At 43.6% G+C, this 135,318-nt stretch overlaps 1 protein-coding gene and 1 long non-coding RNA gene across 4 annotated transcripts; both read right to left on the bottom strand.

Annotated features, from left to right (window-relative positions):
- Positions 1 to 14,420: 14,420 nt before the first annotated feature.
- On the bottom strand, positions 14,421 to 82,462 carry LPAR1 (lysophosphatidic acid receptor 1). Of its 3 annotated transcripts, none has more exons than XR_003492845.3 (5): positions 82,323 to 82,462; positions 59,149 to 59,317; positions 46,580 to 47,327; positions 15,109 to 15,474; positions 14,421 to 15,038 (listed from the first exon to the last, which is right to left on the bottom strand). XR_003492845.3 is itself a non-coding variant. In XM_027446217.3 (5 exons), the coding sequence occupies exons 2-4, from the start codon at positions 59,206 to 59,208 to the stop codon at positions 15,173 to 15,175; spliced, it is 1,110 nt and encodes a 369-aa protein (XP_027302018.1). In that variant the 5' UTR covers positions 59,209 to 59,317; positions 82,323 to 82,462; the 3' UTR covers positions 14,421 to 15,038; positions 15,126 to 15,172. The 3 variants fall into 3 exon arrangements, 2 of the variants coding, with proteins under 2 accessions (XP_027302018.1, XP_027302014.1); XM_027446217.3 differs by having other exon boundaries at positions 15,126 to 15,474; XM_027446213.3 differs by having other exon boundaries at positions 14,421 to 15,474.
- On the bottom strand, positions 26,606 to 28,952 carry LOC140000650 (uncharacterized). Its single transcript, XR_011805717.1, has 2 exons — positions 28,554 to 28,952; positions 26,606 to 28,237 (listed from the first exon to the last, which is right to left on the bottom strand). It is a non-coding gene; the product is annotated as an uncharacterized lncRNA (long non-coding RNA).
- Positions 82,463 to 135,318: the final 52,856 nt, after the last annotated feature.

Below are 135,318 nucleotides of genomic sequence, written 5' to 3'. Positions count from 1 at the left end.
CCCGTACCTGGCTGCAAGCAATATGTGTGCTGGGTTGGAGGATCAGAGGCAACAGGTCTCACACCACTTTGCAGTGACATCACTCCCTGGATCTGTCGGACAGAAAAGCCTCTGTCTACGAGGGCTCTGCTTTCAGTTTCCATTTCCTCTCTGCAGCCCCCACACTTCCCTTTTCCAACAGTTTCTCCCTTCCTGGTGTTAACACCTCTCGGTACAGTGAGCGTCATCCTGACATCCCTTTCCTAGAGCTATCCCTCAGCTCATTCCCGGTCTTCCCCCATCAGGTGTGAGTGCTCCTGCATGGAATGGCAGGAAATGCAGTCAGCACTGCTGACACGTCTGTGCTAACGTGTGATGGATCATTTCTGGAGAGATCTCCAGCAGCCCAGCCTGGTTCAGCCCTTCAGAGTTTGCTGTTCCTCGCTGCTGGCGGTGAGCAGTATCGCAGGGCAGCTCAGGCTCCTCAACACTCCTGCTTCAGCTGGAGGTGGGAGAGGACCCTTCTGGGATCTGTAAGGGTTGCTGCTGCATGGGGATGGACGATCCTCGGGGGTCAGAAATGCTAGGTATGTGCTGAAGGCAGACCCATCTTCGTGCCTGGAATTCTGCACATTCCCTAGCTGCTTTGGACCGTCCCTTTTAGCCGATAAGGCTCGCACCAAACACATCCTTCAGTCAGCCTCTGATCCCTTCCTCCAGCTTCCCTCTCTCCCCACAGTCCTGTGGCCTCTGCCTATCATAAACCTCACAATGCAGTGAGGATTTTTTCATGAGGCAGTGAGTCTCTCCCTCAGCAGATGTACAAACATTGCCTGCGCTTTCCCAGGACAACCCACCACTGAGATAACTCTGAGGCTTGTTCTCAACAGGTGAAGAAGGGACTTGCAGGTGAAATACAGCACCTCTTTTTCCAGATGCCAAATTATCTGCTGAAACAGAAATATCCTGAAGAAAAGCACATTGTCTATCAGCTTTACATTTATTGTATCTGGATACCCAACTAGGAAGCAGGTAAAATCAGCTAATATCAAACTAAATGGTAAATCATTTTATTCTTGGATCTTTTTTTTTTTGACTCTGAGATGGACAACAGATAGTAAATGCCTTTGAAAATGTGAAGGGTAAATGCATTTTAGTACTTAGCTTCAGGGAACAAAAATTTTTAAGTGTTCACAATGTTTAAAAGGAGTTGCAGGAGAAAGCAGGTTAATCTGAATCCTACCTTTCTGAACAAGTCTCATGCCTTCATGGTGCCGGGTCTCCAGGCAATCACATTCACTTCTCCAAGGTGCAAAATGTGCCAGGAAACAGGCATTTGCCCAACTGGATGTGGGTCTTTACCTGAATTCAGAGCTCCATTTTTTCCTTGAATAAAGAGACTTGTTGCTCTCGGTTATGATGTCCCAGAGACATACGGCATGAACAGCCCACATGTTGGACAGGAATGTTTCCCTAAAGTGCATTTGCACAGTTAGTTTGGGATTCCCACTGGCTGAGAAAGGGTTTTTAATTTTCCCCACCATCAGCATTAGTTCTATCCAAGATGTTCAAAATAATGTGGAGAGGTTTTCTTTGGGGACCTCAGTGATTATGTCAAACTAAGAACATGAACTTTACATTAAAAAAAAGGAAAGTGTTGTGAGGATAATTATAAAGATGGTTGAAAATTTGTGCTTGATGCTCAAAACCAGTCTCACCCAAGTACTATCCACGCTCTAGTCACGCTTGCAGCCTTCCATGCCCTGATCACCTGCAGTCATGGAAGCAGCTCAGAGACTCAACACCAGTCCTTGTCAGAGGGGAACTTTGCCCCTGATCTGAAAAATTAATCTGGACTTCAGTTTTTCTTTTTTTTTTTTAATGTTCATGAGTTTTCCAGGGTTACATGTTATCAAAGGCAGGTTTAGCTTACTTACTTGAAAGCTAGTAGAATCACTGCCCAGGTTTTGATTCTGATTTTATAGACTTATATATGGAGTGGCTTTTCTTGTTGTGACATGATCAGCTGGTACATACAGAAAAATGATACAAAACCATGATCATAGGGATGACAGTAACACCACTTTCTGCATTTCATCTTGTGTGGTTCTGACAGCAGTGTGAATAACCTATTTTAGTATGATTTTAAAGCCTTTTAACTATTACAGCTCATTTGTGCAGGGTATGCCACCTGCAAGCCTATGGAAAAAAAAAAAAAGAGTTAATGAACTTATTGTGGAATAGTTCTCACTTCTGCTGGGTGCAGTGCTGAGCACTGCAGAAAACCTGATGGAAGTTTCATGAAATGAGAATGCTGTTTTTTCTCCAAAGAATGCTGGCCTGTCTGAAGAGCATGTGTTTGCTCTAATGGGCATATGCTCTTATCAGATGGACACAAATGGTTGGCATTCCAGCCAAGCCACTGGTGTGTACCACTGAGCACCCTGAACATCCACCCTGAGGCATGCTGCTGGGCAGTGTGGGAAGCCCTGTGCAGGTTTCAGTCCCTGGGACCATCAGTGAAGACGTGCTCTTCCCTCCATGGTAGGGATGTTCCCACCCAAACCTCTCTGAAGTCAGCAGGACTTTCTTCTTCTGGAAGAAGGCTGGGAGAAGGCAGCAGACCCCTGAACTCAATGATTATTCAAAATTACGTAGATGGGAAGTCTTGCATGTGTTCTGAGTCCATTAGCACTCTGTAACTTGCAATATTTTAGAGCCAAATCCCTTCCAATGGCACCAACCTTGTCGGTCTTGGACATGACATTCCTGTTCAGTTATGCATATACTTGCAGGGGAAGATCCATACTGCCTTCCCCTCTCTCTCTACACAGAGGTATGAGCACACTGCAGTGAGGCAAACTTCAAGCCACTGTCCTACCGCCTTCCTTCAGCTTTGCCATACCTGGTTGTTTCAACAAAATTCAGCAAGACAGCATTGGGCTGACTTTTAGCAAAATATGGCTATGGCCGTGGCCTTAGCTTTGGTGAAGGAAACCAGGATCCTATTTTCAGTTGTAACAATGGGAAGGAAAGAAATAAGCCCAACTAAACTCAACACAACAGGAAACAGAGGGGCTAGCAGCCGGATGGCTTGGACTTCATCCTGCACAAAGTCCAATGGAAACCAACCCCAGCAAGCTGGCAGCCAGCCCACAGAAGGTCATTTTGATGTGGTCACTGGAGCTCTACTCGGCCCCAGATTACAAGTTTCATCTCAGTATTTATCTCTTAGTTGCCCCTGGGGTAGTACCACGCATGAAAGGAAAGCAAGCCCAGGAGAGAAATCCAGGGAACATGGCCAGGGAAAAGCCAGGTTATGTTTTTTCATGGGGTGTTGTTGATTCATGCTCCCATCCAACAGACATCTCTCCTACTAGTGAGTTTGATGCAGTAGGTACCAGCCAAAATCCCTCATAATACATCTCTTGTTGTCAAGTCAGTCTGCTCTAACAAATATCCCTCTGTGCTCTAGCCGTATTTTGGTGCTGTATGGCTCAGTGCCTTGTTTTCCAGGCAAAGCCCATTCCCTCCCCTCTCCTCCCAGGTACCACAGGCTCACCTTCGAGAGCCGCTCACAGGTCCACAAGGTCCCACTGATTTTCCATGACCTTCCTCGGTAGCTGTAAGGATCTGGGTTTGCTTGGATGATAAACTTGCTAACTCAAGTCTTCCAGGCTGTCAGGAAATGTAGTCATTTCCCACTGCATCCTACTTTCAAGCAGGTCTTTTGGTGCCTTCCTCGTCTCCACTCCTGCATAAAAGCAAGCCTTGCTCTCTCATTGGCTTTCTGGATGTTGTCCAGCAAGGTTTGACTGCAAGGAGTCTTTCAACTTTATTTTAAATCCATTACATTCACCTTTTCCTATATTTCCCCTGTTGGTTTACCAACACTGAACATACATTTTGTCTTCTTCCTTCATTACTAGTTATTTTAGTGTCCAACCGCATTCTGATGTAATTCCTTCTTTCTGCTTTCTGGTCCCAACTCCAAAGAATGAGGTAAGTACATTACTTAGCAGCTCATCCCAGAGTTGACAGCGAGTCAGCTGAGTGACTGAGTTGCTCTACTGAGGGACTCCTGAGTCCTGCACCAGAAATGGCCTCATTTCCTGGTGGATGCTCATTTATTGCTCCGAGTTCTGCATAAAAGCATTACAAAGAGGCATTCCCCATTTTGTGGTATCCGTGGTGGAAAGGGAACCGAGAGGAAAAAACTACTGCCCCTTGTTGAAGCGGAAAACTTAGGTACTGCATGGAAATTGCCCACAGTCATGCACAGCCTGTGGCAGAATCAGGAGTCGTATCTGTATCTCCAGAGTCCTGGTCCAATATTTTACTCAACTGGCTGTATTTCCTCTCTCTTTTGGTTATTTGCATTTGTTGACTGTCTCTGGGTTAGAGCAGGACCAGACGTGGTGTTGGTGCAGTGACCGAACCACTGCACTGTGTTGGTGCTGTGGCCCCGTGCACATCCAGCCAGCCCCAGGAGCAGGGCACAAGTGGGACCACAGCCACAGCCCTTGAGGACAGCCCTCCACTGCCAGCTGTGGGGGCAAATCCGGTCACAAATGGGGCTGGCTAGGGGGGAAGGAGGAGCTGGAAGCCCACCCAGCCTGGCGGTGTTATTGCAAAGGCTCACGTAGCATTACTGATGAACATCTCTTTGATGAATGACTGTATCTGCTTTGTTTTTCATCATACGCTTGACTTCCACACAGTGTTAACTAATGAAGTCATGGTTTTCTTTATTAAAATCACACGTATGTCACTGTTAGTTCATAACAAACAACATGGCTTCATAGTAAATTTATACACAGTATAATTTTTTTTTCCACTCTTAATGAAAAACACACTGTTTGGCTTGGGCCACCTCCAGACTTTTCAGTTATGGAGTTACTCACTGAAGGTGGAAGCCTGTGGGAGGTTGCTTTAAGCAACATTACTAGCAAAGCCACTTACTCCAAATATTGGCTGTTCTTTTACTTTATTTGGATGAAGAGTAGTATTTTCAAATGTGTCTGAGCTACTTAAGAGTCTATGGCCTACATCAGAAAAAAATTCACTGGTGTATGCTGGGCTGGCTGTGATGTTTTTCTTTCAGAGCTTGCTCCTTCACACTGTAATACAAAGCACTGGAACAAAGGTGCCTTTTACCAGAAGTTTCTTTTGGTTCCTGAACCAGAATAACCTGGATTGGCACAGGCACTAGCGGACTGGTACAGACACGTTTATGCAAGGGAAGCTGGGTCTCTTCCATCGTACTCAGCAAAATGGATGTGGCCACGTTCATGATTGACTTGGTGCACCTAGGAAGAAAAAGCCTGTCTGACTTTCTGCCAAAGTATTCTAATGAAACTTTATGTTTCTGCAGATAAGCAAATGCTTTGGGGAGATCCTAGAGTTGCAGATAAAGGAATGGGGCACCAGAAACAATCAAAACAAAACCAAAAATACAAAACAAAGCAACTGTGCTGCAAAGGCTTTTTTTTTTTTTTTTTTTTTTTTTTTTCCTAAACATGAATTTTGTATAGATCACTTTTTACATGTTCTCCTTACACAACTGCCTGTTGTCTGTTCATTAGTAAAATGGCCAGCCTGGCCACAGCTGTGCTGCAGGAAGCTTCCAACGTTCTGCTCAAATGCTGGGGAGAAAAAAATCCCCAGACCCTGCTGTAAAGTGTGGGATACACTCATCCTGCTGGCTGTATCTGCTGTGGCACATACCTCCTGGTGAGGCAACCTCACTGTGTGCAGGTTGGATTCAGAAGCTGGTGAGCGTTTTCAAGGACTGCAGTCTTTCTACAGCAACTAGGTTTACATGGTTTGTTGAAAAAAGGAATCTGTCATCTTTGATGGTGATTTAAAAATCATAATTTCTTCTTTTATTATTGCCTTCTGTGCTTTTCCAGACTTTTTGAGCATGTGAGGTTCAGGTTGTGTTCTGTTTAGAAAAAAAGTAACTCTTCCCAGTTTCTGTCAGATTTCCATACAGAAATACAGAACAATACTAATAAAAGACAAACAACCTTTTAAGTGAAAGTCTGCTAACCCTGCAAGTTTTCATGGAGTATGTCTAAGTAAACGTGCTGCCTGTGTTGCAATTGTGTTTTATTTTTGCACTTAAAATAAGTCATTAAATGTGTCTCATGTTCCTGGACCATCGCAATGCAGATGTTAAGCATGCCTCCAGCTGACAAGCAAGGATGTCTGACAGTAAAGGGCCCCAGTTTACCTCTCTATGTGCTTCCTTGATCCACTCAGACCAAAAAGAAGGATTGGAGAACTGCTGAGCCTGCTGTTGGATCCTCTCCTCCTGCCTCACATTGAGCAGTCCTCACCCCACCAGCGCTTCCACTGACACTGCTGCTCGGAGTACTTGCAAGGAGCGTGCAAGTCTTGCAATAGCGAGAGGCTGGGCAGATGATCTGGAGACTAAACAACAGCTCATCCCATAGCATGGTCATGCAAGGATGCAGGAATTGTGTTTCGAAAATAAAAGAAAGGTCAGTCAGCTTTCTCAAGCTCTTAACCCACTCCAGAGCAGGAAAGTGTGTTTTCCTGGTGTTTCTCCTTAAGTAATGCCGCGGGGGCAGCCAGCGTGCCTGCTGGACAGTGTGTTAGCTGTAAGGACATATGCATGATATTGGCATCTTCTTTGACATAATTACTAAACAAAATAATTGTCACTTACCAGCATCTAGTTGTGGCTTATACTCAGCCCTCACTGTCAGCACAGAGGAGAAGGGTCTGGAAGGCAATAGCAGCTGGCCTATCTCAAACCAGGCACATTTTTGAGTAACTCCCTTGAACTAAGGAGTGTTTACATATTTTGAAAAAGCAGGATCGCAAAGAGACACTTGAGGAGAAGAAGAATGTACAAACTTCAAAATCTGTGGCAGGACAAGCATTAAAATATCCAGATATTGTGGACCTTGGAAAGAAAAAAAGAGAAGTGAAAAAAAACAACAACATATGTCAGTCCTTGAAGCATCTTTCAATCTTTTAGTAGTAAAACATCATTTCTATAAAAACAGTTTAATTTTGTGTTCAGTGTGGGTGGGAAATGGGAAGGCTTATCCTTATTTCAGTTGGCCTTTTGAGCTCTTAATAAATGAAATACACCTAAAACAACAAAGTTTTCCATCATACAAAGGAAACAAAAAAAAAAAAAAAGAGGCATGCCATGAAAAGGGCATTATCCTTCCTCAGAGAAAAAAGTAGCAGAAACCTTTCCTGAACTTGACTGATAGCCTTTGAAATAATCACAAAATAATGTGCTGAAGGTAGAGGGGGGGTCTCTCCTGCCTTGTCCTTCCCCCCCCCTGAAACTCTTCAGCTCTTCATTTCTGTGTTCTCCGTGTGCTGTGTTTATCTCCCCCCTCATCCTCAGGGAGTTACAAGGAAATTGTGCCTGTGGTGGCAAGCACCTTGTGGCTTGTTTCAGGGTGGATTCAGGGCTACCTGGAGAAGGCTCAGAGGAAAACAACCTGAACGAGGAGCTGGAAGGGCTCTTCAGAGCGGGTGCAAGGAGAGGAGAAGTCCTGTGGAAGGCTGCGTGCCATGACGGGAGGATGGTGGCGTGTGAAGGCCTCACAGCTATCAAGGGGAAGACTTGAGATAAACACGGGGCAGGCTCGTTTGCAGTGGCTCCCACTGGCCCTGGCCCCCCTGCCACAGCCTGGTGCTGGTGTGAGCACAGATAAGCTGAAGAGATTTCCTAGAGAGCTTCCAAGCTGAGGCCAAAAGTCAGGGGGGGCATCTGAGCGAGGAGGCCAGATGGGGGGTCTTCCAGCAAACCCCAGCTAATGCTAGGAACCGAAACCAGACATGGCCTCCCACTTCAGCTCATATAACCTGACCAAGGCTGGTTAGGAAAGAAGACAGAAGTGCTTTTAGACCTTCTGGAAGGTCTAAATATTGATGTCGTCCTCAGAAATAGGACTGTAAAGAGTTTTCCCTAAAGAGGCCTGATGACTGTCCCTCTCAGGTAAAGCAGGGCCGGTGCTGCTGCTGGCTCCTGTGGGCAGAGACAGCCTTGCTTCGGCTTCCAGGCCCAAGGTCCCCAACCACAGCAGCTCTCTCATCCCAGCCACAACCGTCCCGAAGACTGATTTCAGAAAGCACAACACAGGAAAACCAAACCAAACCAAACCAAACCAAACCAAACCAAACCAAACCAAACAAAACAACAACAACAAACACTGCACGTGAACAAACACAAAGCACTTAAAGCCAGGCAAGCAAAGGCAATGATGCTTGGGCAGCATGCAACAGCCAAGGTTGGAGCCCCAGCCCGAGGAGCACGCTGGCCGTGGTGGATACCATTCTGCTGCATCACCACAGGGGACGTGCACCCTCCATTTTAATCCCTATGAAGCACAGCTTCATGGTTGCAAAGTCCTAGTGGACCTAGACCCTTCTCTGCTCCAGGCTGGGGCCGGTGGCAGGTGGGCACATTGTCCCCTGCAGCCCTGGGGAACGTGCCCCAGGCTCTGGGCATCGTCATCCCAAAGCAGGCTGGTTCTTCATGCTTGTGCTCTGCGTGCTTCCTACTGCACCCTGTGGCCCCGTCCTGCGTCGCCGCACGTGTTGTGTGTTTAACATTAACTGAGCGCCATATAAACACTCTAACCTTGCCAGCAAATGGCAATCCAGCTCTTAAAACAAAAAATCCCAGAGGCACTGCATTGCATTTTCACGAGGCGTGATTTATTTAGCAGTTGTGTGTTTTGGCTTTCTGTGTGTTATGTCCAGCAATCAAGCCTATGGGGCTGCTTTACATTACACTTCCATGCCGTGCAAATCACCAGGGCGTTAGTCATGGATCACCAGTGTTTTGGGAGAGGAAAAAATTGGACTTTTCCCTTTTTGTGTTTTTTGTAAGATATTTAATAATGCCCCAGTTGATTAGTACTATAATTCTACTTTAGGAACATCAACTTTATTTGCTGTTATGCTGAAGCAGCCACTTATTTTTTCACAGTATGTAAGTGATCAGCTTCTCTAACAAAAGGCAAGGGGTTAATTGACCCTTTATTAAAGACCGCTTTCCTTCCAAATGTGAGTGAAGTGGGAATTAGCATAAAAATAGGATTGTAAACCAGTGGCATTCAACCAGCATTGCAGTAACCCTTTTTATTTTCCAGTTCTTCCTGCTTCCCGTAGCTGTACAAATCTGTGCACGGACACATTCAATTCCATATATAAGCTCTTCAGCCTTGGGTTAGTTTGTGGATGACCTTCTATGGTTAAATCAAAAGTGTGGATATATTCTAGGAGAAACATGCCCATGCACAGAAAAAAACAAAAAGGAGAAAGGAAGGGAGGAAGGGAAGGGAGAAGGGAAAAAGGGAAAAGAGAGAAGGGAGAGGGAGAAAGGAAAAGAGTAAACAGGGGGAGGAGGCAGCAGTCTTGTCTCTGTACATGAAAAAGAGAGGGCCTTAGGTTAAGAGGTGCAAATATGGACTTGAAATAGAGAAGGGGTGGACAGGTAGGAGTCAGGAGCAGAAACAATCATTGAGTGATCTACATGAAACATCCTGTCCCTTCATTGTCCCTGCATTTCATCCCTGCACTGTTCCACGGGCCAGACAAGCCCGTGCCTCCACACAGACGCGCTTCAAGAATTCCCCTCCACACCCAACATACCAGCTATCCCAATGAAGGGCCTTTCTTGCACACTCCATATTACACACACTAAATACTTTATTGTGCTAGATACAACCTCTAAACATTTACAGTAAGTGCACTTAATAGCAAAATTGTTTGCCAAACCTCATTGGCTCTCTCCATACTTGTGAGCTATGAGCACAGTTTTGTTTAAACAGGAAAACAAATGAACAGATTCCTGAGTCTCCCACATACACTTCTGGTTATCAGAAGTTTATCATAGGTAGGGGGGAACATTTCATGGAGGCTCTTGTTAAAACGGTGGCAGCTTATCAGTGGGTTGGATTTCCGTATACTACAGAAGACATAAGCATAGATTAATATCCTTGTATGTTTTTGTATCTACCTTTTCTTTTCTCATTGGTGTACTTAGAAAGCTGGAGCTGACTGAATAACTCTTTGGAAAATCCTCCAAGCGGAGAAAATGGAAGGAAAGAGAAGGGCTCCTTTTCTTGACAAGGCATGGCTGAAAAGGGATGAGGGTTTGGACACTTAAGTTGTCTTTTGGAAGTGGTCTTTCCAATCAAGCTGCCCAATCAAGCCTGGGCAATCTGTCCCCCCAAACCCATGAGACTGCAGCTGCAAAGACCCTCCAAGTACATTAATCAGTGTCAAGCTGAGACTGCTATCTGGAAGAAGTGATGGGTAAGAACATAATGGATAGACTTGCAGTGTAACTGTGAGAGTACAGCAGTGCTTTCCATGGTCTCATCTCTTCCCCGTGGAAGAATTCCCTGTCTTCTTCACTTACAGATTTGGGATTAAGCGAAGGAGCCAGCCCTTAGTACTGGCAGTGTCTAACCCAAGTGGCAGTTATCTTTCTTTAATAACATTTTACTTAAGGCTGATGCATGCCTACTGAGATAGGAAGTCTCAACCATGCTAGTGTAGGGTTGCAGATTTGGGGCCTTCCTATTCCGTCAGCTTTCATTCTGATTTATCAGTGCTAACTAGAGCACTTGCAAATTGTTGTGCAGATAGGCGCCTTAAAAAGACCGTGAAGGAGAAGGTCATATTTGAGCTATGGCACTTCTGCAGCACTTGGGAAAATAAGCCAGTTGGTTCAGGCTGGCCTCTGCCATCCTCTGCCCATCTCAGGGACCCAAAGGATGCAGGGTTATTTCTCCCAGCTCTGCGTTGGCATCATCCTGTTTCCCCATAAGTGAAAGGCAGAGTAGGAGTGTCTGCAGCAAAGCCTCTCTAGTTGGTGGCACCCTCCTTAATCCCACTTGGGGAGAGCAAGTTTATTTCAAAAACTCATGGTTTTAGTCCATAGGCATCTACCTGCAATGAGGACAGACAGAGCTGGGGGTGGCAGAGTAACAGAGCGAAAATCCAGCTGGCTTTATTCTACATGTAATTAAGCTTGGCATCTGCTAGCATAATATGGGGGTAACAGGAGGGTCAGAAGAAGCTGTAAAACCTGCTTCAGAAGCAGGGCTGGCTTGAGCTTCCTGAGACAGGCAGCTCCTAGAGTCTGGGCTGGCCTGACCCGCAAAGTCAAAAAACATACTCCTTGGAGTGACCTGAGAAGCTTCATCTCAATGCGATACAGGGAGCAAATTATGCTGATATTGACAAGGCATTTTGAAGGGGAAGCAGAAGTAAGACATCAGTCACAAGAATGTTTCTTCCCTCTTTGACACCCAAATTACTCAGGCATAGTTTGCAGCATGAACATGTGTAGCACGCTTGGCCTTTCTTTTTCACCAAGTGACCCAGGGCAAGCCTTTCCTGCAGCTTTTTAAAGCAATGCCATAGTGTTGAACAGTTGGGAAAGACAAAGTAAAAAACAAAAACAGTGGTTGGTCTTGGAACAACTATTTAAAAAAAACGCTGCTACCGGTGCATTATGGACAGGTATGCTTGGTTTTAGGAAGCACTGTAATAGCTCTTTACTGGTCTGCCATTTCTCCTTGTGCCAGTTACATGCCCAGCCTTCAGCATCCCAGTCAGCTGCCAGCCTATAGAAAGCCAGCTATAGTGAGATGCCAGAGAACAAGAAATGCACTGTGTAAAACAAAGATCATGTTTTCAGCTTTTCGTGTAAATGCTGCAACTAGCAACTCTGTGGACCACTGCGTCACCCAGCCTCTAATGTCAAATGTGATAGCAGTGAGGAGTTATAATTTTGGTTAATAATCCCTCATTCAAGGGCAATCTTTTCCATTACTTTCCACACTTGTGCTGCCCCTAAATAAATGAAGTAGGGAAAACACATTTTCTTTGACCTGCAGGTGACTTCATCAGCCATTTTGCTACAAATACACAGCTCCCACCGCTACAATTGCTGAAACAAACATCATTAAATATGAACTTCAAGAGGATTTACTTGGGCCAGAGGCAGCCAGCAACAGAAGAATTTTAATGACTGTGGGAGGATCGCTGGTATTTTAAGAAGTCTTTTAAAACCTTCTGTAGGATTTGAGATAAGAAAAATAAGTGGAGCAATTTTTTCCCCTAAATACTTCACACCGCATTTTCACATAGCAGAAATGAGTTCTACATCTCCATAATGAAGGTGGAAAAATCCTGATTGGAGAAGTAAAAGATAAAAAAAATCTGAGGCGAAACCAAGTGGCATGGGAGCCACTCTAAAGAAGAGAGCAAAAGAATTATTCTATTCCAAGCTCTTGATTTTATTCTCTTTGCTCACAGCAGCTTTAATTTCATTAGCTTGCAAAGAAACACTCAATCCACAGATCAGATTTCTCAAGGGTATAGGGAGACAAAGCACTAATTAAATCTTTAAACAGCAGCCACACACTCAGTTAGTTCCTCTAGTGGAATCTTAGAAGCAACTTTTGCATCCTGTTGCTTTTGCATTGCACTTCACCTTCTAGAAAAGCCCCCTTCTCCCAGAAGTGCTCCCGGATTAATCAATCCCACGGCTGAAATTTAACTGCTGTCAGGAGTTGAAAGGTCCAGCTTCATGAATTGTCGAGTGCCTCCTTGGAGAACATCTGATCTATGTACCTGGGCAGCACCTGCCACCTGTTGCAATGGTAATGAGAACACAAGAGCCTCCTTGGGCAACCGTCTTCACGTCGGGTCCCTGGACCCACCAGCATGTCGTGAACAATCGCGCTCCCCATTAAATTATTCACCCACTGTTTCTCCCAAACCACCGCACACTTCCAGCACAGAAAACCGGGGTAAATGAAACACTGCTGTTTCTTAACATCACCCTCCCAACTTATCCAGGACAGACTCTGTGAAGAACATGCAAACAGCAGTTAAAAGGACACTGGGAAAAGGAAGACTACCCCCAAAATAAAGTGTCTATGATGCTTCTCTTTTGTGAGGAAGTGGGGGGCAGGAAAAAGTGCTCTCCCTAGATTCAGGGGAGAAAATGACTCAGAGCACAATTTAGATAAGAAAAAAAATAATAAAGAAGTGTTTGTGAGATGTCCTCTCTCTTTGGAGGCACTCTTACCCTCTCCTTTCTCCTGCTTACCTGCACTAGCTCGGCCATCATGCAGGCACCAGGAAACATTATGAGTGGCTTCGCAAGCAGATGCTTTTACATGAAAAAGTTCACACAGCCTGTTCTCTTTCTCACTACAGTCACGTGAATAAAACACAAATCAGCCTTTAGATTCACTTGCTTTTAAACACAATCAGGTAAAGACCTCTGCTTTGTCCAAAGGAAGTGCAACATTTGATACCTTGATCAGATGGCAGATAATGCTTCATTTATCCCCTCTTCCCACTCCTCCTTCCACAGTGTCTGTACAAATTTGGCTTAACAGTACAAGTGAATTTCAGTTTTACTGAAAGCAGTGGCAAAACTCTCACTGTGTTTAGTGGGGACAGGTTTTGCTCACTTGCTGTTTTTCCCTCTCTCAGCAAGGAACTGCCTTTTCTGAGCAGCTTTTTCCCATGATTTTAAACAGAGATGTTAAAAACTCTGCTTTGAGTTGAGCTGACCCTCTCATCTCCATTTCTTCCCTGCCCACATGGGAGAATATAGTCCCTTATGTTACATTCTGATACATTACATTGACTGATACACCTCACATTTTTTACCTTTTTTTTTTTTTTTTTTTTTTTTTTGCTATAGAGACATATTACTATAAGGAAAACGGTCTTAGAAATTTACTGTTGATATATTTTACATCGTTAGGAGAACACACAGTTTCCCAGAGGAAGGTCCCAAGTTCTTTGTCTTCAAGATCCCATCTTTGCTAATGTTTGTTCCTGTCAAGAAATTTTGATTAACATCACTGATTCTTGGGAAGTGAAATTCACATTAGTGGTATTTCTCTTTGAAACAGCTACATATGAAAAAATCCATCTGTCAGCTTAGCTTTTCATAGCAATGTGCATATGTGACTATTATATATGGAATGGTTCAGTCATTTGCAATAGACTGCTGCATATTTGGTCTTGTCTTTACTAAATAAAATTGTACCTTCATTCTTAGTAGCCCACTGCTTTCAAAATGTAGGGTAAATAATTTAGAAGATACCCTACAAATATTTCTCAGTGCAAAACACAGAAGTTGTTGGGTTTCTTATTAGAAGAAAAGTATTTTTTTTAAAGTACATATATATTTTTTTTCATGTTAAAAATCCCATTTCTTTCCATAACAAATGAGAAAAGCATTCCAACAGCAAAAATACGTCTTTTTTTTTTAACTTACCAATATGTCTGTAGCCCTTGAAGAGCCCTAGAGATGTGTCCTACTCTAAGAACTTGACCCTGAAAAACTTGGGACCCCTCACACATTACACATTTCATACCACACTTCAAAGAAGAACATTAAATACCTTGTGACTAGAGTATTGTTTATTTCATAATCTAAACAAACACTGGAATACAGTCTATGCTTTTCTACTTTCTTGCAGACTTTACAACGAGCTTTTTTTTTTTTTCTTCCCATAATTAAAACAATCTGCATACACACAGAACATGCATGCTCTCTAACACCAGTAATGAAGGTAAGAAGAGTCAGTTTCCATCATCTTCCTGTTGCCTGTATTAGAAAAAATACTTTTTTTTTTTTTACTGTAGTTACGGCAGTGTGGCTAAGGATACGAAGACTAGAGCACAGTTTTACTCCCTGCACAGAAAATGTTCATCAAAAGCATGCTGATGGTGATAAATATTACATGTCTATTAAATGAAAGGCATACTTTTATCCCCTTTACTCCCTTTTTAAAAAGACTAAGTGGCTACATGTAAATGCAGTGAAGCAGGTATAAGCTTAATTAATCAGAGTTGATTCAGACTGGCACCAAGACGCCATGAGGGCTGACGAAGTCTCAGCGAGGCTTCCCAGGGGTGAGCGTGGCTGCAAGGCATCTGCTTCCCACCTTCTGTGAGCAGAAGGCAAAGGCCTAGCAGCACAGCCGGTCCCGGCACCCGCTGCTGTGCTGGGCTGCCTGGAAGAGAAGCGCTCGTAGTCTATTAGTGTTTGAGGAAAACAAAACAAAAAAACAACAAAAAAATCACCTTTACGAGTGGGTTACCTCCCCGGGGTGGCTTCATCAGCCGTGAGGCTGGCTGGCGGGGGGCTTTACACCACCGAGTGGTCATTGCTGTGGACGCCGGCCAGGATGGTGTGGTTGAGCGAGGACGCTGAGCGGTCCGAGCCTTCGGTGGGGCCGTTGGCGTTGTCGCTGCGCTGGCAGCAGAGGATCTGCTTGAAGGTCGCGCTCATCTCCTTGTCCCGGTAGGAGTAGATGATGGGGTTCATGGCGGAGTTGAACTCAGCCAGGAGCAGGAAGAACTTCTCGTAGGCCAGGACGTTGCACTGCGGGCAGCAGACGTCGAGGAGCAGCAAGACTAATCCCGGGGTCCAGCAGATGATGAAAGCACCTGGTGAGGGGGAGAGGAGACAACACACAACAAAACCCACAGATATACCAACGTGCTGGTGCCGGTCACAACACCACGAGAACCATCCAGCTGGAGGTGGTGGTGTTTAGTTTTCTTATGCAAGGGCATCTTTCCCACACTATTTCTTCACTGACCTGATGAGACGGCTGCCTTTCAGAGACCCATGAACAGTTATGGGCAGCACATCAAAAGAGCAAGCCTTCCCCCCCCCCACCCTCCTCACAGTTTTAAATGTTCTCCACTTGGCACATATGCTTGCATTTAAAGTTAATGATGAGGAACATTTTCCCCTTCAGTTAGAGGCCTCTGACTAATCAATCTCTTGATCAGGAGAAACAATGCTGTAATTTACTTCTCGAACCAATAACAACAAAGGAAACCTTTCTGTGAGAGCTATGACTGAAGCATCAGTAATAGAGGAAAAGTGGTGCAGGCAGCAATTCTCAAGAAAAAAGAAAGCCTGGGTCTTGTTAATCCATTTCAGCCCTATTATGTAATGGAAAGTCCTAAACACACATCCTTCTTGCACTGAAATGCCGTCCTTCAACAAATCTACTCCTTTTCTTAGGGCTCTATTCAACAGAAATTCAGAGACTCCTCGGGCTTCAATAGTGTAAATGCCAAAGAGCCTTACCCTGATTAAAATGCTTCCCCCTCCTTTCTCTGCTTTGCAGAGCCCTGATGGGGACAAAGCTCAGAACAACACTTGGAGCTCAATGCAGAAATGAAATCAAAATGCCTCACATTGTACTGGAAGTACTGAGTCAAACAGTGATGCTAACTTCTTGCAGGGTTACAGAGGTTCTGAATCCAAGCATGACGGGGGAAGCCCTTGCACACAGATCCTGTCAGAACAGAGATGGTGCTCCTGAAATTTTCCAGGCTGACATGCTTGGTAGGGGTGGGAACCGAGGTCTTATCATCTGCCGGCAGGCTTAAAAGCAGCTACGAGGGCTTCCCAGCACTGCCCGGCCAGCGCTGTTTCCAGCAGGTTCTTGTCTTACCATGGTATTTGCTAACATGCTGCCTCCCTTTTTTTTGGCCCCATAGCTGCCCTCAGTCAGACTCTGCCATGCCGCTTGCTGTCCCCAGCTTGGGCAGCAGTTGCATGCCACACAGACACCTTTCCCTTCGGATGCTGCTCACCCAGATCAGGCAGAAGAGCAGTTTCTGGATGGCTTTGCAGGGTGTGCTGTGCTCCAAGATGCTGGTTGCCAACTGGGCAAGCACACACAGGTTTTCAATACACCAAAAAACAACCCCAAGCCGAGTTTGCTTGCAAACAGTGGTGCCACAGTGCCTCTTGATGCCTATCACTTTGCTGGTCAACAACACGCAGAGGGAAACGGGGAAAGAAGCTGGGAGGCGAGCTGCCAGCTGCTTGTACAAAAGCCCTGACTTCTTTTGCTGGATTGCTTTGTTAGGGGCTGGCAGCAGATTTACAGAATAGGGCTGAAATTCTCCCACAGTGAGGTGGCATCAAACACAAGTCCTCTTCAGAGCCCTTGTCTGCAGCTCTTTCGGGTTCCAGCGGGCCTGGAAAAGAGCACTTGAAACCTGGGCAGAGGGTTTTGTTCTTTTGTCCCTCACTCATACCTGTTCCCGCAAGAGTAGAAAGCTGCATCTCCTCTTATGCAGGATGGCCCAGGCCGATTCAGAGGCTGCCTTCCTCACGGAGCAGCCCTGTGAAAATCTTTCAAATTCAACCACTCGCTGCAGAAGCTGTGCGTGTTGTGCTCAGCCTCCTAGCTAGCCAGGCAGTGGTGGACTTTGTTCCAGCTTTGGTGCGTATTTTCTTCATTATGGGCTGCCTCTGGAGAATAACATCAGAGACGGGAACTCTGCAAATCATGGGATCTCCAGTCAAGGACAAAAGACGATGACAGCATCCTCACCCAGCCCGCAGCAGAGAAGTCCAACGTGGGAACAATGGGGCTGACAGGAAGGCTCTCCTAGGGTTGCTCAAAGTTGCGATTGAAAGCTTCCAATTTTCCAACAACTTTTGTTGTTTTGTTTTGAATCTTTTTTGTGGAGAAACTGAATGTATCAAACAGGACGTTCTGTTGCTACCTGTTTTGGGTACTGCTGCCAACAAGAAGCAGCATTACGGTGAGGCAGGTTGACATTAGCCCCTGAGAAAGCCCCAAATTCGCTGACAAAGGTCCACATGCAGCCCACTGCTCTGAACATTGGTCTCAAGGGGAGTTGAGACCAGTATCTCAGTATCTCAGGTAGGTCCAATAAACTACATGCTGAGGCCTGACATGGTTGCACTCCAGGAAAAAGAGGGCCGTAGCCAAGCAAGCAACTAAACTCTCCGTGCTCCTCATTCTGCCCTTAAAAAATAAAAAGAATAAAAAATAAAGAAAAAAATATATAGAGATAATGCCTGAGGCACCCCTGAGAGAGGAGGAAGCTGTCACTCTGCATGCTGCCACACTGCTGCTCGTGCCAGCTGGTGACAAGGCTGTGGAGGGCAGAAGACACACATGGCTCCAGACCCCAGAGGTAACTTGGGCTGCCCTGTCGCCCAGTGGCAGACCCTGACAACTTCCCACCTGGTTTCTTCCACGCAGTTTTCTTCCACACAAGGTCCAGGACTGACCTTTGGGCACACAGTGCAGGTTTCAGGCTTCAGAATAGACAGCTCGTTTGTTTTTGGGAAGCAAAAGCCATTGAAGCCAGCCCCATTCACTCCAGCGGGTTTTGTTTCCCTTTAGCCTCTGGGATTTTCCTAGGAAAACTTCCCACCACGCTAATGGCTCCTGTGGCTTATTAAGCTAAGTGCTTGCAAATGGTGACACAAACAATGCCTTGGGTTTTCTCTCACTTGTTATTTAACTGTCAGTGCCCTGGAAAATACTGGGAAGCATCACTCACGGTGAGGGCGTGTTTGAATTAGGTGCAGTGCAAGGAACGTGAAAGTGTCAGGCTCCTGCTAATTCAGATGTAGGTCATCTGTTAAATGTGGAATTCTTCCCCTGGAATGAAAAGAGCTTGGAGTTTATTTTTTTCTACTTCTTTGTTGGAATATTTGTCAAAGTAAAGTGACACCAAGCTAAAAGTGAGGTTAAATTCTTCCCTTTTCTGAAATCTGCTGTGCGTTGATTTCACCAACAACGGAGAACTAAAAATATCACATCTAATGAAACAAGGAGATCCAAAAGCATCATGCTGCCTATATGCCGAGAAGCCTTCAGCATACTTCAAAGTCTTTATGTATTTTTCTGCTCAGGAACAGAACCAAGAGGAGCCCAAAGTGATCAACTCCCTGGTGCATCGTAGCATTTTACAAATGCCATGAAACCCACGTTACAAGGACATACAAAGCAGATCTACTGCATTCAAGGAATCACATCTGATCATCTCTGTGGGTGTGTCACTGTCCTGCCATGGCACTAGGAAGGCCCACCATGCACAAATGAAGCTGCAGATGATAAGTCCTTGAGTAGCCTGCACAGAGAGTGTCCTGGGGAGATGCCTCCAGCCTTGGCAGCCCGTAGGGTGCTGGCCCCACGCAGAGCTGGCCTGGCTGCTGGTCTGCAGTGTGAGCAACATCCCCATGGTGCATGGCCAAGGTCAGCCCTCTGGGCCTGGGAAATGCCCATCAGGCTGAGGGGTGGCAAAGCTTGGGGGAACAAGGAAAATAGCACAGCATCCTTTAACAAGATTTAATGAGACAAGAGGGGAAGCATCCCTATAGACCGGGAAGCGGAAATCTGAGTTACGACACAAATCTCATCTTCTGGAACTTGCTGTGTGATGATACATCTCACTTGGGGCTGAAACTCCAGCTCCTCGAGCATCGTCTGGCTTGCTGTGCTGCGAGGAAGTGGTGCTGAGGGCTTTCCAGTGACCATGGTATGACTGCATCACGTCTGCCCTGAACCCCTGTCCAGTGCAGCTGTCTGGATTGGAATAAAACCCATGGTAGCTGCAAGCCTGGAAACTCCTGGGTAAGTGTGGCATCATGTCAAGATGTGATTGCGAGAGAGCAGAAACCGTTGTGGGCAATAGACACACGAAACCACACATGATAAATCACACAAAAATGAGCAACTTGAAATACAAAAGAGAAAACAACTCCAAGAAAAGAGCAGCAGAAAGGAAACATACCACCACATGAGGATAAACACTGACAAACCAGTTAGTTATTGCTAAGTCCTCAGTCCTCTAATGAATGTCTGCAAAAACAATGCAACAAATTTCACACAGTACAGAAGGAAAAAAAGGGTAAGGTAAACAACAGCCTCTGAAACACACAGAAATACATATACTGCTTTAAGGCTGTACCTGAGAGACAAATCACATCTGTGCTACCACAGGCAGTTGTGCCATGGTTGAGTTTATCACTAAGAACAGACCTTTTGGGATGGTTTGTTTTGCTGCCGGTGGAGACTGTCTCACACTGACGCCTGTATTTACAAAAACTTGGTTATAGCCAAAGCAAGTACGGCTATAACCCTCCTAAGAAGCACGCTCAGCCAGAAGATTGGACATGGTTAATAGTAAAGATGTTGAAGAGGGCGGGAGAAACATTCCCAGTGTGTCTTAAGGAGCTTTCTTCTGTTCTTCAGTGAAGTGAAGGGCAGACCCTGCACAGACCCTAAACCAAGCATGGGTAGGTGCCCCTGTCCCCCGTCCCTTGCCGTGGTATCCCTGCAGTGGCCAAGGACATGACCCAGCCCAGACACAGTTGCTCTTGAAACTTCTCTGAAAGCTTGCAGGCAAAGCATTTCCTAAGCAGCACCATTTATTTATTTATTTATTTATTTATTTATTATTCAGCCTTTTCACCTTGGACGAAGACAGACTGCATTTATTCCATGAGCATTTATTTTCCCCTCGCTCACAATGGTGAAATAAAAGGAGCGCAGCTGCTCCTGCCAAGTCAAACACCGCTGCTGCCCGTACCCTGATCTCCCACACGCAGGGTGGAGCATCCTCTGCTGCTCGTGAATGGGGAGAAAAAGTGCATTTCAAGCAGAAAGCAGCAAACCAGAGCTGGAAAGAGGGAAAGGGGGCGTGAAGATGGCTACTCTCAAGCTCTGGTGAGATGTGAGCTGCACCAATACATCCCTGTCCTAAAACATTTGTTTTCCATAACCATTTTCCTTAACCACCGTGTGTCCCTGCTGTGAGCCCTCTTCCACCCATCTGTGTGCCCACCCCGACTTTGCTGTTTGCTGGCATGCTCTGAAGCTCAACCTGCAGGTTCCTCATCTGGAGGAGGGATGGAGGAGGAAAATATGGATAGGGCTCAATTTAGGGAGCAAGAGGAGAGGTTGTCCTCTCCAAATCCCATCCTGGTGTCAGAGTATGATGGACAGCTACACCACCTCCTCCAGCAGGCCAGTGAGGACCAAGAGAGGGAAGGACACTGAGCACCACCACTGGTGACTGACAGGGAGCAGGTTCTTGCTGCAGTGATGTGGGGACACAGCTTCCCCAGGAGCACAGCAGCACAGACCTGGCTGGCTGGTGGCTGGGGGAGAAATCTGGACAGTATTGCAGTTGGAAAGCATGGAGAAAGAAAACAGAAACTGCAGCACCCAAAACAAGCTGCGGGCAAGCAGTGGCCTGCCCCTTGTGCAGCAAGGTGGTGGAGGTGTGGAGGAAACTCTGCATTACATCTGCCTTGCTGATTAAAAACAAATGTAAAAGCACAGAGCCCTGGCTGTGTTTAACAGAGCTACAGCCAAAAGGCTTCAGAAATGCCAGATATTTCCCAGCACAATGACACCTTCAGCAGGGACAGCCACTTGCTATGCTAACTGGGGAAAAACCTCATCAGCTGCAGCACAACTGCACTTTTTCATGCCCTCACCATCTGTAAAGCTTTATCAATAAGCCTCCTTATCACCCTGCATATTATTGTGTGCATAGCTCAAATGGAGATTAGGACTGCATGAAGTAGTCCTCATTTATAGCTATGTATTGTTTTCCCCAGATAGATACAGTATAGAATGAAATCTAAAATGAATGCTGGATTATTACATATGCAAAGGACCTGTGAAGACCATTTATCGTGCTGTAAACATACAGAGCGTAGGCGTCATTCTTCTAATGCTAGTCTGACATCATTGTCCCCGATTTTGCCACAACACTACTACAATATAGCTTATAGTTCTTACTGAATGAAAACACAGTTGTTGCTGTTATCTGTAGTTTTCTGCTGGAAATAGTCAGCATTGGGGTAAGGTCTGCTTTCACCCATGGAATCTTTATTCTAAAATATAAAATGTGGCTACCACAAAATGACCAGGTTAAGAAAGGTAAAATAACCCCATGCTAGATTTGGCAAAGTCTGCAAAAGTTGAGATATTAACGTCTTGCTCCTCCATCTACAGGCTCCAAGGCTCCACCAGGCTTGGGGCTTACCAAGCTTTGTGTCTCTGACTGAGTGCAAAATGCTGCTTTCTATCGGACGTGATGCTTTCTATCAGGCTGTGAAACTCTGATGCACTAGAAACTTTGGGTTTCACACCTGACATTTCTCTGATGGGTTGTGTGTGAGGGGAAGGGGCAGTATCTGCAGCAGTACAAAATGGGAAATGAGAACAAAGGAAAGCTGACAAAAATCTGCATCCATCTTCATGAAACAGTATCTTACACATACTTCTTGAAAGACGGTCTGGGGCAAAAGAATCCGGGAAGTAGGAGAAAATACCCAACTAGGAGGTGTATGGAAGGGTCCCAATGCTATGACTTACCGGCCTGTCCTTCACAGCACTATACTTGCCCCATTCCTGGGATCCCTGTTTTAGTCTCCCATGAGCTGAGCAAGTCTGAATTTGCATTTAATAGACAAAATCCTGACTTCCTTATGGACAGGAGCAAATCTCCAACAGTTTTTTCCCAATTTCACATGGAAAACAGACAGGTTTGCTAGATTTTTCAATCTAGTGCATGCATGGTTGACAAAAGGACTTTAAAATAATAAGCTGTTTCTGCTAGCACTGTATACACCCCTTGACTTCCTACCTCCCTCACAGATAGATGCATGCCCACACTCCAACCTCGTCCTGAATCCAACCTCAGGATGTTAAGCTGTTGTGTTTGGTCAGACTGCACAAACTGATGGCTGCATTGTAGAGAAGCACAGAAATCATATCTTCCTCCAAAATGTACTTCTTCCCAGGAGGAATGCAGCATGTGCCTGCTTCAAACATCTGTCTTCATCTCTGAGCTCCTGTGCACTGGATTTGTTCAGTGTTTAAGGCATGGCTTAAACTTTGTCAACTATAACACTTAACATTTCACCTGTGACTGCTTGTCTCTTTTGCCCTTGTCACAGAATCACAGAACCACAGAACAGCCCAGGCTGGAATGGACCTCAAAAGACCATCATTTTGTGGGAAAAAGGAGCCTAGATGAAACTATCTGGCACCCTGTCTGGTTGTGTTTTGAGAGCCTGCAGTGCTGGGGACTTGACCATGTCCCTGTGGAGATTGTTCCACCAAAGGGGAAAAGGTGTTTGGATATCCCCTTGTATCCAAAGGTGTTTGGATATCCCCTTGATTCAAATGTATGTCTGTCACTGTTTTAAAGGACATCCTCCAAAGACAGCATGTGCAAGCTGCTTTCAGAAACAAAAAGGAAACACGTGAACCTAAGGCAGCTTATCCACATCCACTTGAATCCCTCAGCTCAAAAGGTTGTTAAGGGAAAATGGATTTCGTCACTGATCTAATGACTGCAGGAGAGAGACAGTGTTTTTTTAATTATTTTTTTTTTCTCTCCACAAAAGTAAGCCATTTATCTATAAAAAAAGCATTTTAGACAAAAACAGGAAGTCATTAAGTGACAATGGTCAGGATTCCAACTGATTTCTAAATTCATAAAGATATGTGAAGTTAATCTCTGAATAAAGGCCCGGCTGTTGCCAAAGCAATTTGAGCATTTATCTCTGTGTAAAGACAAACAGTAGTCCCCATGGAGTTCCTCTGTTGCCAAAAACCTGACACACAGAGGAAACCTCAGTGTCTTTTTCAGCTTTCAGCCGTTCTACATGAGCCTTTATGCTTTGCTGTGGACAGAAATGCTTGTGCAGTCCCAAACCGGCGGTGGTAGCTTGGCTGAAACAAGAGCACCAAAGTCCTGCAGATCAGAGGCTCCTGGGGCTCATGGTGCTGATGTCCCAGGGTCACGGTGAAAATCACCTTTCAGTCCACACCTGGCATCCCACTTGCACCACCTAGCTGAAATTCAGCCTCCCCTTTACTGGCAGTAGTTGCTCATGGTCATGACTTGAGACACCAGGTGGGAGACAGATGCATCCCAGAGGCAAGAGGAATTGGTGAGGCCCTCAGCCCCTGGTATGGGGCAGCTGTGGGTGACAAGCAGTGGCCCTGTGGTGACTCTGAGTCTGAAGACACGCAAAACTCCCTTCACGTGCACCTGTGTCTCCATGGACAATGCCAAGAACCCCATCCCTTCTGTCAGCATCAGCTGTGCGGGGGCCCTGAAGGTCAGCAGAGACGGGGCAACCCCAAAGTCCTTGTGGTGGGCACGCCACCCACACGTGAAAGCTCATGGCCAGAGGTCACCTCAGGCAGGTGCAGGACAGCTGGCACCCCGCAGGCAGCTCACAAGCCGGGCTCTGTTCTGCCTGTACCTTCAAGGTATATCTAGCATGCCTGGGACCTGGGCGTTTCTTCGCTCCTGTAACTACCTGCAGGTTTTAAGCACAGAAAAATCTTTCACGGTGGTGTTGAAAAAAAACTGTTTTCCCTCCTTTTCTTTTGGGAATCCGTAAGCCCCCTGTGTACTCTGGCACTTTCCCAGGGGCGGTCACAATGCCACACTTAAGCTATACACTTTGTTTAGCAGATTTCAAGCGACATTGGTGCATGAGATTATTTAATTGTATGTTCCGTTGTTGTCAGGGACATTAAGCGTTGCCGGTATTATCTTTGGATGAGCTCCAGTTGCAACACAAGTTTCCAAATGAAGCATGGGTGGATGCAACTTCATGTGTAAAGGCCTGCTTTGATTCTTACGTAAGATGAAACTAGTAATATTAGAATGAACATATTAGCCTCTATCTGCTTCCTTAATAGGAATAAAAACAGCTTCTCCCATGCTTGTACCAGACTGTGAACAGGACAAAGTGCTACAAAAGGGTAGAGACACTTGAAAGGGCAGCACTGTACACTCAACTGCAGGATATCTGTGTGTGCTTTTATTTGATAGAGCCCTAGTGGAATTTATCCAACGACAATTAGCTGGTAAGGTGTGGTGGACATCCCTTGAGGCAATTGTGTTAAGTCCAGTTACACAAAACACAGATTTTAGAGCAGAATCAACCATGACATCTGTGTCTCCCTGGAAGAGCAAAGAGCAGAGCTCCAGATTGAGATGGACAACAGGGAAAGAGATCCCGTGGCTAAGGGGACTCCAGAGTATGTCTTCCTGAACAGTCAGATGGTCTTTTGGATTTGTTGGGATAGCCTCCTTCCCAAGCAGACATCCTCCTCCTGATCTGAATGTTAACAAAATAAAATACTGCCTGAATGCGGCAGCAGCCTGGGGCAGCTCATGCACAGAAGTCCCCCATATATGCCGCAGCTGAAGCAGCTCTCATGTGGAGAAGGAGGGTGTCCAGGCCCAAACGACATCGCTCCTGCTATTACCTGACCACCGAAACATCTACAAAGAGCAGTGATAAAGCAGAGGCAGGATAAAGCCTTAGGACAGCAGAAAGGCATGGCATAGCACTTCACAAGAGAACCACCGAGAGATTAACTACCCTGATTTTGTTTGTGGTAAGTATATACTGAGAGCTTATCAGAGGGGTAAGTTCCAGGTTTCAGCACTTAATTCTACATGTACTCATTTAAACCTGTCTAGATGAGGCTGATAGGCAGAAAACACAGCTTCTAGCTTGTCTTTCTACTCAGCAGATGAGACATGATTTAAAGGGAAGCAGCTACCTCTTGGCTCTCACAGATGCCTCTGGTTTGCCTTGGAACACCTAATGTGCACTGTCTGGATAAGATCACCTCATACTCTAACTTAAGTCTTAGATGTCAGGGAGAATCAAAGACAAGTGCTTTATCAACTTCAATGAAGCCAGTCTGTGGATTCATTAAAATATTATCATGTGGAAAGCAGCATTGCAAAAGTGTACAGTAGGCACTTTTTTTCCCCTGTCAGGAGGGTGTTTGCCATCCTGCAGCATATAATTTCACTGTGCTAAAAACAGTATTTCCCATACTTAAAATGGGAGATACAGTGAACGAGACTGGAAGTGTTTCACTGGTTTTGGTAAATATCTGAATTCCAGTGGCAGCTTCTCTGTAATTTCCCTTGTGCATGCCATCACTGAATCGATATGGATTAAAACTTCTCAGGCAAACACAGAAGACCACATTGATAAAATTTAGCCTTTACTCACAGCTTTGCGAATCACATTGCCAAACAAGGCTTTATAACACAAAATAAAAAAAAATAAATAAAAACATACATCTTCAGCTGGTCCTTTCTCTCGGCTGTTGAAAGTGCTGGAATACAGTTATTGGGGAAAGGATGCTCTACACAGTTCTGCATTATGTCCTCAGTGCAGTGTGAGCAGGTAAAAATCAAAGCAAGGGATAAATTCAGAATGCACGAGACACCCCTCATCCCTATGAAGAAGGGAATCCCAGTTTCATCCCCCCTAAAGTTAGCTGTGAAAACTGCTTCTGGGTTAGGCCAGCGATGAGTCTTATATGTGAGTTTCCCCACATTCACACATATACCACTGGCATGAGTTTGATTCGGCAGAGCAGATCAATTCTTGTGTCCCAGCTGCTTTTCAGGAGCAGCACTTTACCTCTGGCAGTGTGCTCTCCCAGGTCTACATGTAAGTTTAACCCGCTGTAAGCAAAGCATGGGACCTAGAAGTGCCCAAGAATAGTGCTTGCCTTTCAGCTACTCTGTTACCACCACATCCTGCGTCACTGTGGCTTAAAGATTTCTATATAAATAGCTTCCGAAACCACAAAAAAAGAGCACTATCATACCACATCGAAGGTTGCTCAATCTGCATGTTTCTGAGGATGCGACTCCTTCAACCTCTGGCACACTGCTTGTGCCAGTGTCCTCATAATGGGCTGCAGATTTGGGCTATGACAGAAGAAGTAACAACAACGAAAAAAAAATAGTGCAAGGTCTTCTCTTTCAGTTTGTTCTGGATGCTGATGCTGATGCCGCGGGGCATGGGGGAGCCATTTCTGCTTCCCCCAGACACTTGGCTTCCCTAATGACACTGCCAGAGATGACGGTAATCATTTTCCACGGCCAGCTGTCTTCAGACCAGGGTGGATTCTGGTTTCTCCCAGCTGCACCAGGAGCACTCAGAGAAGCGGGCTGTTCTGGCGGGGCAGAGTTTGGGAATGGGTCCTTCCTAGCACCCTCCCCAGTCATGGACCTCGGTCCACAGAGAGCAAGACATAGGTGAGGGTAAGTGTAAAACCTTTGCTGGCTGAAAATAAAACCACCCAGAAGTTTTGGAAACACAAAAGGCATTTTAAACAACTCTCTGAGATGCGGACTAGAGCTGATCTGGTAATACATCAGACAGCTACTATATATAGTAGGATGGTACTTTTCATTTTAAAATAACCAGTAACACCAGTTTGATCAGATGTATCCGACCAGCTGTGTGCCAGGCAGCCCACACCATGGGGTGCCAGAGGCAAAAGACACCCGTGAAAGCTTTTCCTACACACTTGGAAAGGCAGAGACTAAATGCTGAGAATGACAAAAGAGTGGCATCCGAAAAGCAAGCCTGATTTGTTCTGCATGCTTGGGATGGTACTTGGATCCTTCTGATCCCCTCCTACCAACCCTGAATGCTGTGCCCACTGGCCACAACCGCATGACATGCTGCAGGAAGAAGTTTTAGATACAGGATCTGGACATCATTTCAGGGAAAGGGGGCAGCGTACAAGCTGGGAGACACCCATCAAAGATATCATATCTCTGGCTTCCAGAAGCAGTTGTAAAAAAAAAAAAAGAAAAAAAAAAGGTCACAAAAGGTACAGCTTCATTGAAAGCAGCCCCCTAAAAGAAAAACAAAAGGTTCCTCCAGGCTCTCTGGTGCTTTTCACACAAAAAGTTTCTGCAAGGTTATCAGTCTTCAAAGGAAGGTCTTGGTATGCATCCTTCCACTTGAGACAACACAGTGTTGTAATCATGGATGCAGGTTGTGAAACGGAAGCCCTAGCTAGTGTACATCTGCTGTTATTCCCTGCTGAAGGAGCAAGTGGAGGACCAGGACTGCTACCAAACCATAAATGCAATGTCCAGCTGGATTACCTTCAGCTGCTGCAGCTGCTTGCAGCTCAGCCATCAGGCTAACGAGGCAGCAAAGCTATGGAGCTGCAGAAAAGGTGGAACAGAGCCACTGGGATTTAAAAAGACACCTCTTCAGGTTCCTGCTGCCAGCTCCTGCATTGCTCCAGGCTGAAAACCTGCAGCGCCAAGCAGACAGGGTGTGCTCACATGCACTGCAGAGACAGCATGTGTCCAGGAGACCGAATCTGGGGACACAGGAACTTTTGTTTCAATAACTACAGCAGCAACACTGAGTGTTCCTCCTACAGCACAGACCCAAAACAGTGCCTGCAGGATCATTCAGATGTTTTAATTTGGCAGTGCTCGCAGTTAAGTCTGATTATTTTGGGGTGGACATATTGATGTATGAGTTTGGAAGTTTTCTGCAGTTGTTTTTGAGCAGATATCTGTGGGCTTGCACCTAAAGCAAAGGAAAAACAACAAGAGATAAATGGAGACCTTCAAGACAAAAGGCACTCTACTCAAGATTTAAAAAAAAAAAAAAAGCAATTAGTACAATGTAAGCAAACTGCTTGCAAAATCCATCTACTCAGCAAAGTAATTGCTTACAAGAAGTACTCCATGTGCTCTATTTGAAATACACAGCTTTTTTTCTTTAAACTTGAGATAAGAACAAAAACCCAAACATGCTAAAGGAAGTCAATCAGAGCTGGCCTCATTTTCTTTTTAAATGTATTACAATGAAAGAAATATTGCGGTAACATTGACAAAAATACCCGTGCAGGGGAGGCATAAGCGGGGGAGACCTGATGCACCCTCAGATCAGCCTTTGGTGGATGTCAGTGAAAACTCCTGGTGATCCTAGCTGGCTTCTCACGATTTCTCTGCTCAGCTCAGCTCAGAGCTGCAGACACAGCAAAACCAGACAAGCAAAACCAGGGATGAGTGCAGAAGGAAGAGAAGCCATGTCAGCTCTGCAGGAAGAGCCCATGCCCCCAGCTGCTTCTCCTCAGAAGGCAGGCTTTGTAGCCTGGGGATGGATCACAGCTGTGCCTCACATAATAAGTCCCAAACCAAGCAGCACAACAGGCTGCAGATCTGCTGGGCTCTTGCTAGCTGTTGTGCAAGCTACACACAGGGAAGAGTAAGGCACACCGTCTTCTGTCTCAGGTACCTTCTTGAAGAGGCAGGCAGCGAGGGATGCAGCTGCCTGCTCCAAAATCACTCAGCTTTCAGTTTCCTTGGTCAGCTGGTGGCACCACAGGTGTATTGACTGATGCTAACGTGCTCTGTCTCTGCTGTCCTGTTGTTTGAACCCTGACACGTAACTGTGTCTATTGCTGCTCAATGACAACAGGGAGCTGCAAGCAGGGCAATGACCGGGCAGGTGTTCGTGACCAACTGACGGCAAGTTTAACAATCCCATGGTATTTCAAACACTTTCCTGAAAACACCCACTGGTGTTGTTTATCCGACTGTACTCCTTCCTCAAGTGACACTTACCAGGCAAGATGCAGGGAATGTCACCAGCTTATGCCTGAGTGCTCTGCAAAGCCCCTGGTGCTGGACTTGGTGCTTCAGCACATGGGTGCTGGCAGTGGTGTGGTTGCCGTCCTCCTACACTGACCACTGTTTGCAAAAACTGGGCTGTACCTACCTGGGGAAGGATGTGGGAGAGAATGGAGAGCTGCAAGAGCACTGCTGGGACTTCTGTACACCCTACCAAAAATAGGAGGGCTTGGCCTCAGCAAGTCACAAACAGCATTGTTCACACAGTGCTGGTCTTTGGTGTCCTCCCAGTTGGTCAGGGAAGTTCCCTCGAGACTGCTGCTGTTGGACACTGGTGTTTATGCTCTATACATTACTGCAATTGTCCATTTATCACGTTCATAAAAGAGAAAAATAAAGAAAAAAAAAGAAAGGTCTCTGATCCACAGCCTGGATGTTCTTCATCTCCTCCTTACTCTGCACCACAGAATAATGCCTGTGTTCATCAGTGTCAATTTGGGAAAGACTTTGAGGTCGATAGGAAAAAGTTTAGTTCAGTTGTAGCCATCAAAACTGCTGCTAGCAGCAGGTCTATGCTTCAGTGCAGCTGCAATCCAGGCATTCTGAGTGGGAAATGCAGTAATTTGTAGTAGATGGAGCAGGGCATGGTAAGAAGTAACACATAAAGCAGCAAGGGAATGAGATTGTCCACAAAATGCAGTATGCTACACCCTATCAGGAGGCTTGAAAGCAGGTAAGGGAACGGCAGAATGCACTGCGCATGCAAGTATTTAAAGCAGCAGATTTTCCTCAGAAAAGTTCTGTGGAAAAATGTGCAAACCATGGAAAGAGACAACTCCAGAAGTTATTTACAACAGAAGGGGGCCACAGGCGACCTGGTGCCTCTCCGTCCTTTTCCCCAGCCATGCTGAGTTTTGTGATACTTTGGCAGGCTGTCCCATTAAGCCAGCACCGCTAGATCATGAGCTGTCTCCTTCCTGTGCTGAATAATCACCAGACACTTGCTGGCAAAACCATTCCTTGCCACAATGCTTAGGTAATTTATTTATTTATTTATTTATTTATTTATTTATTTATTTATTTATTGGGGGTGTAGGAGTATTCATAATTAAAGTGATCTGCAACATGCTAAGCAGGGAGCAGGGAAGGAGTGCAAAGTGAGGAATGGCCCTTATGTCTCTCTGTGGCTTATTTAGCACAGCACAGCTTTTCAAAAGCGTGTTGTTAACAGAGTGCTGGAAACTTGTCTAAGCCACTGCCACAACTCTGTTTGTGCTGGCTGGCTTCAAGGACATCTAAATGTTTTCCTGTTGTGTTTTGTTTTGTGGGGTGCTGAAAGCAAAAGCACCTGAGTGGAGGGAAGTGCCGTGGCTGTCTGGGAGATGCTAATGGAAGATGGACCAGGAGAAGGAGCCAAGACTCCTCTGCTTTTGGTCTTCTCGGTGACAAGGGCCAGGCAGGGCCCAGCAGGCCACCAGAGGGGTTGTGCACACCCTCCATGAGGCTTGCTGGCACCGAAAACACCTCACCCATGGCTGTTCTCAAGCAGCAGGACAACTGGGGAGGCAGCTGCTGACAGTACGTGATGAAGGCACGCTGATCAGCTGCTGAGAGCTTGTGAGCTCCAGGCAAGGCCTGGGGTGAGAGCTGAGGGCATGGCGCTGAGGGCGAACGCGCAACAGCAGCCACAGCAATGGGGGCGTCCTCACAGTCCTCGTACACGCGCCTCGGTCTCAAAGGATGGAAATAATCCATCAATGGAAATAATCCAGCACAAGTCCCCCCCCATCTACACCGCAGGACGATTCATCCGTGAAGCGAGTTAGCAAATGATTAACCGTTTTCGGATGTTTCTGTTACTGATATCTCTCATGCTGCTTCAGGAAGTTTCTGAACCAATCTCTAGCCTAGAAACTCTTCTCTAACAGCTCTTTAAAATGCTGGCAATGTGCCTGACTTTTCCAACCACTTTTTTTTTTTTTTTTTTTTTCCCCCTAGGGCATTGGAGATAGAGGTGTTTAAACAGTGAAAATATACTTCCAAGTATGCAGGCTTTTTTTCTTCCTCTTTTTTTTTTTTTTTCTTCCTTTTGTTAAAAAAGTGGTTTGTCCATGTCACAGAAGTGGAGGAGATAGTTTCAAGATGTGGTGACATACATCTCTTATTACAACATATTTACAAAGCACATGCAGAGGTCCACTATACTGCTATTGCAAAATGCTGCCTGCAAAATCATACATTCAGCCTTGTAAGCAATACTAGTGCTTTTTCTACACATAGAACTGACTGCTTGCTTAACAACAAAAAACCTCTCTAAAGAAGTATCAGAAGCCTTCTGCTCGTGCATGTATATATATTGATTTCAGCTTTCTTACATGGAATTTAAAAGATACTCAATAAAATTGTTACGTACAGCTACATTTCTCTTTCCTGTTTGTAGGCAACAGCAGCAGAAAGAGGCAGTGAACTTAAACTTCAGATGAAAAGCCGGATGTCAGAGCATCTCTAATAAAATTTTTGGCAAATATAACATTTTATTTAGTTCTTTTTAATTAATTAATTTATTTTTTTTTAGGGAGACTTCCACTCAGCAATGAAATATGCAATGGAGACATCCCTTAGCTGACCCGTTGCAGGATCTGCTCTGTTGTATGAGTCACAGGTAACTTCATGGTCAGGTTTTATTATCTGGTTCATGTCTCTGCTTAGATTTCTGCAGTGTTCAAGGCAAAGTCCTGGCACTGGCAGAGCCAGATGCTGAACTCCTGCTTCATCCCATGCTGGGGGCAGATCTCTTGTGGAGTTTTGGATGGAGATGGGCACATCTGCAGCTTGAGGCACTGTCACAAATGCCGTGTCCTGGACCACCAGCTAGCTTGTGCCTGGACATCCCTCCCAAAGGAAAATTCCCAAACAGGCAGAACTGCTTTCTGCATCAACCCACCCCAGCCCTGCCTGGTGTCCCTGGGGAGAGCATGACAGCCCTGGCCTCTGTTCAGGTGGATCCAGAGGGGATTACCAGAGGCCAGGAATCCAAAAATGCTGCACATCCCAGTGCCAGCTGCAGAGCCGCCAGTCTGTGTCTGCCCACAAGCTGCTGCACCAGGGATGCCACCTGCACTGTTTCTGAGCACCCACCATTATCAGTACTCTGGAGGGGGAGGGAGGGGGGCATTTTCAGTCGATTTTTTTTTTTTCTTTTCTTCTTAAAATCTGAGCACCATAGGAGAGGTAATCCAAAGCTCCTTAGACTTGTGAACATGTTTACCAGAGAGGAAACTGCAGGTACCAACTAGCTGTGATGGCCCACAAACCAGTGGTCCCCAGGCAAATGTATCTGAATACAGATGTTCTGAGCAAATGACCACCTACCCAGCCTGGCAGGCAAGATTAAAAAAATAATAATAACACCATTTTCAAAAGTAATGTGAGGTTTTTAAATATATATGTATATATAAACAACTCTGAAAGTGTCTTGGGCATTCAGAACTTTTTCTGAAAGTAAACAACTTGCAGGTGGACTGCAGTGCATGAAATATGTAATTTCACCAAAAAAATAAAAACAAACCCAAAGCATTTCAAAATTCAAAACAAACAAACAAACCAGAAAAAGCACACTGAATGAACAGTTCTGTGTTAATAAAATGCCATTTTCTTGTGAAATTAAAATCCATATCCATAACAGAAATGTAAGAGGTTTGATTAGATTCACTCATTGTTCAAATAAATCTGTTTTTAATGCCTGCTGGTGGCAGGAAGTGCTGGGGGCTTGCCACTGGGATGAGAGCCCCTGCAGAGACCTGGGGAAGACAAAGCCAGCATGCTCTCAGCACCAGGTCTGTGGCCCTGGGAGGGCAGGCTTCTTCAGCAGAAGTTACAGGAGGACCCTAGTGTGGGCGAGAACCCCCTCACTTTCACATCTCAGATGCCTACATCCTGGCACCAGAACAGAGGCAGAGAGAGCCAAAAGCCAGCTCTCTGCACTCCTCCTCCATTCACCTTGTTGTGCAACAAGCACCTACATTGACGATGAAAAAACTGTCACCTCTTCAAGAAACGATGAACGCGTTCCACTGCTGTGTACTACAAAAGATACTTCCAAAAGAATGTTTTGTTGAAATAAATGAATGGGGAAATCATAGAAGTTCCAGAAACTATGCCAAGCATTGTAAGAAACATCGATTTATTCTGTATTTCACAACACCGTCTATCAGCTTCTGTGACCAAGGTACAGACACTCTTCCACTCTCCCTGTTAAGTTTCATCCACTGTCACTGAACAGAGATATTTCCTTTTCTCTACCATGAACTATTTACTGGTCAGCTTCAGAGTAAGAATTTTAGCCATGATCAGTTCTTGGAAAATCAGTCTTTGGTTTCCTAAGTGGTGCTTGGTATGACTCAGCATGCTGGGAAAAACAGTAGACACGCTGCAGCTGCATGCTTCAGATTAACCTTATGGGTGGTCAGTATCTTAGACACAACACAACATAAACTAAAGTGCACTCAATTTACCTATCTTACAAATCTTTCCTTCGTCCTACTGTCAGTCTTACAGATTATTTTTTTTAGCCTTCAGGACTTGTGCACCACCCTGCCACATCCATCCTGCACACTAAACTGGGAAACCCTTCCAGTAACCTGCCAGCATCCACGTGACTCCCAGCAGCACAACCTACATTTCACCTGATTTCTGGCAAGCCAGGTGTAGACCTTCATTGAAGGTATCTTCTATGGCTCTGATGTGCACGTCCGTCTCAAGGCAAACCTCCTTCTGTTTTCAATACTCGTACCTGCAACTGGGTTAACCTAAAAGTTTCATGTGCGATAAGTGCAGCTAGCAAATGGAGATTGTGGCTTTATTATGGCACATGCGTTGGAGCCTACAGCAGAAGAGTTGCTGACCAAGCAAGCCCTTTGCTATTCTTAATTATATATAAAAACACTCACTATAAATAGGCTCAGATGACAAGTCACATGCTTCAAGTGAAGCTGTAGGTACAAAAATGGAGGCATAACTCTGAACCACCCCAAATGCAGACCACAACCGCCCTAACTTCTTTATGGGTGAAAAAAAAAAAAAAAAAAAAAAAAAAAGGAAAAGAGAAAGAGAAACTTATTCTCACATGGAGCCTGAGGCTGAAATACCTGAGGCTATCAGCAGGAACACTGCATGCTATGTTCACCTTGTACCTTAAGGTAGAAGAACAGCTTGTAGTCTCCTCAAATGCATTCCTCTGCTCCTCCAAGGAGCAGGAAGGGCAAAGTTTCCAAGTTGCAAACTGTTAATGTGTGTCTGGAAAGCTCAAAAGGCAGTCCAAATAAGAACTACAAGAAATACATAGCAGTTTCTTTTGTGTGCACCAGTATCTAAACAAAAGAGTTGCTGCAGAGAGCAAACTGGATACCATCAGTACAAAACAGACAGAGGAGAAATTTTTGATTCAGAAACAAAGAACCAATTGTCCTTCTGCATTGCTGTTACTATCAGAAACTGAAAATATGCTAGTGTTATATTCTTACATTCTTTTGCTTGGGCACACACATGACACAGGGGATCTCCTGTTTATTACTGAACTTGTCTGCGCAGGACAGTCTTTCTAATGGAACAGACCAAATTGCCCATGCCTGCACGAGTGCCTGGCACAGCTTTCTTCCATGCCACTCATTGCCTCCAGAGGAGGAACCTGGTCACCATGGTGTGCACAGCCGACACAACGTGGAACATCAAACACTTGCAGACATGCTTTGCAGGTCTGCCAGCTCAAGACAAACAGCTTTTACATTACAAATTTCCGCTCTGACCTGTGCAAACGGGTTAGAAACACCCACACAGTCGCTCTCACACTGCTTCCTACATGGTATGAGCAAAGGGGAGTTGCCTTGCCTTTCTATTTGCAGAAAAGACATGGCTTGACTCCTTCAGCCTGTGTCTCTCCCCATTCATGAGGCTTTCCAGAGCCTGGAGGTATGTAACCTCTTCGTGGCCCTTTTCCCAATTAACTGGGAGCAAGGGCTGTTTTCCACGTCACTTACAAGCTGACAGTTCCTTACTATGCATTGAAAGAAATACATTTCCCCATTAAAAGTTTGTAACCTGGAGGTAGACACCTCATTACTTAAACTTAACCAAATTAATGGCTCTGCTGGCAAATTTTTAAATGCAACCCACCTATATCAAACACAGACCTTGTGGCTGCTGATTAATAGGCACAACAAGATAGACTTTGTAATAATATTATTAGTCACTCTTCATTTCTCACACTGCCTGCCAGATGATGAGAGAAATCAAAAACCCGCCTGTTCCTCACCTGCTCACTTTAAATGAAATAAAACTTTTTTATTTTTTTATTTTTTGGTAATTATGTAGAAGCTTTTCTTCACAATTCACGGGAACTAACTGAAATACGTGTGCAACAGCATCTGACACTGAGTACCCAGCTGGGCATGCTGCCCTGTTTTGGGGCACCAGTGCAGCAACCATGCTATGTTTGGATGTGTGAGCAGAGTTTCCAGTATGTCCCTTCCTCTAACAGAAGCAGGATGCACTTATAGTAGAAAATATGTTATTACATATGCTTACTTTGATAATTAATAACCAACTTAAAAAAATAAATGTCACTCAAGCAATCCAGTTACACATCCAAAACCACTTAATACCTTTTTAAAAAAACTTCCTTCAGTTTTCCTTTTATGAACTACAATTTTCATTTTTATTTTAATGGAAGAGAGCAGCAGCTATTCCGTAAATATGCAATAGATTTACACAGCTTTTTTTTTTTTTTCTTTCTACACACACTGCTTCTGCTGGGAAAAATTCAACTTTACGTTACTCGCTGTAATTCTAGAAAAGTAAAAACTGGGCATTTAAAAGCAACTTCAGACAAAGCCAGAAGAGAATTATCAATGCCATATGTAGAAACAACTTCTTCCTGGGGTTATAGCAATATCAGAAAATGGGAAACAGCTCCCCAAACTGCTTTTAGGTGAACAAGGAAGGTACTGAGTCCAGGGTCAGAGGAAACAATTTCCATGAAAAGAAGATAAAGGCAGTAGCTTGGCAGCTTTTCCTGCTTTAACAGCTAAATCCTCTCCCTCTTTTTTAGGAGACAACTTCCTCTTTCACAAAGGAAAACGTTTCAAAAATCTTGACTGTCCCTGCACATCTACGGCTATATTTTCGACTTCATACTCAGATGCCAAGTCATTTGTCAGAGCAGAAAGCCCCAGATACTTCTTAGTCCAACACAATGAAAAACAATAGATGTGCTCCTTCTCGCCTCCCTCACAAATTTATTTGAAGCATGGTTTTGTTTGTCTGCTAGTTTTAAATAACCTCCCAGGCATTTAGCACCAACATCAGGACACTATTGCTTCAGCCCACTGCATCACAGGGCGCTGCGCTCTGAGCAGCAGCCCACAGCAGCAAGCTCTGTCACTGATGGTGGTTCCCTGAGCCCCAGTTCCTCATCAGCGAGCAGATTCACACAACAGACCATGCTGAGGGCAGAAAACAAACAAACAAACAAAAAAAATGTTTTAGACTTAGCAAATGATGTCATTGCTTCTGAAGCCCTGTGACCTTCCATACCAGCTCACAGTCCTGCTCTCCAGGTTTTCCTCTGAGCTCATACAGATCATGCTTTTTGACATTTCTCAGCAGGCCAAGGACTTCAAATAAACAAGAGAGTAAATTCTAGAGAAAGTTGAGTTCCCAAAGGGTTCACACTTTTGGACAGAGAAGCAATGGGGAGCAAGGAGGAAGAGGAGAGAGCAAAAAACCACCCAGAATCAGGCAGCCACTGAACTCGCCACGAGCCTGGCCATGGCCACCAGCCATGACGCAGCAATAAACTTTCAACTTTAAGGAACTGCATCAAGTGTGCAAGTGTGTGCAAAACCTTATTCATAGAATAAGAAGACCTTTGTCTGAAAGAAAAAATGTCCATGTGTGGTCAGTGACGGTGCCCACAGCTGTGTGAAATAGGAAGCTGTCTCGCTAATGACGCCAGAATGAGAAGTACTCAAATTACATTTTTCATTCACATATTCTGCTTCAAAATGCATGCACTGAAAAAAAAAAAAAAAAAAAAAAAAAAAAACACAACAAAAACAACCAACAGCCAGGCGTTCTCCTTTAACACATTTCTCATGTTGAGACTGCAAGCAGGGAGGCACAAAGGCTGCTGTTTGAGGGCTGCAGTCACCATCCCACCAATCCAAACGAGGGCAGATGATGCATCTCAGATGTCTCCATGAGCATTTCTTCTGGAATTAATTAGGTATTTTGACATCAAAAGCAATAATTTCATTAAAACTATAGAAGCAGGAATCATTTCAGACTTAAAATTTTATTTTTCTATATTCATGGACACCATCAGATAAACAGAGGACTCAGGCTCTCCTGCTGCTCAAGTGAGGTGAAACACACCACAAGTAGCACCCTTCTCCTCTCCCACAAAACAGCCTCTTGTTCAAAATGTTTTCCACTGTGGCAAACAAATGATCGTTCAGTGCTTCACTGAACACAGTTTTGCAATGTGACAAGTTAACAGCAGGCATTTTTGTTCACAGTTTCTCAAGATGAGGTCTATCTGTAAATCTGGCTTTGCTGTCTTGGCTTAGCCCTTCAGTGGTTTCCAGTGATACTCAAATGACATCTCAAAGATGAAAACACCCAAGCTCATGCTGGACATGTGTGTTACTCCAGATCTTCCCACACTACAAAATGCTGTAGTTTTACAGTTACCAAGGATGTATCAATTTTAACTGGAATTGCAATAAATTCAATTGGGAGAGTCAGAGAAGAAATTAAGCAAAACGTTTAGAAGCAAACTCCCTGTGCAACTATGTGCTTTCCAGAAGACAAAAATATTATCTTGCAAGCAGCCATTTTGCAAAAACATTATTGTAGCCCCCTCTAAAGGATAGAATCCCATCTTCTGTTCCAAAATATTCAGCTGAGAAAGCCTAAGATCAGCAGGTCTTCTTAGCTGTATGATGGGACTTCACATGCATGTCTTCTTACAGACACAGATTGCTCATTTTTTCTTGTTAACAATTTCTACCCTGTGCCTTCAGCTTTTTTCAAACTTTGCTGAGAGTTCTAGGTTAGAACGAACACGCCATAAATGAGCGTCCACCTCAGCTACTTCAGAGAAGCCCAGGCTGATGAGTACATTCATGGCTGTTGCATTGGTAGGTGGAATTAGGAGACTGAAATACAGCGCTAATTCATTTTGTTTTCATGTGCATTTTCACTAAGTGAATTTAACTGTAGAGACTGTGGTTTGTTATTTCACCTGAACCCAATCTAAAAGGTTGTTTTCTGTTGCTTGGGGGTAAGAGTGTGTTTTTCAAATGCTATTATTCATAAAGACAGATAAAAAACAATTCCCTTGGCCTTGGTGAGAATAAAACCTAGATTTGAAATCCATTTTTGTAAGTCTTTTGGAAGCAATAAACCACCTATGAAAGCAGTTACAATTATCTGTATATTTATTTATTTATTTTTAAATCAAAACCTGAACATGAGTGTAAATGTTGAACTACTCAGGCTTATCTTTCTCAGGCCATTCTTGGAGGAACCCAGAGAGTTTGCCCTTTAAATTTATTTCTTCCCTGAAAGGTAATAAATTATAGTGAATTCAGGGGAAAGACTTCTATTAAACAGGGCCTCATTTCCATCATATGTAAAGAAATGGATTTACTAGAGGGATTTTCCCCCTTCAAAAATAAAGTAAAATAAAACAACATTCCTGCCTTTGGAAATGATGGAAGTCCCTCAAAGCAGTTTCAAAAGTTCCCAAACAAAAATAAATAATGTTTATTCCTAACTGATAGGGAAAGGATGGGGTAAACTTCCAAAGGGTTTCCCAAGCGTGAAGTGATCAATTACACAGGGATACCTGGAATACTTTAGAGAAAAGACTGTTACCAAGGATGTATCAGCCTTAGCTGAGGATGCAATAAATTTATTTGGGAGTGTCAGTGAAGAAATTAGTCAAAACATTTAGAACCAAATCCCCAACACACCCGAACAGGCTCTGGGTTCACAGAAAGAGCTGTCTGGATCCAGAGCAACAGAAACTTCTGCTTCAGCAGCAAGAGCTCGCTCAGGCTTGTTTTGAAAAAGGAAGCTACTGATGAGGTTTATGACGTAAACTGGCCATACAGTTACTTTCACATGCCACATTTCCTTATTCTTTATTTCCTCGCAACGTCCACACCTGCCAGGTACCACCAAGACAGGATTTGGTTTGGGGCCACACTGTGAAATTTGGTAAGATCAGCTGGAATTTGTTTTCAGGAGTATAAACAATAGTAAAAATGACCAGTGAGTGAGATTTAGCGAGACCAGTAAGTGTCACAGAGCACACATGCTATTGCTTTTACTAGAAGAATATGAAAAGTAAGCAAAAAAAAAAGTAAACACATCCATCCAAGTCCAAAGTATCTTAAGACTCACTCCAATTACTTCATAATTACGTATGCACTGCAGCTTTCATCTTTAGGAAGTTTTCATACTTCCATTCCTTCAACTGAGAGCAGAAAACCATTTTTCTGATTTTTTAAAAATTACTTTTCATGAAAATAATTAATCCCTTTATAAAATAATGCCGTATCTAGCTAGTATAGTAAGAAAGTTATATCAAGAAAATAATAATTTGGACACTTGTATGAATATAAAAATTATTAGTCCACTCTTGTTATGGATGACAGAAATTGTGAAAATTCTATTTTTGCTGGCATTAAAATAGACTGATTTCACAGTTAAATAACAAATAAAAGCAATGATCTGAAGACTTCCATTTTCCTTCACCTACGTACAGGCTGAAGGTACACAGATTTATTTTTTTAAAGTCAGTATCAAAATGTTACTAAGGCAGAAAAAAAAAAAAAAAAAAAAGTAATACATGATAAGCATTAACAGCCCTGGAAACCATCCCCACCCCAAACTGTACGTGTTCGTGTTCTCTATTTCTCTATTTTCCTCTGAAGATTCCTTTGAGGAGCAATCACAACTGCTCATAAGGACTTCCACTAAGAAAAGAGAAAGCAACCCAAGTCATCAAAAATCTTACAAGATTAGGTATGTTGTATAAAAATCTTGCATTTTAATGAAGATTTCACTTCTTCATGCAAATATTTGATGATACAGCTTGAAATTATTGCAGTCATGCTGGAGCTCTGAAAGCACTCATTATAAACCTTCCCCTCCTCCACACTGCCCATACAATGGTAATAAGAATTAAATCTCATAAACTCCACGAGGAACGCTCCATTTAGACTATGGTCATCAGCCACAATTTCCCAGTTTACTTGACTGTGGGTTAAATTCACAGTTTATACTCTTTTAAAATATACTTATCAAAAATACTGGGTCTGCACATAACTGCACCCTGTGTGTTAGAACAGAAAGTCATTGATGCTCAGGCTCGTATTGCCAGCGCCAGTCCCAGAGTTTATTGCCCTGTTTTTCCATCCGGACTAAATCAATACACAAGCGACATTACTGTGATGCAGGGGTCAGGCCGGGTTGGTGACTCTGAATGAGCCCCCCCATGCTGGCCACAGGGTAACCCGGTATTTACGTCTTCACATCCCCCCACTTCCAGGGAAGATGTGAAATGTGCCACCCTCAGCCTAACGCCAGCCGGATCTCAGCTCTACGTGTGAAATGCAATCATGTTAAGGGAAAAACACCTGGAAGCTACTATTCTCCAAGCAGGGCCACCACTACTTGATGGACGGGTGTCTCCAAATGAAGATGACATGTTTATTTCCAGTCATCTCAGGGAAAGCACTGCTGAACACCTTGTCTCTCCTCATGCCTGCAGGACTCCACAGGGAGAAGGTGGTGAGGTGAAGCCGTCATCTTCAAGCCCCAGGGCTCAGAGTTAAGCCCCATCCTCTCTGAGAGATCCTCATATCAGCTGCACTGTGTTACTGGGGCTGATGTTTGCTTTGGACCACGAGAGTAACTTTCCATGGGCAGGGAAGGTCTGCTGAAGGTCAAGTGAATCCATGACCAAGCTCTGGCTAGACAGCATCATTTTGATACCAGCCCATGACCAGTTACTCAGTGACTGTCAAAATACAAATTTCATAAAGCTTAGGTTTAAAATCTTTAAGATTTAGCAGCCAGTGAAGACAGGCCATGCCTGTTATCCACGTGACACTGCAGAGGTATGGAAGTAAAGACATCCCTCCAGTGACACTCGGAGTGTTTTCGTTCAAGCTGCAGCACTAATTCCTGCTCTTTTCATTTTCTACTGAAAATTTAGTAGTCTTACTGCATAGTGGGAGGAAGTGGGAAAAGATGCAGCCCACACGTCAGAAGAGACAGCGTAGATATTGAAAACATTTTTTAAAAGTGTGCCCTCATAGAACTCCATGTTTTTGATCGTGGAATAAAACAGTGCATTTCAATCAATCACTCAGCAAGGTTAAAGCTATCAATAATAAATGCTGTGTGCTTTAGTCGCCTGTCTACACACAGCATGTTGAAACTTAGTGTGTTACCACAGTTATTTGCCTTTTTCCATGCCCATTTGGTACCTAGTTGTGAAAGAAAAGCTACAAAACTACAAAAATAAGTCTCTCATGCAATTCATAACTGTGGCAGAAAGCGAAGGCAGGATAAAAGCTGTTACTGAGCAGTTCCACCCTTCCAGATGTTAATACTGAATTTCCAGATGTTTTCCTTGCATCTATTGCTTCATTATAATATGGAAAGGAACTGTCTTCAAAAACAGAAAGACTCCTTTAAATCAAAACAGTTTAGACAAAAAGAACCTTCACTTTTTTTTTTTTTTTTTTTTTAATTTGTGCGTACATTATTTTTCAGAATCTTACAAACTAAACCTTATTCCTACAAACAAAGTGGATGGTCTTACAGGCTGGGAAGGCCTAAGTGACTTCTTAGCTCCCAGGAACATAAAGGGCAAGCAATGAGGAGTGCATTGTTTGCTCTCCCTCTGTCCTGGAGGGTAACTGTGGTGCTCAGCTCAACAGACAGCCTGGTCTGGGCCAAACTCACCCAAAACAGAAGGCTAATTGGCAGGACCTATTGTAGGAAGAGCTGTTGCTATTGTTATTTTAAATTTAGTTATAAAACCTCAGTATCATAATCTCAGATACAGCAGTGTTCCACCCTGTATCAGGAAGACCTGTTGACTAATTACCGTGAAAGGACTAACAAAACTACCCCACATTTTAATCATTCTGCTGGGGAACCACACACCAGGTTCATTTTTTTGCCTTTATTGTCTCTTGTATCATAATGGTGGCAAAAGAAGGTTTTCAGACAAAGAACTACATTCTAGACAGGGAATACTGTCCAAAAATGTGTACAGAGGTTTAGGGAAAAGTTATCCACATTATGAAAACAGGAGCTGATAAGCAAGGCAGTCTACAATGCATGTATATAAGAAGGCCTAAAAACACCTAGCCTTACAGGACTTGTTTCATTTCATGGAAACCTAAAGCAGAGCTAGTTTTTCAGGCCTGAGCTCTGAAATATATATACATACATATATATATATACATATATTTAAATTATTATTCCTTTTTTATTTTTCCCCTTTTGGTGTTTCCCTCATTTCTTAAAAGAGCAGTTAGACATTGTCACCCTTTTTTGGATCAAATCTGCAAATCAGGCCCCACCAAGTGCTTTCACATTCCAACTACGACTTCTACAAGGAACAGCAGTTTAGCTTTGTCCTTAAAAACAAGATACAAAAATGGGGAGGATAGAAGGGAAGAAAGATACCAGCTTTCAGCTGTTGCATCCGCTAGGTTTCTGCCTGTTCCTTTGACTGCTCATTTAAACCTAACACATGTTCGTGGTGAAATGCAAAGTGTCATTGGGTTGCAAGCCAAACCAGACCCGATTTTATGGCCGTGTGCGGTATACAGATCAGCCCTGCCTTAGCCCCAGTGCACGGGAAAAGGCATGCTCTGGAGAAGGAGCTTTATGTTCCCTGCTACATTTGAAAGATTTCAAAAGCTGCCTTGTTAGAAGAAGGAAAAAAAAAAAGGGGCTCAACTATGAAATCACTTCCTTCTGTTTAAAATATTTCACTCAAGGGAAAAAAAAAAAAAAAGCCCAAAACAAAAGGGCACAAAAAGAAAAAAAAAAAAATCTGTTCTTTGTCTCTGACATGCTCCCAGGACTCGGCACCCCGGCTCTGCAGGATGACGCCGGGTGCCAGACCCCGACCTCTCCCGCTGCACAATCGCCTGCTTGTGCAAGGCGGCTGGCGGCCGTCCTGCTCACCGGCAGCCCCAGAGCATCGCACTTGGTCCTGACCGAAATTGGGGTCCCAGCCAGGCCCGAGGACCGGGGTTGTCAGGCAGCTCCTATGCTGACTCCTTCCCACAAAAGGAAGCGTGATAGAGAGAGGGGAAGAGGTGACCTGCTCACACAGAAAAAGCCACACAGCATGAGATACACATTCAGCCATTCCAGGCAGTCCAGGAGAGCCACCTGTTCTGCCTTTCCCAAAGCAGAAACAGACAAACTCTTCCCCTTCAGCACTGTGAATCAGCTAGCTTTGGGAGGAGCCACTTGGGAGGTAGGATGCTGTGAAATTAAATCTGCTGCTTGAGAAAATTTTAAACCAGACTTGCAAGTGGACTTCAAGCAGTGCAAGAGCACCAAGACACCCAGAGGAGTGGGTCTCTCCAAGTTCTTTCCTCCAAACTCAAACATCCCCTGCCTAATCAGCGCTTCCAAATGATGCTCAACTTTCATTTCAGAACCAGAACAATCCTCCACTGGAAGTGATAACTCAGTGATATGGGGCAGCTCTCATCAGCTGGTGGCAACTAACAAGCTTTTCTCATGGTTCAGCTAGCAATCTGCTTAACACTCCAATGTACAAACAATTAACCTCCCCAAATTCTCTGTTTTTGCCCCCACACCTGATTCCTGGCTTCAGGCTGTTCTTCCTCATTTCTACACTGCTGCTTCCTGGCCTTCTTTACCTTCCAGCTGCATCTCACAGATGACAGTGAGGTGAAAGCACTGCTGCTACTTTACTCAGTAGCCCTACAACCGAACTCTTCCAGCCAAACTGCCTGGAAGTTGCTTTGTCTTCCTCAAAGAGATTCAACAAAGACCACGCTGTCTCACACTAAAAATGGTGGGTTTTGCAGACTAGAGGAGGTGCTAAGGCAAAGTGTGTGCACAACACTGAATGAATTTAGCTGTATCAGTGACAAGAAACAAGGTCCTGTTAGGATTTTGTGGAAAACTTAGTATGTGCTACCTGCAGTACCGACAAAATTTCCTCCAAATACTCTAAATGAAGAATCAGAGATACTACTGACCTACATCAGCAGTTAAACTGTAGTCACCTTCAGTTTGGCTAATGCTATTTAACCATTGGAGTTGTTCCACAGTTTTGAGAACAGTAAATACTGTGAAAAATAGAGGCTCTTATTAGAAAAAATGGGGGCTACTCTAGGTTCTTTGTACACCTCTTCCATTGTGGCACTGGGTGGCCAACACATCTTCAGTGTGATCTCTGCTCTTACCCATAGGAGAATGGAGGAGGGTACAGTCAGTAGCAACACTTCCAGCTATCCTCATGCATGCATGGTATTAACTACCACTTGCAATTTATTCAATGACTTATATATTCCTACAGTTCTGCGTTTTACTGTTATCAGTGCTTTCTATTCCCTATTCACTTTTTTTTTTTTTTTTTTTTTTTTAAGCCTGAACCAGTCCTTCTCCTTCAAAATACTTCACTGTTATATGAAAAGTAATTTACTCAGAAGAGGAAACAAAGATCTATTAAAAAAAAAAAAAAGTCTTCAAAGTCCAAGTTTTCTTTGTTTCCTTCACCTCATCTTGCCTTCTGCAAGGAGGGAGGTATGGAGAGACAGATTTCTGAAGCACCAGGCAGTCAGAAGAGGTTTAACCCAACACTACAGCCTCCCATGCAAAACTCTGAAAGATCCTCTTTCCCTGAAGAGAAAAGCAGGACACTTAGGAATACAGCTTTCCAATGGATGGACAGGGTAGTCCTACGCAGTTCATATTCTGGTTAAAAAGCAAACTGCTAGGTCAGAAAACAGCATGCACATTCTTAAACTAAAACACGAGTTGTCATAGTGACTCACAACAAAGCTCTATAACCATCTTCCTTGTCTGTACAGGCAGTAACTGCTAGAAAGCAAAGATCACAGTGTAAAACCACAGATATTAGAACTTCAGAGCAAGAACCTTGATTAAGTTTTGGTCTTTGCAGGCTGGGTACTGTGGCGTTTATGGATGACTAAGGCAACTTCCCCATGCAAAAGGGAGCTATCATCCCAAGAGACTCATGTACCATGCTGTACAGTCTCTTGAGTAGGTTCACAGCTGGGGTTGAGGAAGCAACCAGCACCCTCCTTGCCTGCCCGCAGCTCACCAACATCTCCTGCTACAAAGGGAAGAAGAAACTGCAAGGAAAATCACCAGAGCATGGTACCCAGTATAGTCAACATGTCCTTTCATATAAGAAAGCTGAGAGCCCAAGATCAAAATCAAATACACCCATCCACGGAAAGACAGAAAAACATCCAACCCCAAAGTGTGCCATAATATTCACCTGATGTTTCCTCATTTTCCAAGCCCTGAACCTCAAGGACCTCCCAAGTGTTGTGCTGAAACACACCAATACCTCACGTTGTATCTTCCTGCGTAAATGAACTGGCAGTTGCTTAGATACCCTTATAGCAGAGACCTGAGCATACTGTGCTCGTAGTCCTGCTTAACATGTAAAATCCTTTCACTGATAGTCTTTAGCTCCTCTTTGTTCTCCAGACACAAAGAACTGCCTGGATATGCACGCTGCTTTTTGAGTAGCAGAAGGAAACAACAGGTACTTCAGTGGATAGTGCAGCTTCTCCTGTAATATTTTTTAAGACTGCAGCCATTTGGCATATTCCAGAGCAAAAGGGTGAACACTGCCCAGGATGGGCTGCTGCTATAGGTTTCAAACCTGCATTGCTGCAAACAAACACACAAACAACAAAACCAACAACCCTTACATCTCCAGGTCCTGTTTTTTTCATCAGTTTCATGTCACAGGGCTGAATGACCAAGTCTCTGATATGCACTTCAATAAATAAGCTTGATAATCCCAACACAGTAATGAATACTGGGGCTTCTAATTACCCCTGCCTCTTCTACCACCCTTCAAATGCTGCTGACCTCCCAGAAGTTGGACATGCATTACAGCAATCACCTGGTAAGAAACAGAGAGGGGAACGCAGGGGGGGATGAAGTAAACACTTACCAAGCACAATGACCACAGTCTTCAGGAGGCTCATCATCGTGTCCCGATTCCTGCGGGGTCCAGAACTGTGTCTGGACATTCTCATAGTCCTTTGGCGGACATACCCAAAGATATGAGCGTATAGGACCACCATGACCACGAAAGTGACCAAGTTGAAAATAGCCCAGAAGACCAGGTAGGAGTCACTATAGAGCGGTGCCATGTTGGAGCAGTGAGTGATATCACAAATACAGTTCCATCCGACACTTGGTATGGCGCCCATTACGATGGCCATAGTCCAGATAACAACAATTACCACCACCACTCGCCGGTTGCTCATCCGAGTATGTAGCTGCATGCGAAAGACTGTAATGTGCCGCTCGATAGCGATGGCCAACAGATTGGCTACCGAAGCCGTCAGGCTAGTGTCAATGAGACCCTGACGGAGAAGCCAGGTGCTTACAGTCAATCTTCTAGTGTTGGGTCCTGTGTTAAACATTAAGTAAAAGTAGGCCAGCCCTGCAAAAAAGTCCGCAGCAGCTAAGTTGGCCATTAAGTAATAAATAGGAAAGTGGAATCGGCGGTTGACATAAATAGCCACCATAACCAAGAGGTTGGCCAGCATGATGAAGATGCAGACGGTAATCCCCAAGCCCATTACGAGCTTGCTGACAGTGTTCCATTCAGTGGCTAGATATTTTCCACTCCGGTTGTAAAAGAAGGCAATGGTTTCATTGTAGTAGCACTGTGGTTCACTCATGGCTGTGGACTGAAAGAAGGGGGGGGGGGGGGAGAGAGAGAGAGAGAGAAAAAGAACGACATCAGAACTTAAAAACATATGATTGCCTGCACAGACAAGGCATGCACAGAGAGCTGGGAGAGGCACTGGAGGCAGGAAGGGAACACGCTTCAGAACAAATTTATTTTTTCAGAACAAATAGCATTCCACAACTCACAAACAATTGCTCTGAGGAGTCCAGTAACTGCAACCAGATTAGAAACCACCAGAAATACTTCCATCTGCTCTGGGAACTAGCATGACTTCTGACATCATTGTAAATTACATAGTAAATATTAAGAGCTTCTGGCCAAGCAGACCTGCTGAAAAAACTCACTCATGGAGAAGGGCATGCAATTCATAATTAAAAAAGTTAACTCTGTTATACAATACCTTATTTATGTTATCAATGCATAAAACATTGTTTGTCTGTAGACGTGTTAAAAGACAAGCTCCTCAAAAAGCATGAAAAATTATTGCTGTTTTCAGGAGGTTTTCATTCATTTAGGTCTCTGTCAGGGACATTTCTTGTTGTGCTGTCTTAAAAATGGGGAAGAACCACCCTAAATTAAAATCATCAGTGTGTACTAACAATGTAAATTCCCTGGGCCAGTGATCCTATCTGTCCATAAAGCATGAAGTGCATTTATAAGTGATAAAGGAAGCCACTGTATTTCTATGAGCATCCTTCTTTTACTATCAACCATGTTGCTGAACTGGGTTATAAATGTGCTATGCCTTTAAATATAACTCACCTAAACTTGCTTATTTCAGTTAGAAAAAGAAAGAGCGAAGCAGGGAAAGAAAAAAAAGCAATATTTGTCTTAACGCATGTTAAAAGCAGCAAACTTTATTTCTTGCATTAAATATTGTTATGGCTATGTCAAGAAATACATGATTAATTTTCCTGCCAGAGTACCCAGCTGAGCACAGCTATGGGTGCAGCAAGCAAGCCCTGTACCCCACCAGAATGTAACAGCTTTGTGTAAAAACACTGGCCAACAAGAAAATGCTTAATAAGTTTCCTTCCTAAGTTATAATCAATTACTGAAGGTGTAATTCCCAAAAGGCAAGCCTCAGAAAATAAAACTCTTTTGAGCAGCATACTGGTTCCTTGTTTAGCATGGCTTATCGTAAAGGACTTAAAAAAAAATAATAATAAAAAGAAAACCAACAAGAAGTTCATGTCAGAAAAGTCTCTGTTTGAAGAGGCTCAGGAGACCTGTCTAGTTTTATGGCTGTGAAACTCTGACTGATTTTTTTTTTTTTCCCTTAAACACAGAAAGAGAAGCAGTTTTAGCAAGAAAGCAGGTAATAATCTGGAATGAGGAACAGATCAACAATATTAAAATATAAGAATTTCTTCCCATTTAAACATGCAAACCAAAAAAAAAAAAAACAACATGTTTTGGACAGCTCCAGCCATTCTCAGGAAATGCTACAGCTAACATAACCTTCACTTTGAAACCAAAAATGTACACAACTAGGAAACAGAAATAGTAATTGGACACAAGTTAAAATAGTATCTGATAAAGATTGCCTTAGAATTACTACTCAGAGCTATTTGTTTGTTTTAATTTGCATGTCTTTGTCGTCACAACTAGCCTAGTTCCAATAAAGCAATGTGCAAAACTTCCCACCTGTATCCCAAATCTGCCACATGATAGATAGATTTGTGTTAAAGAAAAAAGGGTTTTCTAAAAATTATTTTACCTCCAACCTAAACATTGATCAGAAACATTTGCAGACCCAGGATAATAAAAAGCCAGAGTAAATACTATTTCTCAGCATACTTACTATAAAACTTTTATTGTTCCTCTAGGATACATCAACTCTAGGTTAGAAACCTTTCAGTCTTAATTATTTAAGAATTTAAAGAAGTTCTTATGTACAATCTTTCCACTGCCCAGAAAAACTGATTTACAAGGGATACTTAACAAAGGGAGACCTAGCTACAAGGCATCTGGCTTTAATTCTTTGCTTAAATATTGTGTGGTAATAACAGGTCAACTATAAGAAGCCTTGAGGGAGGGAGGAAGTCATAGAAATGAATTAGTGGACCTTATAAAAGCTTGCCAACATCTGCATTAATTATGTGAATGCCCTGTTTTTTGCCCTCTATAGGAATATCTGGACACCGTCTCAGTTACACAGGAGGTCAGGACTCCAAAATCTAGTTTGTGATCCTGAATAAATTCTGTCTTTTCCGATGTATTCACTGATCTAAATGTTTCTTGTAGATGACTGCTGCCCATACTTAACAACTTTTGCTCCCCTGTTGTTCCTGCAGTGAGACACAAACTACACATGGCAGAACATATATTTTAATTTCAGAAATAGAAAATGTGGTAGATGTTGCTTTCCTTCTTCCCGTGTGTTGACTTTGTTTTGCATTTGGGGTTAGAACATGAAATATCCCTCTCGTTAAGTAATATTCTCCCCACGCTCCTCATACGAAACCTGAGACAAGGTAGGATAACACAAGGCTCATTGTAATATGCACAAAGTGCATTGCATTTGTCTCATTCACAAAGTGACAAGCCAGGGCTGAATGTGTGCAACGCACATAAGAATATGCTAAGTGCTACAGAGCCAGACTTGTTAGGTTTGAAAACAGAGCAGCACCTGAATAATCCCAGATGAACAGAATGAGGCTCGCTAGTTTCTTTCCTTTTGAATACAGAACAAAAGACTCTGGTCATGTAAAGGATTTTGAGAGAAGTTTTGTGCTCAGGGCATGCTAATCCGAAACCTGGAATCCTCCTTTAACAGCAATCTTTTCATTCCTAGGGGAATGAAGAGTTTTCCAGGGCCTCGGTCATGCAGGTGTTTGCTCTTGAGACTTAAATTGGGAACTGATTCGTGTTCATCACTGGAGTTTTCAGACACCACAATAAATGGGCCCATTAGTGACAGTAATAAGGAACAGGTCACTAACAAAAGTTCAAATAGGGGACTTCCAGATGATGGACTTTCTCGGATGCCAGCAGATATCCACAGGAAGATTTTGACCTCACGGGTCACAAACATACAGAGATCCCAAGGCACCACATTTACCCATGACACTTTTGTCTGGCTGCAAAGGCTTTAGCAAGAGGGAAATAAAATGTACCTCCGAGAACTGAAAGTGTTAACATACCATAATGACACACACAAGTAGGCAGACCCAGCCCCTCCCCTGCCCCTGCAGGAAAAGGGGCAGGGAAGTTTACATTTTAATTTCCTGAAGTTTCACTCAGTGTGTTTCATTGCATGGGTGAGCCAGATGTGCAGTGCCCTGAGATTTACCTCATCCGTTTTGTGTATCTCAACAGAAGTTTAAAACAAACTGAGCCACAAATTACCCATGCTAACTAAATCTTCAGAACACATCTGCACAGAAAAAAAAACCATTTGAATTACAAACCAACAAGACAGATAAAGGAAAATGGAATAATAACAGGCTGAAATCAAAGCCTCCTCTAACCACGTGAGGTTGATTTAATACCCAAGCCAAAGAACAAGAAAATCCTGAGTATATGGGGTTAAAATCCTCAAAAAATTGAGACCTAGGCACAACCCCAACCCAGTGCACACAGACTGGAAAATGCGGCACCAGGACTTCATAAAGAAAACTCACTCTGGTTTTACAGCCAACACCTTTTCATCCTGCAGTGAGAATGGCACCTTGGCATTGGCCTCTCCAGCCACGCTCTGCTACACGTGTCCCCTCATCTCCTCTTCTGTGGTGGTATAGGACCATGCCACTGGGGTGGCAATGGGGAGGCTGGGACGAAGAGCAACTTTCTCTCCAGTGATTAGTGTTTGATGTATCCTGCTGCTGCCCCAGCCCCTCCAGCACGGCTGAAAGAGTGGGGTGAGGAATTGGGCCAAGGCATGGAGAGGTCTTGCCCATGGGGTTATTCTTGGGTGAGCTGCTCATTACTGCCTTCTCCTCTTAGGAAAAGGACTGGTGAGGAGAAGGCAGTGGGTGCCTGGAGCAGTAAGGTACGAGGGGAGCTCAGGATCCTACCACCTCGGTGCATGAATGGCAAATGATCGGTATATAAACCCCACTGCAATCTGAGAATTTGCAGAATTCCTTAGATCACCTAGCCTCCCACCTCCCCCCAAAAAACACAACAAAAGACCCCCCACCAAGACATGTGTGCATTTATTCCTTGCTGGGAGAAATAGAGATGAACAGTCTTAGCATACTAAGGTCTGACTTTTACAGAGCCTTTAAAAATTGGAAGCCACAAAAATGTTTCCATATCCAAGAAAATGTTTTAAAAGTATTTTAACCCTAGGCCCTCCAAACACAGTCTGTTTCTCTCCTTTTCTCCTTTACTGAATTAACCTTGACATGCTGCTGTTTTCTTACCCAGAACACGAAGAGGAGATGAAAATCCATTTATTTGGCAAGGAAGCCTGGGAAAGATGACAACTCTGCATGCAACAAAATGCCAAGTAGAAGCCAGAGACCTCAAATTTACAGAAGTCATTCAACTTGCATGCAGTCTCCTTGAAGTTTGCGAGACTCAGAGGAGACTCATCCTATACAGGATGAGATTTTAATTCTTAGGTAGCTACCCTTGGATCCCAAAAATAATATTTATCATTCTCAGTGCTATCCGGAAGTCCAGAAAATATTTTAGAGTTAAGGCAGAATTGGAAACAGTAGGTTAGGACTCCAAAACTGCAATAGGTGGCTTACAGCTCTACATTTAGTACAGCAGTGAATGGAAAAGCAATAGCACTGCTTTGAATTTAGCTAAATACTCTGAAATTTACCAACATACCAGGAAGGCTAGAGCTGAAAAACTTGGGGAAACTGCCAATTTCAAAATCCTCAAAAAGGGTATCAATTAAGAATATCTTTAAAATAAGCATAAGAGAGTAAGTATAGGAATAATTGATTCAATATGTAAATAATTTCTCAAGCCGCAATTGCAAAATCATGGTCTTTATAGAAGTAAAGTTGTAACAGATGAGAAAAAAAAAAAAAATCCAATTTGCAACCAAAAAATCTCCACTATCTAATGAAAAGCATAAACTATTGTTCAGACTATGGGATGCAAAGGAAGTAAGAGGTTCAAAAACAAAGGGGAAAGGATGGTGTGTTTTACTGTAAAAATAGAAATCGATAGGTATCATTTTCCCCAAATGTTACGTCCAAAATCAAGAAAGTGTTCAGACAAGGGTGCTGATTCATCAAGCCTTGGATCTACTATACCTTATGCAATTATTTAAGTCTGTAAAACAAAAGTATAAAATGCTATCACCAAGATCCAACAGCTCTTCACATACCCTTTGCAGAACTGCATCTTCCAGAACTGTCCAAAGCAACTGTTTGACAGATTTAAATAAAAACATGCATGTTAGATTTAGTAAGCCATCTCAATTTCACCAGAATAATTTTTTAGTTTTCACAGCTGAAAAGAGGGGAGAAATGAATCCCATTGCAAGGGTATTCCTTTAATTCAGCTATGACAAGATAAAGAAAATAATTACTTATTATAGACCTTGTGGCAACATCTTAAGAATGCTTTTGTAGTAGACTATATTGCTGAGTTTCAGACCTAACAAATGTCCAAGCCAGCAAAAATCAAGCTGAGAAGCCCATAGTTATCCAAGAGCTTATACTTAAAAAGAGTAACCTAACACATCTAGACCCTCAGGGTACCAAAGAGACCCAACCACCAGCAACACTGGAAAAAGAAGCAGTTTGACTGCTGGAAGGTATAATTCACAAGTGACACAGATCCTGTTGGAAGCTATGATTACAACCTCCACAGATTGACTATAAAACCAAAGAGGGTGTTGACCTTCCTTAGTGCTTATTCACTGTCCATTACTACAAAAGCAAGTTCAAGAATAGCTTCCGTGGGCTAAAAAAAACAGAACGGGCAAGAGCAGGAAGTCCAGCAAAGGATAAAAATGCTTTTCTTCTGGAACATAAATAGTAGGTCTGAAATACCTAGATGCAACCCTGCAACTTTTCAGGATAGATAAATCAGGGATCATGCAATGCACCGACTGAATTCTTACTGATGAAGACCAGTAATGGTCAGGAGCACACTGAGCTGGTCCAGCAGGTCTCCAGGTGGCTAACTGTCTGGTTCCACACTCTTGCATTTTCTACTGCTACAAGAAAGAAGCATGCACATGCAAACAAAATCTCTTTCACTGCAGAATTCTGCCTAAGGAGATTTATAGAATCAAAAGGTAGAAGGACTATAAAAAAATACCCAGTGGAAGACAGAGTGAAGACATCCATACAACAGCCTACCAAATAATTCAGATAGTTTTTTTTTATCATTGCTTCTTTTCTACAGACCCATCACTTTCAAATGAGCTGCATCCCTCACAAATTCTACCTACATGTTCTGATTAACATTTTCCAATACAGTAGGAAACAAAGACCACCTAAATCAGGATATAATTCCACGTTGTCATATTCCCCCTTCCACTGCAAGGCTGGCTTTTGCACTTTGATTACCCAAGATTTTTTCTGAGACCAGTCAACTTCTTTGCTGCCCCAACACTGCCTTCCAAACTCCTCTCAAAAGAGCCACCACTGCAACGTGTAAGTATGGCAAAAATATATTAATTCACTTTGCAACTATGAGAGGCATGACTGGGCATACATATCTTCTGGGTTGCTGAGACTGAACATCCCATACAGACCACCTAATGGGTTTTTGCAAAACTCTTTGAGCTTCATTTTCTTCTGGAGGAGCTTTCATGACAAGCTGGGCTTCCCAGCTGCATCTTCCTCCTTGCAGAGGGATCTCAGACAAGGCCTGGTATAGGCCCAACACCTCCTGGCACTATGAGAAATGCAAGAAGTTGTTTATATTCCATCAGGTTACCAGAATATGCTGCCTCTCACACCTTCAAAAAATGTCTGTGTCATGGTACAGACTAGGCTTCTTCAATAAGCCACCCGGCTCACTCCCCGTAGGCCTGCCTGCCCTACCCTCCTGGACTTACCCTTGCCCTCCACCTGAACACCGTGGCAGGTATCCAACCTGCTCTCACGTTCCTGCAGGCTGCTCTGCAGGTTGAGTGCAGCTCAGGACAGCCCTACCCAGCCCTGGGAAGAGCTTTTTTGAGGGTGATACTGCACACAGTCCCCTCTTTGTGTTGCTTTACAAGCCTTCACACTGGAAGAAACCAGGGGTGCCAAAAAAAAAAAAAAAAAGAACATAACAACAAACAACCATTGACAAAAAACAACAAACATCAGAACAAAAGAAAACATAAAACAAACAAACAGACAAAAAACACAACCAACCAACCAAAACAAGCCTTCACAAAACCCACACCTCAAAACTCCCAAGTGTGTTTCCATGCATAAAGAAATGCAACAAGCATCCTTCAGGCCCAGTTTGTTGCTCTGTGAGCCAAGCTGGGGATTAGTTCTTGGCTCCGGCAGCTGAAAGACTGGTCTTTTATGCTGAAAAAATGCTGCAGGCTATTGGGGCTACTTCCATTTCCAGGGCACACCTTTCATCGCTCCTCACAGAGCAAACCAGCAAAGCAAGCACTTGGGAGAGTTGAGCCTTCAAGCAAATGCCTATTCAAAATTATGTTAATGAGCAGAGCACATTTAATGGTGGGCTGGAAACGAAGATTTCAAAATGGAAAGAAGGCTGACCTGTGTTTACCACTGCAAATACGTCTTTTTCTTGAAATATACATCAGATAGTTTTGGTTTTGTTTGATTTGATGCACTCTTTTGTGAAATGTATTAACAGAATACAGAAAAATCTTTCTCTCTTAGGGTTCTGACAACAATGATAGGGTTCCCTGTCTTTAGGTTGTCTGTACAGTACTAAACAGCTGCTTATAAGGCAATGCTAGTCTGTTTTGAACAAATAGAAGGTATACTTTGAACACCTGATAATTTCATCTATCATTAAAAAAAAAAAAAAAAAAAAAAAAGGCACACTGGTAGTTTAGTTTCCACTGTGGTGTCTGTACCTGGGTAGTTACACCCGTAATCACAAACCATTTGCTTCTTTTTGTTTTTCTTTCTTTCCTTTTTTTTTTTTTCTCTCCCCTCATTTACTTTATCACCCCAAGAGGTCAGTTTTAATACAGAGGGTACTCTGTTTACTCACTTAGAGAGGAAGAAAAATGCAGTGCCTTTGCCAGCTACAGAAGTTTGAGCAGCAAATCCAAGATGCAAAATGTTGGGTTTTACTGGGGAAAGGGGTTCTCCAGCATCATTGCAAAGAGGGAAAGGATACCAAACACGACCATGCTGTGGCAAGGACAGATAGCTTAAATCTCTCCCACTCTAATTTGAACAAAGGGAAGGGAAAATAAAGAAGTATTCAATGGCACTAAGTGGAAGAAGTGGGTTTTGGCTCTGGTAACCACACAGGCATGAAAGGCCACTATAATGGGAAATGCTCTGGGTTTCTCTCTGGAACGGCTGCAAGGCGGTTATTTAAATGTATTCATTTACTTCTAGTATTTGGCTGGTAGGATCCACTGCTGGCAAAAGCAAAGAGAAAATGATGAATTTTTGTTGTTTTCTTGTTTTAAGCATTTCTGAAGCACTGTTGGAAGTCCCTAGCTCATTAAGCAAGTAGAGCTCACACAATTTCTTCTTCAAAGCTTTTACAGAAGAGTTCATCTCATGCCATTCACAAGAAGAGAAGATACTAATCACTCCATAGAGTAAATTGCTCTGTTTAGATCACTACTTATTACGCTTCCTCTTTGCTAAAAAGAAAGCCCTCTGGGATGCTAAATGTTTCCTACAGACTGCTTTAACTTTCTACTTTACTGCATTATCAGACTAATCAGGTTTCTGTTATCTTTTTGCTGAAACATGAAGTTGTCACATCTGCCAAAAAACATAGAGAACCTTAAAAATAATGAAAAATTTTTTGTTATTTTGTTGTTTCTCTCTCTTTAGGAACAGTATGGCTTGTCTAATTTGAAATGAATAGATTCAGCCTTACAATAAAACCCTATAGCTAAAAAATTCAAGGCATGTTCCGGCAACTTTTATTTTAATTGACTTCTTTGGTACATTGGGAATGTTGTCACAGAACCACTTCCTATTCCAGATTCCATCTATGCATAATCAAATGACCCTGAAACTTTACTTATCCTTCACATTTAAACTTCACCGAGATGCCTTAAGTCTATTCCCCAGTCCTCATCTGTGGTAACAGGATGCTGGAGGGGAAAAGAAGGTTGGAGCAGAGCTTTTCAGAGATCAGCATGTAGGGAGGATATCAAGAGACACTACTGTGGAAAACAGCTTTGCTTCAGTAGAAAGTTGTAGAGATGCATCTAAACCTTTTCCTATGTTGACACATCCCAATACTTAAAGAAGTAATAGCAATGCCACACCTTCTACCAAGAAGCTGCTTTCAGAAATCTTTTTGTTAACTGACTCAGAAAATGAATCTCAGGAAAAATACCAATCACAATTAAATTAGCAGAAAATTCCCCAGTGTGGTGCCACCACAAGCATCTGTAGGATCAAACCTAAGCAAGGACTGGACTTCAGGCTGCGAAAATGTACTGCTGAGGTCTCTGCTTGTCCCTATGCAGTTAAAGGGCTGAATAATATTTGTTACTGAGATCTATATATATACACACATATAAATGCATGGGAATATAAAATAGATAATACTTATTTCTAATACTACACTGACCAAATGAAAGGAAAACAGCTGTCCTGATAATGCTTAAAAAAAAATAATAATAGTGAAACTTTTTTTTTTTTAATGTGATGTCATCTAGCTCATGCAGAAAGCATGCAAAACTACTTCCAAGGCTTTTTTTTTTTTTTTTTTAAATATCATTTAAACATTAGCCTCAAAATGTCTTCTGCAGCACACTGTGGTATCTGCTCAGTTTTAAAGGCAAAATAATGTGCTGCAGAAAAGAACTGTATTGCAATTAATACATTTTTCTGAACTATAACCAACATTCATTGTAATGTGAACACAAATGCTAAAGGCAAGCCCCTTCCCTGTGAAACTGCTTTACTGCAGTACTTGCACTTAGTGATCACCCTCTTTAGATGCATTTCACTGCCTCCTTTTCTGTTAAAGAGCCGTTCCTTACCATCAGAAAGGGTTCTTTGGAGCCATGACTCCCCTACGTAGTACTGAAGCCCTGTATCAACCATAACATCCAGGATGGTTTACTGAAATCTGTGGGGAATTCATGCATGCACAAAAGCCTGCCCATGTGGATATCATCTGTGAAACAGGAGTCTCTTTTTATGACATGAGGTTGAGAGAATGATATTTTGCAACCCACACTGAGATATCAGTCTTTTCTTTGTTTTCTGTTGCCATTTCTTTTCTGTTCCCAAATCAAACCTAATGGAAGCACAGCCTCTGAAGCCCAGACAGGGAGGGAGAGCCATCTGTGTTACCAGTCAATGACTGATATCATCTGCTTTTCTCTACTCTTTGGTGTAGTTATCCAAATCCCATGCAAGATTTACTCAGCAGAAACTCCTTGCAAACTATGAGAAAGGGTGCATTTATTGTAAATACAACAGAACAGTGACCATGCGTATTAGAAAGCCATTTTCACATCAGGTCCTTTACAAGTGGAATCTTTTCTCCCACTCATTCTTGCACCACAGCTGACCGTATTTTTCCTTCAAGAAAACATTTATCCTGAACAGTAATCCCTAAACAGTTACACACATTTCTCATACACAAAGAAGCCTTTCTTCAAAGCGGGAACCCACAGAGACAGTGGTGCAAGTGTCTTTCAGAGCACCAAGGAGATGGCCTGGGGAAGCCTTTCTCCAGAAAGGGAGAAGAGTCCATCAGCAGCCTTGCACCCCAGGACACAGGCAAACATCATCTCCATCTCTACTAGGTGTCCTGACCTGCTGTGAAGGCACAAAATCTACCTCCATTTGAAACCAGGAGGAAAAGTAGCACAAAGAAGTTTCCTCCAAACAGATTTTGGGTTCTGCTCTGTGCTCTTTGGTAAGAGCTGCAGTTCTCCTGAGCCAAACGATTTTTGGCAAAGAGAAACAAACAAACAAACAAACACAACAAAAAAGACAAAACAAAGCAAACAAATGAAAAAACCTTCAGATCTCCAATTTTCTGGCAGTGTCATTACCTTAATCAATGGTAGTACAATGTTCATTAAGGTACATACCCTTAAAAGCTTTAACTTGTAACAGACTCTTGGGTCTCAGTGAAGTCAACGGGATTTTGAAAATACTTTCCGAGATGAAATCTTGACTGGTACTAACATCTCCTTTTCTGTTTGTAATATTTACTTCACCAGCAGGCACAAGTACTTGGTGTTCAGTACGTGGAGCAGAAGAAATCGCTCAGGTATTTATAAATATTGAGGCTTAAACACACACTTTGATTCATGAAAGGAAGGTTAGTGTGTTAGTAATTGTAAGTATATGATTAATTTTATTGCTGCTTTTGGCTTAAAACCTTAGCTTTCCTGATATGAGCATTGAACCTGAAATTTTCTGTAGCACTATTCCAACTGAACCCCAACACAACCTTCGTCTTTGTAGTCATTACGCACAGTAAAATCAAACCATACTGCAGGGACCACCTACGTGGAAACAATAAAGATCATAATATGCTATATATTTTCTTCTACAAATAGTATTATAACACAGCAATGTAATGCCGCAAAGTATAACAACATTCTTAGCAAATGATGAGTGTTTTCAATACAGTGTTTCAGGGAAAATTCCCTCGATGACTCAGAATTGAGACTGGAAAAAACCTAGGATTTGATGAAGAAATAAAGAGGTTCAGTCAGTTCAGACATCATAGTTTCACTGCGATCTCCTCACCTCAATCACTTCAGGTTGCGACATCATGGAGGACGGCACCAAGTCGGTGGGGATATCCATTTTAGCTCAAAATGTCCCTGTTGTCCTTGCACCCCTCCTCTGCACCCGTGAACTTCTGGTAGGAATACGGAGATGCTTCCTCAGATCCTAGTCATGCTGGCATTTGTTCCTGGCAGGAAGGAAAAAAAAATTGAGAATAACAAGAAAACCGGGTGTGCAGTCAACACATGAGCCCCTCAGCTGCTGCAAAACTAGCCTGGCAGTTTGTACCACCCAACCCTCTTACAATGGACTTGCAGGAGAAGTTTCAAAGGGCACCGTGTAATGTGGTACAGAACAGCAAAACTATTCACTCAGCCACACAAAATGGAATTCACAGAAACTGAACACTGCAAGAAGGCCATGCAGACATTTCCAAATAAAGATGGTCACTTGCAGAGTGCTAGAATTGCGTTAACATTTTTTCCCCAGTGAAAGAAACAACAGAGAAACCTCACAGAAGAGTATGCATACAACTACTTGCTGGAATTTAGGATACATTTATTTTCTCGACTGGTGTTGTTTTACATTCTAGTGAGCACACTACTTTTCTTCTCTGTTAACAAAAATAACATGGAGATTGTGATGAATTTATGTTATCCTATATGTGCTTTAACCTTTTTTTTTTTTTTTTTTCCCAGATGCATACAGTAGGTGAACATACTGAACTGCTGATCAGATGATACAGCAGAATGGAGCTATTTCTTTAACTATCATGATTATCAAGATTTGACCAGCTTCAGCATATGCTTCTATTCTTATGTGCAAAGAAAAGCAAACAAATGGGTAGAAAACTGTAAACAGCCAAGAAATCAAGTCCATTTAAAAATTCCAGACTGATGCCACTAGAGTTATTAATTTCTTTTCCACAATCAAGCCAGACATATATAACATGTCCCACAAAATAGCTACCACAGAAGGGATTTTGGACAAAATCCTATTGCTCACAGTATCTACCACTTCCTACTCTGTAAGTCACGGTGGAAAACCTCTCCCGCAAATTGTATTCAGCATCCAACAAATACACTAGAAATGATCCCTTACCTAACCAGTATTTCTCAAACAGAGACCATGGTGCAAGTACACAGACAACACTACCACCGCTCCCAGCCTTCGGTTCCCTTTTTCAAAGCCAGCCCTTACTTACCCAGCCAAGAAAGGATGGCTAAGTTGCACTCCACATGGTTTTCTGAGTCAGTTTTTTTCTTTTTGTGTGTCTCTGTCTGTGTGTGTGTTCTGTTCGTTTAAACTCAGCCTTCGCACACCACTGTGGAAATTATTCCTCCTTCTTAAAAAGCATCATCTTTAAATGCCTGCTCCACATTTCAGCACACCCCAGCTTGCCTTACGTCACGTGTAGCTGACTGGCTCATCTTCCAAGCTCTAGGATCATTTTTTCCATCTTTATATAGCTTTCCAGTGACCCCTATTCTTTCCTATTAATTTCTCGCTAGTAACCTTTCATTCTTTCCACTCCTTGCTCCAAAGTTTTACTACTATGCTCATGTAGAGGACAGAAAATGGAGAGTTAGCATTCCTCCAAGAAAACATTCATTGGAAATCAAAGAGCCAAGCTGCAGATCCTTCAGGCTTCCTATTTCCCTTTCAAAACAAACTTCAGTCTATTTTCTGAAATTCACTAATTTTTCCACTGTGCATGACAGATGAAAGAAACATTAACATACTGTCAACTTGAAACTACTGCTTTCCTGATTCAGAGAAGATTTGCTATTTGACCAAGACTATGACTTTCAGTAAAATTCCATCAAGAGCCTCAAGATCCTCAACTGGCAGATATTTTCATTGTCTTGTGAGCTGTCACAAATGTAACTTAAATAACATCTTACCAGACCTTAGTTTCTGTCGTTCTCCAAACATGCTGAAGTGCAGCAACAACACTGAACCTACCTTACAGCAGCTCATTGTTTCTGTTTAAATTTATTCTACTTTCTTACTCCTGAAATGCTGCTGCTGTTGCATAGTGAAGAGAAGAAATATATTACAGATGAAGCAGACTTTAGGGAGGACCATTTTAGATCAAAACTAGATGTATGCTCGCTTGCCACATATAAAAAGGAGAAAAGGAGAAAAGGAGAAAATTATGATTTTTATTTTTTTTTTAACCAGAAATCATCACACACCAGCAGAGAAAAACTGACAAAAGAAAAAAAAAAAAAAAGTCGTGAATCTTTTCACCCTTTTTCTAGCTGTATGTACTTCTGGTAGTACACCAAGGATAGAATAAGCCTAATCTTGTAGCAGGCAATGAGTACTTTAACACAGATGAGAGAATATTTCTGTAGTTATTTTTCACCATCTCTCCAATAAACAGAAACAACAGGATTGGTAAATAAAACACCTAGGCATATGAACATTTCTTCTTTCCCCTTCTGCACCTCCCCACATTTTCGTTGCTTGTGCTGCACGAATCCCTCAATCTGTGCAGGGAGAAGGAGGGCACTTCTGTATACACCTTGCATGGCAAAAGGTGTCTCCAAATGGTGCAATAAAAATAAATTTTAAAAAAGCAGGATGCAAAAGACTTAAAAAACAAAACAAACAAACAAAAAAAAACAACCACCACAGGATTCACCCATGATATCTTGAATGTCATACATGCCACTAAACCACTACCCTGCTGCTTCTCTGGCTGAAATTCCAGGACTAAGGCACCTGAAGCTCTGGCCACCCAACAGAAGTCATGCATGGGTAGGAATACATGGGTAGGAGTGCACAGATGGAAGGGGACAGGGATGCACAAGATGGGGCCACTGCTGCTTTTGTGCCATATCAGAGCTATTCAACATCCTGAGCACAACCTGAGTGGCGATGACGACTTTCTGCCAAATGGTTAGGCTCCAAAACTCAGCCGAGCTGTAAGAGAGTTGGGCTGTACAAAAGAGCTCTCCCCCCTGCTCCCATCCCACCCTGTCTCCTTCAGCAGTAACAAAATGCTGAGGGGATCGAGCTTTCAGTGAGGTGCAAAAACAGGCTGCCTTCTTTCAGGCAAACAAAGGTGGCACCTAACTCAATACCCGTGTGAGTTCAGGGTGGAGCCCTGAGTTTTTCAAGAACTACAAATAAAGGCAATAGGATCTCATAATGAATTTCACTACAGGGCATTACGGCAGAAAATGTAATCTCTATTAAACAGGAAGCCTGCAACACAAAAGCACAGGAGTGGCTCCTTATGAGATTTGATGACTTAATGCCTACAATACACTGAATAAAAGTCTCCAAATCTGCAAACAGATTCCCACATATCACTCCCAAACACAGGAATTGTGGGTGTCACATGTGGACACCACTCCATGGAGTCTTCTCTTGATATGTTGCATCCCTACTGAGTCCATCTACAGAACTACCAAAAGAAAAATGGGAAAAGACATTGGATCCATATTTAAAATCAGTAAAATGAAGATTATAGACTTTCTTTTTCCTCTGAAAAAGTGATTCATCTTCAGAAAATGAAACTTCACCATAAACTACAACACTTGGAAAGTCATTTATGGTAACACACTGTGTTTTCAGGTAACTGAGATAAATCAGCTGGCACTTGACAGAGTGGCAGGTGTCTAACATGAAGACTGGGAGTGCACTCTCCCCAAATGAAATGCTGCTCTGAAACACATCATGATTAAGCATCATAATTTCTGGACCAGCTGTCCGAGACCACAGAAAAGAGGAACCATGCAGTTTTGGCATTACTTTGAGTACTTAGGAGAAATGCAATCATGCATCACAGAAACGTAGTCTTGATGGAACCACTTCTAAAACACACATTACAATAACAGAAATAACAAACACGCCCCACACCTCCCCCTGCACACACAATTATATAGTATAGCACACACATATCTGTGATTTAGAGTGACACAACGGTAGCAACAAATTCTGAATCATTGCATATCTCACCTGGACCACAAATACACACAGTGCCTCTGCTAGAATAAGGCGCTGGGACTGGACAGGAAACTGAATTTCCAGAAGTTGGGTTTGTCTCCCATGTCAGATCATATCAGTTTTTCTGCGCTGTAGTTGTTTTTCAGCTTAGATTTTCTGCATTCCTATCACAGCATCCTTTGGTACCACTGCTTCTCTCTGCAGACATCAAGTTTCTGGCTTAGACGACTTAGAAGATACTAGTTTAGTATGAACTTGAACCTATTTGGCTCAAGGAAGGCTACCCTCCCTGGCCACCTCTAGCAAATACAAGCCTAACTTGCAGTTACAAAGAGGACAATTTTAAGTACTAATTGACCCCAGATGGCTAGGACCAATAAGCCTGTCAAGGAAAATAGAACAACAACAATCAAACAACATTTAGAAAGGCAAGAAAATTAGAAAATGATCTGACAGAGGGGCTCCACTTCCAGATGTCGCTGCAGAGACATTCCTCATTTCGTATGGCACCCTAAGCCTTGCCATCCAAGAGCCATCATCTGGCATCACTCACCTCCGACAGCCTCCTTTGCCAGACAACTGCTGCTTGTAAGCTTGAGCTTGTTCGACACAGCATGACCCTGCCACGGCAGCTTTACAAGGCAAAAAGACAAGGAAGTGTGGTCCAGGGAAGGGCTGTAACCATGACTCAGCCAAGCTGCTGCCTCCTTTCTCCACTTGTTAGAGTGATGGTGATAGTATAGCCCACCTCTATGCTGCTCCCTGCATCCTGTATGGGTTTTGCACTCAAAAGGATGACCCAAAACTTCACTCAGTGCTTTTGCACCAAGAGGTCTGGATTTGTATTAGCACACAATACTTCTTCATTGCTCATTTTAGCTTATGAAGCCTGTGATTGCTCCATCTCATACAGATGGGAGGTTTGGTAGTAATATGACTCTTCCAGCCTTTTGTCTTTTAGTTTTTTAGTTTAAGAAAATCTTTTATTGGGGGGAGCTTTTTTTTTTTTTTTAATCTTTAAAAAAAAATCTTTTTTTTTTTTTTTTTTTTTTTTTTTTTTTTTTTTTTAAGAAAAAGGGGGGAGATTTTACAACACAAACATGACTTTTCAGTTACCTACTATGGAGGTGTTTCTCTCCTTTTCAGTAACCTCACCATGTTAATAGAATGACAACTACAGATACACTGTCTAGCACATAAAGTACAAATGAAAGGCAGAAAATTAGTTTCAATTTCATGCTGCTAAGAAAGGAGAAGAGAACTTACTATTCTTTCTTCCTTTAATATAGTGACTGCTAGGAACTATTGCAAAAATGTTGGCTTTCTTTTGCACATTGCAGAGCATTAGATCCCCTTCCTGACATAAAGATATTACCTCTTTTGAGTCCTTGTGTTACTTCAGTGAAAGACTCCATTGCATACAACATTCAGACCTTGAACAGTAGGTGTACACATTTGTTTACATAAATACAATTCACTCGCTTAAAATTATTCAGAAAAAAAAAAAAAAAGTATGATTCACAACAACTCTTCAAACTTATCTTGACATACACTTCAAAGAAATAACAACAACAAAAAAAATATCTGAAAAACCACAGGATATACCAATATGATTTCATAACTGAGCGGAGGTACCAGCAACTGTGAAATGATGGTCTCAGCAGACTGGCACAGGGCAATTCATACCACAGAAATGCAGATAAGGAGTTCTTGGTCTCCGTGAAATTCTTTTAGCATGCTCCAAAGTCTGCTGTCAGCACTGACTTCACCAAAACACTGAGTCTCTGCAAACCTTTGCATACTGCACTGTATTTTTTTTACACATTCACTACTTCTCAACTGGCTGAAAAAAAGGAGGAAAAGCTGTGTGCCAGCTCCATGTCCTGTCACCTCAGGACTTTCCTCCTCCTTTTCACATGGCACGCCTCGTGTGGCGTGTCAGGAAAAGTCTGTCTGCTTCTGTGTCAGGGACCAGACTGCTGAATCCCGCAGTGAGTTCAGCGCACAGTGTGCCACGACAAACACCTTTGCAGAGTGATCTGTGTAAGAGACGTGAAGCTCCACTGAATGACCTGTCAAAGCATTCTGACAAGCTAAATTAATGCCAGTGGTTATGATCTCTGTGATGCGTATTTCCTCCCACTTCCACCCTCTCTCTCTGTTTTAGGATGCATTTTGCCTGTAATTGAAGATAGCCTTCTGTGCCCTGAGCTAGCTTGCTCACTGATTAAAAACACTGCAGTACATTAATAGCTATGATTCAGTATTAGGTACAAGAAGCAGAAGATAAAAATAAAAAAGGAAGTAATTTTCCTGGTAGATGGTGTGGCACATTGTTGTGTTCTTACCTTAAATCCTTCTGAACAACTGCAACAAGTTTGCTGTTTTTTTTGTTTGTTTGTTTTCTCCTACTCAAAGAGTCTCTTTCCTTGCAAAAACCCCTCCAAGTATCTGATGTATCAGAAGAGGGACCTCCCCTTCTCTTCCTTCAAAAGATCCATCACCATCTTGGAAGCTAGTGTGAAATTAACCATACCTTTCAAACCTCGCTGATGTTGCGTGCATCCAAATACACGTTTTGCTCCACAGCTTCTGCAGCATGGTTGACACCAGCCTGGCTCTCCCCAGCAAGCAGGATAAAGGCTGTCTTTGCATCCACTATCCATTACTATAGCAGTAAGTGTCAGGATAAAGTAACGGCACCAGTTAAGCTGGTTTTGTAGCACTGAATCTGAAATTACACTGCTGGAGACAGGAATGATTTTATCAATAAAAGTACAGAAGGCAACTATCTGTTTCTGATGTCATGTGCACTGACAGCATCATAACAATGTCTATGTATATGCTTATAGGAGGAAAAGTTTGCAACTATTAAGCATGTCTTTAGACCTGATGCCATCAAACAGCATGAGTTACACCTGTTGTTACAGCCCATGCAATGCCAGCCTCCATGGTCACGGTGGCGAACACATCTCCTCCCAAAGCCCACTCCATTTTCAGTGTTGGCACTATGGTCACCTGCTTGGAGACAGCCTATGCCAGGAAGGTCAGACATTTCTGAGCCTAACTTCACAGTCTAGAAACATGAATTGAATGAAATTTGCTAGTATATGGGTAAGTTCAGGCACAATGATGAGAAATCCCTACCTTACAGAAACTGCAAAAAATGAAGAGTAAAACATACATGATTGTCTCTTTTCCACTAGCAAAAGTTCATATCACAAAAGTTACATCCAGTCCAAAGTGCATGGCCAAATTTTTTCAGTTAGAGTGGAAAGACCTATCACAGACTAAAGATGCCACGAAACCAAGCTACCTGTTCAGTCCTGCAGAAAAAAATAATAATCAAGGCACTCACAGAAAACATGGTAAGGTTTTCTGCACTGTCATTATGTTGTCACATCAGATGGGAGCCAAAAATTTTGTTTTAGGCACAGACTACGAGATGCTTATATAAATAACAACCCATCCCCAGAATGCAGCACACACATTGCCCAGACTGCAACTGGAAATTAATCCATACCCAGGGACACTTTTCCATCAAATCCCTGTCTCTGTGGAGAAATTAATTAGTAATTTCTTTTCACTAATCAATGGTTAATTCACTTTGGCATTAAAGGCCAGTTATTTGTAGGCACAGTTTAAGAGATGAAACACTCTCTTTTGCAGGCTGAGTGAGTTAATCCAATAACATCAATTTCTATCCAGGTAATTTCTGCTCTCAGGATGTCTGTACCAGTGAAGTAACGCACTGGTTACGCACAAACATTTCCACAGCAATTGTTAAAAAAAAAAAGAAAGATGCATTTCTAACCTGATACAACAAATTAACAACAGGCAACAAATTAATTGGCTAAATAAAAGGCTGAAAAGGGAGGAAAGGAGTGAGAAAGGGAGTAAGGGAGGAAGATACACGAATAATGCAGTATTTTACATGCTTCACAGTCATCAACAAATGACTAGTTAGTAGTACCCCACCTGGCAGCTGCAGTGGAGTGTTGATCTGGTTGGCCCCAAAACCACAGTTGGGTGGCACTAACCCCTTTCTCCTGCAGTCTCCGTTTGGCTATATGGCAGGGCGATGAGGTTTCGCAATAACATCCATGGAGCTGGTGGCCACCTCCCAAGGCACAGAGCTGTAGGAGTGCTACCAGAGCTCCTGCGTGCACAGGACGTCCAGTGAGAGCTTGTCACAGAGCCAGCAGCAGGGCAGGCTAACACGGCCTTCTGCAGAAGCACAGAGGGACAGCAGGAGCCTCCGGCAAGACCTCTGGGCAGCACGTGCCTGCTACCTGCTGCCTCACCACTGGCATGCTCTGGCCTGCTGAGGAGCAGCAGCACCCCAAGGTCAGGTCACGAGAGTGGAGATCCCCTGCTCCAGCTGCTCAGAAACATCCTGCTTTTATCCCGTGCACATCATCTGCTTTCTGGCTCATCTCAGGCTGTTACGATCTGAGCACTTGTGACATTGGCAGCAAGAAAAGCAGAAGGACAAAAACTTTCACAAGCCCAGACCCAACCCAGCCCCTGAACATGTCAAAGCAGATACTGTTTACACTGCTGCTGCTCCGTCTTCAGGATGAAAAAGTCATGAACAATTGTCTTGGAAGAGATTCAGTGTTACAAAATACCCACAGTATCAGGGATTTTATTATTGCTGTGGTCCAACATTAGCAATACATCTGTTTCTGTGTTTGCATGATGTCAACGTTGATTGCATGATGCATACTTTTTGCATAATACATGCACGACCACATCTTAGCCACCAGCAGTATCAACAGCATGATGTTTGTTTACCAGTACGCCACCCCACAGATTGTTTGATCGAGAACAGCATCTCTGTCTGGAGCATTTAGCTTCCACGTAAACCAAAATAACAATAAAAAACACCTTGGGAAATTTAATGTCAACTTGCCTATCCATCTGAAAAGCATCTACCAAAATTTTCAGCTAACTTAGAGAGCTAACTTAGTAAGTCCAAATAAAAATGCAGAAATCCAAGAGGGTATCACTAAAACACAAAGAGGAACTCACCTTTCCTACTCTGTCTTTTGCTTTCAGCAAATTCACACCTGTACACCTCAAAGGTTTTTAATAAGGTGCTCCAGGGGACTTTGCAGCTTCCTGCAGCTAGAAAAGGTTGATGTTTTCCATTGCCTCAGTCTTTCACATTCAGGAGCACAATACAAATCTTAGCCTTCCTTAGACAGGGAAGAAAGGTGAGGTTTTCAGCAGTAATCGAAGGCTAAAAAGAAAATTATTTCAGCACATGATAAAATTTGCCCTCACATTGGGTCGGAGCCTTCCACAACACAATGATCAACAGAGAACCTCAAAACGATGTCATCTGCACTTGCAGCTCAGCCTGTGCTTTGAAAAAATGACATCAGCCATACTTCTCTGAATAGGGGCTCTGTAGCTAATCAGGAAGAGATCATTGTTCTGGCCTCAAGAATTAGTAATTCTTGAGTACTGCAAGACTGCTGCTAAATCTTTCCGTGACAGACTGCAGCCAGCAAAGAGCTCAGCAGGGAATGCAGAAACGTGTCAGGTGGAGCCTCCTCGCCAAGCAGCCTTATGAACTCTGCAGAGAGTGGAACTGCACCTACCGCAACAGTGCACCATTATGGAGGAAATCCATCACGTTACTCCTTTACCACACACTTTGCTTATTTACAACAGTAAGAGTAGTGCTATGCAGAGTCACTCCCTCCAAGAAATCATCTGCTTACATTACATTGGGCAGGAGAAAAACCTTCCCAGTCATCCCAGCAGGGCAACAACAGAGCCTCTACCCATCCAAAAAAAAAAAAAAAAAAAAAAAAAAAAAAAGTGGAAGATCAATTTGAATATATATAAAAGAAAAAATCTCTATCCGCAAATTTGCAGTGCAAAAATTTTAGTAGACCATACACTATCCTGAAGCATTCAGCTTGCAGGGAAATCATTTCCATAAGCCAGCCTGTTTTGCCTTTCACCATGCCTCATTGCCCTTTTGAAGATGACAAAAGCAGGCTGACCACAGCTATGCACTGGGTTTCACCAAAGGGCAGACAGCTCAAACATCTGTAATTAACCTGTGCATTTGTGCCTTTCTCCTTTAGCTACTGTAATGCTGATCCCCAGAAACATCCTTCAGATGTCTTTCTGTGGACACCACAATGTCTCTTTAGTAAGAGGAATATTCCTAAGATTGCAAGCTATTCCTTTTTCTTGGAATTGTTTCAGTCTTTTGTTTGTTTCTTTTGTTTTGTCTTCTTGTTTTTTGTTGTTGTCTGTTCGTTTATCCTGGCAAACCAAGAGCCTGATCCTGTGCCCATGAAATTCTCATGTGTTTTGTGGATGACCCTAATGACAGGCAAGGAAGGCAGGAGGACTCCCACTTCCCCAAGCATCTGCTACAGGTCCATCCCTGCTAAAGTCAGAGAGCCCTGACCCCCCCTTGCTCTGCTACACATGCCCACACGACTTCCTCTTGTTGGTTACTCATGGCAAAACTTATTTGAGGAGATGGCTGGGAGACGTCACTACAGTGTTGGTGGAAGCAGAACGGGTGCTTATTTGGCCAATTGTGACATTTGTTTTCAGACAAATTGAAAGGACCAAGAACATCCTGAAGGGGAAAAAAAACATCTTCCCTCCTCTGTGTCAGTGGTAGCAAGAGGGTCACTTAAAAGGTCTTTTCGAAGACACATAAGCATCCTATCATGAAGGCAAGAAACTAAACATTGCTGTATGATTAAAAAAAAAAAAAGAAGAAGAAAAAAAAAAGGGTGTTTCTAGTTTTCTGTGTCCAAAACAATTAACTCCTTTGCCTCAGGGTATTTTAGGGGACGTGCATCTTTACTATTTTGACTTCTACAATTAAAAAGCAAATGCTATGTTTTACTAATAAGTAGTTAACACATTTTGAATAACACATTTTGAAAGAACAAGTCCACAGTATTTGGTTTTGTAACGTGAAATCATAATTGCACTCTCCCTAAATCTTGTCAGTTATGGTACAGAGTGAATTCCACCTAGCTGGAGGCTAATCCACAAGGCATGCAGCTGCACTCCAAGTTTCTCTTCATACTACTCTGATGAGCTTCATTGAACTCAGGAGGCACTCGTCTTACCTTAACATTTTTGCTAAAAGTGCCACCACCATGCTGTCCGTAACCTTCTCTTCCCCCACTGAACACAGGACACCTTTTCTCACTCTGCTACATATTGAGCTCTCTAGAATCTTACCTACCATCAGACAAAACTTCTGTTTGGTTTGTTTAGGTGTCCCTCTTAAAAGTCTTTTGTGTACTTCCCAGACCAAGATTAGTTTGCACGATTCAATTTCCATTCCCTCACTTGCTCAGCTTTTTTTTCCTACTTATTTTTATGCTGTTTCTGTTCTACAAACATCTGTTGGACAGCATATTCTTGTAATTTCTCCATAATTATACTTCATCTTTTCTTGAAGCTTCCTACTTCTCTGAAAAGCTTCTTCTGAGCTCTGTCTGAAAGATCTAAGAAATTCTGCGTGGCTTCCTCAGTTTTCTCATTTTCCTGCATTTCCACCTTTTAAACCAACATGTCAACCTCTGATAGGCTGCCTTCCCATCACCAGTCAGAACCTCTAGACTTATTTTAGTCATTACCTATCAGCAGTATAGCTTCTCCTAATGACCTTCATTAATTCTTGCACATTAAAGACTGCTTAGAGATGCTTTTTACTTTGCCACTCAGCAAAGCTGCAGAGCCTCCTCCTGCTCTCAGTTGAGAGGGTGAGTGGGCATCTACCACCACAGGGATGCTGGCTGGCACGTATGTGTTTCTTCAGTTATATTAGGAGCTTCTTCACCAAAATGATCAGTTTGGCATAAGATAAAATGAACAAGCAAACAGAAAAAGCAACAAATGAACTAAAAAAAAATTAATATAATTCTTCAAAGTATCTGTACTAACCACAGCATCAGCTGCGAGAAACAATTGTAGGCAGCAGCTGCTCTATTGTTCATTTTCTCTTTTTTTCTTTTTTTTTTTTTTTTTTTTCTTTGAATCAGTGAATGTTGGAACAATAAGATATCCCTGAAAGTGAACTTCTGATTTCCTTCTTTCAAGTACAGGCAATGTAGACTAGGAAAACGCCAGAGTAATAACTCATGCCATCAATGAATTTCAACATCATTCCATTACTCTAAAATAAACTTTATAAAAGAATCACCAGAAAACAAGAGAAAAATATGTGTAGACACTGACTGCTGGAAAGTAACACCAATGTGCTCAGGCTTATGTAAACAAGTAACTTCAATGTGGATGGTCTCTCAGAGCACAACCACAAGGAAACTGCCATCATATGACAATGTTTTCATAATCTGCACTTTCATCGTAATGACTTCTGAAGTACCGAATGCTTCTAAAATAAGCTATTTCAAAACAATTTCTGAAACTTTCAAAATGGTTTATTCCTACAGGCAGACTCGAAATTTGAAGAATTTAACCAACGGGGAGAAAAGTTCAAAGTCACCATGGATAGCTCATCCTTTAGGATGCATCATTAACTGTCACCAGCATCACTGGGGTGGGGGCGTGCAAAAAGGAAATGCAGTGCATACTTTTGTCCTCCTCCATTATAAACAATGACAAAACCCAAGCAAAGAGATGCTCACTGAAGCCATTCTGAATGCTGGGATTGAAAGCAGCAGCTTTCACAATACAGAGCCAAGAGGGGGGGCATGGCCTCACACAGGTAGTGGAGAGAATTTAACTCTTAGAGAACTCTCCTCGTTACTTTTCTTAGTAATCAGTAAGACAACAGTAGGCAAAATCCTCGTATCAAGGTATAAATCACCATTTAAAATACGAAGATGCGTCCTCAGCAGGAAAAACAACAAGTAATGTTCTTCATAATAACTTACAGAGTTCTACTATGTCTTTCAACAAAGAAAAAGCAAAGAAATACAATTCAACACTTCCATGGATCAGCAACATAGACTCCATCTGCTAACCCTACCTGACATGATCCACTTCTTGTTTAAAACACAAAGAAGTAGTAGTAGTCTGGCATTCTTCTGAAATGAGTTTGTATTTAGACGTTCAGGCATTATCCTTTTCACTGGATAAAAAACATCTGGATGATAGCAGAATGTCACAATTCTCTAAACAGCTCTGAGGGGGACCAAAGTTAAAGCAAATACACCCCCTCCACACACACACACACAAAACACATGTTCATTCTTCAGACAAAATGAACCACCACGAAATACAATAATCTGGAAATGCTGAAGCCAAGGAAGTCCGCAATTAAGCATGCCAAACCCCAAACCTCAAATTACAAAACGTACCATCTTAATATAGATCTGCATGGACCCTGACCAATGGTGTGCAAACAGGAGTTTAATTAAGTTTATCTGAAGCAGAAATTTGCCCCCCAACCCCCACAGAAAACTACATGAAAGACTGCAAGGCATCAGCTTAACGTGGTTCAGGCCAGCACCAATGCGGTAACTGTTTATCAATCTCTCAAAACAAACTAGACTTAACACTCAAGCTGATTCAGAAATATTTCTGTAACATCTGCATCAGTTCAATTGGCCGTTATCCTGGTAATTTCTGCTGCACTGCATTTTGCTAAGACAAACGAAGTCTCAAAGAACTTAGAATTGACAACGAGAAAGAATTATCTTAATGGCAGGGTTTAAATTCCCTGTTCTCACGTCATTGCTTTTTCCCAAGGCCACAAACAAACTTATCTGATGGACAGCAGTGACCCAGAAATAAGATCTAACCTTTGATCTCACCACAATGGAGGGACAATGAACCCAGTAGCTCAAGACAACAAAAATCCTAATGTTGACAAATGAAAGGTAATTACTTCTTGCCCACAATGCAAGCGTCCTCACAACAATACACATGGAATTTGTGAGCCCATGATGTAAAACTGGGGTTGGATGCTAATTTTTGGGTGGGGATCAAAAGGACTTATTTTAACCCCCTGGTCCACACCATATGCCCCTCCATCTACAGTGCCCTGCCTCTACCAGCTGCAGCTTTTGAGGAACAACATTTAGGGATGATCAGGAAGCCATATACACGAACAACATCCTGGGAGCAGCACCTCCAGAGGTATTTACTAGAGAGCTGCAGCAGACTATGGGGTTTTGGCCTCAGGTAGCTCCTTCTGATCATTCCACAAATTCAAGATTTATAAACACAAATCAGTTCTGAAACATGCCCCAAAAGGATGGAGAAAACACCAAAATTTCATCACGTTCCCCTCCAACCCTTCCCCTCTCAATTATCAGGTTAGGTTTGATACCGCTCAGGCTGCTGCATATCTGAATACGCAGGTAAACACAGGGGATTAGCACGCAGCTTGACTAATTCCCTTTAAGACTTGGCTTGGATTAACTCTGAGTTGTGTTTAGCAGACGGGGCTTTCAGGGCATACAAGAGGTCACGTGAATTAAGTAGGTTGTTGTAAATTCACACCATACTTCAATGATTACTCAGCTTCTCTGACTAGGTCCTCTGCATATGTACCGTCCAGCAGGAACGACATATTTCAGGCAGTGTGTCTGGGAGATACCAGGAATTCAGGAGGAAAAAAAAAAAAAAAAAAAAGCCAGAAGGCAGAATGCAATTGATGTGAAAACAAAATAAAAAAAAAAAAAGTACTTTCAACATCTATACAATGAGGGAAAAGTTTGTGTCCGAGCGCTAGCCAGTCTCTCTCTTACTTCTTGTCAGATGCACTGCTTTGCACATGTTTTAAAGAGCAAAGAAAGGGAAAAAGAAGTTTGATTAAAAAAAAAATGCAACTGAAGAACAATTGACTATTATATTAAAAAAAGAAAAAAAAAGAAAAAAATTAAACAAACAAACAAACAAAAAAATAGAATTAAATAGTTTGCCTCAAATGTTCTCCTTGGACCTTACTTTACCACAGGCACAAACACCTGAGCACACACACACACACACACATAGTCCAAAGCCTTGTTATGACAGATAGCAGAAGCACTACTGAGGAACCATTACAACTCTTTTTGTGGTCGTACACCTAAACTAAGAAGTCAAAGGGATTCCGGCCACATGAGGGGAGCATGCTGCTGTCCACCCCTCCACCAGACTTCTTGGGCATTCCAGAGGGGCACCCAGCTCATCCCTGAGAGCAAAGCTGAAGGACCGAGCCCACTGATGATGATCCATCTCTCCCAGGGCTCAGCAGCATCCTCGAGGTTGGCCAAACTTTTGTAAACATGCACACAGCGCTCTAGCTGAATCAACACCATTTTGGAGAAACCCAGTGCTTGTTGCTCGGCCAGCCCCTGTGGATGCCGCACTGCTGGGACCCTCTGCTGGGTCCCGCAGTAGCTCTGCCTCCAAAGATGCTCCACTCACCCCAGCAGACAACCAACCACGCCTGTCGGGAAGCATTAGGCAGTGTAACTCACCAAATCCTCAAAGTTTCCTGGTATAACTATACTGGCACCCCCCTCTAGTGGAGACGCAGCTCACACCAGTGAGAGTCCCTCCTGCACAGTTGCAGAGGGGGAATACAGATCAAACCTCAAGCAGAAATGACAGAGGGGGATACAGGGCAGGGATTGCTTCTGGCAGAGCTGTGGCAGAGCCAGAGGCACAGCAGCATCATGCCGGGGCCCGCTGCTGACTGAGACACATGGCCTGCCTTGGCGGATCCGAGGGAGGATGGTATTTTCTCTCCCTCCCTTCCCACATGCCTGCCGATGCTGAAGTGCAGATGCTGTGGTGTCAAAAAGCAACTGCTTTCCCAAAATGATCATGCTGAGAGCCCCTTTGTGCAGTCCTTGTGGAGCACTCAGAAAAAAAATAAATAGATAGAAGTTAACCAAGTCTCTCGATCAGAAGTTTGTCACAAAAATCTGGGCAACGTAGTTTCTGCTCATAAGGAACCACATGGAAGAGACACTGAGGATACAAACATGCAGGGCCACAGCAAAAATGTTTGTCGAGGCATCTTAGTTTGAAGGCATTTCTGTGTGTTCAACAATCACGTGATTCCCTCCTGTCATCAGGTTGTCATCAGCTCACACAGCTCTCCCTGCATGTTTTTCTCTAGGCTGAGCCTCTTAGGATGCTTTTGCTTGTGAAGCTTAAGCAAGGAACAGAAACACACTGCACTTCTTGGAGAATCAGGCAACGAGCTGTGCTATTCCTATCAGATGTTTGCAAAAATGCAAAGTTTCTATGGACTTGTTTTAAGCCTATTCACTAATTACCTGAATTGCTTTGATCACAGCAATATCCTGCAGTTTCAGTCACCTTGTAGTCTCAGTTGCATGGGGCATGTGAAATTGGATGCTGCAACGGCTGTAAATAAGGAACTTGAGGACAGCAAACATTGATTTGGAAAAGCAATCTCCAGTTTGCATACTTGCTGTAAGGCGATACGCTCTGTTCTCAGGTGCAGTTTTTATGAGTTCCATCCAAAGAGGAGCAAAATGAACTTGACTTGTAGCTAGCCACATAGGGACAGCTCTCAAATCACAGATACTGTGCTCAGTGCAGGTGCTGCAGCATTTTGGGAGGGACTGCAAGCAAAAACAGAGACCACTGAGCCCCACAGACAGTTATGGATGTGTCCTTTAAGTACAACATATCACATTTACAATAGCATTCCTTGAATACTGTACACTTCTCCAAACATCAACTATCATTTAGTTACCACACTGCAACATCTGAGCTAAATGATAAGCAAATCCAGCTTCCTGGACAAGGCACAGGAAGCACAGACTGTGTTGGAGTACTGGCCTCGTGTCTACAAGAGGGGGAATTTTTCAAACCACATTATAGCACCATCCTGAACTCGACACACGAACAGAAACAGCTGAATGTCCCAAGAATCATTCACTGAAAGCTAAGACTTCCCTTCTTGACTGAATCTAAATGATGTTGATGGTACACGCGTCTTTAAATGTGACTCCCAGTAGGTCCCAGGTGTCACTGTGGCACAGAGGACAAGGTGCTCCTGTACCTGAGTCTGGTTCCTCCTGACAAGGTGGGAATGCCCGGGGTATTCTCAATGTGACCCAGAGAACTTTCAAGATATTGTCTTGTACCAGTAATTTGCCAAAAACCCATCAGCCTGACTTGTCAGCAGAGCTGTGTACACATTTGCAAAGATACCTTCCTCCAAGTGCAATATTCACTTACTATGAGGTGTCAGTATGGAATTTACTGTGCAATGCTTTCCTTTGGGACTTACTTGCTTATTGTCTTCAGTCTGAACCTCTTCTGGTTTGTTGTACACTCCTCTAGCAATTTTCTGAATGATTTTGTGCTTCAACAATTAGTTTTATATGTTTAAAGCTATGAGGCAGCTACAGATATGTACTAAAATGTTTAATCCTAAAGCATAACCTGGGGCAATGTAGTCAAATTGTCCCTCTACATCCTACATTACAGCTTCATTACCACATCAAAGCAACACCTTTTCACTGCAGCTCACCTCACCACTGTACATACCTTGTAAAGCTACAGACCCAGTCTCTCCAGGGAATTGCTAGAAATGTACCTGTCACGGTATGCATGGGAACAGTAGCTACACAAACAGGCATCTCGTGCACACAATTTCCTTCTACTAGCTGTAATGTTGATGAAAGCACTCACTGCAGCTGCATTGGCTCTCTCCTGCGACCACCAGCAGCAGCCCAGAGGCTTCAGGACACCATCCTGTAGGTCCAGCCTCCAGGCTGAAAACAGATTGCACTACTCACCACTGAACATTCAGTGAAATCCATTGGCTATGGATCCTTTACCAATACCGCATTACAGCAGACAAATGACACTGAGCACACTTGTAAGGTATTACAAGTAGATATTACTCCTGAGAGGTTAGCAGTCCTTCTCCTTTCCTGCAAATGCCAGTCCAAAGCGTAACCAACCATGTAAAAAATGGATGTGACCTGTACAGCACTTCCTTGACTGCTCAGATACCTGTAAGCTTTTGCTGGAGTTCATGTTAAGCTCAGCAGCCCTAAATAATCACTCACCTTCAAAGGAAGGCACAAGTTTCACTATTTTTTATTTATTTATTTTTTAAACAAAGCTGCAGCTAGCTTCTTCATGACAAAGAAAAAGAGGGAAAAAAAAGAGGATACTGCCCTAGTTATACATACATTTTTCCATCCAGGCTGAAAACAATCATCCCCAAATGGCCAAATAAATTCTAAGAAAAGTCTCTGCAAACTGCTCCCATAAATAATGTGCTGGCACCATTTCGTATTTGACACACACTCCCTAAAACGAGGGGGAGGAAGGAGGGAGAGGGGCTTACAATGAAAAACAGTATGCATTTCCTTTGCCAGACTTTTACCACTCTAAAAATCTCCAGCATTTTGTACAGAAAGATTTTGCCTTTGATGTCAATCCAACGCTTTTTTGCTTGCTCCTGCAAGCAGTACAGTGTGCAATACATTTTCTAACTGGCAAAGAAACAGTGCACTGTCTAGAGAGTGCCTGTGAAATTCACCCTACTCAGAGGGTCACTGCAGCATGTAAATTCCTGAGGAAAAGGCGAAATGGTGTGCAGGCCTCACACTGGTGTATTGCACAGAGGTGAACTTCATCATATGCAGACACCCAGCTCATCAGCACTTTTTTCCAGCAGCATTTTTTAAAAAAATGAATTCTGGAGAGGTTTGTCTGTTATTCACAGAAGCAAATGCAGAAAGACAATATTAGACTTGCATACTTGGCACCTTTGTATTCTTAAATAGAAGGTGAAAGCACCTCCAAATGTTATCTGGGGTATGCCACGCAGAAGCCAAAGAAAATAAGCAGTTCCAACGCCTCCCGAGTTAAAGTAACTTTAAACAAAAATAATCCAGTCGGCACAAAAATGCGGCGCAGTTCTCACAAGTGGTACCTGTGGCGAAAGCACCATATATGATGTGATGAACAATGTTCATTTTATGAATAAATTCTTCTTTACCCTGGGGTAAAGGCGCCGGCACTTTCCCGTTTATGTGAGCTCATGTAATTGCCGACGTTATCTGGGTCAAGAAGGAGCTTGATCCAGTCGGACATGAAGGCAGGACTCAGAAAAATGTGTTTAACAAACCACTCCAGGCTGTGCCTGTCAGGAAAAGCTGAAGACTTTGCACTGCTCCGAGCATGGCTATTGTTCCCCCATACAGAACTGCAGAGCCTGAACCACCTCAAAAGGTCTGTTTCAAGGGCTTGTTGGAGAAATGCAATGATCATGGAGTGGGGCCGTGTGGGATGAGTCCATGTGTTTGCTACCTGAACTGGCACTAAATGGGCTCTTTTCCTTACCAGCACTAAACATTGAACAAACAAATACTATTTCAAGAATCAGAGGCAGCAGATATTAAAAATGAAGAAACAATTTAATCCTAGAGTGCAACCTTTCAGCCAAGCAATGACTGAGGTTTTGCAAACCAGGTATGCTTCTCATCTGCTTGGGAAGAGTGACAGGACATCAAAAAACAGCATTGGGTGAGAGCAATGAGGTCTTGATATACATTGACAGACCATTCTCAATATTCTCCTCTAGCTTATTGAAAATCAAAACAAGGCAGCAGACTTGCTTCAGATGTTCAATTTCCTTCAGAACAGCAGCGAAAGAGCAGGAATGTAGCTAAGACTTGCTTTAGAGCAATTGAGCTTGGAAGACAAATGAAGAAAACCAAAATTCAAGTCCCCTGAAATCTAAACAGAAGAGCATCTCTTCTTCCCCGGACAGAGCTTTCCTCTGCCCTGGGAATAATTTCATAGTTCTGTCAGAGTGACACATTAGCCTTGGGTCAGATCCAAAGCTGTTCAATCTTGACGCGGATTCATCATTGACATCAATGGGTCATTGATGAAGTTTACTATGAAAAAGCAGATAAAATGAGAAATGTTTAAATTCAGTCCAAAAGGGACAACACTGAGGCATGTCACCTTTCTGCAGTATCACCTGGAAAAGCAAAATTATGCATGTATAATCACTACCATTTCAAGCCATCACCACCGTGAGTCACTCATGATTAAGTTTTTCTGGAGAGCAGTGGGCAGTGTTCTCACCTCAAATTATCATTAAACTGTAAGAACTCAAATGGGTACCTCACCTGATGGGGAAGCAAACTTAAAGGAAAGGAGATAAAAAAAAAAAAGAGGGTGCAAATATTTTTTTTCATCTGTTACAGCTGCCTTTTGATAACTCCTGCAATTTTGTTTTGTCTTTTTTCAACCACTCTGTTTACTTTTAGAAGTCAGTCTGTTCATTTCCTTTTCTTTTCCTACTAGTAAAATGGCAAAAAAAAAAAAAAAAAAAAAAAAAGGAAAAATGAATATAACCCACTGTGAAGGAAGACTCAGTGAAATAACAGACTACATACAAATAACTAAATCACAAATAACTAAAGATGCTGCAGGGATCAAATATTGTTTGTTCTATCCTCCTTCCAGTAAAACAGCTTCTTTTTGCTAGCACTGTTTGTAGTTGCACTTGAAGTCATTCATCTAGATGGATATAAACTAACTGTAAGTGTCCCTTAAATTGCACACACCTTTTTTTTTTTTTTTTTTTTTTTTTTTTTTTCCTGGCGAGGAGGGAGAATTCCCATGAATATATCAAATTCCAAATTGGTTTTGGAAATGATAAGGACAACAGTCTGACAGTACCCGCTGTTCCCACTCCCCAGTTCTGGGTGTCCTTGGACCATCACCAATACTATGAAACGCAATTACAAAGAGTTCCTCATCCAGCAACAGAACTACCTCAGGATTTTGGCAGGGACTGCTTTCACCTGCGGCCATACAATAAAGCAGCCATCCACACAGCAATGACACTGTGCTAGTGTTCAGTGAGTGCTGGCAGGTCACCACCTAGAGATGCTCAAAGCCAGCTCTTCAGATACCCAATAGAGGCTGCTTACCTCTAGGAGCCAACAATCAAAGCTGCTGTATACCCAAAGGTAGGATGGTGGTGGTCCCCCCGTGACAAAAGATACTTGGCAGGAATTCTCGCCATTCAGTTTAAACCCTTGAATGCTGGACAAGGCAAGGTCAGAATGGAGAGGCTACAGAGAAACAATTAATTATTCATTCAAGCGTTATTAATGGCTTGTCATAGAGATGTAAAAGCTAACCCTATATAACTTCTACCTAAGCTTCAGCTACAGGGCAAAATGCTTCCTTCAACACCCCTGGGCTCCCCACATAGTTTCACTGTGACTCTTACCAGGGGACCAACTTAAAGACTGTTTTTTACTTTATCCCATTTCTTTGTAGGGAAGAAATTGTGTTTTAGTTAACAACACATTCTTCCAGAGCTACTGTTGAAAGCCATGTGGCCTTAAGTGTCCTTGCTCACAGCGACAGGATGGCCTGTTACTCACACGCTAGGTTCACATATTAAAGCTGGGTACACAGTCTAGTTGTGCACTGCACACGTGTTTTGTCTCAAAAGCTGTTTAATCATTCCGTCCTCAATATTTGTTTTGAAGAGAGGGAAAGAAAGCAGACACCAGTCAGTATTTTTCCCACTCCATCCAGCACAATTACAGATAACTTCCCAGAACAAGGTTTACTGCGGCAGCCAAGGGTCTAACCAGTGCAACCTGCAATAGGGAGTGATAAGAGCAGCACCACGCCGAGCACAGAACAGCTTCCCAGTATTCCTAAATAACATTTCGTCAGTTATTTGCAGCTGAAACAAATTTGCAGACTGAACAACCACAATGTATGTACAATTGCATAGGATGGGACAATGTCAAACTATTCTGGAGAAGGGCAACACCTGATTTTTAGTAGTTAATAATTAATAAAGGCAACAACAAAGGAGAGGTATATCGAAAATTTCTTTCTAAGTCTCAGCGTGTATCATTTAAGGAGAAATGCACAACATGCCTAGAGCCAGTATTGGCAAGCTGCAGGAGAGAAGTTCAGTTACGCCTATGCAGACAGAGTGCTGCTTCAGCCCATGGCTGGAATTGCCAGAACATATTGTTTTAATACTACACTATACCCATCCTAACACAGGAGTAACGAGGCTGCATGGCACGCAGTCCTGGCTGCCAAATTGAAACATGAGTCTCAGACCTGAGGGTGACTCATTTCAGACCAAATGGTACGGCGCACCAAACTGGACCTAGCATGCAAGAGCCTTTCTTTGAAAAGATACAGGAGCAAAAGTTTGTTAGAGCCAGCGGCTGCAGCCACCCCACTTCCCTGAGCCTTTGGGAGCACAGGATGCCTATAGAGGCTCTTGCAAGCTAGTTTGCCTCGGATCTTCCAAAACAAACAAACAAACAAAAGAAGAAAGTGAGGATTAGAGCAGCTTCTAATTTATTCATGGACAACTCAGCTGCAAGAGAAATCAGAGAGGTATGAGCTTGTTTCAACGAGAGCTTCACGAGACAAAAAATGTTTACATATTCGAACATTTTTTTTCTGCTAAAGAGCTGTACAGAAAACTTTTCATGCACTTTCACAGGAAGAAGGTTTTTCAGGTTTTCCCACTGCGGAGCTATCTGAAAAGAACATGCAGAAAAGAGCGAGAGGAACAAAGCTGGTCCCTCTGGTTCCACCTCCCTCTTCTCACTTTAGTTTGCTAACGGCTTTTGTCCTAAAGCTTCCCTCCCGCTCTCCACCCTCCCAGCCTTTCTCCTCTACTCCCTACCCTTGTGCTTGTCATTCATCTCCTGCCCATCCCGCACCTTTGCCAGCACCACGGACACAGGAGTGCCGCTTCTGCCTGACTTCAGCGGGCTCATCGTCCGAAGTGAAGAAGTCAGGAGAGAAAGGTGGCAACCATTTTTTTTATTTTTTTTTACGCTGGGACTCTTTCCACTGCCTCAACTTGGTATAACTAAATCCAAAGAGGCTTCACGGAAAATAAATAAATAAATAAAAGAAAATAAATTGAAAATGTAGACAGGCTCTAAGTCATCGAACAATAGCAGCACTGTTAGCGACCCTTGATCAAACAAGTGTCCATTCCTTACTCCAGGCCAACCTCGCAGGCGTTAGCCCAGCAGAAGCAGCGGTCCGACCCAGTACGGACAGCCCTTGAAGCCCACTCCCTACCGGCGCACCTCCTCCTCCTCCTCCTCCTCGCACCGCACCGGGCATCACCGCACACCCACGGGACTTCAAAACCACTTTCAGAAACCGGGAACCCGGCAGGGGAAAGGGGCAACAGCGGGCTCGGAGACCCCGGGGGAGAGGCGAGCCGGGCACCCCTCCAGGGTCCGGAGGGCGCTTACCTGCGGGGGCTGCGCGGGGCTCCGCGGGCGCGGATGGAGGGAGCGCGGCTCCGCCGCCGCCGCCGGCGCGCAGGGAGGGAGGAGGAGGAGGAGGAGGAGGCGAGGAGGAGGAGGAGGAGGAGAGGAGGAGGAGGAGGGACGGGGAGGGACGGGACGGGCTCCCTCCTCCCCCGCTCCGCCCGCCTCGCCGGGCGGGGGCCAGGTGCGCCCCCGCAGCCCCCCGCCGGTCCCCGCACGGTGCCGGGGGAGGAGAGGACCGACTGCAATCTTTTTTTTTTTTTTTTTTTTTTTTTTTTTCGGGGAAAAAGCAACTTTGAAGCGGTACGCAGCTGGAGCGACAGAGTTGCTGCCTCTGCGAAAGCGCCCGGACCTCCGGGAGGTGTCGGCGGCAGGAGTTTGCAGGGATCGGTCCGTAGATTCACCAAACGCCAGCAGCTGGGAGGGGGCAGGGTTGCACAGCGGGTGCTTTGTCCAGGCTTAGAGGAGTTATTTCATTATAGAAAAACAGGTTCAAATGACCTTTTTTTTTTTTTTTTTTTTTTTTTCGCCGCGAGTTTTGTTGTCCGGTGACATCCGATTTAGTTGGATTGCAGTAGCATCTAGAGGCCGCTTCTGCATGTGCACGCATCTGGTGCAAAATTTCAGTGCCTAGTGGCTGACATGGCTAGGTGTTTCTACATGCTTGTAGAGAGATTTTTGGAGAGATTACTTACAGCTAAACACGGCGGCAGTGCCTGCAGCAGTACAAAAGCCTATAATGAAAGAAAAGACCCAGCCCATTTAAAGCACTCTTTTCTTCTGTTTCTCAAGGAACCAGAAACCAGCAGAGGTAGCTATCCTGAAGGCAGATCTTTGCTTGTGCACCATCAACACAGTGATGACACTGGCCTCAGCAGTTACTGACAGGTATTGGGTGTCAGCACGACCAGATTTCTTGTTGTCATGGCTGGATGGGAGCTCTTTCCCTTTAGGAAAGAGTTGAATACATTTTTGTGCATCAACAATGGGTATGTCTGTGTATGTGTGTGTATTTCACAAAGACAGATGTTTATGCCCTACAAAATCCTGGAATTTATTCTGTGCTCAGCACTGTGCTTTAGCACAGAGATTGGTATTCAACATGCTCAAAGGACTTGTAAAGTATTCAGCAAGCCATTGACTTGGCAAAATATTTGGTTTCTTCTGTGCACAAAGCAAGTTATCGAGTGATTGCAGATGAGGCCATGATGGATGTTCTGTCACAAGCCATAATACCTGGTTTAGCACCCATACACTAAGAACCAGGACAGTTTTGGTTAGCTTCCTGTCTATGCACAGGCTGCATCCAGTGCTTGCCGTAACACTTAAAACAGTATAGTTAAATCAGACAGGTGTCCTGCCCTTAGGGCAGAGTTGGAGTCATCTGCATGACCTACTGTTTGAAAAGCGGATCTTCAGAGAGTAAAAGTGATTCCTCCAGTTCTGTAGCAATATGCTTTCCATAAGTAGCTTCATTGGAAAAAGGATTTTCCTTGGCTTTTTGGGACAGGAATTGCCTGCACATGTCCACAGTTCCTGTCCGGTGCTCATTCAGTTGCCCAGATGCCCCTACAACAACCAAGATTAACACAAATTATTAAAGCTTCAAGCGAGGAATAACCTGACAGGGCTCTCATGTCAGTGGTGAGACCTACCACCCTGAGCATGCAGTTTCGCTGGGATGGTGCAGGTAGGAAGGCATTTTGTAGGAAGAGCTACTGCATCTGTGAATCAGGAATTGCCAGCACTTAACTCCATAAAAACAGTGTCTCACCTAGGATGGTTACAGTATGGCTTTGGTAGTCAAGACCTTCTCGGCAGTGACTCGAGTTACTGATGCCTGAAGGAAAACAGCAGTCTTAGCTGTGCTTGTAGGAAAATGCCGCTCTATGCATGAGATGGAATTATGTGATGGCAAAATGATGACATACACTTAAAAAAAAATAATCATTTTTTAATCCATAGAAGTGGTGAAATTATATACTTTAAGCAGCAATAGCTCTCCAGTTCCTTTGATTTCTGTTAGTAGCTTCAGACATCCCTGAAACATTGACTTGTTATTTTTGAAGGGCTAACATGATTAATTAAATCTCAGTCCTCCATTCTTTCTCTGACTAGAAAATATAGGGGAACTTCAGCAAGCTTAGAAACAGGCAAATATTGAAGGTCCAGGGAAGATCACATGGTCCAGCAGAGTTTAATGAATGTAACTTCTATGAGACTTGGCTATGCTGCTCTGCAGTCTGTAACGTGTTTCTGTAATCACATACAGATGTACTGAATCACATTAGATAGGGAAGTAGTTTTCACATCCTTCAGTCTGGAAAAAGCGTCTGTTTCCAGAACAAACCACATAAGTTCCATGTGCTTGGTTTTGTGAATCGATTCAAATCATAAATATGCTTAGCATGTACACACATTGATATATTTACATTTAATTCTCAATGTTCATACAGTTTGAGCTGAGTGTCTGCAAGATTACTCATGCAGTTCCAGAAAAGTTAGACATCTCATTCCTCTTCAGTCTGGGCCTGGAAAGTACCTCTGGTGTTTTTAATTAAAAAATAAAAATTCAGGGAATTTACAGTTAAGATGTCTCTTCACTCTGGCACTTCTCTGTGCAGTGTACTGTGGAGTTCTTTTAATGACAGATATTTCATTTCAGATTGGGAATGTGTTGTATCTTTTAGCGCAGTGGGTGTTTTGAAGGAAGTATTAGATGAGAAGGCAATTAGTATCTTAGTGAATAAAAAAATGGTAAACATCGCTGTCTCTGAGGTAGGAATGACTGGAGAACTTGAAAAATATTTTCAACATAGACTTTCTATTGATCAGATGAAATGGTCTTATAAGTAAGCAGCCTTTAAAAATGTTCCAGTTTCCAAAAATACTGAGGTCCATAGTGCATTGCTGAAGCATGTGTTATGTTATGAAGAGCAGCGACAGCAATGCAGGCAGAAGAAAGTGCTCTCTAGAGTTTGAAGTTTTACTTATTTTTTATATTTGTAATACCAGAACCCCAGTGCTCACATTGTTCAAACATATCTGTTTGGAGCAGGGTGCAGAGGAGTTTGAACAAATAACATTATCCCATGGCTGGAAGGTGTACTGTTCTCCTGAGCACCTTCAGATGGATTAAAAGTCATGCAGAAAACAAACAGCACTATCCCCAAAGCCACAGCATGTTTGTGTCATTGTAGTTCTGCGCCGGTTCAATCTCATCCAGCCTCCTGCTATGTACTTAGAGATGTTGCATGCAGCATCCTATGAGCCATGGACTCTGAAACCTGGAGAGCTCTCAAGTCAAAGAGCCGCTTTTTCCACGCAAATGCTCTCTCTCACTGGCTCATGCTGCTCAACCTAGAGCTCGTCCTGGTTCTCCTGCACCATAGCTGGTTACTGGAAAGCTAATATGACTCTACCATGCTTGGAAGCCCAGCCTTTCCTTTGGGAAAAGACTTTCAGCCCATGCCCATCCCGGATGGTTGTGCCGTACCATCTCCATGACAAGATCTGGGCCATGTCAGGATGTTTGGAGCAGCCTCGTGCCAGACAGCAAAGCAGCATCTGCCCATAGGCAGCAGCTCTTCAAGCACTGCTCCCACACGGCTCTGTCCCACGGGGTCCATCCATCCCCCAGGAGCAAACAGCTCCAGCACGGGTCCCCCATGGGCAGCACAGAATCACAGAATCACAGAATTTCTAGGTTGGAAGAGACCTCAAGATCATGGAGTCTAACCTCTGACCTAACACTAACAGTCCCCACTAAACCATATCCCTAAGCTCTACATCTAAACGTCTTTTAAAGACTTCCAGGGATGGTGACTCCACCACTTCCCTGGGCAGCCTGTTCCAATATCTAACAACCCTTTCGATAAAGAAGTTCTTCCTAACATCCAGCCTAAAACTCCCCTGGCACAACTTAAGCCCATTCCCCCTCGTCCTGTCACCAGGCACGTGGGAGAACAGGCCAACCCCCACCTCGCTACAGCCTCCTTTGAGGTACCTGTAGAGAGCGATAAGGTCACCCCTGAGCCTCCTCTTCTCCAGGCTGAACAAGCCCAGCTCCCTCAGCCACTCCTCGTAGGACTTGTTCTCCAGGCCCCTCACCAGCTTCATCGCCCTTCTCTGGACCCGCTCAAGCACCTCCATGTCCTTCTTGTAGTGAGGGGCCCAAAACTGAACACAGTACTCGAGGTGCAGCCTCACCAGAGCTGAGTACAGGGGGACGATCACCCCCCTAGCCCTGCTGGTCACACTGTTTCTTATGCAAGCCAGGATGCTGTTGGCCTTTTTGGCCACCTGAGCACACTGCTGGCTCATATTCAGCCGACTGTCCACTCCCAGGTCCTTCTCTGCCTGGCAGCTCCCCCCAGACCCCCTGCTCCTGCGTGGGCTCCTCTCCACAGGCTGCAGCTCCAACCTGGGGCCTGCTCCTGCGGGGGCTCTCCATGGGCCACAGCCTCCTTCAGGCCACATCCACCTGCTCCACCGGGGGCTCCTCCACCCATGCGGGGGCTGCAGCATGGAGATCTGCTTCATGTGGGACCCATGGGCTGCAGGGGGACAGCCTGCTCCACCAGGGGCCTCTCCCTGCACAGCCCGCAGGGGAACTGCTGCTCCCTGCCTGCAGCACCTCCTGCCCTCCTGCTGCACTGCCCGTGGGGGCTGCAGGGCTGGCTCTCAAATCTCTCTCCCAGCTGCTGTTGCCCAACACTTCTTCCTCTCCCTTAACTCTGCTCTCCCAGAGGCTCACACAGTGTTGCTCATGGCTCGGCTCTGGCCAGCAGCAGGTCCCATTTGAAGCAGCTGGAGCTGGCTCTGCTCTGACATGGGGCAGCTGCTGGGCACTGCTCACAGAGGCCACCCCTGCAGCTCCATGCTATCAACACCTTCCAAATAAACCCAATACAGATGATTGCACTGGGGTTTGTAAGACGTTTTGAGAAAGTTATTGTCAGATATGTAAAGAAGCTCAACATGTTACCGAATAATCCGATGGTAACTTGCATAGGACCATAATCCTTAGCATTGCAGCTACTAATCTTTTGAGCCACATGGCATCAAGTAGTGGAGTGCACAAGATCCAGTGGCTGTGTGGAGTGTGGGATGCTGGCTTTGTTGGGGCCAAGGTGGCTGCCACTGCTGAAGAGCCCAATGTGGCATCTGCCCTTCTTGGCTGCAGGTGTAACCAGCCTGTTGTCACTGCCCCTGTTTTGGGGAGGATGTGCATTTATACAAGATGCCAAATAGCCCATGTAGCTGCCAGGACACCGAAACCCTATTAACATTTTGTTAATTTTACTAGGTATGTTGGGTTTTAGGGCAGCTGTAAGGTGACTGTTGCTCTCAATTTGTCTCTTGGTCAAGCACAGGGCCCAGGACTGCCATGGAAGGACTGAAATTGTCTTTTTTTGTGAGGATGTAAGGAGACAACCAAGAACTTTAACTTTAGCAAGTGCAACAGGATCCGGAGGGTTGCACTGCTTTGATACCCCTACTGCGGCCGCTCCTTTGTCTGCAGCTGTGAGATGCAGATGATAGGGAGTTTTTCCTCATGGACATCCTTAGCTAACACAGGCAGCATCCAGAATGCATGATTTATCCCCTTGTGCCCTTTCACCAGGAACTGAATGATATTTTGCTGCTAGTAAGCTGAACACTGTACTCCTAATAAAACAGTGGGTTAATAAAAAATGCTTGGAATAGTCTGATGGATGTCTCTGTACTGTATATAACCTTGTGCATCAGTTTGATCTGCTTAAATGTCAGATCTCTGAAGAGCTGCTGAAGGTTTCATTTGAAAAAGTTAAATAATGACAAATGAGAAAATCAGTCCTACATTAGAATCGCTTTCATTTGGAGCAACAGTATTTATAATCAGTGCTATTATTTTCACTTGAAATACAGTTTGCCTCTTCTCTTCTTCCAGAGCTTTGGCACCAAGAACCACTAAAAGTTTTCCAAAAGATGCTGTGCCGACAGGGAGAATGGGAACACACATTCCCAAAGGAGATGTGGCTTAGGATTGAAGCAGTAGCTGAACAAAATAAATGAATGAATAAATAAGATCACTTCCCCTTCCCTCCTCCCCCCACCACCCCCCCATAAAAAAACAAACAAACAAACAAAAAAAAACACACAAAACAAAACACAGCAAACAAACAAACAAAAACACAGGACCACAGGACAAGGACAGAATCTGTAATATTAGCTGAACTGTAAAGAATTTGGATATATTCAGTTAATGAAAGTTCTTGCTTGAAGGTAAGATTGGGTCATTTATGTCTGCGCAATAGCAGCCCCAGCACAGAACATATGAATGCCAGATGGCTGGAACTGTTCCATTAATGAACTGATGCTTTCATTGTTCTGAATTTGATTTTGTAGCTTTTTGCTTATAATGACTTGACTGCACCATTAAAAACCTTCAATAACCTCCCGATAAATTATTCAGTCCTCAGAACGCAAAAGAGGAGATGCCTCAGCCTCCACTTTCCACTGAGCTTAAATGGGACCTGCAGGTGTGCAACACCTCTGGCAGTCAGGCTGATGAACACATTTCATTCTGTTTTCTTAGTAATGCCATTTAAATAATGTATGCAGGACCCACGCACAATATATTCTTCCAAGGCATGGGCAAATTCATTCCAGGTGACTCTCTGTTACAGTCAACGGGGTTACCTGGTGATGAATATAGAGGACAAAAAAAAATAAATCATGGGTGTGTGCATAGGGAGAAATTCCTTCCAGATACATGAAAATGCGGGAATGATGTCAGGTTCTGGGAGACACACTCTTCCCCTAGAGCACACACCCCCTTCATTAAATAACATTCCTATTACAGTAATTTACCCAGTCTCCAGGATTTAATTAATGACCAGTCTAGGAGCTCACTACTTGGGTGTGTTACTACAGGCACATTCCTTTTTTTCTGGCTTAAACCTCCACTGTAAACTCACTTGCAGCTCCAACACTCAACTCTATCTAGATGCAGCTCATCACGGCTCTGAGGCCACCTGCTCTCACAGACAGGCCTCCTGTAGTTAGGTCTGAAGCATTTTCTCTGTCCTTTGCAGCTCACCTGTGGGCCCCATGTCTGAACAGACCTTATGGACAGGAGCCTTTGGGACACTGGAGATGCTGCAATTCCTACTGCCACCAGTAAATCCAGCTGTCTCATTTCTTTTTCTTTTACTCCCATGTCAGCACTTTGAAGGTTGTAGTTATCAAGCAAGCTAAAAATATAGTAAAATGAAATGAAAAAAAATATATATATATATATGGGAAAAAAGAGGGAAATATGTCTTTTTATGTAGAACAGTGTGGATGCAGACAGCTCAGAAGACCCAGTATCTGCTTTTTTTTTCTGTTCCCAAGAGCCCCCTGTGCCCCCCTTTTTACCTAGTTCCCACTGAGGCTTTCAGGAGCTAGTTCTGATGCAGCTTTTTGGGGCAGTATCACAGTGAGAAAGAAGGTGGCTGAGGGATCTTTTGGTGTTTGCTCTCCTCAGCTCCCCCCTTGGTGCGTGAGCACAGTAGTAAAAAGCAGGCTGGGATGGGAGAGGCAGTGACACCAGGTGACAGCAGTGACAGCAGAGCCAGCAGCCCTCCATGTGGTTTGCTTTTCCTACACTTCAGAGTTGCTTCTCAGGGATGCTGAAGGCAGGGGCTGCAGTACAGCTGACATCCAGCCTCAAAACCAAGCTGTAAAATGGGATTCACCCCACCATCTCATTCTACCTGGATACTATGGGGTGTCTGAGATGTGGCACAAAAGCAGAGGGTGCACACATGGAGGTCTTTCTGGAACAGCGGGGTAGGACACTCTGGGGCACCTCAGGTGGAAAGGACATGTGGGTTTGGATCCAGCTCCCTCCTAAGGGAGAGTGAGGAGAACCACTGTGGTGGGGACATCTCAAGTCTCTTTCCACCACCCTGGGAGCAAAGCCCACATAACCCAGAAACACACACTGCACCCTTACATCTGCTCTGCCTGCTGATGGTGGGAGATGAGGGCCACCACTCTGCCTTCCCACCAGCCCGACCCTGCACACTCGGTGAAATGCCCCCTCTCTGCCTCACCCATCGCAGAGGGAAGACTTTGGGCCAGACCAACCTTTTTAGTTAATAATTGAAGGCCTGAGTGCCTGCTGCAATCTGGTCATTTAGGGCTGAATCACTGCTTGTGTTTACAAACCCACACATAATATTTGCAGTGTTTGTTTGCAAATGTTCCTGTCATTCCTTTGTGTCGCCTTTGTAGGGCAGGCAGAGTAAGGGCAATGATGAAAAGCAAGTATAAAGTACATGTTTAATGCCAGTAGGTTAGGGGAACAGACCCCTTGACTTCATCGACTAAAGACGTTTTAAGCCTGATAAAAGTCTGGCCCTATATTTTTAAGAGATGATCCCACCTGCCCTGATGCCACTTTTGCTTTACTGAGCAGCTGCCAGAAGTTTGCTGGCTTGGACTGTGGTTTTAGAGGACATCTGGATGTCCAGTTCTCATTTATGTTAGTAGGAAGAAGGTGTCCAAAGCACAGAGGAAGTTTTGGTAATTTCTATGGTAATTCATTGGAGACCTTGTCAGCCTGTGACCTCCTCAACCCCAAGAGAAACCAGAAATAGCTCCAGTTCAGGCTTTCAAGTTGTGCCATGAAACGGGTGTGAGGCCACATCACTTTTTGATTTTTAGGTTTGGTTTCAGGAGCAGGCAGGTTTTCAGTTGCCAGGCAAAGCAGAGCGGACAGTTGCCCCAGCAGAGGCAGGAAGGAGACACAGGACAACACAGAGCTCCAAGGGGGACTGGAGAGGAGCCCTACAGTTCCTACAGTTTTGCTGATGGAAGTAATGGATGTCAGGTTGGACAGGACCAGAAATATCTGAATCCAAGGCCTTGCTGTACCATAGTATAAGATCTTCAAGCCAAGGGTATGGAGATTTTATTATTATTATAATTATTTTTTTTGACAAACATGCTTTATCAGTCACCAATTGTGTACACAAAGGATGAGTAGGCAAGGGAACATCTGTGACGGGTATTGTACTGGAGGGCAGACTAAGTGAGTTTTCAGATATATACAGTGAATGAAAAGGGCCAGCCTAATTCTGCACAAGCCTGGGCAAGAAACATCCTCACTTCCAGAAAGCAATAACTGTGATAAATAGAAGGGGGAAACGTGTGCTGCATTACAGGAGCAAGGCACTGACCTTTGCAGGGGTTAACAGGCAATGCACAGAGTGGAGATTTTTTGTTCATTAAGAGGAAATATGAGAGTGTAATTAGAAACAGGCTGTGCTGTATGGTTTTGCCTACTCCTACTGTTCAACACAGCAGAACAGAGAAAGGCACCCACTAGTTTGGGGACCTAATTAACAACTGGAAATTCAACAATGAGTGATTAAAATAGGCACTTTATTATTATTTTTTCCCCCAATCAGAATTAGGAAATAGATCTGCAGTTGTGTGTTTGGGCTTAAATCGGTTGAATAACGGTAATTTTAAAAATGTGAAATTTTGGATTGTTTGATGGTATAAGGTAATGAAGAAGAACATACACTGTTCAAATATGTCATTAAATGGATGCCACCATAAGAAGCAACAGCAAAATCGTAAACCTACTGCCTGAGACTGATCTATTCAAACTGTCCTGGAAACCTGTTCATAGAAGACCCTGAGGCAAAAATTAGTCTCCATCTCTCCAGCTGTGCATGAAAGCTAAAAACTAAGATATTTTCTTCTCATTGAGGGTAGCTCTGTAAGCCTTGTGAAGGTTTAAGAGAACTACAAAAGCATTTACCCCATAGAAAAGTAGAATTATAAATAAAAGATTATTAAAATGCTTGACCTGAAGTTTGGTCTTTAGCATCTCAGCCCACACAGATACATCAAACCTTTTTTTTTTTTTTTTTCCTCTTCTAAGCAAAAATTATTGTTAAAGTTTTGAATTGTTAAGGTTGAGTAGGATGAAGTAAACTGAGGTGCTAGGCTGCTCAACATTATATCATTACATACTGAGAGCCTTACCTCTGGATGACATGTGCTGTGGCCCCATTCCTGAGCTGCTTTCAGAAGAAGTTTTAAAAATATGTCCCATTTTGACTGCTTGCTGCTGAAAGCCACCAAGTTCTTTCTAGTCAGGAAGAACATCTGAAGCTAGGGGTTTTACACAAACTCGGTAATAAAAAGGAATCCTGACTCAGGTGGTGTAATGCTTGAATCACTGGAAACAGACGTGTCACAGTGCCTCTTTCCATTCAGCAGGCATCTACAGGGCAAGATTCATGACCTCAAAAGGATCAGAAATCCACCTCCTCTTTAGTCAATAACTTCTGTGTACTATTTCAGCTTTGTGGTCACAGATCTGTTGTCCTAGCAATGTGTCTTACTTTCTGATACACAGCAAAAATCCGTGTTTGAAATCCTTAGGAAAATAGCAGATTGCAAGGACAATAAAGAAGGACTTCCTCTATGTGTATGCCAGAAGCCAGATTTTCTTCCTGAAGGCACTCTTATGGTTTATGGACAGCTGGATGACCCAAGTGAAATGCATCCTTCACCCTGTGTCCTTCCCAGCTGAGGGTGAATACAGGCAATAATGACAGTTCTCACAACCCTGACCAGGGGGGTACCTGGTCCCATATGCAGTGAATAGGTGAAGTTAGTTAGTTAGTAAGTTAGTTAGTTAGTTTTTAACCATACCAATATTGCTTCCCCATTTGGTGGGTTGAATGAGTGTCTGCTCCCAGGACTTGCATGTTTGAGACCCCATGACCCGCTGATTTCAGAGAGTAGGGCAACGTAAAGGAGGGGTGACTCTTTCTCCTTCAGGTAGAGGAAACTGATTGCAAGTGTAGATGATGACAGCTTCCAAAAGGTTCATTGTGCATGTTCCCCAGAAGGTAAATGGGCATGCTGACAATCTGACTGGAGCACTAAGCAGCTAGGGGTGAAAATCCTGAGGCAAAATGCTTAAGAATTCTCTTTATAAAAAGACTGTTATCATGTATAGTCTTTCCATTTTTAATAACAATCTGTAAAACTTGCTAAGGAAGCTTTTTGAATACCATGATTTACAGCACCTTCATGAACATTGCTAGGATATTTTTTGAATTTGTTTCATTAAAGGACATATTCTCAGCCAAACTCTTTTGGACCCTATTGTTTTTTCTTGCCTTTTGAGCTATGACCTGTTCTCATCCTCAGTGTGATTCATCCAAACTTTTATTTACTGCAATAAGTGAAGGATTATGTTTTGTGGAGACCTAATGCCTAACAAGAAAACCTCTGTAAAGTCATTCGCACAGTAACATGCCTATCTTCTGTGAACTCCAGAAATCAGTTACTGCCTCAAAATACACAAGTCTTGTAGGCAATGACGAGTTAATGATTGAGGTCAAAATCAAGTTCTCAGTGTCAGGGGAGGGCTAACATGAGTTAAGCGGCTTTGCATGAACTGGTCTGCACCACTGTCTGCATGCTGAGGTAGTTCAGCATGTGACTCCCATTAGCACTTGAAAGGAGTGCGATACAGCAAAATCCCTCATCTTCAAACTAGCAACATACCCCCCTATTTCAGCACATTCCCAGGAAGGCTGGAGCAATGCACTCATTGTGGCTCGGGGCGGGTGGCTTCCAGATGCTCTTTTGGTCAGTCAGTCAAGCAGGGGCTGAGAGCAGCGCTGCTCCTCGAATTGCAGCGCTCCTTATGCTGCTCATTCTGCAGAACAAATACCTGTGTTCCCCTGGATGAAATTTAAGAATAAGAGGCAGCAGGACTTCCCTGTTTTGCTTCATAGTGAGTCAGGAGAATGGGCTTTGTTACACCAAAGATTTATTGGCCTTACATTACTGGAATTACAGGAGATTCTCTGGGTACAAGAAACAGCAAGTTTTCTCTCAGAGTAAGGGGACTCCCTGTACAGAGCAGGAAGAGCTCGTTTCAATATCCTTGGCATGACGAGAATATTTCTCCCCTTCTCCCTTCCCATTCTAATTTGTTGGTTTCCACTCTGCCTCCCAGGGACCACCAAGAACAATAAATTTGCTCCTCTTCTTCCCATGCATGGATTTCGTGATATATCATTTAAAGATCATCATTTAAGACATATATCTTTTAAAACATTATCATCCTCAGAAACTCCTGCCAGTTAGGAGTGGTGGAGAAAAGGTGGGGGAGGAGAAGCGGAGGAGGGGGACATCTCCTTTCAAATGCTCCATTGAAAAGCATCAGCACAAAGCTTAGCGACAGCAACAGCAGGGATTGTAAACTCCTTGGTGCAGAGACTGTGTGTTGACACAAAGAGCAGCATCAGTTTTGAGTGCAACCCATGGGTGTTACCATAAAAAAACAGCAATGCTGTTGAAACGTTGCCACCCCACAGATTTTGGCTTGTTGAGAGCATGTGGGTTTGAGCTTCATATGACGCAAGAAGTGTGTTAGCATTGAGAGTATCTTTGCTGCTGGCACATGCCTTGCTGCAGACATTCTCCCGATTTCATTCACTTTCTGAAACAACTCTGAGGTCCCTGCTGTAATGATATAGACACAAATTAGTGCTCCTCAATGGTATCACAGCCACCTGGCTTGCCTCTTTCCTCACTGGCCACAGGTATGTCACGACATCCCACCGCCAGCCATGCAGAAGACGACGGGATGAAGTGCAGGCCTAGGTAGTTCATGGAGGCCTACCTCCAATGGTGCCTGTGCTGTGCTGTGCTGTCAGAGCAGCCCCACAGCAGCCAGGAGCCTCCCTGCAGCCTCTCTAGCCTCCGCTGTGTGATGGCAGACGTGACGGCTGCGGAAAGCCAGGAAACCGTCGAATAAGCACAGCTGGAAACCATCAAGTCCCCCTCTGAGCCCGCGGCAAGTCTGCGAGCAGGAGGGCTTTGAACGTCTCCCCGCTGCTGCCCCACGCAGCCAGTGTGTTGCAGATCACTCCGATGGGGGCTTGGGATGCCAAAGATACAAGCCTGGTGATCAAACCCCCTTTAATTTTGGGAGACCTGTGCTGAGGAGTTGGATTTGTGGGGATTATGTGTCAGCGATGGGAATCTGGGAAAGCTCTGTGCTGCTGCTCTGAGATTATAAAGTAGCAATTTATGGAAAGACAGGAAGAAAACTGAATTTTGCCTAAGCGATTATCTAGCATAATAAAATAAAAATAAAAAAGACCTTTTGTGTATGTGGGTTTCATTGTTTCCTCTTGCAAACAATGTTATCTGGAAAACAGGCAAAAATTCCATTTGGTCCAAGGACTGTGGCTATCTCCTCCTTTCAATCATCTCTACACTACAGAAAGAAGGGGACAGCACAGATGACTTGTCTTTTCATCTGATTTTGTTTTTTTCCTCGTACCTGAAAACCTCCCCTAAGATGAATGCTTTAGAAGACAGCATATTTCTCTTTCATTTTTGTAAAGGCTAATGAGTCATCAGTGCTGTCATCTGCTTGGAAAGTAAATCCCACCCCCCACCCTTCTCTCCTACCATCAGGAAAAGACAGGTTTTGTCCCATAGCCATGGGTGATTTTAGTTATCATGTTAAGATTTGAGCAACACAATGCATCTGAGCAGCTCAGTGAATGAGGGCAGCCTGGCAGTCCAAGGCTGATGTGACTGCTTGAAGCAGAAATGTATATACCCAAGGACACACATTCCTCCTCCTTATTTGGGTGTCTTCCTTTCCAAGTATGTATATCTTGACCTCCTCTGTCTCCTCATCCAAGTATATACTTAAAAATGCCAGCCAATTTAGGCATACAGAAACAGAGACTCTGGAAAAGAACATGTAAGCTAAACATCTCTGTCATTCTGAGTATTGCCTGCAGTCAGTTTTTTTGGGGTGGTTTCCATGCACGACCACCTTTTTGTGGCTTTGAAAGGCAAGCACTGGATAAAAGCAGCCAGTACTGAGGATGCCAGAAGGCAGCATCATCAGCACAGATGAAAAAATCCATTACTCCTTTACCACAAATAAATGCATAAATAAACTCAAACCGTAGCAGTTGTAAAGGCTTTGTGCTTTGGTTAGAAAATATGGGAAGGAAGGAAGGAAGGAAGGAAGGAAGGAAGGAAGGAAGGAAGGAAGGAAGGAAGGAAGGAAGGAAGGAAGGAAGGAAGGAAGGAAGGAAGGAAGGAAGGAAGGAAGGAAGGAAGGAAGGAAGTCAACCCAACAGGAAGTAATTATATGTCTCTGCTCTTTTGTTTAACCTTGAGCTGTGTAGCATTCTCCTTTTGATGAAGGTGAGCAGTAGGTTGGATGAAAGCTCTAGTGGCTCATGGCTACTCATGTGCTTTTATCTATCAAAAGGCAATTTCTGCCTAGTTGCCTTCTTACCCTTCACAGAATCCTAGTCCTTTACTGGTGAATCTGGAAATTATTTGTACTGCAGTAGCACCTATTCTCTCTTCTGCCTCCCAGCTTCTACCCATGGGAATTAGGACTGTAGTGTGCCAGATATGCATATGCATATGCATATGCTGGAACAGTATTTTATAGTCTCTATAGTTTACAATTTAAATAAGCAAGATATGCAGAGAGCAGGAGGGAAGGAAGAATTATATTTCCCATTAAGAAATGAAGGATTTAGTGATTTGCTCAAGTTGCGCATGTAATTTATCAGAGCTAAGAATTGAAAACAGGACTCTGGAGCTCCCTAAGTGCCAGAACTAAGAAACTAGACTTCTGCAAAATTTGCTCAGCTCTGATTAAAGGAAATAAAAATATACCTTAAAAAATAAACCTGAAGGTTTTATATGCTTGGCATAAATCAAAACATGCGCAAGTAAAATCCCTCCTTTCTCAAGCCCAGATTCCGTATGCGTGTACAGACACACACGGAGATGTATTCAGAGTTTAAGTGGGTGAAGCTTGGTTTATTCCCCTGGAGCTGTGCCTGTTTACATAGGGCTGAACTAGAGGTATTGCGTCTTTGACAACATACTCCATTAGTATTTTAGTACATATGCATCTGCACCACAATCTCCAACTGTTGTCTATTACTCTGTTTTTCAGTTGTTTAAACTTTTCACCTTCCTGCTGAGTTCCTAATGGAACAGATTCCTAATGCTCTGGTTTCTGGTTTCTCTTTTTTTCTTTCATTTTTTTTTTCTCTCTCTCTTTTTTTTTTTTTTTTTTTTTTTTTTTCTTTTAAGGTTTCAAACATTGTCCAGAACTCTGAGCAAAAATTTTAGGAATAAATATGTAATAGTGGGGCTAATCCTTCTGCCCTTCCTCATTCTGAGGTTCCTCTTTTGGCTTCAAGAGCAGAATCTGCCGAGCAAGACGCTACTCAGCACAAATAGAGTTGGCAGAAGGAGCCATTAAGCAGAAACAGAACTCCTGTCTTTTGGCCAGAAGGCATTATAATTTCTGTGACAAAGGAGATCATGTTACAGTGTTGTTCCTACAGTCACAATAAGAGGAACAGTCAGTTCTCAGAAATATGTGATTTTATTTTAAGCAGTTTTGCACAGTAGAGAGCTTAACCAACACTGCAGCTAGCATTCTGCAAAGACAAAAAGCAGAAAAAAAAAAATCCAGGGTCAGATCCTTCTGCCCTCTTTGGTCTTTGAAAATACAACTGAAGGGGATTAGGGGTAACAAACCCACCAGTTGTGACAGTGAGAAAATTGCACCTGCCCAGGTCTGTCTGAAATTGACCTACAGAAACTTCTTCACAGAGCACAGTGGTGGAAAGTGCTCGACCAGGTGCTTCTGGTGAGATTCAGCCACGTTCTACACTGCACCTCGTTCCTACAGTAAAAGGGGGCATTGATATACCCTGTTTATCACAGAGCAGGTACTAAATCTCTGCCATACTAACCGTGTCCTGTAAACTGAAAGTACAGGTGACTCCAACTTTTCTTCTGAAACAGGATCTCTGCCTTCAGAGGGGGGAGAAACACAATGGAAAATGCAGAGTAGGTGCAGTCACCAAAGGCAGAGCACGTGCTGGCAAGGAAAGACAGTGCTGTGAGAAACTCCCCCTTTACTAAAAATGGATTTGACTGGAGGGAGAAAAAGCACACTGGAAGCAAAAATGATGTTGTCCAGAGACAGTGCAATTCAAACTGCATGTGGGACAACTGAATGCTCACCCAGTGAGCAAGAGCAGGAAGAGCTGAGAGGCGTGGAAACTTTCTGAGCAAAGCTCATTGAAAAAAATACTGGAGGAAAAAAAAAAAAAAGGAAAGAAAAAAAAAGAAAGAGGGAGAGAAGTGCAAACAGCCAGAGGAGGGCAAAACAATGCAGAAAAGGTATGTGAAAAAATACTGAAGACCTAAGGATTGGGGCAGAAACTGTAGTAAAGTGGGGAAACAGAGAGGTTTGTGCCAAGTGACAATCTGCAAAAGAAGGAATAAGCTAATCAAATGCAAAGGTGGAAACACCCTCAGATTTGGATAGAAAAAAAAAATAAATACAAAAGATAAACAAAGTAAAAACCATGGAACTTAAAAAAAAAAAAAAAAAAAAAAGTGTAGTTCCACCTTAATACAACCTTCAGTGAAATATGGGAACTTAGCCAAATTTTCATTAATATCAGTCTAATAGAGATGTCAGAAACACAAGCTGCAATTGAGAAGATGAAAAACAATAGAGCAGCAGTCATGAAAGTCCCAGCAGTAATGCTAACGATATGTGACATGTACCACTTAAAAGAAGCTGTGGCACAGCTCATCAGCACTTCCTGAAAAAGAAAAGAGGTGCCTCCAATGCACTGGAAACACAAAATTGTTGTCAAAATGCCCCCAACACGTAATCACAGCAACAGTGATGTCTGGAAAAGAGTTATGAGCTGTCTGTAGTCTGAAAAGTTTTCTGCACAGTGGATGGAAAGTTTTGAGAACAGCCCTCTGTAGACCAGACACATCCACTTAGCCCATCATAGCATATGCAACACAAGTCTGTTTTTCAAAACTCCCAGAATAGCTTCAAGAAATCTTTGCTGTGAAGCATCTTTTGGTCTCAGTTGCCATTATTATTAACACTAGGAAAGAGAAAAGTGACATGTTATATGCTATATGATATAGCACATCACCTTTCTCTTTACTAGTGTAAGAGAAAGAGTAAACGGCATGAATACTCTTATAAAATGTGCCTGCACTTTGCTTCCAGTTGTACTAGGTCTTGCCAGGGATGGATCATGAATGTGTGCATGAACAATACACATCCTAGCACGTATGGATAGTCAATAGTTGCTGAGATGGCCTTCATTGCTGGTGTGCCACTGAACAATGCATGTACGGAGTCATAAGAGCAGAACACCTGGATAAGGACAAGTAGATGAAGCAAAGTTCAGATTCAATTAAGCCCAAGAAATTATCCTTGCAACCTGGGTAACATCATCAGTATTTATTTATTTGTTTATTTTTTATATCTGTTTTTGTTTGAGAAGTACAATAACAGCTAACAGAAACCACATGAAAGTTTTGCAATTGAGAACAGGTAAGATACGTGCAGCATTCATGCAGTTTAGCACAGTGTGAAAATCAAAGATACATGTTCACAGAAATGAAATTCAGTCCGCCCAGCAGAGATCTGTGGGAACTGGGATCTTAACAAAGTTTCAGACTGGAAATCTAAAAATAAAATAATAATACACATAATGATGGAGAAAAAATAAAATCTGTATTTCTGGTATTTTTTGAGAGTAGAAGACTTCATTGCCAAGCAGGAAAAATGATTTCACCATCCAGAAAGAAGTTCTGGAAATATCTGGGGCATGAATGCAGAACGTGGCAACATTCAGTCTCCCCTAAAAATATCTAATGGAAAGCCAGAGGAGCAAGGAAAGGAAGGTGTACAGGAGAAATTTTTAAGGTTGTTTCCCCGGGAAGACGGATATCTGACTGCAACCTCAGAGCAGACAGAATCAGCAGTGAAGGAGAGAGCAGAACTAAAGAGAGAAATTCCCACCTGAGCACTATCTCTGCTTGTGAAGAGATGCTACTTCTTCCCTCCTGACAGCACAAATGTGTCTGTGCGCTGCTCATTTCCACAAGTCATGGTGTCCAGGCTCTCAGGAGCTCTCAGGAAAAGAAATAAATGTTAGGTCTTTGCATGGCTGCACATGGGCTTATATAGATTGTTCTTTGGAAGAGATAAAAATAACTATGCTTTAGAGGAGAAATTTCAAGCCCTTCAGGCCAGGTGATGGAAGACGGTTCTGCCATGGATGTGACCTATGATCACGCCTCTTTTATGTGCTCAAAGTGTTGAGGACTTCTCTGAAGGTTGTAATTCATTGTGCAATCTCAAGTTGATTGCAGTGCACATATGCAGGAATAAGCTCCTGCACATTTTGAAAGGCCTCTGGGAAAAGATGTGGGAGACTAACTCCAGAACAACACATACAAGTTACTCCTTCTGTCCTTTTTTTTTTTTTTTTTTTTTTTTTTTCCGTCTGAGCATTCAAGAACAGGCTGGGCGTATTCATCATTCATCTTTGCTGCAACTGTTCGATTCACATGGCATGGCAGCATGGCAGTCTCATTTTCTAGTTGTAAAAAAATAACAGATCCAAATGAGACTTATATTGCAGCTATTGTTAGTTGACTGTTCTGTATGCTTTGCTCAATCATGAGCAGTGTGAGTCTGCTGCTTCTTATGGAGGACATCCTAACACACCTCTCTGGTGTCTTCATTGCACAAGCAACTGGCAGGTGAGCTTTCATGGTGGCTCTTCCGCATGGCATTCACCCTTCACTGCCACACCCAGCCATTTAGGTTACTCAGCAGTATCAGGACAGATGCACAGCTTTTGCATGCACAGTGACATCTCTGAGTGAGTTTTGGTAATTTCCCATAGCAGAGTTGCGGTTCATTTTCTCCTGTTCATTTGACGATCTCTTCAGTGCACCAGAAATAGCTAAGTGTTTACTAACATACAGGTGGCTGTACCAAGGTACATGAAGTAGGGAGAAGGTTACCTGAACCCTTCTACTCATGCTGCTCAGCACCAGAAGGCTAAGCCAGGAGAAGGTGGACATCCTCATGGAGTGAGCAGGGTTTGATTCAAAGCTCTGAGACTCCACTGCCTCCTACAACATGGACAGGAAACATTTTCAGATGTTCCCAGCTGAGTCTTTCAAGGGTGAGGCAGGAAAATGTGGGTGAACATGTGGATGTAGGTTTTTTGTTGTTGTTGTTGTTGTTTTTCTTTCTGTGATGGGTATTTTTTCTCCATCAGCTTGTTGTGATACAGACAGCAGACCCTGCAGAGACACTGGGGCTGTGCCTAGGCACACAGGCTCTGCTCACACTGAAGCAACCCACAAAGCTGCCATTGCCACTACTTGCATTGCCAGCAGCCATGGGCCACAGACGGGCTTTAGTTGGACAAATGTAGAATCATAAGGAAAAGCAAAGGACTCTTTTAATGAACATTTCCTTGGCCTTGAGTTTTGTCACTTTGTGGAAGCTCATGCAGCACAGAGAGAAAGAAGGGGAAATTCTCCTGTTTTGCACCATTGCTTTTTGCCAGGGGCTAATCATCACTCATGCACTGCAGTTGTATAACTGATTATCCCAAATTTAATTGAATCCTTGCAGCCCTTAGAACCCTATACAGATTTAACCATTGTATTTAATCAGTCAGCAGCGGAAACAAATTCTGGCTTAGGAAAAAAATACATTCTGAATCTCTCAGCCTATCCATGTATCTTCCAATATCCTGTTTCTTCAAGGAAGAACTCCTTCCAGTTTGCAAACTGAAGTCATGTAAGGATCCTGTCTGCTTGTCCTTCATGCAGACAGCACCACGGGAGTCCACACTCTGCCACTCATGACTGCACAGAAAGTAACGTGTGCACATAATTATTTAATCTCTCTGGCTCACACCATGCTTAAAGAAGCAACCTTTTCCTTCCTTTCTTCCTTGATTTTCACCTCGAGGAGACCAGCTGTTGGGGGCTGAGCTGAGATGCCTATTGCATGCTGGATTTTTTTTTTTTTTTTTTTTTTTGTGTGTGTGTGTACTCACATGACCTCAGCTGCTTCTGCATAACACAGTTCAACAAGGAAACTTTGTGCCACAACTGAATTGAAACAGTGCTCCAAGACACCAGGAAAATGTGAAAACTGCCTAAGCGCCTTAGCAATATTTTCTATACTCGGTCAGAAGATGGGAAGGTTAGAAAGAGACTGCCAGCTGTTAGCATGAAGAACCATTGTACCCAGCAGAGTGCTGCACATCTTTCTTCATGAAACGTGTCATTTTCCTCCAGCAAAGAAGCCATCCTTTTTTCTTTCTTTCATCAGCTAAGAGGGATAGTATTTTAAAGAGCAAGTGTGTTAGCCAAAACTGACTCAGTATTCTCAGAAGTGAGAAGAGGAAAACAAGCCCAAATTTTTTCATGCACAAAAAAGTTAGAAGTCTGCTTCTCTGAATATTGTTTGTCTCAGTGATGCAGTTGCTCTGGTATGAATCTGATTGATTTCATGAGCAAACTAACAAAATGTTGGCTAATGTACACTATTTCTATTGTGCAGCAAAGTAGAGAAAATAATTGAAGATGGCTCCTTCTCAGTTACCCTGGGTGGCTATTGAGTGTTGGCTAGAATGAAAGCCAACAAAAAATAATAGTTTTGTCACTGACGCACCCAGACATGACTCTAAGTTCAGACCAGGAACAGAACAGTAAAGAATGGAAGTGACGTATTTTTCATATTCCAGAATAAAGCCACATCCCAGGCAAAGAAAGAGTGGGATAATCTTCAAACTCCAGTTCCTCAGTAGGGGACAGGATGTCATGTAGGAGTTGTGATGTTCTGGCATTTTGCACTTGGCCAACCACATTTTTTAAGTACAGGGAAAATCCAAGATGCATGTAAGTAAATAGAGAGGAGAAGGCTTGTGCCACATGGGAGGGAGGGTCATGAACAGAGTGAGCCGTATGCCTTTAGCAGTGAATTACAAGCAGGTCAGAGGTAACGAGTGTAACAAATCATGGTTCCACAAGTGCTTTTCATGCCATTTAACACCCCACTGCTGCATAGTTCAGTGAGGACATGGAATGATTGGGCAACAGGTGAATGCAGCAGGTTTCCCTCTGACTTCAGCACAGATTTATGTGCAGCCTGAAATAACAGGCAGCCTCAACATGTTAGAGTTTGGTTTGAAAGAGCACGAAAGCATCCTGATGCTTAATGGATCCTTGCAGCCCGTATAGTTAGTGAACATACATGCAAGACATTCCTTGTTGGGATTTTATGTCAGGATAATTTGGCTGGAAGCATAAAGTTTCCTATTGAAACTATTTTTCTTATTTTTCCTTTTCCTATTATCCCTACTGAATGGAAAAAACTCTTTTTTCTGTTTCCATGTCTCTGTCTTGCCATTACACAAAAGACCCAGAAAACCCTGTGAGAATTACAGGTTTCCAGCATGGGAGGTCTCTCCTTTGAGTGTATTTAATTTGTTCTTCTCCACATCCTACCTTATTTCCCTGGGTCCTCTTACTCCAAAACTCATTTCAAAGCTTTGCAGAGTTTGAGGTATGCTAGGGGTGTTTAATTGCAGCTTCTGTATAAAGAATACATCAGAGGCAGTGCTGAGAGAACTGATAGCATGAAAACAACAACCCCACTAATATACCCCTTCTCAAACCACAACACAGCAACTTTCTGACTAATATTTTCTAGGACCTTTCTTTGCTCACAGTTTAGCCATGAAAGCACTAAACGCCCAGAGTTCAAGTCACATCAGATGATTTTACGCGATGCATTTACTTTCATCCATAGTAAAAATCTTTCCCTAGGTGAATTTTAGATCAAAAATGATGTAGCCTTTTAAGTCCTATTGCATTTCATCCATTCCCCATGAATGGAGAGATGCTGTGAGCAGGACTAGTCAGCTTGGGGAAGTACTTTAAAGAAAAAACAACAACAACAAAAAAAGAAAAATAAGATCTAAGAAATAAAGAAGGAAAAGACAGAGTAAAGTAACTGAAGGTATAAAAAGACAGAGAGGTTGAGGTTTTGTGTTGTCCCTTCCAGGAAAGCAATTTAAATTTCTGAAAATCCATTTGTTCTTATTACTGTACAGGAGTGTTTTCATGCTCGTCTGGTTTCTCACCTTAACCTCCTGTCCTCATTTACTGTATATTTCTTGTATCTGAATCCTCACAGCACCGGCCTCTGAGAAATGACTCAAGTTAGGCTAAATGGAAACATTTAGTAGATAGTTTCCACTTAGCACGTGATTAAAGTCACATGAGCTAGCTCTTAATTCTGTTTTGTACTGAGAGGAAGAAATTAATTCTGCAATTAAATTCTGCCCAAGACAAGTGGATTGGAGAGAACTCCCAGGACACAGGGATTGAACTGTTGCCTGCAAAGTCACACAAGTGTTTGAGCATTACTCACTCTAAATGGTCCAGGAGAAGTCCAAGGCACCTTTCTTATGACTTTCTGCTGGGCTACTTATAGGAGGTACTCCAAGAATCTATATGACGGCTACAGAGGCTTTACTTCTTTTGTTTAATAAGGAAGGAATCTAAGGCAACAAAAGGAGTTGGATACTAGGGGCAAACCAGTAGGGCATCTTTTGCTCAAATTGGGAACGTGGCCACCCCTTCCTAATCTCTGGACTGAAATTTTCCTTCAATACCAAGAAGAAACGAAAGGCATTTTTTATACAGTGGATGGTCCAACTCATGTTTCCCATGTAGTCAAGAGGAGAATAATAAGTCATTGGTTAAACAGAATGGGATACTTTCTTGATGCTGATGTTGACAATGTGTAAATTTATTTATTTACTTATTTTTGTGGAGTGGCACAATGAAAAAAAAAAAAAGAGTGTTTTAGTCTGCTGTAAAGCAGGAGTGCAGTACATAATTTTTTGCAGAGTTGTGAAGGGTATATAAATCCATTAGAAAGTTACCATCTTTGTGTGTCTGATACCTTTCAAGAGGGTCTGAATAAGTTGTTGCAGTCACATCAAAATAAAGAGGTTGGAAAACAAACCAAAATGGAAGATGCAAAGCCTACACCAAAACTTTGGGGTCAAACTAGAAGACTATGAAATAAAACAGTCTGGAATTTGTGGCGTGTCCAACCTCCCCTGGTATTTAGAAATAAGGATGCCAGTAATACCCACTCATACAAAAAGGTAGTTGATGGATCTCTTTGTATTCCCATCCTCTGGAATACCTTCAGTTATGCAGAATGTTAGAGACATCTTGGTTTTCCTTTCATTTCACACATAGAAATAACAAGGTTTTCTTGGAGAGAGGTGTAACAGAACTTAAATGTCTTAGCTAAACATGTAAAGTGTTTGGGGTCACAGATTGGCAAAGACCATTGAAAGCACTTTGCTTTGCAAATTCAGTGCAGACACATTCTAACCATCTTAATCACATCTGCTTTTGAGTGGAAGACAGATTTAGAAATCTTAAAGCAAATGCTAAAGCCAGGTTTTGTGGTAATTTTGTATTTTTATTTTTCCACTATGAAGCAGTGTAGCATGTTCCCACTAACAAAAATGTACTTCATTATGGGACAAATTTGTCCTGGAGGTGGGTACTGCAGTCCCTTTGTAGTTTACAAGTACTGTTAGCAGTCCTAGAGAGGCTGATATTCCACAAAAAAAAAAAAAAAAAAACAACACCTGTTCATGGTGAGTACATAGTGTGTCCAATGGACGCTCACAGCAATACTTGTGTCCAATATGTGTTTTCAAAAAAGAGAATTTTGAGATAAGGCAACTTGTTGCTGCTTTGTGAGTTTTCACTTTCCTTGATTGCTCACAGTTCCTTCTAGGACACAAATGCACCATACTGGAAGCTGCCACAACTTAACCTTGAGGCTTTCTCCGAATGTTTTCTTTGATTTTTTACAAGCCAAATTCAAACCTATGATACTGAGAAGCAACATACTCTAACTGTAGGCTGGGGAGTAGCCTTCTATATTAGTTGGGCAGAGTAAATTACTCAGTGTAGACAACTTCTATCTCTTATCCTAAACCCTTAAACCAAGGATCTGCCTTCCCAATGACATCCCTACTATTGGTCTTCTGCTCCTGCTTTAATGTACCTGGACTAACCCTAGGCTTACACTTATCTTAGTGATTCCCAGCGGAATATGCATGTCTGTCTCTTAGAAGCTAACACCAACTGTCTTGAATTCTTTGTTTGCTTCTCACCACTGCCGTAGCTCTGTAGATCCCACTGTAGTGAAACAAAAAAAATATCTCAACCTGCCCATTTCACAAGATGAAGTGGTACCTGAAGACGAAAGTTTACAAGTGTCCTACTCAAAAGACCTTTAGGCCAGAGGTCTACATTTATGGTGGTCTACACTTGCAAACACCATCCATAACTTACCTTTGGCATTTAGTCTTCTGTTTTATTGCACTCTCACTCTGACCCTACCTTTGGGCTGAGACTAGATTTAGAAGGCTCATAGGGGAATGCTTCCCTAATATCATCACTGGAAAGCCCTGTGACTATCATCCCTGTTCTAAATAAATCTGGAGCCCACTTTCAACTGACAAATATTTTAAAGCCTGAACTCAAACCCCAATGCCTAGTTTAGGCTCAGATTTGCCTCAGTGATACCCATAAAATGACATTCCCAATTTTATCACCAAGAAAGCAAACAGCTCTTCACTTAAGCTTGCTCAGTGCAGCAGAGAACACCACAGTGAGTACAGTCCCTTGCTTCACCATTAGACTGGTCTTAACCCTTGTCCACAATCAAGTACAGAAAACTGCAATAATTTTCTCAATAACTCTATCTAAAAAGGTATCTACTGTTCTGGGTTTTGGGGGGGTATGTCTCAAAATGTCCTCGTTATTGTATGTCTTTACCTTCTGTTTTAAGGAACAAGTTTTCTCATCCCCACCTTACTAGTTATCAGCATTATTCCTGGAAATATTTTCTGGTGTTTTATCTATCTATCTATCTATCTATCTATCTATCTATCTATCTATCTATCTATCTATCTATCTATCTATCTATCTAATCTATCTATTTTCCCCAGTTAGATTCAGTACATTTTAATTCAGTTAACACCTAAGTCTGCTCTAGGGTAAGATTAAAAGAATACTCTACCTGCCCAGGACAGCTCACTGGTTCATACAGCTCATTTTTTGGTCCTGAAAAACAGCGTAATGAGATTATGTTTGGGAAAAGCATGTGTGTCTGGCTGAGCTCTTCAGCTCATCGCCATTGCTCTGTTCCCCTAGCATCTCTTTGTGTTGGGGATGTTAGGATGTACTTTCCTATGCCTTACAGACCTGTCATCCAGGAATTTATCCCAATCCATTTTTGAAACTTTGTTGTTCTTCTCATTTATGGAACTTTCCCTTAAAAAACAAAACAAAAGAAAACAAAAAAAAAAAGAATGCTGATTTTTTATTTATTTATTTTTTTTAATATTTTGATAACTCCTGGATTTCTATTATTGTGAAGAAGGTCTAGGCTTGGTATTTTTTATAAGTTCCCTTGCTGCCTCATAGTCCTCATAGTCTTTTTTTTTTTTTTTTCCATCCTTGATGTATGTGTTGTCTTTACAGTTTGCTACCTTTCATGCAGTTCCTTTCCCGAAACTGAGCAGCTGCATGCAACATTCTCTCCTGCTGTAATGTTAAACTTAACGTTGAATTTCTACTATAGCTCCTAGTTTTCTTATAAAGACCTCAGAGTCATTCTGTTAAGCTCATTCTGTGGGATCTTCTGATTGGCATGCTTATTGGTGCTCTGTAGCTTCTGCTTTCTTGAATTCATGCTTTTTCTAGAGTCAGAGACACCGTAGGGAACAAAATCTGTAATTTTTCATTACAAAACTTAGTGTCTGCTCCCATAAATTGAATTTTGATCTGCCTTGCAGTGGCACACTTACTGTTGCTTCATAGCTTTTATCTTTTCAAGCTGCAAAACCATCTTAGTTCCGGGCATGGAGAGCCTCCAGCAGTACCCTAAATAATGACATCCTCATTATTGCAACGAGGAACCTAAAGTATCTTGTCCCCCCAAATAGTCTGGGATTTGCTTTCAAATAAGTGATTCTGAGACATCTTTCGTGAGAAAAGTGATCTTTAGTGATCACTTGAAGTGATCTTTTGAGTGATCTTTAGTGAGAAAGATCACTCGTGAATAGAACAGAATGAATATAGTTACTTAATATTGGTATTTAATGAAAAAATAACCAGTTCTGTAAATAATTTTATATATTAAAAATATTACTGAAACTTGTAACAGTTACTAGACATCAAGAAAAACTGCCAGCCTTTTTACATGTGTATCTTTCCCTTTTGCTGGAAGGAAACAAGGTGTCAGTGTACGTGCTGGAGAGAAGCTGGGTATACCGTGAGTTGAGAACAGAGGAATATTTTTCTGGATGAGAGATGGTTTCTCATTGTCTAATCATCGTTATTGATTCTTGTTAACATGAGTGGCTGTACTTAATTTGTCACTCTTTCATTTTCTAGGAAGGATGGATCAATGTTTACCCAATGTTTTGTGTTTTGTGCTTGTCCACACTAGTGAGAGTTCGTTCGGTGTTCAGTTCCAGCTGAGGAGCTCTTCTTGTTCTTCTGTTTCCAAGCCTCAGCCTCCTGTGCTCTATTTATATACTCAGAACCATATTCCTCATTTTCTTCCTTAAAAATCTCATTGCTACAATTCTCAATACACTGGAGGTCCATTATGCAATTACAGTCTAATTCTCCCTGCAGAGTTTCTACTTTACTGAGCCATAAACATACTGCTTTAGCCATAAACAGTGCTCTTGTGGTGATAATGCACATAATAGCTTTTCTAAATGTTCAGGTTAACATCTCACACTGCTGTGCCTGAACTATGCTTTCCAGAGGCACTCTTCCTTTGATGAAGATCTACGACACTTCGCTGGCATTGCTTTCACAGGCGATGCTGTGACTCTCGCCTCTTCGCATTCCTGCTGCCACGGCACCTGAGCACAGGTCGGATTTATTCTCCTGCAATCCTGTGAGATGTTGCTCTGCTGCACTGAGACTTGAGCTGCCTTCCCATGGTTACTATGGGAGCTTCTGCCAGTGCAAGTAATTGCTCCCTTTCTTCTAGATCTAGGTATCCCTGACTCGGACAAATAAAATCCCATGAGTGAATGTCAGGGACAGCCAGCAGAAGGGGCCTTGGCAGTCCTGTCCCCTGAATCTTTTGCACAGATCACGAAGAAAAGGCTTTAAAGGACCAACTTCTCCAGGTAATTTTGTTGCTTTTTAGGCAGTGCTCTCCCTTGTCAAGCCACCTGTTCCCTGCTGCAGGAGCCTGTCCAGAGATATCCCTTTACCTTCACTCAATGGCCTCACCTGGTACCAAACAGCTGTGGCTAAAATCAACACTCCTGAGTGGCGAAAGCTTAGAGTGAATTTGCCTTTGTTTTATTTGGCAGTGGCTGGCTTTCAGATAACACAGCAATTTAAGCTGAGATAGGGCATTATCTTGACGGAGGCATTACCAATATGGCAAACAGAAATCTATATGCAGTTAACCCCAGTTATCTTTTCCTGTTCAGCGCTCAGTACTATTGGGCCTGGGAATGCGCTGTGCCAAATAATGCTCTGAAAGAGCATGAGCTAACACAACCCCTGACATCCCTGTTGACTTTTCCAGTTGTGCTTGGGGAAGGCAAATTTGCCTAAATGTGAAGTGAAAGTAAATCTGTGTGGCCAGGAAGCAAAGCCCTCATCACTGCTGCTATGCTTTCAGGCTGTCTGCCAGGCGAGGTTACGGGGAGTGGGCTGGGACCTCCTGTCCCTGTTGGGCAAGCCCTGGGTATATTCCTGACACAGGAGTGTGCTCCTGAATGCACACACATGTGCACAAAGCAGGGCTCTCACGGTCTCCACAATAAAACAGAACAAAAACACAACCAGTGACTACCCAGGAGCCACAACTCAGAAGCGATGTCACATGTCCATTATAAATGTAATAAAAATAAAAAAGCATTTTATTGTTTTGCCCCTTGATTTTTAGGCAGGGATATGACACTGGGTACTGTACACATCTAAGCACCTTGTGGCTGCTATTGTATTTATCCCTGTCCTATGCCCGTGCTGCTGCTCATCTCAGCCACTGCCCTCCCACACAGGCATGAGCAGGGCTATGGGGACAAAAGTCCTGCCTGTGTCACACACGAGGTCCTGAGTCAGGACTCCAAAATACAGACTAGTGCCTTGCTCATGTGTAGTCCAAATGTCACCTTCACTAGATACTGCATCAGCCCAGGTTCTGCTGCAGTGACCAAGCCTGGTCTGGGGTGGGTGGAGAAAGGATCAAGCGGTTTCTAGACACTTCTTTTCCTTTTTTTTTCCAGGTACAGACATGAGGTGAGAAAGGATTTTGTGCTGTCAAGGCAGGATTTGAGGGTAGATAAGGAACATTTTATAATAGAGGACCAATAAAAATATCCATTATCCCTATTAACTTTTTTTTTTTTTTTTTTTTTTTTTTTTTTAATGTAACACTGAACTACTGAAAGGATGCAAGGACCAAGTTTCCTCCTGCTAGGTTCTGTTCTCCCAAACATATTGTTCACAACAAAACAAAGACTATTTAAAAAAAAAAAAAAGCGGTCTTTCCAAACAAGATAGCAGCCAGAGGCAACGTCCCATATCATCCACCTCAAGTGTGAGCTTTTAGGTCTGAGTCACCAAATTGTGCTCCTCCTCTTATTCTTATCAGGTTTAATTTCTTCTTCTCTTCTTGTTGTTACTGTACTTGGAAATGCTCAGCAGCACAGATGCTTTCCTGAACACATCCAATCATTTCTTTTGGTCATATTAAATATAAATATTGTTTCTTTTGTCTCCTTCATGTGGCCCAAATCCCGTAGAAACCCTACCAGAAGACTTGCTAAAACAAAGAGATAACAAACAAACAAACAAACAAATAAATAAAATATCTGTTCTGGGATCTAACAAAATGATCAGAGGTAAAGCAGCTTGTGCAGCTTTTTAAGTATGAAGAACTACAAATGCTTAGTACAGTGGCTACTTTCAGCTGGCTGGTGGAGAGGCACAAATCCACATACATAGCCATAAAAAAAAAATACACCCTTATAAGCATGAAACCATTCTCTGGTCATTTTTGTCTATTCCATCAGGTGTTCTGAGGTGCGTTTTGTTCTGTTTTGTTCTGTTTTAAGTGCTGTGGGGTACTTCTGTGAACTGCTGCTCCGCAGAACTCTTCTCCTGTCAGTTTATGCTCTTGTAAACCTCCCTCTCAAATGGCAGAGAACGAGCTAAAATTAAAATCATATGTCTTTCCAGTTGTAGCCAGTAAACGAGGATAAAGGCATTCCTGAATCCCATTAGAGGATCCCTGTGGTATTGCAGACATCTTGAGGTTGCTGTCATCGAGCCTGTCCTTACTACAGGCCACTCCAGCGCTGCAAGAAGCTCACCCTCATGGTTATCCTCACTGCAGTACTGTCCCAGGAGCTGGGCGGTCACAACCAAAGTGAGGGTACTCCCTTGCTCCTGCAACCCTGGAAGGATGAGCTGCCGTCCTGTCCCTGGTCTGTGCTGGCCCACTCTGGTAGCCACTTACACAGCCTGGGCATCAGAGTGGGCTTTGGTGGGCTCCTGCTTAAGTAGAGGACTCATCGCCATCCCAGATGGCACCCAGGTGATGGGTGAAATGCATCAGCAGGGGCAGAGGCACAAAGAAAGCAGGACACGAGCGAGACTTTGGGACAGACCAAGTCAGCATGTCAGTGTGAAGAAGGGAAGTGATTACGCATGGGTTATTGAGCAAATACGACACTCAACAGAAGAGGAAGGAAGCTAGGCTTGGAGTCCAGTGTACAGGGACACTTAACGTCACTCGGTTCTCTGCTTTAGTCAGAGTCCCTTATTTTTGTGCCTTTTCTCAGCCTCTGTAAGCTCTTTTGGCTTTCCAAACATGCTAGCACCATCCGACAAACCACCTGCCATCTCATTTGCTTACTAGCACCAGAGAACAAAAATGGCTTTCATCTGCAAAACGAGGGACAGACCAGCAATTTCTTGTGGTTATTGCAAGGCCAGCATGGGTTTCCCACACACAGAGCCACACTGCCCCATGGGACCTTGCACCACACAAGGCAGCCTTGTGCCTCTCAGCCCTCAGGGGCTGGGGTCATGTTAGTTATCGGTTGCTCTATCAACCTTGCTTCTGTGGGCCCTCCTCTCAGGGCGGGCACTCACAGGGCTTGCAGCTGCAACCTTGAACATTGCTCCCAGTAGGAAAAAGAAAAAAAAAGGTTAATTAGTGTGGGCGAATTGTTCCTCCCCGCTCGCTTGTGACTGCTTGACCCAGTGGGAGGGATACTCATAAGTAGCAGTGTGCATGCAAGTAGCAGAACAGAATTACAAAGAAATAAGAATTTTTATTGAAGGATATAATGCCTCCTCCTTATTTTTTCAAGAATTCCGGTGTGTATTCTGGAAAAAGGAAAATGCTTCTTTCCTTATTATTATTATTATTATTATTATTATTATTATTATTATTATTATTATTATTATTATTATTATTATTATTATTATTATTATTTAAACATCAAGGCCCTTTCCCTTTCCCTTTCCCTTTCCCTTTCCCTTTCCCTTTCCCTTTCCCTTTCCCTTTCCCTTTCCCTTTCCCTTTCCCTTTCCCTTTCCCTTTCCCTTTCCCTTTCCCTTCCCTTCCATTTTCTTGCTTCATGCTGCTAAAAGCATTCAGCTAATGAATTTCTGATTACCCAGCATTGCCACAGCTAAATGGATGCAGTAAGACTTTCACCAAATTAAAACAACAAAGCAAATGTATGGGTTAGTCCTTCATCCTGTGTTTTCAAAGTCCCAAACAAAGTTGCACTCTTGTGAAAAGAAACCTGCAAATCTGAGTTCATGAGGAAGGTAAAACCAAGGGCCACAGAAACTCTTGATTGCCAGCAATACTGAGAAAAGTGACTTGAACCTTAGTGCATAAACTGGAATCTCTGGGAATATAAACTGTTTGTAGAAAACGTGCTTCTTGAGGTAGAACTCAAAAGTTACAATTTCTGTTTTGTGTATATTTTTTTTCAGCCAGATTATAGCAGAAATATTCTTCAGGGAACAGGGTGAGGAAATTAATTACGCTACAAGGACCCTTGACTTATCCGAAGCCATCACCTACTCCTGGAAAGGTAAAACTTGCACCTTCTGTAGGGCTTTTTTGTTCTTCTGGTGCAAGGCTGGCAGGGTCACCACTAGAAAGCAGGAGAGGGTGGCAAAGGTAGATGGGAAAAAGATCCCAAGGGAAAAGAAGAAAAATAGAGGTTTTGAAATACAGCCCACTCCCAAAATAGAGGTTCTCATATATTATTTTAACTTCACATTCTGGGATGTCCTGTTTGCATGAAAATGCTTGTTTCACTGTAACACCTGCTTAGCACAGGCACCACTTTCCAGAATATAATTCTTTCTTAATTTCTGTAGCCTTGCCATGAGCTATACGCTACCAATAACATAGTCCTCTGGGTGCCATTGTGCAGTGTGCTCTGTGACATTAAGACTAAGAAATTAGATATATGTTAAGCATAATGAGAAGTATGCTTCAAAAAAAATAATGACTTTTCATATCCCTGGAAATGAGAAACTCTAAATCTGAGAGAGGCTTGAATGACACGGATAAAGTGCAAACACAGACACAAGTATTCCCAAAGGCTGGTGGTGTTTGGATGCAGAATTTTCCATTAGTGCATCACAACTGCGGTGAATTCTCAGTTTAGTTTCAAGCACATGACTGAATGCTGTCAAATCTCCTCTGGATGCTAAATCTCGGTCTGGGCCCACCTCTGTTGAGCAGCTCTGGCAAAACTCATGTACTTCAAATTCAAGCTTGGTGAACCTCGTGTCTGTTTCTGCCCTCTGCTGGAAACGAACCTGGTGGCACTCAGACAGACACAGCAAAATGGAAACACAGTTACTGCCAGAAAAAATACCTCCTTGCACACCTGTGGGTGAGCGGGCTTATTTTCTGCTTTTGTGATTTCGAGCAGCTTCACCTGTAAGACCACTATTTGGGGTGACAATACCAGGGCTGAAACAGTCTGTGATGTTGAAAGTCTGAGGCACGCATGTGAGTCCAATGAGGATTTTAAGATAGTGTACCATGGGAAAATAATAATAATAATAATAATAATAATAATAATAATAATAATAATAATAATAATAATAATAATAATAATAATAATAATAATAATAATAAAACACATGGCCATTTCTGCATTCTATGGTAGAGTGTAGATGAGTTTCATCTAGCCCTAATTGAGAGGAGGGAAAGTCCCACGTGGGTCATGGAAAGGAGTACCTATCCTTTTCTACTGGGGTGGGATTCAGGAGACAGTTGTCACAGGCTTGCTGCTGATGGTCAGGTGTGCTCCAAGTCATGATAATCATTGCATTACTATACTGGTGTGTGGGTATGATGGTCTGCTTGTGAATGGGAGACAGCTTTTTTTTTTTTTTTTTTTGACCTGTGGGAAAGAGAAAAGCAAATCTTTTCAGGAAAAAAGAACCATGAGAATATGGAGGAAATTATGAACGATACTACAAAGTCAGACCGTGTAAATGAACAGGACTGTTACAAAGAGAAGGAGCTTTTAGCAGAGTCCTTCTGAGGCACCCCAGGGTGAAGGAATCATCCATAGCTGCAACACTGCAGGTGCTGGAAGCTCTGTGCAGCCCTCTCCTCCTAGTTTTGATTTCCTTTCATGGTGTGCCATGCCCCCAAACAAGTTTAGGAAACATAATACACTTGGAGTGATCCCAGAGCAAGTATTCACTGCAAGTAAAACTGCCCCAATCTAAAGAGCTGCCGTATGAGTGAGCAGATGGATTACACTTCCCTATTTGACATCAAATCAACTTTATGGTTGCTTACATATATAATATTGTTGTCTTGATAAGAAAGTAGTGTGCTAACGAACAGGAGGAAACAGCATGGTTGTGCATCTGAAAGTCTGAGCCAGTATTAATTAGGCTCTCAGGGACCTTAGGAATTTTCTATTTATTGGTGTACCCTGCCTTGCAGAGACTACAGGTTTTCCACATTTTATTGTTTAAAAAGAAACTCCACTCAGTCGTTATTTACTTCTTTGTGCCATGCTCCTCACTCTTCTTTCTACCAGCCCTTGCAGAGACTAATTCCCTTGCAGGGAGAACGAAGAATATCAAAGCAATTAGGAGGTGGGTGGTTAATCTTCACAAAACTTCACAACTGGTGTCACTTAACATCACTCTAAACAGCCTCAGCTTAATTAGGCCAGTGCTTCTGGCTTTCTGGCTGGGCCTCAGCTGCGTGCTCAGTTCTTGCAGCTGCTTGCAAGTTTAAAACCTTTACAGGAGGCTGTAGGTTTCCCAAGCTTGTAGCAGAATGCATGTTCAAGCTGATATCTGCAATGAGCACCATAGTGGCAGTAGGCAGGCTGCTGTTGAGATGACTTGCGGAAAAAAAAACTTCAAGCCTGACAAAAAACCCCACAGTGTATTTTCCAGAAGCAAAACCCCAAAACCTCACTGTCTGCACGGTCTGACCTTTCCTGCCCTGCAAGCATCACGTATGCAGGGGAGAAGGTGACTCTCTCTGACCACTGCCTGCAGCCCCTCCTGCAGCCCCAACTGCAGTCCTGGTGGTGACGGCAGGAGGACGTGGGGCTGAATCACACTCTGGGCTGTTTGCAGCATCAGACTGGGGCTCGGTGGGAGCCTGGTGCATCACAGCTTCGCTTCAAATGCTTTGTCAGGGCGGTGATTTTCCTCCTGCTCTCAGGGAGGGAAGAAAGCGGCTGCACTGCTATGAGCAGATGCAGCTCCAGCACTGCTGAGGAACACAGGCTAGGGTCAGCCACAGTTTTCATGGCACTGCAGGGTGCTTCCCCTCCGTCTCCCCACCTCAGGGCACTGAGAGCACACTCTTGTTTCTCGGGTCTGTGCCCAAACCACCAGCCAGCAGTCACTCCCCTTCCCCCAGGCTGCTGAACTTTGCTGCTTTTGCTCTCCCTGCAGATGCTACCCCTCAAAAAATGGTGTTGATGCAAGTGTCAGCTTATCCCTGAAGAGGTGACGCTGCCTTGATTAACTTCAGCTTACCTCACTTTATCTGGAACAAGCATTTTCCTTGCCAGTTTTTTCCCCCTCTCCCTCTCCACTCTTCATCCCATCCCAAAAAGGACTGGAGAGGGATTCACTTCCAGCTGTGCAGGAAAGGGAAGAGAGCAAAACAATTCACACTGCAGCCAAATTTCAGCTGAAAGATGACATTGCGTTTACCAAGCTGTAAATGCAGATGAAATGCTGCTCTGTTACTAGGAAGGGGTGAAGGGAAAGCCAAACTCTGCCCATATCAGTACAGACAGCTGCAATTTCCCAAATTTAATATCACTTTGCACTAATGTATGGGGAATGCTTTGCTCAAGGTCCAGAGATAAAAGGGCTGAAGCAGAAGGAAATGGCCCCCAATTCTGCAAACACCACTTCATCCTGGACAGGAGCTTCTTGTTTGCCTTGGATTTAGAAGAAGCCCAGTCTTAAACTGATTAGAATCACACAAAAGTGATCGAGGAAGCAGCAATGTCACAACAGATGGAGCTAGGGGAAAGGTGCATGCTGTTCATCAACTGTATGTGAGTTAGCTCTGGGGAAAATTGATCTGCAGTTACAGTTGTCATGCAAAGTCCATATAATTCTGATTTATACTCAGCACTGCCTGGCATAAAGCTTGTCTTTTTTTCTCTTTTTCCAAGTTTACACTATGACAGCACCTGGAAAATCAGCGTATGGTTAGCTAGCATTTCAACAAGACCTTTTTCCCTGATCCTTGGTTCAGATCTACCCTGACAAAGAAGATGCTTGGCTCAAGGTTTATGTGTGTGTTGGGTCTGTCTGGAACAGTCAGCTTTCCCTGCAGCAGCCCACACAGTGCTGTGCTCTGCACTCGGAGCCGGAACAGCACTGCTGTCACTGCAGTGTTGTGCCTATTGCTGCACAGTGCTGGCACAGCATCAGGACTCCTTCGCAGCCCCCAGGAGCCAGCAGCCTGGGGGTGGGCCATTGCCAGGGCAGCTGCCCTAAACCAACCAAAGGGACACTCCAGAGCACCTGATGTCACACTCAGCAATAACAAGGGGGGCTCTCGGGTGGAGGGGGCTGTTCCTCTTGAACAACCGCTACGCGTTTTGAGGCCCAGCTTCCCAGGACGTGGCTGAACACCGCTCGTTGATAGGAAGTAGAGAATAATATTTTTTTTCCCTTCTCTTGGTGCTTCCACGTGGACTTACTGTTTCTTCTGTTTCTTTTTCTCCCCATTCCCCTTCCCTTTAATTAAACCATTCTCATCTCCAACCTCAAGCTCTTTCTGCTGTATTTTCTCCCCCATTTTAAAAGCCACTCCTCTGTGTTCGAAAGAAGTGAAATAATTTGAATTCCTACCTTACATTTTAAATTATTTTCAAATAGTTTCAGCAAGGTCTGTGGGACACCAGAACACCCAAATCATTGCCATCTCCCCTGGGTGATTTGTAGCACCCATGACATGAGTGTGATGTATTGGATACAAAATTTGTGGAAAGGTTTAGGTGAAGTGGTTGGACTTAAGTGTTTCCCCCTGCTGTTTGTAGAGATGATGATATCTCTGAGGAAAGCAACCCTTGGAGCTCAGGCAATTTCCCAGACAGACAGCTGATGAGATCTTTGTCTCCAAAGAGCTTTTCCCCATAAAAAGAAAGTGGTTTGTGCCTTTTGCAAGGCATTGGCTTCTAGCCAATGAGCTGGTGAATCCGGAGGAGGATATGATAGTTGGGTTGGAAGCGACTGCAGAGGTTTCTGTTTGAAGCTCCTGCTCAAAGCAGAGTCAGACGCAGTGTTTGAGGGCTTTATCCCGTGCCATCTCCAAGCCCTGCCATGGATGAGACTGCACGCTCTTTCTGGGGCCGATGGCGTAGCAGTCGGATCAGTAAAGGAGCGCACAGCTCCCTCACTGTCTGGCAAACCGCACGTGTCTGACTGTGGGCCCACAGGGCTCTTTAGGGCCTCAGAGGCTGCTCGCCAGGTGCCGAGCAATCCCGCTGCAACCTTGTTGTTTTTAGTTGCACAATCCCACACCTTGACCTCAGTTTGGTCCCATATTTCAGGCTCATAAACTGTCTGATTGTTAAGAAGGATAATAAGCTGTAAGGCTGCCAGGACAGTCTTTGTTCCTAAGGACGTGCGATTCCCCCTAACGCGCAGCTGCTGACCAGCGAGGGGCAGTTGTGTGCGCGGCTCCACTTCTCTCAGCTGGAGCTTCTTCCCAGCTCCGGTGTGCCCATTTCCAGCGACTTTCTGGACGAGCTCCTCAGAGCTGTTTGCTGAGTTTGGCAGAACCTGTCTTCATGAGGCGACCAATGTGCCTGTTGCCATCCTGGTCTGCGTCCCCCTAGCCTGTTCCTTTTCATTCCTTCTTGCTACTTCTCTATTGATGCCATAACTTCATCGGGTTGCCTTTTTCTTCTTGAGGACAGGCTCCCCTCTTAAACCCTTCTCCCCACAGCAGTCCTTTTCCAAAACAGCTTTTCATTGGTCAAACAACTTTGCATCTAACAACAATGGCAAACACCCAGCAACATCCATGCCTTAATGGCTGGAGAACAAGCAACCCGAGACTGCATGGAGTCTCCTGAATCACCCTTCTGTATTTCCTCTAACCTCTTTTTCATTCCTGATGGCCTCATCGTTAAGAGTCGGATGTTCCCACCAAGCATGGGGCTTGCTGACACCCATGGCCACACTCCCACATCTCCCCCTTCTTCATTAATATCAACCATCTTCTTGACACAAATTACTATGCCATATATCATAGTGGCATCCCTGGCCATGGCAGGGGGAGTGGAACTAGGTGATCTTTAAGGTCCCTTCCAACCTGAGCCACTCTGCGTTTCTATGGCTGTAGGATTCTGTGATTCTACGACCAAGACACTATCTGTGGCAGGGTCACAAATTTTTATTTGTATGACAACCACGTGTGCCCTGCTAAAGGCGCGGGGGCCTCTTGCAGGGCTGGGGAGAGTCTGGGTTGCTGTCGGCCCTCCTCTTCCTCCTCCGCCGGGGCCTCCCAGGTGAGCTGTCCCTGCCCTGGCCAGGAGGAGAGGGCTCGTGGCTGCAGCCCGGCACCACGGCATCTTCTTCTTCCACCTCTCGTGGCTCTGAGAAGGGCTCCTCCTGCTCCCCGGGGATGGGTGCGGTGGGCGGGTCGCCAGGACCCCCACGCAGGGCGGCACCGGAGGTGCTGGGCAGCTCATCGAGGTCAGAAGCCTCCGGGCTGCTGGAGGACAGCAGCATGCTGACAGGAGTGTCCCGGGTGGAGGCAGTAGGGCTGGGGGTGGCCTCGGGGCTCTCTTCTGGCTCCCAGGTGTCTTGGGAGCCCTCGAGCTCTGGCTCCCAGGTGTCTTGGGAGCCCTCGATGTTTGGCTCCCAGGTGTCTTGGGAGCCCTCGAGGTCCACCTCAGGGCCGTTGTAGAGCCGGCTGGCAGGACGCGGTTCCAGGAATCCCAGGTGCTCCAGGTACTCCTCGCTGCACGTCTGCACCATGATGGAAATGAGGCGCTGCACAAAGCTCAGCGTGTGGCCCTGCAGCAACGGTTGCAGCTCCCGCACCAAGGTGTCGTGGTTTAACCCGGCCGGCAGCTAAACACCACGCAGCCGTTCGCTCACCCTCCCCCATCCCTCTCTGGGACGGGGGAGAGAAATGGAGAGTGAAGCCCGTGATTTGAGATAAAGACAGTTTAATAAGACAGGAAAATAATAATAACAAAAATAATAATAACAATAATAATAATAATGATACAATGGTGATAATACGAAAGTAATAGTATGTACAAACAAGTGATGCACAATGCAATTGCTCACCACTCGCTGACCGATGCCCAGCCTAACCCTGAGCAGTCCGGCCCCCTCCCCCCAGCTAGCCACCCCTATATATTGTTTAGCATGACGTCAGATGATATGGAATACCCCTTTGGCTAGTTTGGGTCACCTGTCCTGGGTCTGTCCCCTCCCAGCTCTTACTGCACCCCCAGCCTGCCCGTTGGCAGGACAGAGCAAAAGGCTGAGATGTCCTTGGCTTAGTATAAGCACTGCTCTGCAACAATTAAAGCATCGGGGTGTTATCAGCACTCTTCTCATCCTAAGCCAAAACACAGCATTCCACCAGCTACTAGGAAGAAAATTAATTCTGTGCTAACTGAAACCAGGACACAAGGCCTGCTCATCCAGCCCACAGCGGCACAGCCAAGCGATGACGGTGGCCTCCAGCATGTCCTGGTCCCACCAGGCAGCGTTGAACAGCTCCCTGGCTTGCTGTCGCACCCAGGAGCGCAGCGGACCGAGGACTTCCAGGTGCTCCCTGAAGAGGGCCGCCCATTCCTCAGGCAGGAGGCCTCTCAGGGCAGGCTGGGGCACTGGCTCTGCAGCCCCCTGCTCGTCCTGCTGGCTGTGGTCTTGGGCCTCTGCGTCGGGGGCAAGCTGCACCTCCAGGAAGTCGTCTTCCGCCCAGATGGAGTAGCGGATGGAGGTGATGCGCTGCCTGCAGAGGGGGCAGGTGCTGCTTCTCTTGGCCCAGCGCATGATGCACCCGAAGCAGAAGTGGTGCAGACAGGGGAGGGTGTAGCTGGGCTCCTTGGGGGCCCCCTGGCACACAGGGCAGGTGACGTCCTGGGCCTCACTGGCCATGGCGTCGGCTCGCTGCAGCGGGCTGGGGAGAGCTGCAGATGGGGAGCTGCTTCCCCTGGCTGGCGCCGCTGCCACAGGTGCTGTGTGCTGCAAGAAGGAGAGAGGCCAGGGTCAGTGGCTGTGCCGGAGCGGGCAGCGGCAGTGCCCCGGCCCCTCAGCAGGACAAAACCCCAACGCGAGCCCCGGGGCACGTGTCCCCGCACAGCTCACCTGCACTGCTGCGAGCACTCTCCACACAGCCCCGGCTGCCTGAGCCAGGCAGGGCTGGGGAAACGCAGGCACTGGCTGCGGGGACGGGCACTGAGAGCAGCTGCCGACGGCCCCACAGCACAGCTCCAACAACTCCTCTCAACAAATCCTTGCTCGGCACTCCAAGCCTCGCACACACGCTCAGCGGGAGTCCAGGCACGAGCCAGGCTGGGCCAGGCTCTGACGGCACCCCAAGATAAGCAGGGAGGCCTGTGAGGTCACAGCCCGTTGCTGGCTGACCTCAGAGCCCATTGCTCTGGCTGACCCCAAAAAAACAGAGCACGTGTCTGAAAGCACTTCCCAGACATTTGGTGAACTATAGCAGGTTTGCTGCCATGACCACTTCACTGGGAGGCCTGTTTCAGTGGCCAAGCCCCGTGTTGGTGAAAAAGCTTTTCCTCACCTGCAGCCAGAGCCTCCACTGGCCTATCTCCTTGCCATTCCCTCGAGTTTTGTCAGTGTCCCCAGAGAGCAGAGCTGAACAAACATGGGGACCTCATGTGCTCCTCATCCATCTTACTCTCCAGAGCCTTCACCACTTTGAAGCCCTCCTTTGGACACTCGCCAATAACTTGATGTCCTTCTGTCAGTGTGCTGCCCAAAAGTGCACACACAACAGGACTCGAGGCGATGCGGAAAGAGCGCAGAGCAGAGCACAGCAATCCCTGCCCCTGCCCAGCTGGTGATGCTGTGCTGGAGGCAGCCCAGGATGCGGTTCTCCTCCTGGCTGCCAGGGCCCGTGCTTGAATCACGTTCAACTTGCTATTGACCAAAACCCCCAGATCCCGCCCTGCAGGGCTGCGCTCCAGCCTCTCATCCCCCTGACTGTCCGTACCGCCAGGGTTGCCCCTTGCCAGGCGTGGAATCCCTCACTTGCTCTTGCTAAACCTCATATTGTTGGGGATTGCCCAGCTCTCTGATTTGTCAAGATCTCTCTGCAAAGCCTTCGCCCCCTTGATGGAGTCAGCCACTCCTTCCTGTTCAGCATCATGCCTAAATGGACTCCATCTGCCCTCAAGTCCTACATGTGAGTCAGTCAGGACAACCCTGAAGAGAACAGGCCCTAAAATGGAGGCCTGCGGAAGCCCCTAGTGACTGGCCAGCAGCCCAGTGCAACCCCATTTACAATTACCCTTGGAGCCCGTCAGCCCCTTGTTCACCCATCGCATTATGCATTACTCTAGCTGTGTGCTGCCCAATTTGTCCAGAAGGAGACAGTTAGAAACAGATCCGAAGCTGTGCTGAAATCAAAACGGATGCCATCAGCTGGCTTCCCTTGGGCAACCAGATGGTTGGCCACTTGATGAAAGGAAATCAATGGGGGTGAGCAAGTGATGGGGAGGGGCCATCTTGGGATGTCTTCTCCCAGTGACCAGGCTATACCTGGTGGGCAATGCAGAAAGATGGGGATATCAGGTGTGTGCCCGAAGGAGATTTGGCCTTGGGAGAAAATTAATCTGTAATCCAAGTTATGTGGTGTAGGAGGACACTGCAGAACCAAAGGCTGGTCAACTTTGCAAGGAACCGGGCAGTGCAACAGTGATGTGAGCTGAGCTGGTGCTGGTGTCAAGAAAAGCAACTTTGCCTGCCCTGGGTGACCACTTGAACAGATGAAGCTGAACCCATCATGCTTTCATGTTTTTATGGACATTTTGGGGAAAGACCTGTGGAATGAAAAGAAGTACAGACGTATACATACTTTACCAGGCAGAGAACAGTGGTGATGAGAGAATCTACACGCTAAACTGTGTGGGACCTGAGTATGACACGAATGTTATGGACTAAGGGGTGAAGGTTGTGTTGGGTCTGTCTGGGCTGGAGTCATCTTTCCCTGCAGCAGCCCACACAGTGCTGTGCTTGGCACTCGGAGCTGGAACAGCACTGCTGTCACTGCAGTGTTGTGCCTATTGCTGCACAGTGCTGGCACAGCATCAGGACTCCTTCGCAGCCCCCAGGAGCCAGCAGCCTGGGGGTGGGCCATTGCCAGGGCAGCTGCCCTAAACCAACCAAAGGGACACTCCAGAGCACCTGATGTCACACTCAGCAATAACAAGGGGGGCTCTCATGGGGGAGGGGGCTGTCCTCCTGAACAACCGCTACGTGTTTTGAGGCCCAGCTTCCCAGGACGTGGCTGAACACCGCTTGTTGATGGGAAGTAGAGAATAATATTTTTTTTCCCTTCTCTTGGTGCTTCCACGTGGACTTACTGTTTCTTCTGTTTCTTTTTCTCCCCTTTCCCTTTATTTAAGCCATTCTCATCTCAAACCTTGAGTTCTCTGTGTTGTATTTTCTCCCCCTTCCTCTTAGAGGAGAGGGGGAGTGAGAGAGTGGTTGTGGTTGAGCTCGGCTGCCCACCGAGTAAAACCACCACAGCGTGCTGAGCTGGGACCACCAATCTAAGCTCAGTGCCCAGCCTGTGCTTCGAGGCAATCAGCAGGACTTGGGGTGATGCCACACCAGTCAAAGCGTTCCCCTCCTGTCCCTAAATTGGGCTGGTTGTTTGTTTCTTCTGCCAGCCTCATATGACTGCTCCAGGTGTTTTGCAGGGACTGGACAGGTCGGGTGTTTGCTATGCCTCTAAAACCCTGGTGCAAAAAGCATCCCCCTGCCATATTCAGAGTTCAGTGTGCAGACGCAGGCAGGCCCAGCTGGCAAGGGCTTGGACAAGCACACAGGACCCAGTGGATGTCCGTGCCACACCAGGTCCAAAGGACACCCTGCCCTGCCTTTGGGCAGGATTCCCTCCTGCCTGTGGGGACAGATCCACCACCGCTCTGCTTCCTGAGTGGCTTTCTTCTCTGTGAGGCAGCGTCAGTTCCCAGAAAACTGCACGTGGCTGTGGCTGCAATACCAAGAGTGTGATCCTGTCGCAGGGCTTTGCTGCCTTCATGCTGCGCTCCAGCTGTGCTTTCATGGCAGATGACATCAGCAGCGCTCCTCAAGCCCAGCGTATAATATTCTCAAAGCAATACAGAAACTAATTAATTCCAAGTGTGCCCCTAATTTCCTGACACAGCTTGTATCTGCCTTTACTTTTGCACATTCAGAGACCAAGCCTTCTTCTTTCTCCTCATCCTAAGTGGTCTTGAAGTAAGCAACATTAAATAAACATGCAAGGTTGTATATATTCCCTACAGACTGCATGGGGTTTTTGCAATGTGGATTTCATTAAGATCAAATGGGCTAAGAGAATAGCAAACCTGGCATTGAGTAATAAAATAATCATGATAGTCCTTGTGTAAGCCAAAGCTTTCAGAGGAATTTACCACCAAATTCAACATTCCTTAAAAGTGTCCTTTAATTCTATGCCTGTAACTACAGCCCTTTTGGATTTCACAACCTATCTCACACCAAACGCAAACTACCAGGGGCACCAAAAATCACAAGTTTCCATTAGTGTGACAATCCCACAGATGTTTGATCAAAACTCTGCAGAATCAAAAAGAAGTTTTTTCAGAAAAAAAAAAAAACTACAGTTCCTAGGGCACTTACTAAAAGATAATCCCAACCAAGAATGCATGCTTTTTAGAACTTAATTTACATCCAAATCTATTTGAACCACTCTTAAAAAAAGTTACCTGTCTCACAGAGGAGTTATACCTGTTTTAACACAATAAGAAATAGATTTGGCTGAATTTAGGTAATTTTAGCAAAAGTATACTGTGGCACAATGAACCTTACCTGCTTGCTTATCATCAGAAAAGGCAATTTTGCCATCTTTCCTGGAGCACAACACTCAGTTTTGAACCCCTTTCTGCCCATCAGGGTGGTTCTTGAGCTCTGCAGACAGTTGTAGCACAGGACCACGTAGCCTTCATAATGGCACGCAGAAGCTGGCAGAAGTAATATATTTGCTCCATAATTCTAATTGACAGTGGAAAGAGAAATATCTATTTGGCATAGATGGCTGTTTTTTTTTTTTTGTTTGTTTGTTTGTTTTTTTTTTTCTATTTTTTTTCTATTTCTCTTTTTTTTTTTTCTCAGATAAGTGTATTTCTCTTGCTCATCCTGTGTCCCCATTCAGCTGTTTGCTTGAGGCTACACTGAATGAATGAACATGAATGAAGCTCCAGGAAATGCATTTTTTTTTTTCCAGAGTTTCTGCTGTTCACAGTGGTGGAGAAAAGCTTAAAAAATGTGAGTAAAGTAATTGCTACGGTGTTTGTAACTGTAGGAAAATAAAAAGAAAAGAAAGAAAGAGTGGCAAAAAAGGCTGCTCAGGGTGTGTTCCCTTAAGCTGAGTCCAGCCATCCTGAGGTTCTCCCTCAGGATTTGGGGGTGTTTGGTAAGCCCAGCTGCAGCTTGGCTTGGGCAACTAACACTTGAAAAAACCTGGGGTGATGAAAAAAACACATCATCTGATGCCTGCTGGAGATGATTACACTGTTTTCTGCTTTACTCACCATCTAGTATCCTCACCGGTAATCACTCACAATTAAGAGGGTCCTGTGCAGGAGACTATAGCACATTCCTGTATAGCACACCATACACAACATGTGGTGTTGGTCTGCAAAGGTGTTTTAATTTAGATAATCGAGCCTGAAGCCTATTTTATTATTATTAATATTTATTTTTAATTTTTCCCCGCAGTTTTTAGGAGTTCCTGGTGTTATGATCTGGGGACACACTGTACCATCCAGTAAAGATGCAGCCTTCTATACAAACCGTGATGTATAAAATTGCTTTGCAGCTTCTGACTTCCAACCCCCACAGCACTCACGATGCTCCAGGCCAGCTGTGAATTAGGTGAATTACCTCAAGCTATTAGCTGCAGCAGCATCTCCTTCCAAGCAATTACTGGGGAGGAGGGACGAGATGTTTTCCAGACTCCTGCTGTGAGGTCAGAGTTGGCTTCCTTGGGCGCAAAGATGGCCGGGGAGGCCCCCGCCCTTGTGAGGCTGGGCTACATGGAGCAAGGACTCCTGGCCAAGGGAGCAGCCTGTTGCACAACGTACTGCACACCACTCAGGAGCTAATAAAGGAAAAGAAGGGGAGGGGATGAGGCTGGGGTTATGCCAGCATTAGAAAAGGTGGAAAAGGTGTTTGAATCTAGCAGTTTTTGCAGGAGAAGGGACAGAAATGACAACACATCATCCAGCACTAGGATCTGGTCATGAGCCACCCACTTCTAGAAATCTGTTACAACTCTTAATAGCTTTTTTTTTTTTAATTATTATTTTTTTTTATTTATTATTATTATGTTCCCAGAGTCTTCCACCACAGAGTGGAAGATAATCTTTGCTCCACATCCACCTTGGGCTGTACAGACTCCTGGGCTGAGATTTCCATTGGGCCACAATGCCCAAAACTTCTTCCCTTGAGTGTGGAAATTACCACTGAGCACTGTGAGTTGTGATCGCATGACTGGGGTATTCCTCAACAGAAAGATGAACGAGAGCCCCAGGAACAATGAGGGCTTCCATTTGAGGTGGAGAATGAAAATCTGAAGGAAACTTCCTTCCTCTCTCTCTGTTCTGCTAGCCGTATCAATACCCTTGTCAAAAACACCAGAAGGTGTTTTAACTACAAAGACACAGGCTGAAATCACATCCTTCGTACCCAGGTAGATGGTATATAACACCTACTGGATTCAGAAACACCCCTGAGGACAGCCATCACCTCAATACCCATTTATGAAATGGTACAACTACAGGGACGTTATGTGGAAGAGGTGGGAGCTGTCACCTGTGGACTCAAAGTTGTGGCCTTCTGGCTGGTCACAAAGAAGTCAGCAGCAGTGGTCTAAATGCCTGAGGGGGACGAAAGCACAAGGCATGATCGATGTTAATTAGGCAATAACAGAGGCAAACGTGGCAAAAGTTTCTGCATCCTTGGGGTGCAGTGGGGCCCAAATGTGGAAAACAATTCAGTGCAGCCAGGAGTTCAAGCACTTAGATGCAAGATCTCTGAAGTCTTATTGCTCTTCTACACATATATTATTTTTTATTTCAAAACCACTATTGCATGAAACATTAAAATAGCTATTACACACACTACATTATCTTATGTTCAGTCTTCCATGAACGTAATCAAGCCCTGGGCTATGCTGTATATTAAACTTTGGCTTGGCTTACTCCCTCCTCCTTATATTTTTCCTTATTTTGCTGATGCTGTGAGTTTCTTTCCTGCCTAGAATCTTATTATTTTTAATTAAAATAAATAGTTTCAATATATCCTTTCTCAAATAATGCAAACTATCTAAAGAATGCTGGAGCAGCTGTTTTAATTCACTTCCTTCTAAAAATCTTCATTGTAGTTGGAGCATTCTTTGACCACTTCTGAGATTCTTGCCTAGTGCTTTCCCCCTTGAACGTTTTGTTCTGTTTTCTTCATTGTTTCCCTCCTCAAAGCTATCAGGAAGGCTTTTCAAGTGTAAGGTTAGGGCAGATAAGACATCTTGATGTCTCTCAGGGAAGAACTGCTCATGGCCACAATCATTCTGTGTTCATTGTGCTGGAGCCTACCTGCAGCACCAACAAGTACCAGGGGGATCTCCTGCGGTGGGACATGTCCTTGAGGTGTGATCATGCTGAAGACTTTTCTTCTTGCTAACATACCTGTTCACCACCAAAATCACAGAATCACAGAATCATCTAGGTTGGAAGAGACCTCTAAGATCACCCAGTCCAACCTCTGACCTAACACTATCCAGTCCTCCACTAAACCATATCCCTGAGCTCTACATCTAAATGCCTTTTAAAGACCTCCAGGGATGGTGACTCAACCACTTCCCTGAGCAGCCTGTTCCAATGTCTAACAACCCTTTGGGTAAAGAAGTTCTTCCTAATATCCAACCTAAAAATATTGCTCACATAGATATTACAAGTAAACAAAAACAATCTCCATACCTTTTTCAAATGAAGAGAAATGCTGCAAAGCACCACAGACAATACATTAATAGAAACAACAGCCATCACTTTGGCAGATACTTTCAGTGATTTCATCAAGTATTACTCATGTCCAGTCCCCCATTTCTTGACAATGTTATTAACGCAGTAGTAACATGTACATGTATGTCCCTACGAGTATCTCCTGGCTCTTGGATCACTGTTTCTGACAACCCACTGAAGTCTGCAAGCAAACTGCAAGCCTCTGTACCCCAGTTTGAAGTCATTGTCTATAGCGTCATGGTCTGTTGGAGGCAAACTATGGACACACCCCAGTGATGTCAAAAAGACACTTGGGCCATCTAGCAAAGATAGTAATTGACATTACTCAGTCCTTGCATACATTGCAGATGACATTTGCAGGCCTCTGCCCTTCTATTTACCTAAATAATTTTTTTCCTTTTTAATAATTATAAAGTAAATGTAAGTATAGAGTTAATATGTGAAATTGTTATATCAAATAGCTGCACACCACAGAAGTGTGAAACACACAATGGCAAAAGAGAAGTTCTGAGGCCTCACACAGCTCATTTATAGAGTGATACAAAGCTGTACAATTTAGGTAAGAAAGATTAAAGGCAAAACTGGAGACTACAGAGAAATCTCTGCACCATGGGTTGCCATGCAGCCTAAAATCAATGAACACTTTTGCTGAAGTTCAGAAGTGGAGGCTGACTTTGGTCAAACATGGGCCTGTTGTCATCGAAATAGTTTGTGCTCTTTTCAAAGCATAAGCTACTGCTTGCATTGTTGAGATGGAAAAAAAAATAGGTATGGCTTGTTGTTTACTAATTTTTCCTACTGGATTTTGTGTTTGTCTAAAGCTGAGTTCTAGACAAAACTCACAGAGACCCTGGACATGTCGGAATCATAAAGCCGAAATAATTGCTGATTACAACATGCTACATTACAGCATGAAAAGGCCAAGGACAGAGGCTTCTGAAGCTATCAGCAACATTCAGTTTGGTTGTAATTCTCTGTCCCTGAAAGCTTTGTTGGGGAATTTCCTGAGATTTCTGAATAGATGTCGCTACACTAAGGTCTCCAGCAATATACTATAGATTTAAAGACATACACACACTACTGATGTCTCTTCTTTAAAACAAAAACAACAACAAAAAGCTGTCACAATGAGACACAGGTCCAAGTTACTGGTCATCTCCCCTGAGTGCCTGGCAGGATGTAACCCAGCAAGATCCTCGTTCTGGAAAGCCTCATGGCTTATCCTTTGGACAATGGCAAGCAGTTGTCTGGTGATGCTAGCCACAGTTTTGTGGCCATACAGACAGGCAGGAGCTCGCTCTCCTGCCCTGAGGCAGCCTGCAGGTTCCCAGACACAGGCATGCCTGAACATTTCTCACCCTTCCCCCTGGACCCAGGGGGTTCCTACCACTTCTCTGGGATGTGAGTTTTCAGCCCAACCACTTCCTCAAAAAGCCCTGCCATAAGAAGCCCCTTCAGGCAAGTACCACCACGGCCCCACTGCTCCTTCCCTGTGAACCAGAGAAACTGCGTTTTACATCCCCTGAGTCCTTCCATTAACTTTTTGAAGTTCCCTCATGCCCCTCACAGCACTGGCTTCATCCCTCCACCCATGGGGGCTCTTCTGCGCATCACTGGGCCAGTAGGTCTGATTTCACCACCCCTCTCATCAACCCCAAGTGCTGTTGTGTCCTCAGTTTAAAAAGAAACTTCTCCCTCTAACATCTGTCCTGTTTTTCCATGAAGACAAACTTTTGGGATGAAAATGAAAATTTGTTCTTCCCAACTCATTCTCTGCTACAAATAAGAGAAAGAGTTGGTGGTTGTATAGTTTATAATCTATCTAAAGGTTTATGTGCTGTTGCATCTTCTGTTTTCTACATTAAATACCCCTAGTTGCTTATATGAGAAACCAGCTAACATTTTCTAAACATTTCATGGCTTTTGTTCAGCTCCATCTTTCACAAAGTGAAGAGGCCAATGCACATTCCTGTCAAAGACTCCTCAGCTCCAAGCAGGAAATTTGGGTGTATTTTCCCCAAACCAGTCCTGTTTAATTTTAAGTATCTTCTCTCACTGTTAAGACCTCTTTCAAGCACTCTCAAAAATGTAAGGCTCGTGACAGTGCAGTTCAACCATTTTTCTCTTCTGAAGATAAATAAAGCTATCACTATTTGCCAAGAAAGTCTTAAATTGCAAATGGCCTGACTCTTCACAAAGACAAGGAAAACAGAATTTGTAGCTGCCCAGGAAAAAATGAATGTATCAGCTTTTATGGGGGGTAAATATCACCGGTGAAGCCATGCCTATCTCTGAAATCCCCCCCCCTCCCCCCCCCCCCCCGGCTGCAAAAATCCCAGTTTCATGATCCCTTCCCTCTGTCCTTTTTTTGAAAACAGGCAGCTGGTACCAATTAGCCTGGAGGAATGCTCTTCCCCTGGGCTGTACAGAAGTGAATATGCCATATGAAACCTGCAGTGTGCATGAGGACTGGAAAAGAGTATCCTGCAAAAATTATCAAATAATGATGACTAATGGTCCATTTCCTACCTATATGATCTATTCAGAGACATTATCTGTTTGACTTGTTTTTTTCAGCTTCCCTTTTTTAAAAAAGTGCATCATAGAGCACAGGAGCACAGAAGCCACTGTACCAAGCCAAAGAGACAGTGTGTCAGACTGTTTTTCTTCTGTGTTGATAATAGCTGCATACCTACTGCATTCATATCTGCAAAATACAGTCTTCCCTACCTCACCAATGGATGTCTAGTGACAAAAGTTTCTTCTTTCTCTGTGTTCCCTCCCAGTTCTTATATCCTTCTTGCCACCTCCCTGTTTCACATACAAAAATTGTCTTCAGTTATGAAAATGGGATTACTAAACTAATTTTAACTAATTTCAATTTTTGACTTCCAGTCCATTGCTCCTGTTTCAGATATACAGAAGGACTTGTGCCATCCTATCTGGTTTGGGGTGAGTATTGAATCAGTTTGTGTAATAAAACCTATGACTTCTAGCAGTAATCCATGCAAGGTCAATCATCAGCAAAGTCATGCTCAGATACTTATCATCAGCAAAGTCATGCTCAGGTACTTAACACCAGCGTATCCAAACACATCTGATTTTTGCAAAAAAAGAGAATGAGTGAGTCATGCCAAATATGTATTTAGTATATATGGGAAAGTACTGAACAACCAGCAGAAGCCTGTTCAGTTATGAGCCTTAAATTTCTTTTGCCTCATATGACGATGAAGGTCTTTCAGACATAAAGTGCAGACTTTATGGATGGCTAGGTTGAATTTGACACTGGAGAGAGAGCGTCAGCATAAAATGGGAGAATCCTTTTTCAAAACTGAACAAACAAGTTAAAAAATCCCCATAAGTATTGTTATTAGGAAAGAATGTAATGGTGATTTTATGTCTGCATGTTCATTTTTCATGTATTTCTCATTTTTGAAACAGTTAGTTTCCAGAACAGAAGTATACATACCAATTTTAATTGCTAGCAGGCAAAAAAACCTGCTAAGTCTAAGAATGAAAGAATAACATGGAGAAAAACAAAAACAAAAACAAAAGCAAACAAGTAAGTGAGAGAATTTGAAAGGTAGTAAAAATAATAAGAAAAAATGTGTTCAGCCCTTGCAGATGGTAAATTAGCTGAAGACTGTAAATAAGCAGTGAGTAAATAAGCTAAGGAACAGCTGAAAAATAACAATCCTTTCTTCCATTTTCACAAAACTTTGATTTTTTTCCCCTGGAAGCCCCTGCTGACCTGGGAGGCTCCTTGCACCTCTCCCTTGTAAGCAACTTGAGCAGGACATCAGAGGTCACATGTGAGCTTAATAATGGACAAGCTTGTTTTACGCAGTGTTTGGGAAACCTGGCTTGGCAATTCATGATGCATTTTCCTTTTCTCATGAGTAAACCACCTTTCTAACAGAATTGTGATCTAGACGTGGGCCAGAGCCCTAAATATACACCAGCTCTAGGAGAGGTAGGCAGTTCAATGAGTTTCTTATTGGTTTCTCAGAGATTTTCTCAGGGGTTACCCCTGACTGCCATGTGAATGAAGCCACAGGGAGCAGACCATCTCACCAGACCTTTTGATTTCTATTCTGTGCTGTGGCATTTTGTCAGCTGCTCAAGAATGTATGCAATGTCATACAAATGCTATCAGATCCAAACAACCGATGGTCAAACTTTTTCTGGAGCAGTTTTGGAAGGAGACCCTAATGCTCGTAACCATTCTCAGAATCATCCCCTGGGACCAAAGGACAAACCTCAGACAAAATCATTTCCTCAAATCTTCTCTTAAAAAGTCTGTGTCATTTCTGCTGTGGCTGTCCACAGTGTTTGAACATGGGAGGATAAGTGTAGTTTTGAGCCACCTTCCCCTGTATGAAGTCCAGATTCACAGCAATAACAGAGTTATCTCTTATCATGTACACTGTACGTTGCAAAACACTGAGACATCACTGTCTGATCCTGATACTGTTCCTGCTATTAGAGATTTCACTACTGTTTTCTATGACAGCAACATCTGCCATGAAATGTGCACATCTCAGATACATCAGAATGTGTGGGATTTATCCCTGATATGGAGTGCTAAATATTTCTGCATTGATACAGAGCTCATTACCTCTAATTGCATTCAATAATTCTTTGTTCAAAATCTGTGTTGTTTTTTTTTTTTTTTCCTTTTTTTCCTTTTTTTTTTTTTTTTTTTCTTTTTGTTTCTTTTCCCCTCCCAAGGGCTCATCTCAGTATCTAGAAAACTGCATTATTATGTGAGAAACATCTTCTATGTGAAAACCATTTCATCTTCATAATAGCAGGTTTGATCATATTCATATTGACATCAATAGCATGTTTGTTATTATTTCAAAATGGAACAATATTAAACTCTTTTCTGTGTATGTGTGTGCACACATTTTCCACATGCTTTTTCTCTGAACAAATAAAAGACCTATAAGATTGTAAGGAAGGTTATCTACTTTCCCAGGGTATTTTATCTATGTTCACCAGACTGTTGGTGAACAGACAGCACTGTCTTTTCTCCAAGAATCTACATTTTTATTTCAGTTACACATTCAGCCTTTTAATAAGCAACACAGAAACTAAAAGCTAACCTGCACACCACCACCACCAAAGGTCATGGCCCATATGTGACCCTTCGAATACATACACATTGGGGTCAGCAGTTGCGCTTAATATCCATGAGATATTCCACAAAGACATTTAAGGTCATATGTGTTCTCATGCTTAGAAGCAAATCTTATTATCAGATTTCTAGGAAATACACAAGCACTTCCTCCAGGCTCCTCCATTCTTAGAAAACAAGTTATTGTTGTCTACTCTTTGGAGTCAGGGGAAGATGACCCTTGCCATAGATCCAGTAGATAAGGAAAAGGTTCTCCTGGGAGGAAGAATAGCTACACAACAGCTGGTCCAACAACAGGAATCTTTAAACATCATTAGGAGTGAAAACTGAGGCTACCCAAAGTCCAGCTTTGTAAAACAGGAATTAAGAACTGAAGGAAAGGAGTGTGACACTCTCCCAGGACCACTCACATCTGCAGCAGAGCAGAGAGCAGCAGCCTGCCTGACAAATCGCAGTGATAACAGCAATATCCCAGGCATGCAGGGTCATTGCTTAGTCGCTTGCTCCTCCCTTCTAAGTCTCTCAGAAGGAGATAGAGAGGATAGGCCAGCCCTGCTGGAGGCTCTTTTTTTGCCCAGTCTCCTGCCTAGAAAATGAAATAATTATCAATGAGTAAATGAGATGGCTAGTATTATCCTTCCAGCCCCAGCTGTCCAAATAATTCAGGAAAATTAGAGATACTACTGAAAATGCTGGCTCATGTTCATCCCTGGCTTAACTTCATCACGACCAAAGGAGGCAGAGCTGCAGTAGCTGAAGCTAATTTATTAGGCCCAGAGAACACAGCCATTAAGCTAGGCAGAGCATACTGAGATGGGGATTTCATAGTACTGTCTTTACCTTTTAAAAGAACAGATAAATCTACTTTAAAAGTAGTGAAGGCCAAAAACATTAATGTTAATTAAAATTGCACTCAGACTAGACTGTTGTTTGGGGTGAAATGCCTATTTGACACCAGCTACACCTCGCTGGGAAAAGCACCAACCCACATTCCTCCTCCAGCAGTGAAACCAAGCTGATGGTGCTGGGCTCTGCCAGACTATCAGGTATCACCAGGGAAGGTTTTCACCTGCACACTTTGAATCCAAAGTAGAACTTCAATTTCCAGGCAGCTGAATCTCTCATTTGGCTTATGCATACATCCTCTTAGACTTAAATTGCATTCTGCTTGTCACTGTGATCTGGCCCACGTTCATGTAAAAAAGCCCATGGTGACTCTCCAGAATACGCTGACAATAGAGACCTTGTCAGCGTGCTCTTTCAGTAGTCCCCACAGCTAGGAAGCCGTGCCACAAAAAGGAAGAATGAATCACCCCAACCTTGCTTGCTGTCAGGCTTGTGCTCCTTTTCCGTTCATGCTGCAGAATAAACAACCGCCAAGAATAAACCAAAGAAGTTTCATTGCAGTGCAAAGGAGCACATCTTACAGTGCAGAGGCTCTGTTTTGCTGCTCTTAAAAATGGTTTTGTGACATGATTCACACTCCACACAGAAGCTGTACATGATAGTTCAGAGCAATGTATGCTAAGAGATTTACTGCCAGGTTTAGGTGGGAAAAATTGCCCCACCTCTGTCTGGCCTCCTGCTCCATCCACACGTCTGGTCTTGTGGCCTCCTGGTGCACTACGACAGCAACTCCAAGTGGAAGGGAAAAGCTTTGCATTCTGGTAGCATTTGACTGTCCTGTAAAATCTAGAGAAGCCTAGATTGGTACATGGGGATGGTGGGGCTGTGGCTGCTTTGACGTTGCTCCTCCAACCCAAAGGAGAAACTTCCAGGAGTGCCCCATGTCTGGCCTCTTGCTTGCTCCAGTTCTCCCCCTCTACTCTGCTACTTTTGAAGCAGTACTCACAGCCAAATTGGCCAGCTTTGTCCCGTTATCAAGGGATTATCACAGTGTAAACTTTTGCTTTTTAACAGAAATATTCCAACAACATCCTTTTTGCAAGCTCACATTTCCCTGGCTTCCCTTTCAGACTGACCTGCCCCAGGGAACTGC

The sequence above is a fragment of the Anas platyrhynchos genome, chromosome Z, assembly GCF_047663525.1.
Source record: "Anas platyrhynchos isolate ZD024472 breed Pekin duck chromosome Z, IASCAAS_PekinDuck_T2T, whole genome shotgun sequence".
In the NCBI taxonomy this organism is placed as follows: Eukaryota; Metazoa; Chordata; class Aves; order Anseriformes; family Anatidae; genus Anas; species Anas platyrhynchos.
The sequence above is the reverse complement of the archived record's forward strand: the minus strand, read 5'-3'. Positions and strand labels throughout refer to the sequence as shown.

What these genes read in the sequence shown, in the direction of transcription:
- LPAR1 (XM_027446213.3), bottom strand. Translation starts at nt 59,208, where the DNA reads ATGGATATCCCCACCGACTTGGTGCCGTCCTCCATGATGTCGCAACCT. An exon ending in CGCAACCTGAAGTGATTGAG is followed by an intron (nt 47,328 to 59,148) that starts GTGAGGAGATCG and finishes CCCTTCTTTCAG; the next exon opens with TCCACAGCCATGAGTGAACC. An exon ending in GACTGTGGTCATTGTGCTTG is followed by an intron (nt 15,475 to 46,579) that starts GTAAGTGTTTAC and finishes CCCCCTCACCAG; the next exon opens with GTGCTTTCATCATCTGCTGG.